The 118205-nt window shown below is 39.7% G+C and overlaps 2 protein-coding genes and 1 long non-coding RNA gene across 15 annotated transcripts; 2 read left to right on the top strand and 1 right to left on the bottom strand.

Moving 5' to 3' along the window:
* The first annotated feature begins 6792 nt into the window (after positions 1 to 6792).
* On the top strand, positions 6793 to 15600 carry LOC109114071 (uncharacterized). Of its 10 annotated transcripts, none has more exons than XR_016083119.1 (4): positions 6793 to 8235; positions 8313 to 8401; positions 10423 to 10724; positions 11280 to 15600. It is a non-coding gene; the product is annotated as an uncharacterized LOC109114071 (long non-coding RNA). The 10 variants fall into 10 exon arrangements; XR_016083117.1 differs by having other exon boundaries at positions 11194 to 15600; XR_016083118.1 differs by having other exon boundaries at positions 10423 to 11496; positions 12569 to 15600.
* Positions 15601 to 25481: 9881 nt separating this feature from the next.
* On the bottom strand, positions 25482 to 70279 carry LOC104588381 (KH domain-containing protein At2g38610-like). 2 transcript variants are annotated; one of them, XM_010246286.3, is made up of 7 exons: positions 69842 to 70279; positions 69615 to 69703; positions 64282 to 64433; positions 35036 to 35152; positions 34795 to 34911; positions 27464 to 27607; positions 25482 to 26069 (listed from the first exon to the last, which is right to left on the bottom strand). In XM_010246286.3, exons 1-7 carry the CDS (start codon positions 69919 to 69921, stop codon positions 25923 to 25925), a joined length of 846 nt encoding a protein of 281 aa, XP_010244588.1. In that variant the 5' UTR covers positions 69922 to 70279; the 3' UTR covers positions 25482 to 25922. The 2 variants fall into 2 exon arrangements, with proteins under 2 accessions (XP_010244588.1, XP_010244589.1); XM_010246287.3 differs by lacking the exon at positions 27464 to 27607.
* Positions 70280 to 79927: 9648 nt separating this feature from the next.
* On the top strand, positions 79928 to 108258 carry LOC104588383 (Acyl-CoA N-acyltransferases (NAT) superfamily protein). Of its 3 annotated transcripts, XM_088898475.1 has the most exons (5): positions 80385 to 80527; positions 81224 to 81301; positions 81451 to 81519; positions 81940 to 81996; positions 107800 to 108258. In XM_088898475.1, the coding sequence occupies exons 1-5, from the start codon at positions 80520 to 80522 to the stop codon at positions 107966 to 107968; spliced, it is 381 nt and encodes a 126-aa protein (XP_088754601.1). In that variant the 5' UTR covers positions 80385 to 80519; the 3' UTR covers positions 107969 to 108258. The 3 variants fall into 3 exon arrangements, with proteins under 3 accessions (XP_010244591.1, XP_010244590.1, XP_088754601.1); XM_010246289.3 differs by lacking the exons at positions 81224 to 81301; positions 107800 to 108258 and adding an exon at positions 82154 to 88260 and having other exon boundaries at positions 79928 to 80527; positions 81461 to 81519; XM_010246288.3 differs by lacking the exon at positions 81224 to 81301 and having other exon boundaries at positions 79931 to 80527; positions 81461 to 81519.
* Positions 108259 to 118205: the final 9947 nt, after the last annotated feature.

Raw genomic sequence — 118205 nt, 5'->3', positions numbered from 1 at the left:
TGATTGGAATATCCATCTTCTAAAGAACATGGTATAAGAAAGACCAGCCCATCCGATCAAATGCTATGGACATGTCCAGTTTGAGAGCTATGAAACCCTGACCTTTTTTTTGCTGTTTCATTTTGTAAAGAATTTCTCTAACCAAAAGAATATTGTCTGAGATTTACCTTCCTTTGAGAAATCCTGATTGGAAAGGTGAGATCAACTCTTGTAGAACTGGCTAGAGGCGTGTGGCCATCCATTTTGTTATTATTTTGTAGATCACATTGCATAGGCTGATAGGCTGGAAACTTGAAAAATCCACTGGCTGGTTGTTTTTAAGAATGAACACCAAATTTGTGTTATTTATCTCTTTGGACAAAAATTCAATGTCCTTTCAAAGATGCCTGGTCCAATGTACTCCCAAAAATACTAATAAAAATAAGGGGTGAACCCATCAGGGCCAGGAGCCTTATGTGGATTTAGTTGTTTGACCACCATTGTCAGCTCTTCTAAAGTGGGAGGAAGCAGCAATGATTCCTTATGCGATGGAGATAAGGCAGGAAGTGGAATAGAAGATAACATGATTGGATCGAATGATTCCTGTTGTCCTCCAATATCCAATATTGATTTCTTAAATAATTGGGCGATGGCTGACTAGTATGAAGTCTAGGAGCCTTTTGTGGTTCTTAGCCAATATTATTTTTTGAGTTTTTTTGGTTTGTCACATGGTGAAAGAATCTTGTGTTTTTATCACCTTCTTGAAGCCACAACTCTCGAGATTTGAGCCTCCATAATTACTCTTCTTTTTCAAGCCAATATTGATACTGCTTTGTAAGAGACTAGAGTTGATCATGACTCTAGTTTTCTGTGAAGTTCACTTGGAGAGTTGAGATTTGTTTTGACAGCTTGAAAATGTGGCTTTGTATTAGACCAAAGTGGTATTTATTGCATGATTTGAGGGTTGATTTGCAGTCTTTCCAAGTTAAAGAAATAAACAAAAAATATAAAGACCAAATAAATGGACAATGGTTCGATGGAATTAATGAACCATTCGAACCCTGTGTATTTATAGATGATGAAGTACAGTTTGGGTACAACAGTAGTTGGAGAAAATCAGATAATATTGAACTCTATCAGATAGAGTTTATCATAGATTTAAACTCTATCTGATAGGGTCTATCTAGTTAGTTAAGTTCTATCTCAATCTGGATAGAGATCTATCTGTAGATGGAGATCTTTCTAATGACATGGCAATAGGGTTATCCTCAATACTCCAAGACTCTCGCTACCGCTTGTTGACCGTTGGTCCATGTGAAAGGAAGTCCGACAAAATCAAAGTCAATCAGGTCGAAGGTGTTTATGAATTGCTACATGTATTTGGAGAGACTAGGTTTAGTGCATTTGGAGAGACTAGGAGTTTATGAAGGTGTTGCAATGTAGGACCTATGGATGGTGGTGATGGATATTGATGAGGGCGGATTTGGCCCTCCAATGATATTGTGACACATGGCACCTCGAAACAACTAGGTGACACCCGGAACCACTTAGGCAACAACTTGCCTTAGTCAAGTTGATGGTGTCCCACCTAGCGGCCTGGCCCTGGCGCGACCTTGCGGCTTGGCCCTGGCGCGACCTGGCGGTATGGCCTTGGCGCGACCTGGTGGCCTGGCCTTGGAGCGAATTGGTGGCCTGGCATAGGCGCCGACCTGGCGACCTACGAGACATGCTCGCCGATAAATTCGGCATGCATATCCTAACACTCCCACGATCCTTGGAAGTTGGCCCATGTGCCGAACAATCCAGAGGGTGGTCAAGGTGCATGGCGGTTACCTCAGGGAATCTTGGATGCGGTGCGTGAAGCCCACACGAAACAATGCCTATATAAAGGCATCAACTCCAATTGCATAGGGGGGGCATGTAAGCATATTCTAGCTCTCATACTTTGTGATTTTTAGCTCATAGTCTACTATGAAAGTACTGACTTAAGCATCGGAGTGACCTCACCGGGTTAGCCACCCCAGGTCCTCTGACATTGATTCCTTGCAGGTCTCTAAAGAACGACGAAGCTCAACAATCAATCCAGCTCGTCACCTAATAGGCAGTTCGGCCCTCTGTTCAGCTCGTCACTAATAGGCAGCTCGACACCTAATAGGCAGCTCGGCACTCTGGCCAGCTCATCACCTAACCTGCCCAGCTCGGCCCAATCAGTTCGGCACCTAATCTGCCCCCAGCTCGGCTTGGTCAGCTCGACATCCAGGTCCTCATCCAACAAAAGTTCACTTCGGCCTCTGAGTCATTGACCACTTAGAAGCAGACCAAATGACGAGGTACTTAGCACAAAAAAATTGATACGCAACAAAAAATTGATTCATCAATTGGCGTTGTCTGTGGGAAACGCTACAAAAAGCTAAGTTTTCATCTTCTGAAAGGCTAAGTCCTCTTCTTCCAGAAAGCTAAGTTCTCACCTTTTAGAAACTAAAAGCTCTCACTTTCTAGTTTCCATTTTTTATGAACTCAAAGACTATGTAGGAAATTGATGGCCAATAGACTAAGCAGCTCTACCAACTTTATTTCAACTCAGATAAAGCCTCATCAGTCCTCTTTGCGAGGTACTCTCTACAAAGATGAGCTCTTCGTGGCTTTCGCGGGAGTAGACGGTCAACAGACTGCATGGATGCCCCTACCGGTCGAGCCTTCCAAGGCTCCCGTGCGAGCTGGTGACCTAAAGTCAGTAGTGCTGCCCTTGTAGGTCGAGCTCCTAAAAGCTTCTTGTAGGAGTGGGTAACCGACGTCACTCACGAGGCTAATGCAACACAGCCATAGTTCTAAAGCACGACCTGGCCCAAGCTCCGACCTAGTGGCCTGGCCCAGACACGACCTGACGGCCTGGCACGGGCGCCGACCTAACTGCCTGGCCCAGCGCGAACTATGTTGGAAGTGCTACAGTTGGGTGAATTCCTTCACCGGATATCATTTGGAACGTAGCTGTACCAATTCTAGGGATGGGTTCTTGGTCCAGGTAAGAGGGAATGGTCCAAGTGGGTAACGGTTGTGGTTCCAGTTGGTTCATATACAACATTGTAGTACGGGTCAATATATCTTTGGAGGAACTGCTTTACCCGTAAAGAAATCACACATTTGTCCCTTGCGAACTGTTAGCAAGACATTAGATGAAGTGTCCAGATGATAGTTGCGTGGCCTCCCATGTCTTCTCTTACCTGTGAGCAGATCGATGGTTCCCAAGCCCCCAGTTTTAGTGAGATAATGTACTGCAATAACGGGTCTATGAGGCTATGTATGGGAATCACGTGGCATGTCAAAGTTGTGCAGGTGTTGCGCATGAGTATTACTTGATTGTGCATAATCGCCAGATGGCTGTTGAAAGATAATATCATGCATGGGGGTAGAATTGGGATTAGGATCATAATGGGGAAATATATTGTTCGTGGTGCATGCATGGTGCGTCGGGTCCTACATGGGTGAAAGGTGGCTGCCCGCACGTGCATGGCACGCCGGGGTGGTGTTTCCGTGCATGCATGGTTGACATGTGGCTGCTCGTGGCTGCTGTCATGATGAACATAGCTGCACTCGTCGGGATCCCGTTGCATGGGTGTCGGTGAGTTGTTAAAGACCAAGGCAAGAAGATCACCTGAATGCTTAACACACTGTCTCTTACGGCGACTGGAACCATCTTCCGAATCTTCATCCGAACCTTGCTCGCTATGGAGAATTTTACATGTACCTTGATTATTCAAGGATTGAATAGAGTACTTTGGTATGTTAAACTGCTTCTCCGGTTGGAATTCAGCCCGAAGCCAATCACCAGGAAAGTCGATGGTGCGAGAGTCCAAGTATTGCTTATAATCTAGAGTGGAATGATCCAATCTTTTGCAGTTGATCCAGATATGCCCAATGAGTTTGTAGTTGGCACATGTACGTGGAAGTTGTTCATAACAAAACCTCATCCATATTGGCTTTCCACGAAAGAAGATAAAACGGCTTGTGAGAAGAGGACGTCTAAGGTTTATGGTAATTTTCTTACGAACAAATAGGCCTCTGATAAGCTGGCCAGTGGGAGTTCTTACATGATTTGTGTCTGAGGAGGCAAATTACTGTCTTCAACAGTAGCTCGAGGAAGCATGTGGATTTGGAGCCATACTCTGGGTCCAGATCTTATCAACCGTCCATGTCATAGAGTCTTGACGAATCAATTTTTTTGTTTATATATCAATTTTTTGTGCTAAGTACCTAGATGTCGAGCTGACTAGGCCAAGCTGGGGGCAGATTAGGTGCCGAGTTAATTGGGCTGAGCTGGGCAGGTTAGGTGCCGAGCTGACTGGGACGAGCTAGGCAGTTTAGGTGATGAACTGACTAGGCCGAGCTAGGCAGGTTAGCTCAGCTCCGATGCTTAAGTCAATACTCTCATAGTAGACTGTGAGCTAAAAATCACAAAGTATATGAGAGCTAGAATATAGTTATTCGCCCCCCCCATGCCATTGGGGTTGGTGCCTTTATATAGGTATAGTTTGGCGTGGGCTTCACGCACTGCATCCGAGATTTCTGAGAAGTTGATTAAGTGGTCTGAGATTCTCTGAGGTAACCGCCATGCACGTTGACCACCCTCCGGATCGTTCGGCACGTGGGCCAACTTCCAAGGATCGTGGGAGTGTTTGGATATGCATGCCAAATTTGTCGGTGAGCACGTCTCGCAGGTCGCCAGGTTGGTGCCTGGGCTAGGCTGCCAGTTTGCGCCTGGGCCAGGCCGCCAGGTCGGCACCCGTTCCATGCTGCTAGGTCGCACCTGGATCGGGCCGCCAGGTCGTGCTTGTGCCAGGCCGCCAGGTCGCGCCTGGGCCAGTCCGCCAGGTCGGCGCCCGTGCTAGGCCGCCATTCGCGCCTGTGCCAGGCTGCTAGGTCGCGCCTGGGCCAGGTTGCCAGGTCGCGCCTGGGCCAGGCCGCAAGGTCAGCGCCCGTGCCTGGCCACCAGGCCGCCAGGTGGGACACCATCAACTTGGCTAAGGCAAGTTGTTGCCCAAGTGGTTTCGGGTGTCACCTAGTTGTTCCGAGGTGCCATGTTGTCACGGGGGTAGTTCTACAATGGAAGAAACCCGTGCGGCGTCCAGCCAAGGTAGGCCAGGACAAGCCTTTGTGTGCTGCAAGGCTAGGAGTTGCCCGATGAGATGGCTCCACCAAGGTCAGTAGCACTAGATCAAGACCTCAAGTCGCATGGCCGGGGCACTCGGTTGGCTATGGCCGGTCCATGGGAGGCGCCGCTTACGTGCTAAAGGGGGAAGGCCATGAAGTGAGGCGACTGTGCGCCGAAGAGGTGACTTGGCACTGATGTGAAGGGTCTCCTATATGCCAATGATGTGGGCACCTGTGTGCCATGATGATAGGCAACTGCTGGGCCGAAACACACCCGTGTGCTAGGGGCAACGGGATAGCTCATTCAGCTTGGGCAAGGGGCTGGCGTGGTGAAGGGTCATGCTTGAGCCAGGCCCACATGCCAAGCCTCCCTTGAGTGTCAGTAGCGTAGTGCCGGTCCATGCACTGCCCCCATGAGCATGTGTGCGCCCATGAGGAACCCTGGTAGCCATGCTAGCCATTAACTAGGGCCGCCCCGCAAGGGATGATGGTCTAGGAGTGCCAAGGTTAGGCACCCAAGGAGGTCAACCACCCCTCCTCAAAGAGTACGTTAAACTTTTGGTGGTCTGCCTGAATATAACATCAATTCTCCCAAAAATCTTATAGGCAAAAATGACGGTGATGTCCCTTAACGTAAGCCTGCCAAGCGTAGGCAAGGCTAAGCCTGTGTCAGACCGTAACAATGTGTCAACATGTCAGTGGAGGGCCAGATCCGCCCTCATCATTTGCCCCCCACTCTCGAGCTGAAAGTAACTCGGTGAAGGGAGTAGATCGCTCCTTTTGGCCTGGAATGAATAATAGCTGATAAAAGACCTCAGCACCACATAAGACCCAATCGCCTCTTTGGCATGGGCAAAATCAAGGAGGGTGGACTACGAGTCGCTCCTAGAGCCTAAGGGCTAAAGTGCCGAACTGGCAAAGACGTCGACACCACATAAGACCTAGTCACCTCTTCGGCATGGGCAAAATCAAGGAGAGTGGACTGCAAGTCGCTCCCAGAGCCTAAGGAATTGAATCGACGCCTACGAGCTCATCGAATTATTCATTCCAGGCCAAAAGGAGCAATCTACTCCCTTCGCTGAGTTACTTTCAGCTCGGGAGTGGGGGACAAATGATGAGGGTGGATCTGGCCCTCCACTGACATGGTGACACATGGCACCTCGGAACAACTAGGTGACACCCAGAACCACTTGGGCAACAACTTGCCTTAGCCAAGTTGATGGTGTCCCACCTGGTGGCCCGACACAGGCGCGACTTAATAGCCTGGCACAGGCGCCGACCTGGCGGCTTGACCCAGGCGCGACCTGGCAGCCTAGCACAGGCGCGAACTGGCGGCCTGGCACGGGCGCCAACCTGGTGGCCTAGCCCAGGCACGACCTGGCGGCCTAGCATGGGCGCCGACCTGGCGGCCCGGCCTAGGTGCGACCTGGCAACCTGGCACGGTGGCTGACCTGGCGGCCTAGCCCAGGCGCGACCTGGCAGCCTAGCACAGGCGCAGCCTCCAGGTCGGCGCCCGTGCCATGCTGCCAGGTCGTGCCTGGTACAGGCCGCCAGGCCCAGGCGCAACCTCCAGGTCAGCGCTTGTGCCATGCTGCCAGGTCGCGCCTGGTACAGGCCGCCAGGTCGGCGCCCGTGTCAGGCCGCCAAGTCGGCGCCCGTGTCAGACCGTCAGGTCGCGCCTGTGCCGGGCCGCCAGGTCGGCGCCTGGGCCAAGCCGCCAAGTGGGACATCATCAACTTTGGCTAAGGCAAGTTGTTGCCCAAGTGGTTCTGGGTGTCACCTAATTGTTCCGAGGTGCCATGTGTCACCATGTCAGTGGAGGGCTAGATCCGCCCTCATCAGTGCGAGAGTCCAAGTATTGCTTATAATCTAGAGTGGAATGATCCAATCTTTTGCAGTTGGTCCAGATATGCCCAATGAGTTTGTAGTTGGCACATGTACGTGGAAGTTGTTCATAACAAAACCTCATCCATATTGGCTTCCCACGAAAGAAGATAAAACGGCCTGTGAGAAGAGGACGTCTAAGGTCGATGGTAATTTTCTTACGAACAAATAGGCCTCTGATAAGCTGGCCAGTGGGAGTTCTTACATGATTTGTCTCTAAGGAGGCAGACTACTGTCTTCAACAGTAGCTCGAGGAAGCATGTGGATTTGGAGCCATACTCTGGGTCCAGATCTTATCAACCGTCCCTGTCATAGAGTCTTGCTATTCTTCTAGCAAAATCCAACTCAAGCGGTAGAACCATGGCCCACCTTCAAGAGCTATGAGTTTGTCACTCTGGTTTGCAAAAGAGAACTCCATGCTACCTCCTTCGAGAAAACGAACTGAGATTGTGTCTGTTGGCTTCCATCGTAATCGAACATGGTTGGCGAGGGCCTCTTCAGTTCCCTGTTGACGTGGGAAAATGCGACCCTTTAAAGTCAAATTAATGACTTGGATAGTTGGATTGCTTCCTCGATTGGTTCAAAGGAGAGTATTTGGTTTTCATCAACAACATTTACTACTTGAGAAAAGAGAGTTTCGAAGTCTTCAGGATGTTTTATGATTTGTTTCCCTTTCAGAGACATAGTAAATGCTCACGTGAAGGAAGTTTGGGAAAAAAGTGGTGGAATCTCACTACAGTTGAGCCAGACAAAAGGACAGTGACAAAGTAGTTAGGTGACGAAAAGATGAGGCTGGTTTGGTAGCTACGTCCAAATGAGAATCCGGTGGGGTCTAGGTGGTGGTGAGGTTGGTTTAAAAGAGAAAATCAGAGGGAAACAAACCCTAGGCTGCTAGATCTGAGGTGAGGTTATGGTTGGTTAGTTTCTTAAGGTAAGAGAGGAAGGATAGACTGGTAAGTTTGGAGGTGAAGGATTATTTAGCAAGAAGATGTTGATGCAAACAAGGCTTCATGGAAACAAGATTTCTGATACAGACTCGAGGTCGGAAAGAAGATGTGGACAGTATTCCAGCATAATTCAATGAAATTCACCAGTGTCCAGTGTAAGCCGTTTGGAGATCATTCGAACTTCCCTCCCATTCTCTCATCCGAGTCCTATCCCTGGAGCAGACCATCGACAACTTCACTGTGCAACTGGCGTTCGATGACATGGAATCGGCCGACGGTAATAACTTTCTTCTTTTCCTCGTTCTCCTCCTCCTCCTCCCAAACTAACTTCTTCTCTAAACTCCAAATCAGCAGTTCCAAAGCTGAAGTTATACCTGAACTCTTTCATCTCTGAACTCCAAATTGGCGGTACCCTGATCTGCAAATCGAAGGTCCAAAAACAGGTATCTCTCTAACATTTGTTGATATTAAATGTTTAAAACTTTTAATTCCAACATTCTCTTGTGGTGCCTTATACTTCCTGAAACCAGTTCTGTATCATGCTCCATTTGATTAACTGAAAATCTGAAACTGGGCATCGGGTGACTATTTGGGCCATCCATAGATTACTTTCATGCAATTGAGGAATATACCCTCCAAAATCCTAAGAAATAATTGAACATATACAATTGAAAGACAGATCCGAAGGTGTCAATTATGTGTCTGTGTAGAAAGATGATGAATAGTTGCATCACAGTAAAGCTAATCAGGACAGTTTATTAAGTGATCTCATTAATCCACTACTTTTATATCAAAAAGTATTTCTGACTTTTAATGGGTTTTGTATGTTATGAATAGTCTTTGTGTATATCTAGTACAGATTTGATATCTAATTGAAGAAATCTCTATATAATTTATTTTCATTGCAAGGAATTCTAAGAAAATAAAAGGTGTAAAATGTCTACTTTCATTTTTTTTTTATGGATAATTAAATGTTTACCTTCAATTGTGAATGGAAAACGGCTCTGTATAGCTCCACAATGTAGAGTCTACTTCAAATCCATATTATTTATGATTGATTCCCATAGAAGAACCAATGTCTGCTGCTAGTTTGTATGCTTTTGTTCTAGTGGAAGATATAAAAAAAATAATAAAGAAAGGGATATGAAGTTACTATAACTGTTTGATTTATAAGAATCAAGACGATCTATTGATTGGACCCCAAAAAAAACACACACACATCAAAACTCATTCCTATTATCCTATATATATTAACCAATAAGCATGCAATTGCAAATTGGCAACAATAATTTTAACCATGAATCATCTAAGTCCAGAATCAGCTATGGTATGTATATTAGATACATATTTTATATAGGTTAATGATTTTTTTTGTTATTCATTTTGTCTTAATAGACCTTTCTAACATATGATATTTGTCTTAAATAGGCTTCATTCTATTATTTTGATATTTTGATAAACCAACACTATAAACACCCATAATGAAATATTCAGCATAATCTGTAAACCATTTGTAAATAAGTCAATGGAGATATTTAAATTGATGATAAAATCATGAAATATTTAAGGTACTGAAAAAATTGTGAAGAGCTTCTCCACACTATGAAAGAAAACAAAAAATAAAATCATTGGAGAGGAGATAAGAGCTGAACCAAGACTATACTTGAGCAAATATAGTGGAAGATGTCGATAGAAGCTCTTGAATTTTTATGGGATCACTCAACAAAAACCAGTAGTAAAAGGATTAATAATGCACACCAAGGTGGTAAATTTTGAAAAGTCTTAACTTATGATCACTCACCAAAAACCAGTGGTAAAATTTATGGGATCACTAACCAAAAACCAGTGGTAATTTTTATTTATTTATTTATTTTGAAAAGGCTAAACTTAATGATCTTAGTGCAACAACAATAATGCTCTTTTCTTCTTTTTTAGACAAAAAAGTGCAGTTTTCTCATAAAAAGTAAAATAATGCTAAATGCAGGATTTGATCCAAGGTCTGGGTTTAAAACCACCCAAAATTTTACCAAGCTAGATGGAAAAAGTAATGAAAACAATAATATTTTGAAACAAAGAAAAAGCTTTGTTAGTTCAGCCAATTTGCAGTTTACTGGACGAGGGATGCTTTGGATTGGCAACATGTTCAATCCTTCAGTCAACATCATCCCTGTACTCCATCTTTTATTGTTATTTTCCTGACTGATATTGCAAAGTTTGAAACCTTTCAAATTTCAGAATAATCAAAAAAGGCTTATTTTGGAGATGTGGCATGGGTTCTTAAGTCTTTCCTATGACAAATATGTGGCATTTTCTTACAGTGTTATCTTCTTTTGGGTTCTTAAGTCTTTCCTATGACAAATATGTGGCATTTTCTTACAGTGTTATCTTCTTTTGGGTTCTTAAGTCTTTCCTATGACAAATATGTGGCATTTTCTTACAGTGTTATCTTCTTTTCATTTTTTAGGCAGATGGACTTGATGTAGAGCCAAGGGTTGGAGTCCCTGGTGATTGGCATGTATACTCAAGCATTGGCTGATGGTGGGTGAGACAGACCCTTTCTACAACCCTCTAAATAACTACATGATCCATATAGATGAAAAGAAGCAATTTGTGAGCTCATTATGTGTTTCTTAGGTGGAAAAGGATCAATGTTCAGAAGCAGGAGCTTTTGTTGCCATTGTCATTCACCCCCAGAGGGAATCAACATTTTGAGTTAAGAGCTGTTGATGTATCAACAACCGGATAAGATGGCATCACTTAGGCTTGGTAGGTGATGCTTGTAATAAGGCCTTAGCTTCTATAGAAAGTACTCTCAATGTAAATATGATCTTGAAAGGACAACACACTGCTCAGAAGGCAATACTGAATATTTTACTATGGACATATTGATAGTTATATTATCAGTTTATAATAATATGTACATGGGGATTATTGGAGATAACCCTCATAACCGAACCAGCTTTGGAGATAATCCTCCTGGAGGTTATCCTACTAGATCCAGAACCTCTAACCAATCCAGATCCAATTTGGACTTTGATAAAGATAAGGATAAGGACTGTAAATCAAGATCAAGATAATCCATCATGTACTCTATCTAGCTTTCTATTGTTATCTTGTGCATATCAGTGTATGATCCAAAATTTTCACTACAGTCTATAAATACCACTAGCTTCAGTGCTCCAATTCACCGAAGTCTATTCCCTCATATCTCTCTCTATTTCTGTTATTTCTTTAGTTTAAACTTGGTATTAGAGCCGATGGATTTTTCTCAAGGGAGCAATGGCAGCCGAACCAATGTGAATGCTGGTTCGAATATTTCAGGATCGACATCTTCGATTCCTTCTCTTTAGAATGTGACGCACTACCTTCCCATCAAGCTAGGCAGTGACAACTACCTACTATGGCGTGCGCAGTTCCTTCCTATACTTTGACATCACCATCGGATGGATCTTGTTGAAGGGAAAAAGCAACCTCCACCAGAGATGAAACCTGATCCAGCAGGCGAAGGGAGTATCTTGAATCCAGAATATATCAAATGGTATGACACTGATCAACTTGTTCTAAGTTGGTTAATTTCTTCTTTTACTAAGGGTGTCATGGCCCAAGTTGTGGAATTTTCGACTTCAACAGAGGTATGGTGCTCTCTTGTTACTTCTTACTCAACCCATGCTAGATTTCACATCCTGCAACTTAGGAAACAATTGCACAGTTTAAAGAAGGGATCTTTATCTATTTCTGCTTACATTCAAAAAGCAAAATCTATAGCGGACAGTTTGTCTATTGTTGCTGAACCTATTCATAAATCTGATTTGGTTTTATATATTCTAGTTGGGTTAGGCAATGAATATGAGTCTGTTCTGACTGCCATAACCAACAGACCAAATGCGCATACCCTTGGTGTGCATGATATTATTGGCTCTCTTCTGAACCATGAGATTTGGCTCGAAGAGCAAGGACTTACCTCGTCAGATTTGGGTGTTTCACTAGTTGCTAATGTAATTGGAGTGAAACTGAAAAATAATACAGGGTTCCAGAATCAGCAAAAAAATTTTCAAAATACGTACGGCCGAGGGCGAGGACAACAACAAAATTTTCAGAATTATAATTCTCAACAAAATTACAACCAGAATTAGTTCTTTAATGGTGAACGAGGTAAGGCACCTTCGATTATCTGTCAGATCTGCAACAAACCTGGACATGGTGTGTTCACTTGTAGGAAGGTAAAATACATTTTTGCAAATAATAGTGATCAAAATTATGAACCTACCATCTACAATAGTCACACTACATCTTCTTACAACAATGGTAATTCTTCATTTGATCCAACATGGTATCCAAACTTTGGTGCAACACATCACATGACATTCGATGCTGATAACATCCAAAATCAGTCTGAATACCAGGGTTCAGATCAGGTCAGAGTGGGTAATGGTCAAGGTTTGCAAATAAAGCATACTGGCTCTTCATCTCTTCTCTTTAATCAACATGCTTTCACATTAACTGATATATGTCATGTTCTTGCAATCTGCAAAAATTTATTGTCCGTTAGCAAGTTTATAAAGGACAACGATATATTTTTTGAGTTTCACCATGACCGTTGCTTTGTGAAGGACTATACGGGGAAAATCCTTCTTCGAGGAGTCAGTAGAGGAGGGTTGTACTGCTTCCCATCAACAATAGCCATTTCATACAACTCGACAACTGCACCTTCTGCTCTTGTTGGTGAACGAACAAATCTTCAGGGTTGGCATCAACGTCTTGGTCATGCAGCACTTCGTACAGTCCAGCTAGTCGTCTCTCAGTATGGTTTACTGTATTCTAGCCAAAATTCTAGTTTATTTGTTTGTGAATCTTGTCAAATGGGTAAGAGTCGTCGATTGTCTTTACCTTTGTCTTCGTCTAGGTCTCAGAGTCCTTTGGTTCTAATTTTGCTGATGTATCCCCAGTTAAGTCTAATAAAGGGTATTCTTACCATGTGTTATTTCTTGATGATTTTTCAAAATTTTCTTGGATATATCCCTTAGCATGAAAATCTGATGTCTATGAGGTCTTTTTAAAATTTAAACACCATGTTGAATTGTTCTTCAATTCCAAAATTCGTGCTTTTCAATCTGATTGGGGAGGGGAGTATCGCAAGCTCTCCTTTTATCTTGACTTACAGGGTATCTCCCATCGGGTGTCCTGTCCACACACACATGAATAGAACGGAACAGTTGAGAGGAAACATCATCACATTGTTGAATCCACTCTCGCTCTACTAGCTACCTCCAAGCTCCCCTTCTCCTTCAGGGCTGATGCAATAGAGACAGCCTGCAGTGTTTTGGATGCACCTGCTATCCCCTTCTTCGACTATACAATGCTCATAAGTTTCAGTACCGCTCTTTGCAGTGTATTTTCCTTGGCTACAGTCATTCTCATAAAGGGTACAGGTGCCTTCACCTGTCGACAGGTCGAGAATTTATTGCCCGCCATGTGGTATTCGAAGAAGAACTATTTCCTGGAATTCCTCTAGCTCCATCGCCCACCAGTACAGCAACTCAACCGGGATTCTATCTACATGTACCTTCACATATCCTAGCATCTCAAGTATCTCCTCCTTCAGTTTGGCTACCAGATGCAGCACCTCTTCCTAATCGCACCACTTCCAATTCGGCTAAGAACTCTTCTCCTGTACAAGCTCTTGTCTGCAAGCAGCAACGCTTTCGTACGACGGAGGACTTGTTGGCTCACACACCAGCTGTACCACCACCTACTTGACAGCATTCTATGACCACTCATTCTTTGGATGGCACTCTCCCTGCTCGATCACATCTCACCACTCAGTATCCCATTACAGCCGCCTTACTTAGTTCTCTCTCCTCTGAAACGGAGCCCTGCTCCTATACAGAAGCAGTCGAGTCTCCCCAATGGAGGTCGGCTATGCAGCTGGAATTCGATGCTCTTTTGAAAAATCAAACATGGGATTTCGTGCCATATTATTCTTCTATGAACGTAGTTGGTACTAAATGGGTGTATAAAATTAAGAGGAAATCAGACAGTTCTTTGGAGCGGTACAAGGCCAGACTTGTTGCTCAAGGTTTTCATCAGGTACCTGACGTTGATTTCACTGATACCTTTAGTCTGGTAGTCAAACTAGTAACGATTCGTACCATTTTAGCTATTGCCACTACTCATCGGTGGTCTGTACGGCAACTAGACATCAACAATGCTTTTCTTCATGGACTTATAGCAAAGGACATCTATGTTCGCCAACCCAAGGGATTTGAACGTCCTGACTATTCAGACTATGTCTGCAAGCTGAAGAAGGCCCTGTATGGACTCAAGCAAGCCCCTCGTGCCTGGTATTCTCATTTGGTTTCCACTCTTCTTCATTTGGGTTTCACAAATCTATGGTTGATCCCTCTTTATTTATTTACAAGAATAAGTCTACTATTGTTTACATCTTGGTGTATGTCAATGATATCATTGTTACCTACAATTTTCCATCTACTATTTTATCTCTCCTTCAGCAGATCTCTGTCGTCTTTCCTGTAAAGGATCTTGGCACATTACATTATTTTCTTGGGATCATGGCACAGTGAACCTCTGCTGGTCTTGATCTATTGCAGAAACGGTACATTCTGGACTTATTGCACCGCACCAAACTTGATGGCACAAAACCCTATAGTTCTCCGATGGCAGCATCTGCTCAGCTAAGCAAGACATCAGACACCCCTCTCTCCGACCATTTGACTACAAGAGCATTGTTGGTGCACTACAGTATATCACTCTCACTAGACCGGATATCTCCTTCTCAGTCAACAAGGTTTGTCAGTTCCTTCAAACTCCAACTGATGAACATTGGTCTGCGGTTAAACGTATCTTGTGTTACCTTAAGGGAACCCTAGATCATGGTTTGCATTTTGTTGCATCCTCTACTTCGCTTCTGCTAAATTGACTGGGCCAGCTGTTCGGATGACCGTCGGTCTACGGGTGCCTTTGCTATTTATTTGGGTCGTCACCTCATAAGTTGGAGCTCTAAGAAGCAACATACTGTAGCTCGTTCAAGCACAGAGTCTGAATTTTGGGCTCTTGCCAATAGTGTCACTGAGGTTTTGTGGATTCAGTCTCTTTTGACTGATCTCAAGTTTCCAGTCTCCAAGCCCACGGTATGGTGTGACAATCTTGGTGCTACTTATCTTGCTACTCATCCCATTTTCCATACTAGAACCAAGCATGTGGAAGTTGATTTTCATTTCCTCTAGAATCTTTGTGTGGTTAACAAATTATCCCTTCGATATCTCTGCTCTGAAGATCAAGTAGCTAACATTTTCACAAAACCTCTGGCCACACCACGGTTCAGTCTTCTCCAATCCAAGCTTCACATCCGGACGTTTAGCTTGAGGGGGCATATTGGAGATAATCCTCAACCAAACCAGCTTTGGAGATAATCCTCCTAGAGGTTATCCTACCAGATCTAGAACCTCTAACCAATCCAGATCCAATCTGGACTCTGAGAAAGATAAGGATAAGGACTGCAAATCAAGATCAAGATAATCCATCATGTACTCTATCTACCTTTCTTTTATTATCTTGTACATATCATTGTATGATCCAAACTCTTCACTACACTCTATAAATACCACTAGCTTCAATGCTCCAATTCACTGAAGTCTATTCCCTCATATCTCTCTCTATTTCTGTTATTTCTTTAGTTTAAACTGGGATGATAATGAACATTTTGAACACTAGAAAGTAGAAATGAAGCGTTTTATAATGGTATATAACGATCTTAAATATTTTGGAACCAAGTAGCTGATGCCGACTCCGACTATGTGGGGTATAGGAAGGTTAGCATGGACTAACTTTTGGCATTTTTTTTTACATTAAGTGAATACTTAAAGCTTGAACCCAAGTTTTCATGCTTGTCCGTCCAGATTTTATCATCGCACCAAACAATGGACCATCAAAACCGTCAAGTGAAAATTAACTTGCCTGATGAGATTAACTTCATCATCAGTTGCATCAAAGTTCTTTCAGGGAAGAATAAATCCATGTCAATAGAAAATATAAAGGTTAGAGGTTGCAAACTAGACAGGACTGGATGATCACGACCATGATAGCAAAGCAATCATTTGATTGTATTAAGCATCCTTCATTTTTCTATGATGTCTCCAATTCTCCATTGGTCCACTTTGATGGATACAATCAGTATATGATTACAAATACAGTTACTATTATACCTATGGTTCACAAGGTGGCACATCAAAACAAATGTTATCATCTTCTACATAATATGGCTGAACAAAGCCAAAAATAAAACGTAATGTGAAGCCATTTTCCTCTTTTGATGGTATACAACCAAAGTATTAGTAGAAAGGATCAATGAAGGATAGCACAAGGTTCAGATCCAAGTCACAAAGGTTTATGAGGATGGATAGGGTGTAATGATCAAGCCCTGTATCATGATTATTTGACATGTGAAGCATTGAAGGGATTACATAACACTAATATAACATAAAGCCTAGGCAGGAAGTTCACTAAGCACAATTCAAATTGCATAATATTAACAAAAAGTGGAGCATTGAAGCAATCGAAGAATAAAAAGGAATAATAATACAGGTTCTTTCAATTTCAAGATAAGCACATATTTCAAATACCAAATTTGTAACTACCAACTTTGCTGATAAAAAAATACATTTTATGATTTAAACCTTAAATTAGGCCTTCTAAGAAGAAGAAGAAGAAGAAGAAGAAGGGCTCCTGTTTTTTCTTCTGTGAGAAGAAGAACCAGTACAAGAAGAAACAGCCCTTGCAGCCCAAAAAGAAAAAAAATTATGTGCGCACCTATAGCTATAGCTGTCGTCCTGTTGATTCATTCCACTCGTGCCCTTATTCCATGTTCCTCCACTTTTCTCTTCTCAGTTTAGAGCGAATGCTCTAAAGCTCTAATTACAATACTTCACTATTTTTCCAATCATAATTAAAGATCTGTATACGTAGAACGTGCATCCTTTGGCTTTAATTTTTGGGGCTTCGATTTGGAGATCAGGGTACCGTGATTTGGAGTTCAAGGTATAACTTCGGCTTTGGAACCATTCAAAAGCAAACAATTACAAGAGGAGAAGAAAATGAATACCGTCGGTTGATTCCATGCCGTCGGATGTCGGTTGCGCAATGAAGTCATCAGTGGCCTGTAGGGGTGCACGCCGGACAGTTGGGCCGGGCTTATGGTCAACTTGGGCCAAATCCAGCTTAAAGCCCGAACCTGAGGTCAAGCTCAATTTTCCCAACCTAAGCCCAACCCTTTGATGCATTCGGATTGGGCTTGGGTTGATTAATGAATAAAATTAATCCTGACTTCTTTCAAATATATCAATTAATAAAATTAATCAAGTTTCTGAATTTCTCAAACATCGCATGGGGCCCTACTAGTTTACCCTTAAAAATGATTTAAATATTCATCTATGATAACCACTCCCTTGCAACCCCTCAATGAAACATGGCACGACAACGATGAAAAATAAAAAGCAGTTTGGGTGTGAAATTATTTCCAATTTTCCATCACTACGTTGCATGGTTTTCAAAACCATACTAGACCGGATGGTCAGACTGAAAAATCGGGAATCGATAAGGTGATTGATTCCGTTTTACCCTAAAACCATTATTTTGCCAAAAAACGTTGATTTGATCAACAAACTGCTGACCCAGGTAGTCGAACTGTCTAACAATTTTGCTATTTTTTATAAATTCTTTTACTTTATTATCAAAACAGGCCATCTGTTCAGTTCGAACGATCGAACCATTCGACCCGAGAACTAGACCCCTAACTGGTTCGTTGTCCGGTTCAGTTTTAAAAACCTTGCTACATTGTTTGTGTTTGGGAGTGTCATAAGGGATGACCATTGATGGTTTGAGGCAAGAATAGGGACAGCAACTAGGCGGGTTCAAGGAGGGTTTTGTAAATTCTAGATTCTATCATTCCCTTAAACCTTCCAATCCATTGAAAGCCTTGACTTTAAAGAGAAAATGGGAGAATTTGGAGAGGAAGACAATGACCTCAGGAGAGAATTGAGAAGACAGTTAGAGGATTGCCTGCACAAGGAGGAAGTTAGCTGAAGGCAAAAATCTCGGTGTAAATGGTTGCAAGAGGGAGATAGAAACACTAGGTATTTCCACTCTCTAGCAGATGGCAGGAAAAGGAATAACTTTATCTCCAAATTGGTAGTAGATGGAGTTGAGTTAGTACTGCAAGAGGAGATTGTCAGGGCCTGTGTGGAGCATTTCAAATCTATTCTAAGAAGGCCTATGAGTAAAAGGGTGTGGGTAGAAGGTTTGGATTGGCCAGATGTAGGGGTGGAGAACAGGAGAATGATGGAAAGAAGCTTTAATATAGAAGAGATCAAGGAGACTGTGTTTTCTATGACTAGAACAAAAGCTCTAGGGCCGGATGGGTTTACAATGGCTTTTTATCAGGATTGTTGGGATATTTTGAAAGATGATCTCTTGCGGGTGTTTGAGGAGTTTTTCAGGAGAGGAATTGTCAATCCGGGTGTGAACTCTACATTTATAGCCTTAATTCCCAAAAGGAAAGATGCATCCCACCCGAAGGATTTTAGGCCAATAAGTTTGGTGAATAGCTTGTACAAGATCATTGCAAAAGTGTTGTCTTTGAGGCTGAAGAAGGTAATTCCGGATATCATTGAACACTATCAAGGAGCTTTTGTGAGTGGAAGACAAATTACAGACCAGATTTTAACTGCTAATGAGAGTGTGGAGAACTTTAAGAGGGATAAGAAGAAGGGAGTGGTCTGTAAGCTGGACTTGGAAAAGGCTTATGACTTGGTGGACTAGAAGTTCTTGAGGAAAGTTTTAACCAAATTCGGGTTTGGGGCTAGATGGTGTAAGTGGATCATGGGTTGTGTCCGGAATTGTCATTATTCGGTGCTAGTGAATGGGACAGTGGTAGATTTCTTTCCAGCCAGTAGGGGTATAAGACAAGGAGGTTTTGGTGAAATTGATTCACAAAGCATATTCTAGGGGGCTCATTAGAGGCTGGAGGGTTGGGAGGATGGAAACCCCCCTCACACATTTACAGTTTGCTGATGACACGATTCTGTTTTGTGAAGGTGGTAATGTGAGGTTTATCAGGAATTTAAAGTCGGTGATACAACTGTTTGAGCAACTGTCCAACTTGAAGGTTAACCTTGGGAAAAGTTGTGTAGTGGGGGTGAATTTGGAGGAGGGAGAGATCAGGGAGAGTGCTGAAGTGATGGGGTGTGAAGTCATGGGGTGGCCTCTGAACTATTTAGGATTACCATTAGGTGATAATCCCAAGAGAAAGAGCTTTTGGAACCCGGTGATGGAAAGGTTTGAAAAAAGATTGGTATCTTGGAAAAAGAATTACCTCTCTCTTGGCGGGAGAATTACATTAATTAAGGCCACGCTTGCAAACTTACCCATCTTTTTCATGTCGGTGTTTAAAATCCTGGTGAAGATTGCTAACAGATTAGAGAAGTTAATGAGAGATTTCTTGTGGGAGACGGGAGAAGAGAAGAGGGATCATAGAGTTAGCTGGGAAATAGTGTGCAGGAGTAAGTCGTGTGGTGGTTTGGGGCTTGGGAGTATTAGGAGAAGGAATATGACTCTGTTGGGGAAGTGATTGTGGAGGTTACCTATGGAGAAGGAGAATCTATGGGCTAGAATAGTGGCAAGTATTCATGGGCTGGAGCACAACGGATGGGACGCTGGAATCAGAGCTAGGATCACAAGCAATTCTCCTTAGAAAGCCATTCATGACCTGCTACCAGTTTTCATTCCTAATATCAGGTATGACTTGAATATCAGTAATTCCATAAAATTTTGGGAACAAACCTAGGTGGGGAGTGCCCCTCTAAAGAATCAGTTTCCGTCTTTGTAAGCTCTTTCTGATTTGAAAAATGAGCCGATCTCGTCTTTCACCACCCCGTCCTCTTCCACTTCTGGGATTGGGTGGAACTTGGGTCTAAGAAGGGATTTGAGGGATTCAGACTTCGACTGTATCTCGAGCCTTCTTGCAATTCTTGATAACATTGTCTTAGACCCCACTAGGGAGGATTCTAGAATTTGGACACCTAACCCCAATGGAATTTTCTCTTGTGCTTCTTTATTTAAAGTCTTAAGTCTGTCCACCAGTCCTACCCTGTCCCTTTTTCCTGTTGGTGAGGTTTGGTTTAGAGCTATACCTCCCAGGGTTGGTAGTTTTTGTTGGGAAGTCTATCTGGAAAGAATTAACACTGGCGATCTACTCCAAAAGAAGAGACCCAATACTTGCTTGTCACCTCAGTGGTGTGTTCTGTGCAAAGCAAATGGGGAGACTGGTTTCACCTAATGGTGTCGTGCCACTTCGTGAGGTCGTTGTGGGATTGGGCTTTCTCCTTGTTTGGATGCAGCTGGAATCCCCCATTAGACATGCAGGGCCTTTTCGCCCCCTCCTTCTTCAGGTGGCGGTTAAAAAGGGGAAGGACAATGCGGAGAGGACTAAGGGCTGCAGTATGTTGGACACTGTGGGAAGAAAGGAACTCCAGGATATTCTCAGAAACTCAGAAAGGGACAGCAGATTTGAGGACTATCATACAGTTTAGGGCGATACAGTGGCTGAAATCTCTAGAAATATTCACAAATTACACTGTGGATGACATGTTGAGAAAGTGGGGTGAAATTGCAAGTTGCACACAGACCAAGTCAGTAATGAGTGTGGCTTGGACCCCCCCACCTAGTGGATTCTTGAAATTAAACTTTGATGGATGCAGTAGGGGAAACCCGGGACAATCAGGGATCGGGGATGTTTTTAGAGATGAAAATGGGGTCATCTCTGCTATGTTCTCAGGCCCAATTGGAGTGGGTGACTCCCTTAGAGCTGAGATATGTGCAGTTATGGAAGGAGCTCGGAAAGCTAAGGAATTGAACATCAAGAAACTTATAATTGAAGGGGATTCAGAGGTGGTGATAGGATGGCTAACCAAAGAACAAAATGATCTTTGGAAATATAACAATGAGAAGAGGAAATTCAAATGGCTGGTGCGGGAGATGGAAGTTAAGACATGTTGGATTAAGAGATCATCTAATTCCCTAGCTGACGGTTTAGCAAAACAAGGGGCAAAAAGGGATTCCTTGTTTTGGGCTAAGTTGTAATGTTAGTGTCCTTGTATCTTTGTATTTTCTTCTTTCCTTTCTTGAAGTTCTTTGTGACTCTTGGAAGATAAGTGTGTTTGTCTTCCACTTGTAAACTTTCTACTGATGAATTAATGAAAGTGTTATTGATAAAAAAAAAATATTTGCCCCAAAATCTGTAATGGGTTGGATTTTGAGAACCCAAACCCTCCTTGCACATGAAAATGCAAAACTCTCCCCATGAAATTCAAAATATTATTAAATTCAACACCTTATACATAAATTTTATATGCTTTCCAACAATATGCAGGTCCGGGAGAATCCTCCCGATAGAGGCGTATTGGGCAGTATTAGTCATTTTTTTTACTTTTTTATTTTTTTTTCAAAACCAGTTCAAGGGGCCGGTTTAAGGCTCCTCCACCCCCTAAACTGGTCAGAACCCCGATACACCCTCTGTAGGGGCGTATCGGGCCAATATGTAACAATTTTTTGAACCTTGATTCAGCCTAATACTATGTGATACCCATACCTGGATAGGCTGTAGAATCCCAAAACCCATCCTTCAAGCAAAAAAAAAACCGCCTCGGCAGAGTAGATACCCACCAAGTAGGGTAGAAATTTCCATCCCTAAGCAAGAATAGGAACACATCAGCATGGCTTAATATGGCCAATTAACAATTGTCTAATTAATAAGAGCAGCTAGGGGTGAGCATTATTTGGTTAAAACCAAAAAATTTTGGTTTCAGTTTTTGAATATTTCAATTTCAATTTCAATTTTTTGAACTAGAAATTCAGTTAGCTGATTTAACTGAACTTTGTTATATAATATATAACTAGCGAAGTAACATAGGAGTGACACTACCTGCTGAAAGAGGCGATAAAAGTCCCTAGGCCCAGCTCCAACATAAAACCATTCCTACCTAGTTATCTCAGTCGGAATGTTATTGGAGAACAGCTTCTGACTGATGGAAAAGTTGCCAATGGATTGTGGAAAATAACTCGTAAGCTAGTTGTTTGAAACCCTTATATGTCCAAGATTCTCAACGATGGAATCGGTCTATGGACCTAGGGTACCAGCTAAGGCTTCTGGAGCTCCATAATTTGATCTCAAGTTGTTGTTTCAATTAGCAATATTTGTACTAGTAAAACCTTGTTTCTTAATCGGGTGTTGAGTTTGAGAAGGCTGTGTTAGAGAAGAATCGAAGGTTGACTGACTCAAAAATCTAGGGGGGCAATGGTGGAGGTGCTGGTGCTTGGGAGTAATTCCTACTCCTTGTGTGGTAGGAGCTTCTTGTGTTAATATTAGAAGCTAACGGTGGTAGTTTTGTTGGTGTTGCTGGTGGCGCTGGTAGCAGCAACGTTCAATAACCTTCTTCCATGACCAACAGGACGAAGGAGCTCTAACTGCATCTCTAACATCAAAGAATTCCACGAACCGCTTGGATGGTGTCTCTCTCAATTCCTTCCCAGCCCTAAATTATTATAAAATCATTCAATAAAAAAGTTGTGAGTTAAAAATAAATAAATAAATAAGCCACCCTATCACCATCAACCTACGAAAAAGATTTACTCTTGCTTTGTTTTCCCACTGAAAAGGATATGTTAAAACATTCAAAAAAAGAGAATATTAAATCAATCAAAACCTAGAAAATTATATCATCAGTAGGCCAATTACAGGTAAATACTAAGGGTAGGTATTTGGTTATTCATTGGTAATTCATACCAAAAACTTCATAAATTTCTTTAAGCTTATTTGCTGAAACTTCCGAATCCAAGTTGAAGACCAACAAGGTCTCTTGATTTTGCCCATCTGGACCAGCAGTTGATGTCGGCACAAACAACTCGGCCAACAATGAGCCCACACGCAAGTGGAGGCTTAGAGCCGCTGAATTCTCCACATCAATCGATAAATTCTGGTTCAACAACGAGTTGTAGGATTGTCGTCCATTGGCACATAACTCAGGAGTAACGCTCTCGTAACTATGGCCGAAGGCGGTGGAAGTGATGGTGGCGATTGAAGTGGATTTACACTGCTGGGTCTAGTGTACGCCAACCTATGATAGAAGGGCATCGCTTGGGTGGTAAATTTGCGGGAGGGCAACACGTACTAATACTCCTTAACCTAACCAGCATTGAATTGATTTGATAAAGTGGTAGAACTTTGAATGGGCAACACATACTAATAGATGAAAGAGTAGGCAACACGTAATTAGATTGTTTAAGAGAGAAGTGAAAGATGAAATGGATATATAATAGATATATAATATTTAATATATGATATATTTATATATTAATATATAATATAATGAATTTTGATTTCATAATATATATATATATATTATAATAAAATATATAATATATTATTAAATTTTCAATTTTGACTGAAATAACTAAAAATCGAATTAAATTTTTTTTATTTCAGTTTTTTATATTTCAATTTTGATACAATTTTCATTTTAATTCAATTTTTAATTTTTTTATTTATTCAATTCGATTTTTAACCGAACAAACCAAATAGGGTGAGAACAGATGTGGCTTGCATATCTTTGTGCCTCCACATGGACATGGCAACAATGATAACAATAACATGAAACCACGTACTAAATGGTGGCATCCCCTCAATCTTTGGTTCAATGTGTTGGTTGTTGACATGTATCTTACGGTACAACACGTATTGTTTCCACTCAAACGCCCCACAGCACATCCCGCCGTGTATTGTAAACATCTTCCGATGATAGTACTAATCCCAATCATATCATCATCGGAAGATGTTCACACTACATGGCGGGACGTGCTGTGGGGCGTTTGTGAGGCGGAGATGATCTCGTTTTCAGTGTCACTGAAATGCTAAAAACAAAGATTTAGGGGATTCCAATAAATTTAAATGTTAGAAACCCTCTTTGAAACTGAAAAAAAAAGAAAAGAAAAAGTTGTTTTTGTACCTTTTTATGGGTAGAGCATTAATAACTTTTTTTGGGTATTTGGTGATAGGCCGCCCCGATTCACCATGGGGGCGTTGAATAGTGAAGCATCACAATCATAACCCCCCCTGCTGGAACAGATGGTTTGCATATCTTTGCTTTCTATCCTCTGAATGTAGTTGAATTGTAGAAATATTTGGAAATCATACTATTTGAAAGAGATTGTTTTACACATTTACCTCTACCCCTATGAATTTATAAGGTTTTCTTTGTGTAGATGAAGAGAAAAAAAAACGGAACAATGGGAAGAAAATGGTTTATTAGTAAGAATGGTTCCACCAACCAAAGAGAAACAAAAGAGAGATGGTTGAGTGAAAGAAAGGTAGGGCTTTTGGAGAATAAAAGATCATGAGCATTTCTTCATAGAGTGAAGTCATTTCTTAAATCTCAGACGTCCATTCAGTGCAAACAAATGAGTTCTAAATGCATTACACAGTAGTCCACGCAACTGATGTGGATAAAGGCACCTTGCTCAGATCACTATTCAGAGCAGAGGTTTCCAATAAGTATGTCTCATTCAGAATCCATGTTACAGAAAACTGAAAATCACATGTTGCTGTGGCTCCAACAGTCCAGTACGGTAACAGAAAACCGAGAATTAAAACAAGGTAGATGTCCGATGTCGGTCCTTTCACCAGCTCAACACCCCAAATTCAGCTCTAAGATTTTAGAGTGCAGAACGATCTCAGCCTCCAGGATCTCCTTGCAAGTTTTTTCAAAGTTGGGGAACTTGTTTCAACTTGGATACCATGTGATGATGTTTAGATACCAAACATCAAATAAAGTTTCCTTCCTTTCATTACTGCATTGGGCAGCCTACATCGTCCATAAATAGAATAGACTACTGTCCCATACTTTGCAACAATGGAATGGACTTACTGGCTTATATTTAGATCTGCACTAATCAATTGGTTAGAGAAGGTCTAATTACACATCTTGACACTATAATACCCTGAATACAAACCATTGAAATATCCTACCATCGGAAGGAAACAAGATCACATACTATCCAACTATAGTTCCGGAACTCGTACAACACCAGGCCAATTATTTAGAATAAGAAATATGGTGCTCGGAAAGTAGCTCAACTCAAACAAGCAGCAGTGATGGAATTGACATGGTCATTCAACCACTTTAGATAGTACTCCAAAGTCAAGAAAGTTAATTTGTTCATTTGCAGAGTTGGCATATCATATTATAGCAATGAAATTTGTCAAACTTCAAAAACTTCACCTGGTATAATTTCAGGTTGATCTGTCTCTGGATCATCGCCAATTCTTGGATGAACACTTAAATCCTAACCATAAAATGGTACAACCAATGCACAAAACAGTTGACATACTTTCCATACCCCACACTTTAGAATCCTATATGCACAGAAACCAAACCAGGAGAAGCCAAATTCCAAGTATACTTCCTTAAATTTTTCTGTTTCATAAATATGAAAATAACCATTTGTTAAAGAAAAAATATCAGACGACTCACATAGCTAACAAACAGACTCAAGTGAAGATCCCTTGGACTAGGGCTTGCTATTGCACAATTAATACATCTCCCACACATGTCAAACCATAACCTGAGGTTAGTGAAACAAAAATAAAACTAATAAATGCCCTAAGCTTACAACAAACATATGGACATCATCAAAGCCAAACTACAGCCAATAAAAACCGTAGTGGATATCTACTTTACCCCTTTCCTGTTGTCACAAAGAAATTCCCACCAGAAAACTCATCAACCAGTTCCATCAAACCCCTCCCTTCTGTTGATCTTTTGCAGTTAGATGTCTTGGGAGGTACATATGTCACCAGCGTCTGCGATCTGAGAAACCATTGAAGAGGAGAATATTCATCTACCGCCCAGTTTTTGCCCGCTTCATTCCATTTGAATTGAAAGGAGAGACACTACCACTTGGTCGAGGGCTCTCTTCTCTAAAATTAGAATTGAGCATGGCCAGTTCCCGTAGCTGTTGCCTCTTATAGAAATCTTGTGACTCATCCTGAATGTGGAAGATGTAAAACATGAGAGTAAAACAATGCCCATAATTATCTGTTGGAAGGTGTCTGGTAGGCAAATGATAACAAGCTTCACACATGATGCATATGCAAGGAAATGGAGACACCATTTGACTGGCCCTACATAAATAACTCCAATCTAAGTGACTACTCTTTCTCATCCATTAACCAAACTTCTTTTAATGAAGCACATGTCTGTTGGCCCATTCAAAATTTCACCAGTAATGGGCAGAAGTCAAATTACTCTCCAATGTTTGGATTTCTCTTTAGGCTGCATTTGGTTGTAATACAAATAAATTTGTACTGATATAAAACTATGGCAGTGCAAATGATTCGAGTGTAAATTCTGACCTATTTTTGTTTCAAATTTTAGCTTATTTTGTTTGAATGCAGTACAAATTAAGTAAATTAAGACATGAAGCAGAATAAAATAAAACCTAAAACAAAATTAAACGAGAATTTGCATTTTCTTCATTTGCACTCCCATGCATTAAAGTAATTGATCTTCGCCTTATTTTCTTTGGGCATCCAAAAGAATACAACACGATTAACAATTGATCTTCATTTACAAATTACAGCTGGATCAGACTCCTCGGATCTGCATCATGTACTCACACGCCACTAAAGGATCATAGATTTTCATTCTGTCAAATGGATTCCCTAGCTTTTCTCATATTTCTTAGTGTAAGGAGATGGAATCACATAAACCATCTCACACAAATACTCGGCAGAGAGGAATATTCCAGTTAGAGTTATGACAGTGAGTTAAGCCTTCTGCTTCACATATTATTCTCATGTATGAATTTGCAGGTGAAGATGGGATTGATCCCATGCCTTGTGTATTAGTGTTCTCATTCTTTAATAAAATATAGCCATCTAACGGAAATAGAGGAACTACAACACGATAAACATGTTCACAGAAAGTCAAATCAGAATGGAGGCCAAGTTATCCTCATCCCAGGTATCATCATATGGCATACGTGCTGAGAGGCTAGGAGGCACCACTTGGTGCCCTGTTCATAATATAAAGCAAGACTCGACTGCAGGGGACCACCCAGAATGCAAAATGCAGGGTTGCTGGCATAACAAAGGAGAAAATCTGTGCCAAAAACTAACCATCATTAGCTTAGTTGAACATACATATTGTTTATAACGTGAATTTGAGGAAGGATAGTCCCATGGAAATGTCATGTTTAGCATACAGATAGCCCAGGTCATTTTACTTCTTTGGGTAGCCTTACTAAGATTTACATTGAGCTAGTGGAATGATGTTTGTATTTCCTACAATTGTATCACCTTGCAATAGGAGGTCCAACTATAAAACTAGTATAACTACCAACTAGAATCTGAGAAAGGGGTTTGGATTAGAAATAAATACCACAGGTTTAAGCAATTCCTCTATAATTTCTTGGGCTTGTCTCAGCCTTATATCAACAATATTGACAGGTAACTCAGCCTCAACCAAAATGTGAAGTGGATCATTGAGGTGCTCGTAACCTGGTCTTCCCCTTAGCTTCTCCTCCTTAAGGGCAAAGGAAAATGAAAAGATTCAGCACAAAAGTTATGAAGGAAATTCAAAGACCAAGCAAAGGTGTATGTATTGTATGCTAAATGCATACACAGGCATAGATGCATGTGGACATGCATAGAGAACAGGTTTAGCAGTTGAAACTGTTTATTGAGCTAAATGACCGAGAAATCTTCCATGTGGCAAATTAATTTAGAGCCTAAACACCCCCCCACCCCGGCGGTTCCTGTCGCCATCACCTTATGTTCATGGAATATATTCCAGCCAAAAAGACCTTACTACATATTCAAATAAGCATTTTCTATATGTTTCAAAAATAAGCACTATTTCAAAAAAAAAAAAGCATCTTCCTATATCTTTCAAAATTTTAAAATTTTGAACAGTTAATATGTTGTAAAATTAGTAATGAGAAGGGAGAATGGAACTTATCATTCTGTGCTTTCCAAACCCAGAGTGCAGCAATGTAGCAGAACAGGTACTGAACAAGTTGACAATGAATTGATCAATTGCAAACTGGAACAGGCTGAGTTGTGCCACTTAGTCACCCTCCTTAAAACCGCATTTGCTTCCTACAGTGCAACCGGGTATTTTCAAATCGGTTTCCAAGATGAAACAGCCCACAGGCTTCTAGTAGACGTGCACTCGCTTACCAGTCCTCCGTGAATCACCAATGAAAGATTGGTGTGACTCGAGGAAGAATCTGAGATTTCTTGTTTGGATGAAAACTCTATAGTTGGAAGCGACCATTTTCTGGAGCTGGGCGACATGGAAACCCTTTTCAACCTTAATCTAGAGGATCAAGCCTCTCAGTTTCAGTCTAGTCTGAAACTGATGATAGACGTAAGGACATCGGACACTGTACAAAACCTGCCGTCAAAGGAGAAGGAACCAACCCAGAGCCATAGACAGCTTCAGGGAACATCTATAGGGATGAGTGAGGCGAGCCAGGAGATAAGTACTAACACACCAAGCAAGGTCAAGGTGCCAGACCCAGGCCAAGGCCATATGATTCAGAAAGACATTGACCAACCAGCAACACCCACTGAGTCGGGAACCGGGGACGCCATCTTTGTGCCCTCTCTGAGCCATCCTACAACCAACCCAGGTTTACCAAGTATCCAAGGGAGCTGTGTGAATTCGGTTTTGGTTACTAATGGTGATTGTGCTATCCCTGCAGACACTACAATCGAGAACCAATATCACAAAGAGCCCCAGAATACTGAAGGTGCCCAGACTGACAGGGAAGCAAGTTATGTGGTGGGGAAGGTAGCAGCAATTGATGTTGTTGGGGATAGCAGAGAAGATGTTGTAAGGAAAACAAGGGTGGTAGAAGGTAGAGGGAAAGAAGCTGAGGATCATGGGGAGGGTGAATCTGATGAGGAAATAACGCAAGGAAATGGGTTGAGAAGATGGGGCTGAAATTTTCGCAATTAAGCCCAGACAAGACTCAGAAGGAGTTTTTTGGAGGAGGAAAACCAGGCAAGAGGCAGGTAAGGGAGATGAAAAAACAGAGAGGAGGGTGGGGCAAGAGGGTGAAGGATGGTGGGATAGGTGGAAGCAGGGGCAGAGCGAGGGGGGACCCAGGGGAGCCATGGCCCCCCCTATGATTCAGAAAATCTCAACTATATTACAACTTTCTATGTAAATTTTTTCCTACCCCACTCTCTACCTCAGTGTTTGGCCCCCCTATGGGTCCACCCATACCTTCATTTAAGTTTTGGCCTCCCTTATAAAAATTTCCTGGCTCCGCCCCTGGGTGGAAGGAGAGGCTAAAGATAAAAAATAAGGCAGGGATAAATGATGTGATGATGAAATGAAGATTATAAGTTGGAATGTTAGAGGACTGGGGAGGGTAGCAAAGACAAGACTCATAAAGGAAGTGTTAAGGAGAGAAAAGCCAGATGTGGTGATGCTCCAAGAGTCTAAGGCATAAGAAATTGATAGAAGGTGGGTAAGGAGTGTTTGGGGAAGCAGAGACATTGGATGGACCATGGCCCCGTCGTGTGGTGCCTCAGGAGGAATAGTCACTATGTTGAATGAGAATACGGTGGAATGTGTGGAGGAATTAATAGGTAGGTTCTCAGTGTCAACAAAACTGCAAAATCTGAATGATAATTTTAACTGGGTGTTGACAAATGTTTATGGGCCTAATTCGTATAGGGAAAGAAATGAGATATGGGAAGAACTGGCAAGTGTGAGAGGTTTGTGGCAAGGCCCGTGATGCTTGGGAGGGGGGGTTTAATGTGATCAAACATACTGCTGAATCGAACAATCCGAGACAAAGGATAACCACCAGCATGAAAAGATTTAATAATTTTATAGACACATTTGAATTGAAGGAAATAGCGATTGGACAATACAGATATACCTGGACTAATTGTCAGGAGAACCCGATGTGCTCAAAGTTGGATAGGTTTCTTGTGTCCTGGGATTGGGAGGAACATTGGATTAACATGATGGGCAGGAAACTACCCAAGGTCACCTCATATCACTAGCCAATATGTATCGGACAAGGGACAGATGGGGAAGGACCGAAGCCTTTTAGATTTGAGAATATGTGGTTAACGATCCCAGAGTTTGTGCGAAAGGTTGAGGAGTGGTGGAAAGAAGATAACCCCCAGGCTGTGTGGGAAGGGATTAGATTCCGTAGGAAGCTTCGGAATTTAAAAGTTAAAATCAAGGAATGGAATCTTCATATATTCGAGAGGTTAGAAGAGAGGAAGGCTAATCTAATAAACAGAATTGAAGAAATAAACAAGGAGGAATCAGGTTCATTGGTTGTGGGGGAAAGAAATGAGAGGTTTAATTAAAGAAAAGAGATGGAAGCCATACTCCTTAGAGAAGAAATGACTTGGAGGCAGAAATCAAGAGTGCGTTGGATCAAAGAAGGGGATGGGAACACAAAATACTTTCACATGATTGCGAATGGGAGAAAAAGGAAGAATCTGATTTTTATGTTAGAAGTGGAGGATCACACAATAACTAATCATGATGAGATTGCAGAGGTTTTGGTGGATCATTTTTAATCAATCTTAAGAAGACCTATTTCAGGAAGATGGAAGCTGGAAGGTTTAGATTGACCAATCCTAGAAGATGCCGTTAGTAGGAGCTTGAAGAGAAAATTTGAATTAGATGAGGTTAAAGGAAGCAATTTTTTTTATGGATCGCTCTAAAGCTCCCGGGCCCAATGGATTCACTATGGCTTTCTACCAGGACTGTTGGGAGTGGCTAAAGGATGATCTAATGCGAGTCTTTGAGGAGTTTTATGATAGGGGGATTGTCAGTAAAGGGGTAAATGCCACTTTTATTGCGTCGGTTCGCAAGAAATCTGGTGCTAGCCACACCAAGGATTTTAGGCCAATCAGTTTGGTGACAAGTCAGTACAAAATCCTTGCAAAAGTCCTCTCCCTTCAGTTAAAAAAGGCCCTCCCATCAATCATATCTCAATTCCAAGGGGCCTTCATCCAAGAGAGACAAATATTAGATCAAATACTCATTGCCAATGAGTGTGTGGAGGATTTCAAGTTAGTAGGAAGGAAGGGCATTGTGTGTAAGCTAGATCTAGAGAAAGCCTATGACTTGGTGGACTGGGAGTTCTTAATTGAAGCATTAAGGAAGTGTGGTTTTGGAGCAATATGGTGTAAATGGATTAAAGGATGCCTACAATCTTCTCACTTCTCAGTGTTGGTAAATGGTGCAGTCATTTCTTTGGTGCCCTAAGAGGAGTGAGACAAGGGGACCCGTTATCCCCTTTCCTCTTCACCATTTTAGCTGAGGTCTTTAGCAGATTGATCTCGAAGGCAGAGGAGATTGGTTTGTTAAAGGGTTGGAAAGTAGGAAGGGAGAGGGTGGTGTTAACTCATCTAAGAATGTTGGTAAAACTCTTTGAAAAAGTGACAAATCTAAGAGTGAACCTTAATAAGAGTCAGGTGGCAGGGATCAATTTAGCACAAGATGTTAATGTGTGGGCTGAGGAGTTAGGGTGTTTAAGAAGTGATTGGCCACTCAAGTATTTAGGCCTCCCCTTGGTGCAAATCCTAGAAGCATAGGTTTTTGGAATCCAATTGTGGAAAGGTTTAAAAAGAAACTCGCTGCATGGAAAAGGAATTATATTTCTCCAGGGAGAGATTACTCTCATTACCCTAGCAAACCTGCCAATTTACTACCTCTCGGTGTTCAGCATGCCACAAGCTGTGGGAAAGAAACTAGAGAGAATAATGAGGGACTTTTTGTGGGAATCGGGCGAGAAGAAGAAAGATCATTTAGTAAGATAGGATCTAGTATCTAGGAGGAAAGAATTTGGATGAATGGGTTAAGAAGGTTGAAGGAAAAGAATGAGGCTCTACTAGGAAAGTGGTTATGGAGGTACCTACAAGAAACAAACAAGTTGTGGCACAAGATTTTGACTAGTATTCATGGACTCTCTAAAAATGGTTGGGATGTTGGAGTGTCTTACAGGGTTTCCAGTGCTTCACCATGGAAAGCGATTCACAAACTCCTCCCATTGTTCCTCACTCATGTTAGGTTTGATCTCAACTCAGGTAACAAAGTTAAATTTTGGAAAGATGTATAGGTGGGTGACTCTTCTTTAAAGACCTTATTCCCATCAATTTATGCCCTGTCCGGACATAAGGGCAAACCGGTTGCTGATTTCCTGTCCCCTTCTCCTTCACAGTCTGGTTTTGCATGGAATCTGGGTCTTCGCAGAAATGTGCGAGACACGGAGTTGGATTTGGTGTCTTCTATTATTCAGCTGCTTGACGTGGTTTTTATTGACCCTGCTAAGCAAGATACGAGAATCTGGATTCCTAACCCCCTTGGAGCTTTCAGTTGTGCGTCCTTCTTCAAAACCTTGACATCTCTTCACTGGGATCCAATTTCCAGTCCGAGAAGTCTGGTGTCGCCCTATTCCCCCCTAAAGTGGGTGCTTTCTATTGGGAGGTTTACCATGGTGCAATTAACACTTGTGATCTAATGCAAAGGAAGAGGCTTGGTTGGTGCCTTTCACCTAATTGGTGTTGTTTGTGTGAATCTAATGGTGAAACTGCTCTTCGTATTTTTGTTTCCTGTCCTGTAGCTGGGATTGGTTTTTTTCTCTCTTTGGATGCAAGTGGGATACCCCAGTGAGCTTGGGAAGACTGTTTGAGGCCTCCACTTTCAAGTGGCCAAAAAGAAGAGAAAAAACTTTGTGGAGATGCACATGGGCAGCAGTACTTTGGATGTTATGGGAGGAAAGAAATCAGAGAATTTTTGAAGGAAAGCAAAGGTGCAAGGAATTACTGGTAGAAGGGATTATGTTAAAAGTGATCTCATGGGTAAAATCGATGGATTTATTCTCAGATTTTACTGTGGATGATATAACCAAGAAATGGAGGACTGTAGCATCCACGTCATCTGCAAAAAAGAAGGCAGTAAGAAGTTGGGATCCTCCTGAATCTGGATTCCTCAAATTAAACTTTGATGGGAGCAGTTTTGGCAACCCAAGCATGGCTGTAATTGGTGGGGTCATAAAAGATGACATGGGGAATGTAGTGGGGCCCTTTCCGGCCCTATTGGGTTGGGAGACTCCATTACAGTTGAACTAAAAGCAATGGTCTTCGGAATACAAAAAGACATGGAAATAGGTGTGAGAAAGTTGGTTGTAGAAGGCGACTCCAAAGTGATTATAAGCTGGCTAAAGCAGGATGGAAAGACTCCATGGGTATTCAGAAATGAGATCAAGAAAATTAATCACATTACAAAGGATATGCAGTTATTATTTCAGTGGACTCCAAGAGTAGCAAATGGGATTGCAGACCAACTAGCAAAGCAAGGGGCTAATAGGGAACATTGCTTTTGGGCTCTGCTGTAAGATCGTAAAGCAAATCTTAGGTGGAATGTTATTGGACATTGGGGTAGTCGAGGCTACCTAATCTCTGTACTTATTCTCATATCACTTTATTAATGAAATCACTTTCACTGATAAAAAAAAATCACCAATGAAAGATGCTCAAAGATGTTGAAAGATGATGGACAAAGAAGAATGTAGTCATGTGTTGTTTTATACCACCGGGTTGATCAACACTAATTATAGACTGTTTTCAATCACCCAAATGGAAACAGAGGTGTCCTTATAGAGAGATGTCTCTCCAGAACAGTATGCAAGCCATCTGTTCAAAGAGACAAAGAGAATTTGGGGACAGATTTATGCTCTCCTTGAGGAGTATAGGCAAATAGAGGAATCCTTGAGGAGTATTGTAGGGAGCCAGATAATTAAATTCATTCATTGTAAACTCTTAGAAGCAAGAAATATGAATTTAAATATGAAATGCCAAGTGTGAACATTGATAGATACATGGATAAATGTGAATGTGTTCTTGTATGTTGATTGTGATATTTTTCTTCATAAAACCCACTAGAATATGTGATTTTTATGTATGTATACCTTATTAAGGCCTTATATTTAGTGTTATTGATGTGTTTTTATGATTTATTGAAGTATTTATGTTGTTTCAGTGTGTATCTTGATTTTTCTCTGATACACGTGTATCTAAGGCGTATCCTGATACGCCTCTTAAGATTGCCTTTCTGATACACCTTGTTTGTGACTGACTTTTTTGTAGGGAAGAGAAACTTCTTAATAGAAAGAGAAAGTATAGAAACTTCAGTGAAGATGTTTCACCACGAAGGGTATACTAAAAGCAAAATAGACATTTCACCAATCCATGATTGACAATCAGATTTCTACAGTCAACTTGTTTCTAGAGCCCATTTGTTCTTCAAAAATGCATATGTTTCTTTCCTTCCGTATGCACCAAGAAACAGCAAACAAACAAGAAAAAATACTAATGCTCCACAGAACATTAGCCTTCTTCCTTCCAATACTTGGGACTGAAAATTGCCCCAGAAATAGAGGATGGAGATGAACCATTGGAGCCTTTTTGGCTCCCAACCAGATTACCACATGAAAGATTCCTAGGTCATTTAGGGAAGCTTACTAAATGATCCAACTATTAAACCTATTCCTATATGTACATCTGTGTGTATGAATATGTATATATGATAGATATACACATGTACATACAAAGGTATGCTTATATAAGAAATCATGCTTCTAGTTTCCCAGTTTGCCTTGGTGGACTCATGCAAAACCCATGTCTTCATTGCAATAAAAGTTTAAATCTTTAAAAAGTACATCTTACATTGCCTGGGTCTTTTATGGAACCTTTTCCTCTAATGTACACACGGCAGCCTGTAGATGCTTCCACCCTTTTTAGTGAATTGCCTCTGGGGCCAAGAAGTCGCCCAACAAAATTGAACTAGCATCCATAAAATGTAGTTAGTCATAGTATATTTTTATTCTTATATTTATAAATAACACATTGTATTAGAAAAATGTCAAGTCACCGAAAATTAATATAATTAAATATGGATAAAGCTTACATTTGGAAAAGTATCTACTGGAATTTCCAAGCGCAAAATCTTCTTGACAACATACGAACTTGGGCTTGTCGATCCCCCTTGCCAGTCCATTGTCATCCCTTGTAGCCCACCTAATCTCTGTCATGCAATAAACCGTGTATTACTTTTTTCTTGTGGTTCATGTATATACTTCTTTATGGATTCAAAATGAGATCAAAGAGTTTATTAAAACTTCAAAAAAAAAAGAGTACAAGAGATAGGAAAGCAAAGAAAATAAAACACAAGAGCCAATAGTCTCGGTTGTTGTTGTGTATATAACTCATAATGTACAATAAGAAAATACAAACAATGCATGAAATTTCAAATAAATGAGGACAATAGATGAAAACAGTAGAAAAAGAGAAAACAATAATCTAATTTGATAACAGTGAAAAAGAAGAAAAAAATGAGTTCTTAGTGAGAAGAGAAGAAGAGATTGGGAGAAGCCAATAATGATTTCGCCGCCCCACTCATTAACTTATATATTCATAAAAAAAAAAAAAAATTGATTACAAAGATTAATATGCCCTTAATAGACATAAAAACAGTCCCAAAAAGACGACATAAACTAATGGGCCTTGAGCCTAATAAAACTAACTAACAATTATAAACAAGAAAAACATAAGACAATGCTGAATCTCAATACTCCCCCTCAAGTTGGGAGTAGACGTCACACATTCCCAACTTGTATAAATCATGTTCAAGCTTATTTCTTGCAACTCCTTTTGTGAGAACATCAGCTATAAATCAGATGCAACATATGGTAGGCACACTTCTCTAGATGTCACCATTTATCTTATGAAATGTCTATCCACCTCTATATGCTTCATTCTATCATGTTGAACTAGGTTAGGAACAATATTAATTGCTGCTTGATTATCACAGTACAACATCATAGGCTCTTTTGCATCAACTCCAATCTCTCCTAATAAGAACCGAACCCGAAGAAGCTTTGAAACACCATGTGCCATAGCTATACATTCAGCTTTTGCACTTGACCTAACTACAACTGATTGATTCTTATTCTTCCATGAAACCAAATTACCTCCAACAAGAGAGCACATTCCTAATGTTCCTGCCATCTAGGCGCCATGCCCAATCAACATCTATGTAAGGTTTTAGCTTCAAATGTCCATGGTCAGTAAACAACATCCGTCTACCTGGATATCCTTTCAAACAGGCAAGTATCCTGTCAATGGCTTCCCAATGTTGAACTTGTGGAGCATGCATGTACTGACTCACCACACTAATTGCGTAAGAGATATTTGGTCGTGTCATGCACAAGTATAACAACTGACCCACCAATCTCTGATACCTCCCAACATCATTTACTAGCTCACCATTTAAAGCATAAATTTTGTGATTCTAGTCAATCGGTGCATCTAACCCCAAGTTTTTTTGTCTCCTATAATAGGTCCAAAACATACCTCCTCTAGGAAATAAAGATTCCATGTTTGGACCTTGCACCCTCAATGCCCAGAAAACACTTCAACTCCCTAAGATCCTTAATCTCCAACTCATGGTGTAAGTTTTTCTTCAATGCATCAATCTCACTTAGGTCATTTCATGTGACTACAATGTCATCCACATACACTACCAATACTAACACCAATGATCCCCTTCTCTTTACAAACAAAGTATGATCAAACTGGGTTTAAGTATAACCAAACACAATCAATGCTTTCTAAACCTTTCAAACCAAGCTCTAGGTGATTGTTTCAAACCATATAAGGATTTTTTCAATCTGCATACCTTTCCTTTGGTCACATCATTGTAAAAACCAGCTAAAAGGTCCACGTACACCTCCTCTTGCAAATTTCCATTAAGAAAAGCATTCTTCACATCAAGTTAGAAGAGGGGCCAAGAGTAAGCAGCTATTAGAGATAAAAGAATCCGAACTGAACTCATGTTGGCCACCGATGCAAAAGTCTCCAAGTAGTATATCCCATAAGTCTGAGTGTACCCTTTTGCAACCAGTCTTGCCTTGTACCTTTCTATGCTTTCATCAGCCATGTATTTCACAGTATAAACCCATTTGCATATGTCTCCTTTCCATCAAGTTCCCACAACTTCCCATGTATGATTTTTAATCAAGGATTCCATTTCCTCCTACATAACTGTATTCCACTCAAGTTTGGAGAGAGCCTAACTAATAGTCTTGGGTATATACACAAAATCAAGAGCAGAATAGAATGCCCAATAGGAGGGAGATAAAATGTGGTTGTCTTCAAAAAGACTATTGGCTCTACCTCCAACTGATCCTTTGTAGCATTACTTTTTTTTTCTCAATTCCTTTGCAGCATTACATTCCTCCCCTTTACCCTCCAGCCTCTCTAAGTTATCACCTTCATCTGATCTCTCTTCTTTTCTTCCCCATCTTTTATTACCAACTGATAATGTTTGTCAGCCACCCTCTCAACCTCGTTCCCTCTAGTATGATTATAGTTGAAAATTACACCTACAGTAATTCAGATAGTGCAGGAAGAAAGAGAGAAAGAGAAAGAAGAAGAAAGAAGTTTCAGCAATTGGTTGTGAAAGAAGAAAAGAAGGGAAGAGAGAAAAGAAAAATCCAAACCTCTCTCTCTAGCCCCCTTTCATTACTTTTATTAATAATTCTAAGTCTGAGTACAATTACTTGGATGCCCTTAATGTGGAGGCCAACACTAAAGAAATAATTAAAGAAGATAAAAGAAGGCCCATAACTAAGAAACATAACTTTTAAATACTACTTAAAAGAAATAAAGAACACTAAGGCCCATTCAGCCCATTCTCACTACACTCCCCATCAAGCTAAGCATAGATGTCAATCACTACACTCCCCATCTGCTAGCTGCTCTTCTGATGCAATGAAAGGTAGGCACACCTCTCCTAAAGCCACTCTCTCCCGTATAAAGTGTCTGTCTACCTCATTGTGTTCTATCATGCTGAACTAGGTTGTGAGCAATGTTAATAGCAGCTTGGTTATCACAATACAACACCAGTGGTTTGTCATATGAAACACCCATCTCATTAAGGAGAGATTTAAGCCATAACAACTTAGAAACACCATGGGCCATAGCTCTATACTCTGCCTCAGCTGAAAATCTAGCAACCACTGATTGCCTTTTGCTTCTCCAGGAAACAATATTTCCGGCTACCATAGCACAATATCCTGATGTGGGTCTCCTGTCATCCACATTTCCTGCTCAATCAACATCTGTATATGCTTCTACATTCATGTGTCCATGTTTAGCAAATAATATACCCTTCCCGAGGGTTTCCTTAAGGTAGCATAACACCCTTTCTGTAGCAGCCATATGTGTGTCTCTAGGAGCATGCATGAACTTGCTAATGACACTCACAGCATATGAAATGTCTGGACGAGTCATACATAGATAAATAAATTTTCCCAATAATCTTTGAAAACTCCCCTGTCAACTAAAAGTTCTCTATCATTAGCTGAGAGTTTATGATTCACATCAATAGGGGTAGAGGCAGGTTTAGCACCAAGTTTTCCAATCTTAGTAAAAAGGTCTAGCACATACTTCCATTGAGAAATAAAGATACCTTCCTTGGATCTAGCAACCTCAATGCCCAAAAAATACCGTAACCCCCCTAAATCTTTAATGTCAAACTCAAAACTGAGAAACTTCTTGAGAGCACTAACTTCTTTTGTATCACTACCAGTAACCACATATCATCTACATAAACTATAAGAAATATCACCAGAGTGTCTTTTCTCTTAACAAAGAGAGTAATGATTTGATCGATTCTGAGTGTAGCCAACCGAACAAGAGCAACCCAAACCTGTCAAACCAAACACGTAAAGATTGTTTCAGGCCATAAAGTGATTTCTTCAATCTAAACACCTTACCCTACATTTCCTTGCCATTTATACCAAGAGGAAGGGTATATATATTAGTGAGATTACCATTCAGGAATGCATTCTTAACATCAAATTGATATAGAGGCCAACAATAGCTCACAGCTAAGGATAAAAGAACTCTCACCGAAGTCATCTTAGCAACTAGAGAAAAAAGTCTCAATGTAATCTATCCCATATACCTAGGTATATCCCTTGGCAATAAGTCAAGCATTATACCTCTCAATTGACCCATCTACACGATACTTGATAATGAAAACCCACTTGCACCCAACAGGTTCCTTCCCAACTAACAAGTCAACAATATCCCAGGTATTGTTTTTATGAAGGGCTTCTATTTCATAACTCATAGCATCCCTCCAATCTAATGTGGCTAAGGCTTCTGAAACAGACTTTGGAATGGATTGAGAGGAAATGGAGGCTAGAAAGGCATGGTAGGATGGGGAAAACAAGTTGTAGGAAAGGTGTTTGGAAATACAATGAGTTGTACATTTCCTCTTACCTTTTCTCAAAGCAATGGGTAGGTCAAGGTCTGGAAACAAGAGTGTTGGTGGAGGAGGTGATGGACATATCCTCTCTTTAGTAACCAAGAGTGCCTGAGACTCAACTGGGGTGTGGGATCAACTTGTATTTGCCTTAGCCTTTGCTGTTGGTACCACCTCTGGAGAATAGGATGAATGGAAACAACTGGAGGACTAGTAGGAGGAGGGGGAGGAGCAAGAGTGGAAGACCTCAAAGGAGAGGATCCCTCCACAGGAAAGGGGGTAACTATGGAAGGCTCAACTGGAGTTGGCAAAGGAAAGGATGAAGAAAACAACTCGAGAGATCTCTCTCCCTCAGAAGGATGGCTATAAAAAGGAATTGACTCTAAAAAGGTGGCATCCATGGAAACAAACTAGGTGCCACTAATGGGATCAAAAACAACAGTACCCCTTCTGTGTGGAGGCATAACCAAGGAAAATGCACTTCTAAGCCTTGGGGACAAACTTATGTCTTTTGGAACTGGGAATGTGGACATAACAAGTGCAACCAAAGACCCTCAAAGGAATAAAGAAAATCTCAACATCAAAAAAGAGGACTCCAAAAGGAGATTTTAACCCCGAGACTTGAGAAGGCATGTGATTAATAAGGTAGGTAGATGTTAAAACTGCATCACCCCAAAACTTCACAGGAACATGGGTAGCAAAAAGAATGCTCGTTGCAACTTCCGCAATGTGTTTGTTTATCCTCTCCACTACACCATTTTGTTAGTGAGTGCGGGCACAAGAATTCTAATGAATAACCCCAAACTTCTCAAGATAGAAGGTAAGGTTCTTCTCAAAATATTCCTTAGCATTGTCTGAACGGAATATTTTGATGTGGGTATTAAACTGGGTAAATGTTCATAGAACTGTTGCACAAGTTTAGGCACTTCAGCCTGGGAGCGCATAAGGTAAATCCAAGTATATCGTGAAAAACCATCAATAAACAGGATGAAATATTTATACCCACCCATACATGGTAAATGGTAAGGCCCCCACACATCAGAGTAAACAATATTAAAAGGAATTTTTGATCTTTTATTACTTAAAGAATAAGTGCTCTTACAATGCTTAGAGAACTCACAAGACTCACAATGAAGACTTGATAGACTTAATTCCTTTAAATAACTCTGTTAACAACTGACACAATGAAGAAAAGTACAAATGACCCAAGCGACTATGACATAACGTAATACGACTAATGGACTCTGAAACAAATGTAGTTCTCTTAGGTTGTACTTGGCTCTGCTCAGGCATGTCTAACAAATAGATCCCATTCGCCTTATGGCCACTCCCAATCACCTTTTGAGATTTCATGTCCTAAAAAACACAATATGATGGAAAAAAAGGTCACTGCAATTCAAGGATTTAGTCAAATTACTAATTGAAAGAAAATTGGTATTAAGTTTACATGAAGAATAGATGATAAGGTCAGGGCATTAGAGGTCTTAATGTCTCTCCTTCCCATGATAGGGGCTAGAGAACCATTAGCAAGGGATATCTTACCCAGGCCAGAAAGAAGTTGGTAAGAGGTGAATAACTATGAAACATTGGTCATATGGTCAGAAGCACCAGAATCAATTATCCAAGGGGTTTTATGAGTACCTGAGACAGAAGCATGATGTGTAGTAACACAAATACTTGAGTGAGCATATGTAGAGGAAGGAACAGTCTCTAAAGGAGTTGTAGTAGTGGACTCCAAGTGATTGATGATTCAGCCATACTTCTCATATTCAGCCCTAGCGGCTGCAAGTTGTTCTCCTACTGACTTCTCTCCACCTTATCCTTGCTCACCTTGTGAAAAGGTAGCTACATTTGCATTTCCACCTTTTCTAGTTTCAACCCTTTTTCCACCATTTTCTTTCTTGAATCTGGTAGGAACAAGCTCTGGATGCGGCTTCCAACATGTGTCTTTAATGTGTTTAGGCTTCTTACAGTATTTACAAATAACATCTTTCTTCCAGTGCTAACATTCGACTTCATCCCAACATTAGAATAGTGATCAACCTGCGGCTCAACAGACTGAACCTATCTTATGCTCTCCTCACTGCTCACCATAGCATATGCTTGAGACAAAGTCACCTTATCCTTTGCTAAAACATTCTGCCTCACAATACTCCAAGTTAAGTGCGGTAAGGAACTCAAAGACCCGATTTCTCTCCACCAACCTCCTATATGCTTCTACAACCCCAAACAACAGTCTCCATCAGATCAATCTCTTGCCAAAGATATTTCAGCATAGAGTAGACTGCTAAGGGCTTCTCCCCCTATCTAAGATCATTCACATCATGCTTCAATTTGTAGGCCCGAGCAACATTAAGCTTTTGGGAATAGGTCTCTGTGACACTATCCCACACTTCTCTTGTAGTTTCCATCCATAGGTAATGCTGACTAATGTGTGGTTGCATAGAATTCACTAACCAACCCACTACTGCGTAGTTTTCTTGCATCCACCTTTCATAGGTAGGATCATCCTCCTCCGGTTTCTTCTTGCTCCTGGTAATATAACCCCATTTTCCTCTACTACACACATGTATCTTAATAGATTGAGACCAAGCTAAATAATTGGTCCCATCTATCTTCACAGTAGTCACAACCCCAAAAAGATTATCCACTGACCCCCCATGTCCAAACCCAAAATCTATGGAATATTTGGTCTCTCCACCAGTTTGCTCCATTGAGTAAACAGATGCAAACGAAAAATCAAATTAGGGATTTACTAGGCTAGATGTATTGTTCTAAGCAAAGAACAACCTTTCAATCCCCCAAAATTAAGGTTTCACTGGGTCCTACGGGATGGGGAGAAAGAGAGAAACTTCAACCACCCCTTCCAAAGGTTCTAAAATTCAATCCAACTAAAACCACCCCTAATAGAAATCAAAAGGCTTACCTCCAATCCCCAAGCGCCTGGTTCAAACTGTCTCTACAACCTGTAACAAGGTTTCTCCAGTTATCTAGGGTTTTTGGGAAAAATCTCCAAGAACTTGCCCTGGGCTTCAACTAAGGATGAAAAACCTCCACAAAATTCTCTAGAAACCTTCCTAACTGGACTGCATAAGTAACTGATTGATCAACCGATCAGTTCTACATACACACTATGTATGGGCAAAGAAGGAGAAAAAAGTTGAAAATGGGAACCCGCTCTGGTACCAAGTTGAAAATTACGCCTACAGTAATTCAAATAATGCACGAAAAGAAGAAAAGAGAGAAAGAGAAAGAAGAAGAAAGAAGTTTCAGCAATAGGTTGTGAAAGAAGAAAAGAAGGGAAGACAGAAAAGAAGAATTCGGACCTTTCTCTCTAGCCCCCTTTCATCACTTTTATTAATAACTCTAAGTCCGAGTACAATTACTTGGATGCCCTTAATGGGGCGGCTAGCACTAAAGAAATAATTAAAGAAAATTAAATAAGGCCTATAACTAAGAAGCATAACTTTTAAGGCCCAGTTTGATGACTAAGTACTTGTTAAAAAAAGTACTTCTTAGAACTACTTATTTTAACAACCACTTAAGGTTGTTTGGTAACCCACTTTTCAAATCACTTATTATGTTTTTAAGCACTTATTAGGGTGGGAATGTTTGGTAAGCTACTTTCCCCATAAGTGCTTATATTGACAAATGACAATTTTAACCCTCACTTCACTCGTACATATATACAATGCTTTTCACATGTTATACTATACGTTTCAACTGAGAGCCCACATGGGCCCCACTTCATGATAACTAAGAGCCCACGTGGACCCGCACATGAATCGCCATGTTGATCCAATTAATAATAATAATAATAATAATAATAATAAATAATCATAATAATGATAATAATAACTATAAATAATAATAATAACTAATATTAACAAATAATGAATAATATTGATAAATAACAAATTACTACCAGAAGTGCTTTTAATGCGTAGATTTCACAAATTACTTCCAAAAAGCACTTTCAAGACATTTTTCGCAAAATACTTCCAGAAAGTGCTTTTAAGGCACAGTTTTCACAAAATACTTCCATAAAGTACTTTTAAGGCGTAGTTTTCACAAAATAATTCCAAAAAGTACTTTTAAGGTGCAATTTTCACAAAATACTTCCAAAAAGTGCTTTTAAGGCGCAGTTTTCACAAAATACTTCCAAAAAGTGCTTTTAAGGCGCAATTTTCACAAAATACTTCAAAAAGCACTTTCAAGGTGCAGTTTTCACAAAATACTTCCAGAAAGTATTTTCAAGGCACAATTTACACAAAATACTTCCAAAAAGTACTTTTAAGGCGCAGTTTTCACAAAATACTTCCAAATAGTGCTTTTCAGGTGCAGCTTTCACAAAATACATTCAGAAAACACTTTCAAGGATTGAAAATTCAACAAGGGGGAGAGTTCATGCATGTAAGAGGAAATATTGGTGTGAGATGAGAGATGGGACATCTATAAAAATTAAAAACAAACAAGGAGTATCTGTGTTTAGTAGATTTCAATCTGTTTAATAATCCACTACGAGTATGGTTATCTAAAATACCTCAAAGGAACAGGTGCATCTCCTTTTTATCTGAATTGTTCAGTAAACAGAAACATTTCAATTGAAAATCACCCCAAACAACATACACTCTACTGAGACGGCACAACAAACATCATGTCTGAGTGAAACTACTGTTAATGAACAGACCAAATTTCATACACATACCACCTATGCCTACTGTTAATAGAGTGAAACTACTGTTAACACTCTATTGGGCCGAACTGGTTCCTGTTTAGGGTTATATTTCCCCTTCTTTCAAGAAATTAGACTTAAAGAGAGAGAAGCCAAAGTTCCCTTCCACAAATTGGTCTGTTGCTCTGCTTTGTTTGGGGTGAGTTGGAAGGTCAGATAGAACCCTTAAAACTCGAACATCTTTTAACTGTTACAAATCCCCAATTCTTCATAGGTTTTCCCGAGAAGGTTACTTTGTTGCTTGATCATGGAATTCCCTGCCAAGAGCTAGCTAATGTTCTCAACAATGTCAATCTCATCAAGGTGTTCTACTATAAAACAGCCAAAGAGCTTGAAAGAACTCTCCTTTTCCTGGACCGGTTTGGTGGTGTCGATTTGATCATTCGACGGCCTGGACTTCTTAATTTGGAATTGCAAAGCCAGCTTGTTCCACGAATCAAGTTTCTTACAGAGCTCAGTGGGGAAGATGAAAATGCCACAGCAATCGTGTTGCGTAAGCTACTTGCAATCTTAACCTACAACGTAGAGCATCTACAAGCCCATGCCAAGTTCTTGAGATCCTTTGTTGGTTTAACCAACCACGAAATCTTCAAAACCGTCCTTGTCTATCCAAATATCTTTAGTGTCAGCAAGGAGAGGAAATTGCATCCAAGAATCGAGTTCCTTAAACAATGCGGGTTGAGTTCCAACGATATCTTCAAGTTCCTGATCAAGGTGCCACTGTTTTCGAGTTCCTGATCAAGTTCCAATGATATCTTCAAGTTCCAACGACAAACATCAGATTTCATGGAACCAATTCTGCTAGAGCTTCACCACCGGCTTTGGCAACCCAACGGTGAATTTGTCACCGCTCGAACAGGAGAGTTCATAAGTGTAGATCTATAAAGAACAAGGAGTTCAAGTTAGAAAAAAAAATTAAAAAAAACTCCAGAAAATAGAAGAAAGTGGCCAAACGACAAGTCCGCCAGCCACTTTTCCTCACCGCCGATCATCGTCGGTGAACCTGCAACTGGTGCGCCGCTACCTAGGTTTGATGTTCAAATGAATGGAGGAGGTATAACCCTCACGCAGGGATATCTTAGCCATTACAAAAAATTATTAGGGACTGGTTCATCCCTTTTTTTTGGAGAAATACTTCTTCAAGAAGTACTTTAAAAAAAAAAGCCAACTTGAAGTCACTTTTTTAAAGTACTTCTTCCCCACTTTTTTACCAAACACACAAAACCACTTAATGTGTGGTCCCAGCTCTTAAAAGTACTTCTTTTAAACATTCTCAAACTCTACCTAAATACTACTTGAAAGAAATAAAGAACACTAAGGCCCATTCAGCCCATTCTCACTACAATTATCACATATTTTCTTCTATTTCTAAACTTCCCCTCCAAAGTCACAAACCAACATTTAGAGTTTCTTTTCCTCTCTGCCAAATACTCTTCCTTTCAGTTTTGAAAGAGTCCTTCCATACCTCCAACTGATGTTTGCTTCTCCATCCAAAAAGCTTTGGAACCAAAGTACCGCTTCTCCTACCAAGAAGACTATCCCTCGTCTTCCTCCCCTCAACTTCATCAACAGCTCCCCCTAGTGTACAATCTCCTCAAGCAAGAACTCCTTAATCTCAACCCTGATGCTCTTCCTCCACCTCCGTGCTGGTGAAAACGAACCTTCATCCATTTGGATTACCCTCTTCCTTCCTTCCCTATCAAAGAAGTGTAGGGTAAGCCTATCCCTCCTAAAATCGGGGCACTTTGTTGGCAGGTGTATCATGAAACAATCAATACTTTAGACCTGATACAAAAGATAAAACTAAATTGGTATTTTCCCCAAATTGGTGTATACTTTGTAAGGCTAACGGTGAGACTTGTTTCCATTTACTAATCTCCAACCCTTTTGTTGCAGGTAGACGGAGCCCTCAAGTATAGCAAGGTTGTTTTGTGCAGAAACTTTTACTCAGCTGAGAAAAATAAGGATTTTATGGAGGTGCACAAGGGCCACAAGTGTGTGGAAAATTAGGGAAGAAAGAACTGCTAGGATATTCGAGGAAGTAAGAAGCCATGAAGCAGTTTTTTATTGAATAATGGCTAGGGTGGTGCATTGGGTTAAATCCATGAAGCTATTCTCATCTTTCTCACATGATGACTTCTGGAGAAATTAAAGACAGGTGGCTGCATCTTCTTCAAAGAAACCAAAAGTCCATAAACAATGGACACCACTGGAGGGTTTCGTTAAGCTAAACTTTGATGGAAACAGTGTGGGAAATCTGGGTCCCTCGAGTGTGGGAGGTGTTTTCAGAAACAAGCAAGGGCATATAATAGCTATGTTCTCTGCACCCATTAGCTTTGGAGACTCCACAAAGGCTAAGCTTTATGCTGTGCTTCAAGGATTAGAGTGGGCAAAGGAACTGAATCTCACTAATCTAATGATAGAGGGTACTCCAATAAAATAAATTCCATAAGGCATCTTGTTGGGATGCAGAAACATTAAGGAGTTTCCAAACATGTTGATATTGATGAACTTAAACTTTCTTTATGCTCATACTCATTTGTTTTGAACTTGTTATAATAGTATCATTGGATGCTCAGATATACAATTGGAGATATTTCTACATTGATACACCCTTTGAAAGAAAACACAGCAAGACCTACTTAATACATATCATTATACAGAAGGATCATGGACATCAAAAGTGTAATTCCCTCAAGAGACAATAGTAGGGAGTAATCAGCTCAGCCAACAGGATATACTCTTCTAATGGCTGTAAGAGGAAATACTCATATTTTTTTTTCATCAGTATAAGAAGAGATATCCTTATATTTCTAGTTATATTTAATAACGCACAAACCATTCAATCTAATGGATGTAATTATAGGAAGCTTCCAGATAGAAAAAAAAAAAAAAGGAACAACAAGAAATAGATTGGTCTTGGCCAATTATGTCAGCGGTACTGATTGTTGGAGCAAGCACAAGCAGCAATCTGGAAGAAACAATATAGTCAGACAAGAGAGAGTAACACAATAGTGGAAGATTTTGTGATTAAGTAGGATATTAACAAAGGGCCAGCACTCATAATTTAACAGGGATATGGCATTATCATATATCTCCAAAGCTATAACAATGGACAAATAGAACGGAATGAGTTTTTACTTATCAAAAAAAAAAAAAACAGAATAGAATGGCAAAATAGGACTCATGATCTGTTAAAGAAAACCTAGGAAGAAGGAAGAACAGGGGAGAGAGAGAAGAAGAAGAAAACTGAAAAGAGAATCTTTCTTGGGTCAGTGACAGCACCTACTGCACCCTATTATATATTATAAATAATAATATTACAGAGAGGTCCCTTAAAAATAAGGAATACCAGGATACCCCCTGTACTAATAAGATCATACAAAAAGCCCCTCACTACACTCCCCCTCAAGTTGGGTTGTTAATATCATGCATACCCAACTGGTTGCACAGTTATTCATGGTGTGGGGTAGACATCTCGCTCTCTTGACTAAACAAACAGTATACACATTTCTACCCATTCAACCTTTTCGCGGATAAAATGTTTGTCAACTTACAATGTGTTTAGTACGCTCATGGATAATTGGATAATGAGCAATGCTAATGGCAACCTTCTTGTCACAATACAAAGACATTGATTTGAATTCCACATACCCAATTCTGTAAGGAGATTCTTCAACCACAAAAGTTCAATTACTCCTTGAGACATCACCCTATACTTGGCTTTTGCACTTGACTTAGCTACCATTGTCTACTTACTATTCCAAGTGACCAGATTGCTCCCCACAATAGTACAATAACCAGTGGAGGACATTTTACCTTTGTAGAATCTATGCCTTAAAACAAGAAGTTTTAGGTGAATGCATATACAGATATATGAACTTAAAACACTCATTGCAAACACTATATCTGGTTGGATCATAGAGAGGTCCAGAAGCCTCCCAACGAGTCTCTGCTACTAAGAGATTCATAAGAGTATCAGTTGGTTTACAACCCAATTTTCCAGTATCTTTCAATAAGTCAAGAATGTCCTTTCTTTGGGAGATGATAGTTCCCTTATTAGACCAAACTACTTTATACCAAGAAAGTACCTCAAAGGGCCAAAATCCTTCACCTCAAATTGTGAAGCCAAAAATTCATTCAACTTTTGAATTTCTTCTTCCCAATTTCCAATAATCACAATGTCATCCACATACACAATCCAGATAACAGTAAGATCACCCCTTCTTTTTACATTGCACAAAGCCAACCTATTGAGCTACCTTGTTGAACCTTTCAAATCAGGCTCTAGAGGATTGTTTTAGTCCATATAATGATTTCTTCAAAAGGCAAACCTTCTCTTCACTTCCTTGAACAATATATATCTCCTCATCAAGGTTACCATTCAAAAAAGCATTCTTCACATCTAGATGATGAAGAGACCATGAGAAATTTACAACTGGAGATAAAATGACTCGAATTGAGTTCATCTTGGCCACTGGAGCAAAAGTTTCATTATAGTCCACACCATATGTTTGATAAAACCCCTTAGCCACCAACTTCACCTTATACCTTTCTATAGAGCCATCTGCCCAATGCTTCACAATGAACACCCATTTATAACCAACCAGCATAGTATTCTTCCATTTAGGTAATTCCAAAGCCTCTACAACACTTTTAGGAATAGACACACTATAAATAGCAAAAATAAAAGCGCAGAAACTAAGAGGCAACAAGGCAGAGGAAGTAAAGTAGGCAATGGAGTTGCTTGGTGCGCGACCTCACACCCTTACAAAGAGCAATAGGAAGGTCAATATCACTAGGAGAGGGTCCAGAAGTACCTGAAGGATGACCGAGGTAAGGATCTGCCTTGTGAAAATCTAATGGCATTAGAAGTACTTCATTAGGTTCCACACCTATATCCAATGGCTAATCTGACAACTAACCTTTGTAGTGCCAGGTACAACAAGAGTAAACACGAGGAGGTTGCTAAGACAATAACTGCTGATGTGAAGGTTGAGTGGGAAGAGGGAAGAAAGAACATGTCTCACCTAACCACTACTATTCCCCTGAGATGAAACAGAAAAGAAAGGACATGATAAAAAAAAGGAGACATCATGGGAATATAAACCTTTTTAGACACAAGATCATAACACTTGTACCCTTTTTGATTGGCAGGATACCCAAGGAAGACACAAGGAATAGCACAAAGGTATGGCTTACCAAAAGAGGGAAACAAGTTTTACACAAAACATTGACACCCAGGCACACATATAGGAATGGAGAACAAGGAGGATGAAGGGAAAAACAACCAATGTGGGACCTTAAACTGTAACAATCGTGATGGCATGCAATTAGTTAGGTAGGCCGCAATAAGAACAGCATCAGCCTAGAAGCACTTGAAAACACTCATCTACAAAAGCGACAAGCCACCCCAACAAGTGTATGTTCTTCTGCCATGCAACACCATTTTGTTGTGGTATGCGGGGATAGGAACTGAAGTGTAACATACCACTATGTTGAAGGTACACATTTACATCATTAGTGAAATACTCATTTGCAAAGTCCATTGTGGGGGAGAACCGATGGAGGAGAAGTTTGTGGAAGCCAACCGATGGAGGAAGTATCTCAAGGTGGAGGCGAAGAACTTTCTACTGGAGGAACTAAAAATCAGAGGACAGACTAGCTTGAAAATCAGGGAAGCTAAGCTGGCTACAGTGTTGTTGGTAGGACTAAACATGGTAGAATGGTTCCTAAACTTTGTAGATGCAGCAAGTGCAAAGGGAAAGGAGAGATGTTGGAAAGAATTCATAACAGAGATGGGACGGAGGTATGAGGTGGTTTCATAGCACTTACAGAGCATTTTGGTAACAATAGGAAGCAAATGGTCTGTGTACCAGAAGGAAGAAAGAGCCAAGGGTGGACTGAAATCGTCAAAGTCTTGAGAGAGTTTATCAAGAACGAAAATGGAAAAGGAGAAACAGCTTTAGGCTCATCTCCTAAAGAGAATCCCTCTCCTTTGGAAGTCGTCCCCTCGGTCCCAAACATTACAGGTACTATTGTCCATTCGGTTTTGGTTACTAATGTGCCTTCTGTGCTTGAAACATATACACCAGCATCCCGAGCAGAAATTCCAATGGGGGGGATGAGAAGAGAGACTGGCAGCTCTGAGTGGGAACTGAGAGAAGATGAGGTGGCAGTGGAAGAGGGACAGGAGGAACTAGAGAGAATTTGGGAGAGAATCTGCGCGTTGTTGGAGGAGTATAAAGAGAGGGAGGAGAAATTAGATCAAAGGGAGAGAGTAACAACTTTTCAAGAAAAGGAAGATAAATGAAGCTAGTGCCTTAATGAGGAAGACTAAGGGCAACAATAGGAGAAAAAAGAAAAAGAGATCTGAAGTGGAGAGATTGATTTCAGATATTGAGGGTGATATTGAATTTAGTGGGAGAAGGGAAAGAAGAAAGACTTTGCTGTAAGGTGGAGTCTTTGAGAAGGGGTTTTTTCGAAAAAGTGCTTGATGAAGATCATTAGCTGGAATGTGAGAGGCTTGGGAAGTGAAAGAAAGAGAAGGGCAATTAAAGATTTGTTGAGGAGAGAGAAACCAGACATAGTCTTGATGCAGGAAACCAAGCTGGCAGAATTGGATAGAAGATGGATCAGAAGTGAATGGAGATCAAGAGAAGTTTGTTGGACTTCGGCGCCGTCCTATGGAGCCTCTGGAGGTCTAGTAACTTTATGGAGGGAGGATGTTGTAGAATCAGTGGAGGAGCTAATAGGAAGATTTTCTGTGTCGTTAAAGGTTAGGAATGTGGGGGATAGCTTCACCTGGGTCTTAACCAATGCCTATGGGCCAAACTCGTATAGAGAGAGGAATGAGATGTGGAAAGAGTTGCATGTCATACGAGGTCTGTGGGAGGGTCCTTGGTGTCTTGGGGGGAACTTTAATGTAATTAGGTTTTGTACCGAATCTAATAACCCCCAAAGGACAATTACAACCAGCATGAGGAAGTCCAATGATTTCATTAATAACTGTGGTCTAAAGGAATTACCCCTCTTACATGCCAATTTTACATGGTCGAATTTCCAAGAAAACCCCCTTTGCTCGAAAATAGACAGATTCCTCTTCACTGAAAATTGGGAGAACCATTGGACGAACTTGATGGCTAGAAACTTACCCAAAGTCACCTTTGATCACTGCCCTATCCAGCTAAGTCCTGAAACCTTAACTTCTGGTCCTTGGCCTTTTAGATTTGAGAATATGTGGTTAACTCATCCGGATTTTGTGCACTTGATTAGGGAATGGTGGAGAGAAGAATTAAGAGGAGTGAATTGGAAGGGAGTAAGATTCCACAAAAAATTGAAAAGGTTGAGATCCAAAACTAAGGAGTGGAATAGGGAACACTTTGGAAGGATAGAGGAGCAAAAAATTGACTTGATGTATAGGATTGAGGAACTTGATTCCAAGGAAGCTCAAAGGATGATGAGTGAGCAAGAACGGGTTTTGAAAGGAAATATAAAGAAGGACTTGGAAGAGGTCCTTTTGAGAGAGGAAATTTTGTGGAGGCAAAAGTCGCGACATAAATGGATTAAGGAAGGCGATGGAAATACTAAATTTTTCCATGCATTGGCTAATGGGAGGAGAAGAAAAAATTTTGTGGCTAAGTTAGAGGTGAATGGGGAGGAACTCACAAATCAAGATGAGATAGCCAGATGTTTTGTGGATCATTTCAAATCAATCTATAGGAAACCGTTGAATAATAGGCCAACCTTGGAAGACTTGGAGTGGACTAGATTGTCTGAAGAACAAGCAAACTGGTTAGAAAGGGATTTTAGTGAAGAAGAGATTAGACAGGCGGTGTTTTCAATGGATAGATCCAAAGCACCTGGTCCAAATGGCTTTACAATGGCTTTCTATCAGGATTGTTGGGATGTGGTCAAAGAAGACCTTGTTGGGGTGTTTCAGGAATTTGTAGATAAAAAAACGATGAGCCCTGGAGTCAATGCTACTTTCCTATCCCTAATCCCAAAGAAGGCAGATGCAAAGAACCCTAAGGACTATAGGCCAATTAGTCTAGTGACAAGAATCTATAAAATCCTAGCTAAAATGTTGTCATTGAGAATTCGAGTAGTACAACCCTCCATCATCAGTCAAGAACAAGGTGCTTTCGTGCAGGGAAGGCAAATAACGGATCAGATCCTAATAGCAAATGAGTGCATGGAGGACATGAGAAAGTCAGGAACCCAAGGTTTTGTTTGTAAACTAGATTTGGAGAAGGCTTATGATCTTGTGGATTGGAATTTTTTACTAGAGGTCCTAGGGTGCTATGGGTTTGGAGCTAGATGGTGCAATTAGGTAAAGGGCTGTATTAGTTCCTGTCATTACTCCGTTTTGGTTAATGGGGTGGTGAAAGACTTTTTCCCAGCTTGTAAAGGCCTTAGACAAGGTGACCCTCTCTCCCCTTTTCTTTTTACCCTAATTGCAGATGTCTACAGTAGATTAATCCCTAAAGCAAATAGGGAAGAGGAAGTTAGAGGCTAGAGGATTGGAAGGAACAATGTCCGGGTAACCCACCTACAGTTTGCCGATGATATCAGAATTTTTTGTGAAGGGGGTGACAAGCGGGAAGTGAGAAATCTCAAAGCATTGTTACAACACTTTGAGAATGCCTCTAATTTGAAGATAAACCTGGATAAGAGTTGTGTGGTAGGGGTTAATCTGAATGAGAGGACTTTGCAGTCTGTGGCAGATTGTTTAGGTTGTCCCATTTCTTGTTGGCCCTTGCAGTATCTAGGTCTCCCTCTAGGGGCTAACCCAAAGGAGAGTAGATTTTGGACCCCAATTCTGGAAAAGTTTGAGAGAAGATTACCTTCTTGGAAAAAGAACTACATTTCCATAGGGGGTCGAGTGACTTTATTGAGAGCTACCCTAGCAATTTTACCGATTTATTTTCTCTCTATCTTTAGGATTCCTATTAGGGAAGCTAAGAAGTTGGAGAGGATAAAGAGATCTTTTCTGTGGGAGCCTGGGGAGGAAAAGAAAGATCATCTAATCAATTGGGAAATAGTTTGTAGGAGTAAAGAGGAGGGTGGACTAGGAGCAGGAAGGTTAGCTCAAAGGAATAAAGCTCTCTTAGGGATGTGGTTGTGGAGGTGGCCTAGAGAAAGGGAGAGATTGTGGCATGAAGTGATAGCTAGTATACATGGCAAACGGGAAAATGGTTGGGATGCGGATGTATCACGTCAAGCTACGTTGGCATCTCCTTGGAAAGCAATTCAGAGTGTCCTCCCTCAGTTTCTCAACTTGGTCAGGTATGATGTCAACTCTAGTGACTTTGTTTTATTTTGGGAAGATACTTGGGTGGGTACCGTTGCCCTTAAGGACAAATTCCCGACTCTCTATTCTCTTTCCCTTTACAAGGAAAAAATTGTTTCTCGTTTTCTTCCTTCTATTACTTCACCCTCTTCCTTAAGCTGGGACTTTGGTTTTAGGAGAGGTTTGAGGGATGTTGAACTTAGTAGTGCTTCAGAACTGTTGTCTCTTCTTAGCAGTGTCTTCCTGGACCCTCTTCGCTCGGATGTGAGACTTTGGTCCCCTCATCCAAAAGGTTTTTTCACGTGTGCTTCCTTTTTTAAGTCCCTATGCCCTTCCATGGGACAGTTGGGTTTCCCTGCTAAGGAGATTTGGTTCAGACCTGTTCCTTCTAAAATTATAATATTCTGCTGGGAGGTGTTTTATAGAAAGATCAATACTCTGGATTGCTTGCAGAAGAAAAGGCCTTTCATGTGTTTGTCCCCTAACTGGTGTGTACTTTGCAGGGCTAGTGGTGAGGATTGCTCCCACTTATTTGTATCTTGTTCCTTTTCTAGTGCTATTTGGAGTTGGATCTTTTCTTTGTTTGGATGCAGGTGGAATCTATCCTCAGAATTAAGTCAGTTGTTTGATCCTTCTTGTTTTGTGTGGCCTACAAAAAAAGGAAAAACGATGTGGAGATGTATTAGAGCAGCAGCCTTGTGGACAATTTGGGAAGAAAGGAATGCTAGGGTGTTCAAAGAAAAGGAAAGAAGCTTACAAACTGTTGAGGATTGTATATTGACTAGAGCCATTCATTGGCTAAGAACTTTGGACTTCTTTCATACGTTTTCCTTTGATGACATTTGGAGTAACTGGAAGGCGGTAGCCACTAGTCATACGAGGAGGGACAAGGCAGCTGCAGTATGGAAGCCTCCACCTGAAGGTTGGGCAAAGCTGCATTTTGATGGTAGTAGCTGTTGGAAAACATAGGGTTACTGGTTCAGATCTGAAAATAGAATTGTATATATTCCTAGGATTGTGGAAGGATTGATTTAGAAAGTTTTTTCTTTCTATTTCTTTCTTTCTATTTTTGTACTTTCTATTTTCTCTTCTTTCTATTTTTTCTTCTTTCTATTTATTGCAGCAGCTTACTGTATAAATATGCCCATTGGCAATAGAATGAAACATATTAGTATTCTACCATTCCAAAACATGGTATCAGAGCTCTAGGTTTGTCAACCTTGAGATTTTTTCGGCCTTCATTGCCTGTTTTTTGTGTTTTTCTCTTCTGGCCTTCAGTGTTGATCTGTAACCAGAAGTGTTCCTTTATTCTCCTTTCCTGCTGGCCTTATTTTTCCTCCATTAACAATGTCCGACATGACTGCAACAAGTGCTCCCATCCAAACCGATGAAGGAGCAACAAATTCTCATCCTCACACTGTTGATTTGCAGAATATTCAAGCAACATATAGACTGAATGGACAGAATTACTTGAAGTGGTCACAACTAGTGCGCACCTATTTGAAGGGAAAAGGAAAAATTAGTCACCTCCTTGGAACAGAACCAAGGTTGGGCGAGCCAAATTTTGATGCTTGGGACGAAGAGGACTCCATGATTATGTCATGGTTGTGGAGTTCAATGACGACACCCGAGATCAGTGATACTTGTATGTTTCTTCCCTCTGCAAAGGCTATTTGGGATGCTGCCCGACAAACCTATTCCAAAGCCCATGACGCTGCTCGTGTCTATGAGGTCAAAGTGAAGACTGTGGCGGCCAAACAAGGGAGCAGGAGTGTTACAGAGTATGCAAATCTGTTGCAAAATTTATGGCATGAGCTTGATCATTATCGGGTTCTTGAGACAAAGTGCACAAATGATGCTGTGATCTTGAAGAATTTTATTGAAAGAGATAGGGTGTATGATTTTTTGGTCAGACTGAATGTTGAATTTGATCAGGTCCGAATACAAATTCTTGGGCAAAGAAGAAGTGTCTCCATTGAATGAAGTCATAGCCCTTGTCAGAGCTGAGGAAAGCCGCCGTGGAATCATGCTTGAGCCTAAAGATCCCGAAGGCTCAGCCATGGTGGCAAGGGGAGGAAGTTACAGTGGTTCAAAGGGTGAGAACAATCACAACTTGGCTCGTGACACAACCACCCGTGACTCTAACGATAACCTCTGGTGCACCTATTGCAAGAAGCCCAGACACACGAAAGATCGGTGCTGGAAACTTCATGGGAAACCTCCCACATCCAGCAAGGAATGGGGAAATCGAGGAGTTTCAAAAGGAGTTCAACAGGCCCATAATGTCTCCACAACCCCGCAGCAAGAACACTCAAGTCAGGGACCATTTAATGATGAAGAAATTGAAAGGCTAAGGTGCTTCCTGAAATCCTTGAAACCAGGAAGTGGTTCTACCTCTCTTGCTCTCTCAGGTGAGTCTTTATCTCTAGGATTACATGCCTCGGCTAGTGTTTTTCCATGGATTCTTGATTCTAGAGCTACTGACCACATGACACCCTCTTCACTACATTTTCTCACCTATACACCCTGTCCTAGTAATAGAAAAATTTTTGTTGCTGATGGTTCTTTCACCACAGTGGCAGGGATTGGGAATATTCAAATTACTCCATCCCTATTACTTAAAAATGTGCTTCATGTTCCTAAGTTATCCACTAGCCTTATCTCTATACATAAACTCAACCAGGATGTGAACTGCAATGTTGTGTTCTTCCCTTCTTACTGTGTATTTCATGACCAGGTTTCGGGGAAGAAGGTTGGACTTGCTAAAGAAAGAGATGGACTCTACTACCTTGAAGCAACCAGCAAATCATCTCACACTGTTATGCATGTCACACACGAGTCATTCTTATCTAAAGTTCTTGACAACCGAAGCCCAATACAAGTCCTTTCTCAATTTTACCCTGATATTCGAGCCTCAAATAATCTCACACCAAGAATTTTTGGCTGCACTGCCTTTGTTCATGTCCATAATAAGGGAAAATTCGACCCACGAGCAATCAGGTGTGTCTTCTTGGGATATTCCCCAACTTAGAAAGGTTATAAATGTTATCATCCAGCCACCAGAAAATTCTACACCTCCATCGATGTCACATTTGAGGAAGGAAAATCTTTTTTCACTCAACCTTATCTTCAGAGGGAGCCCTCATTAATGGAAGATAAGGCCTCGGATCTACTCTCCCTAAATGTTTTACCCTCCTCACAGACATTCAATCGTCAAGAATCACATCCCTCTGAGTCACATTCCTCTGAGCCCCACATTCCCGAGTCTCAACAAGAGTCAAACAACCCGACCATTGAACCAAATTCGGACACTGTTAACCCCACAAATGATGTGCATGATAATGTGAGATATATGCAGGTTTACTCTAGGAGGAAAAATCCAGATCCTCAACCTGTGCAAGTCCAAGATTCAACTCCTAATTCTAGAACTGAGGGATGCTTAGATCATGAACCTACACCTTCACAGTCTGAGTATGAGTATGACCTACCTATTGTACTGAGAAAAGGAACCAGAGAATGTACCAAACGCCCATTGTACCCTTTAGCCAAATATGTATCATTCCAAAGATTCTCTAAATCCCATAAAAGTTTTCTAGCCAGCCTTAACACCATTCCAATTCCTAATACTCTAGCCGAGGCACTTTCTAATAAGGAGTGGAGAAAAGCCATGAGAGTGGAAATGGAGGCATTAGAAAAAAACAACACATGGGAAGTTGTGGATCTACCAAGAAACAAGAAGACGGTAGGTTGTAAATGGGTGTTCACAATTAAGTACAAATCTGATGGGTCATTAGAAATGTACAAAGCACGCCTGGTAGCCAAGGGATATACACAAGACTTATGGGGTAGATTATCAGGAGACTTTTTCCCCAGTAGCTAAAATGAATACAGTAAGGGTGTTACTGTCGTTGGCTGCTAACTATAATTGGGACTTGCAACAGTTTGATGTAAAAAATGCGTTTCTCCATGGTGATCTAGAAGATGAGATATACATGGACATTCCACCGGGTTTTGGAGAAGGCATTAAAAGGAACAAAGTTTGTTGGTTGAAGAAAGCACTATACGGTCTCAAACAATCTCCGAGAGCATGGTTTGGAAGGTTTACGAAGGTAATGCTGAGTACAGGTTACAAGCAAAGTCAAGGTGACCACACATTGTTTATCAAACACACAGCCTCAGGGGGAGTTACTGCACTATTAGTCTATGTGGATGATATAATCGTTACTGGGAATGATAAAAAGGAGAAGGAAGCATTGAAAAACTGCCTTGCCAGAGAATTTGAGATAAAAGACTTGGGGAGACTAAAGTATTTTCTCGGAATTGAAGTTGCACATTCTAAACAAGGCATCTTTATCTCTCAACAAAAGTATGTTGTTGATCTTTTGAGAGAAACAGGAAATATGGCATGAGAAACCAGCTTCCACGCCTATAGATCCCAATCATAAACTTGGAGAAGCCCACGAGAATGCAAGTGTAGACAAGGAGATGTTCCAAAGACTAGTTGGAAAACTCATTTATCTTGCACATACACGACCGAATATTGCATATGCTGTAAGTGTAATAAGTCAGTTTATGCATAATCCTAAAGAAGTTCATCTGCAGGCTACTCATCGAATTCTGCACTATTTGAAAGCCAATCCAGGAAAAGGAATTTTATTCAGAAGAAATGGAAGACTGACTCTTGAAGCATATACAGATATCGATTACGCAGGATCTCCAGTAGATGGTCCACTTCTGGTTACTGTATCTTCTTAGGAGGAAACTTAGTCACTTGGAGGAGTAAGAAGCAAAATGTAGTGGCTCGGTCAAGTGCAGAGGCAGAATTCAGGGCTATGACACAAGGAGTGTGTGAATTACTCTGGTTGAAGATAATTTTAGAAGACCTGAAGATTCCACGAGAAGAGCCTATGAAACTATATAGTGACAACAAGTCAGCCATCAATATTGCTCACAATCCTGTTCAACATGACAGGACGAAGCACATCAAAATTGACCGACACTTTATAAAAGAGAAACTGGACAGCAAGTTGATTTGCACTCCCTATGTGTCTACAAAAGGACAAATGGCCGATGTACTTACTAAGGGCTCAATAGTACAAACTTTCGGAGAATTATAGCCAAGCTAGGAATGGAGGATCTCTATTCACCAGCTTGAGGGGGAGTGTTGGAAAACGTGGGGTTACTGGTTCAGATCTGAAAATAGAATTGTATATATTCCTAGGATTGTGGAAGGATTGATTTAGAAAGTTTTTTCTTTCTATTTTTGTACTTTCTATTTTCTCTTCTTTTTATTTTTTCTTCTTTCTATTTTCTTTTCTTTCTATTTTTCTTTCTTTCTATTTATTGCAGCAGCTTATTGTATAAATATGCCCATTGGCAATAGAATGAAACATATCAGTATTCTACCATTCCAAAACAGTAGCCAAGGAAACCCAGGACCTTCGGGGATAGGAGGGGTGCTGAGAGATAGAGAGAGCAACATCCTAGCTTTGTTTTCAGGCCCTGTGGGAATAGGAGACTCAAATAGAGCAGAGATCTTAGCGGCTGTACAAGGCATCCAGATTGCTGAACAGTTAGGAGTTCAACACTTGATAGTTGAAGGAGACTCTAAAATTGTTGTGGGATGGTTGACAAAGCCAGCTTCAGCTATGTGGCGATATAGAGATTTATTGAGGAAAGTCAATTGGATCACAAGAAATATGACAGTTACCTCTCTTTGGGTAGAAAGATCAGCAAATTCCTTAGCGGATGGACTAGCTAAGCAAGGGGTTTCAAGGAATCATTTGTTTTGGGCTGCTATGTAATTTTATTTCTGTTTATTTCTGCTTATCCGGTTCTTAATTGATGTAATACTTTGTTAGAAGAGGTAACAGCTCATGCCTCTTCATGGGTTTCCTGTATTGCCTTATATTCTGATTTAATAAATTATTTTCATTCATCAAAAAAAAATACTCATTTGCATTATCTGAATGCAAAATCTAGGTATCAACACTATGAAATTGAGTAAACAACATACGATGGAAGTTTTTCACAACCTATGGAACTTCCTATCTAGACTGTAAATATATTCACTTTTGTCATCAACAAAACTGACCAAATACCTATATCCGCTTCAATCATACTAGTACAAGGGACCCAAGCATCAAGATACACAATGTGAAAAGGAAAATCAACTCTTTTATTAATAGGAGGATATGGATTTCCACAATGTTTACTCAATTGACATGTAGAACACTCCAATGAGGATAAAGACATTATCTTAATCAATTCTAGAAAGAAGATCTTCACAAAAAAAGGATAAGTGGCCTACACAACAATGTCAGAGATAAATATGGTCTTTATTACAATGATAAGTGTGCTGACTCCAACTCAAAAAACGTGTTCCCTTGGAAGACTCTGAAGCCACTAAATCCAAAATGTAGAGACCATCCATCATACGTCCTTTACCAATCCAAGGTTCAAAATATTGATACAGGGCAATACGCCGGTAGGGCGTATCGGCCTGTATCGATACTGTTTTCTATGTTTATTTTTATTTTTTTCGAAAATAGTTCAGAGGGGCCAGTTTAAGGCCAGTCTACCCCGTGAACCACTCGCCAACCCGAAACACCCCCTGTAGGGGCGTATCGGGAAGGCTCTGATACGATACGCATCGGCCGATACGAGAACATGACGAAATTTTGATCCTTGTACCAATCAATGTCTCCAAAGTCAAATCCAATAACGCATAAGAATCAAGGAAAAAGGTTATAGAACAATTCAAAGACTTTGTAATACAACCACTAGAAAGATTTAAAGGCATTTTATGAACATGGTAAACATCAAACAAACAAAGACCAATGGGAAGAGAAACAACTCCATGTCCAGCAATAGAAGACAATGATCCATTAGTAAGTTTAACTTTATCTTTACTAGATAGAACTCAATTAGAAGAGAAAAGAGAAGACTTACCAGTCGTATATTTGCAGCCCTTGAATCAATAATTCGAGGTGATTAAGAAGGGAAGGGTGAAACATGAAAGACATGGGCTTGATTATCTGAATTTATTGCATAAGAAGTGAAGGGAGTAATACAAGTCTCCTCTAGTTGTCTAAAGGCACACCTAAACTGCTCAAATTGATCATGCATAGTGATTAGAAGCCCTTGCTTAGACACAGAGACCTCAGGCTGAACTGGAGAAGTGTTGCCCTAACTCAACTGTTGTTGGCCTTCCTAGCCAAATGTGGAGAAAGCAATTTTTGTGTGCCTAGGTCTCTTACAATGAGTACACCACAATTTGTCTTTGTCATATCTTCCCTTCTTCTATACCTAATCTTTCTTCACCCTTGGACAATAAAGCAAATTGCTCCCCCTTAATAGGATTCATAGCAGCCTTCCTAGTTTCTTCGAACTGAACTAAAGCAAACACCTCTTCAAGATTTGGAAGCTCCTTACCACCCAAAATATAAACTCAAATAGGCTCATATACGAGTTCAGACCTGCCAAAAAAGCAAACACCCTTTCTTGAGAGCAACATTTTATATGCTGAAGCATCCTTTTAACTTCTGCAATCTAGTCTTGTAATGATCCAGCTCCTTCCACATGAAAGAAAGAGGCAAAGAGCTCAATAGTAGGTTGCAAGGGACTTCTCACCTTGTTTTAAGGCTGAAGTTGGTAGGTCCAAGCAAAATGCCTTTCTTCTAAGTATGTTGACTTTGCTTGCTCCCAAATCTCCTTGGTGGTTTCAGCCCACATAATGTTTTTCCTAAGAGCAAGCTGAATTGAAGACGTAGCCAAGACATAATCATATAATTCTCTTGTTCCCACTTCAGCCCCTTCACCAATAGGCTTCTTAGTCTTCCAAGTGAGACACCCTAACTTCCCCCTTGTGCCAACAAACAACTTCACACCTTTGGACCAATCCAAGTAATTCAGTCCATCAAGGAGCACAATAGAAAACCCTGTGCTGTCCATTCCATTACCAGAACCAACTAGTCCTCCAGAAGAGTTTGAAGTGACAGAACTCTCTAAAGCCATTGCTGCCAACTCTAAATAACACCTTAGCACACTGCCTAAAAACTCCAACACTAGCTACAGCAACACAAGTTGTTATACCACTCTTGTGCACTCCGCTAACAGTCCAACTACTGCATAAAACAGTCCATGCAGATTCCAGCACCACTGCTGTCTCGTTTAAACCACCACTGGTACACATAAACTTTAGTGAGGAAAACCATCAAACACTTACAGGGCACCCAATATAACTGTACTGCAATTCCAGCATGCTGCAAGCATATTAACCCCTTGCAACAATCAGAAAACAGAGAAAAACAGCAGAGAAAACACTCCCCTGCATAAACCAGATGGTTAATAGACCTTTCTGGACCTTCTTAGAGCATAACAGCAGCCCTACAGAACCTCACAGTACAGATGCTCTGTTCTGGTACTTTTACAACATTCTCACATGCTTCGTTCACTGCTAAAGCAATCCCAAACAATAGGCCTTGGTCACTCAACCAAAGGAAAATGAGGAGGAAAATTAAGATCCAATCGGACCTGGTACTATTTTTTCTTCTGTTCTTGCAAGATGCAACCAATAAGATATTCTAGGAAGAGGAAAAAACTAGGTTTTTTTTATCAGTAAACATGTATTTTATTTAAATTTCAGATTGTAAATAGTTTATACAACTTGGTGATGGGACTGTTGATCCCTTTAACCACTCTATTCTATCCCTCATTACAGTGCAGCCCAAAATAATTGATGTCTCAATGCCCCCTGTTTTGCTAAACAATCAGCTAGCCCATTTGCACTCCTTTGGACCCATTTAAATTCAGCCTCAACCTCCTTTGCAATCTTCTCCACTTCCCTAATCACATGCTTAAACGTCCATGGGGTATTGCTGTTGTTTGCTTCCCAGGAAATTACTACTTTTGAGTTCCCTTCCACCTCAGCATGTCTGTATCCTAACTGTTTTGCTACCTTTAAACCTTGTAGTAATGCCAAAAGTTCAGCCTTCAATGAGTTTCCGGTGCCAATCAGTCCTGAGAACATACCCAATATCCTCCTTTCAGAATTTCTGAATACTCCTACTCCTGAAAAAGCTAGGTTTCTTATGACAGTGTGCTCTGATAGGGGTGGATTCGAGCCAAGCCGAGTCGAATAGTACAAGGCTCGAGCTCGGCTCGCCAAGGTAGTACAAGGCTCGAGCTCGAGCTTGGTTCGAGCTAGAACCTTGAGATCGAGCTCGGCTCGAGTCAAAAACTCGTAAGCTCTAGTTCGGCTTGGCTCAAGCTCGATTTGAGAAAAAATGTTTTATAAAAATAAAAAATTATATATAAAAAATATTTTTATTTGATATTTAAAAAATAAAGAATTATAATATTTTATTATATATATTATTTTCTATAATTATATATATATATATATATATTCGAGCTCGGCTCGCCAACCTCACGAGTCGAGCTCTATTAGGCTCGAGCTCGGATTGTTTATTAATCGAGCCTGTAAATTGGGCTCGAGCTCGACTCGAAGCTCGGTTGAAACCGAGCCAAGCCAAGCTCGAGTAGCTCGTGAAGAGCTCGGCTCGTGGCCACCCCTATGCTCTGATACCATGTAATCTGTCAAAGAAAGCCTAGGAAGAAGGAACAAGAGGGGAGAGAGAAAGAGAGAGAGAGAGAGAGAGAATCTTTCTTGGGTCAGTGTTGGCGCCAACTGCACCCTATTATATTATTGAAACAAAAAATATTACAGAGAGGTCCCTAAAAATTAAAGAATAAGAAATTACACAATACTCCCTACACCAATAATACCATACAAAAAGATCCCTCACAACAGGATTTGTATAGCTAAACACATATAGTTGGGATAAGGATAGATCAGTGTTTTAAAAGCGCAAGGTGCAAAAAGGGCGTAGGGGTCAATTTGCGCCTAAGGCGCAAGGCGCAAAAATTAAAAAAAAAATGCTAAAAATCAAAAAAAATATATGTCAAAAAAATCAAAAAATATTAAACATAATATTAATAAAAAAATATAAACTAAAATTTTAAAATAATGTTTTAAATAACCTATTATCTAAAATTAAAATACATAAAAAGATGTAAAGCATATTCAAATGAGAATTTAAAAATAAAATCAAACATATAAAACATATAAGGAAAGGTAAAGGTTATTGGTCATTTTCAGAAGTACATAGACAGACATTACTGGTCCAATCAACTAGCTAGCTTAAATCTTTTGCATTTTTTTCTTCCTGAGAAACAACATGCAACAAAAAAGAGTGAAACAATATTGCATAACTAAAAATAGAAAAAAATAATAATTCTCCACCCCTTGCATCATTACAATTGTTTGACAAATTCAATCAAATTGCAGCTTCATAATGAGCCAATCTCATGAGAAAATGAGTTCATCACTGATTAACAATATTGCTAGTAAAGAGACCTGCCACACCAGTTAAGGAATGACTGGCCAAATCTTGGTGGGGAAAGCCCACTTAACATACAAAAACCAAGTATAGGATCTCAAGCCCCTTACACCCTCCTCTGCTCATGTGGAGCTAGCACTTGAACTGCTGAAAAGATGAGGTTAGAAGTCAGGAAAGATGGACAGATATCTGGCCAACTGAGTTATTGAACCTACTCAACAGGTTCCATTGAAAGCATTTCGAATTAAAAATAACCCAAATGTGCAAGCTAGATTCCATATCCATCAAATGCGTTATAAAATGCTACAAATCCGCGGGCATGTCTATATAAAATTACAAAGGCAGTTGAATTAGGAGAGGAACATTTGAAAGATAGGAATTTACATCACAACTGCAACAAATATAGTCAGAGAAAACATGGGATACCACTAGCAAAATATGCAACCATTACCTCTTGGGAAAAGCCATTCCAAGCACTGATACCTGTTCCTCCAACATGTGACACAAGATTTGAAGATGCCAGGGGGCTGGGACTTCCATGCTGCAGTCTGTCATATTCACCAAAGCCTTGGTTGGAGACCATCCCAGAGACTCGTATAATCTCTGCAGGCATGAAGAACAGTGAAACTACAACTCATATGTGTGTATGCCAAATTCTAAGAACATAGCATGCCAAATGCTATCAAGTTCTTTAGTTTCAAAGAATTAACAATAAAGCTCTTATGGAGAAATGATTATGGAGGTTTGGGCTAGAAAAGGAAAAGGATTCATTATGAAGAAAAGTGGTGGTAGGAAAGTACTAGATGGTGAGATTTGGGTGGGAACCAAGGGAGGTATCCAATTCCTATGGGTGATTGTTTGGAAGGGTATAATGAATTTTAACCAGGATTTTAGAGGCCTGGTTAGTTTTAATGTAGGAGCTGGATACAGAGTGAGGTTCTGGGAGGATGATTGGAGTGGGTTGGGAAGTTATGTGAATTGTGCCCAAGATTGTAGTAGTTTGGAGTCCAAGTTTAGAAAACCTCTGTGCAACCAAGAATTGGAGGAATGTGTTATCTTGCTGGACAGATTAGAGCAAACCAGAATCTCTACAACTAGTGAAGATGGTCTGTGGTGGAAGGAATGCAGAAATGGAAAATTCACAGTGAAATCATTTTACATGGCTCTCATCAAAGACAGTGTAATTAATGATCAAATGAGTGGAATATGAGGAAATCCAGTACCCCCAAGAATTGAAGCTTTTGCTTGGCTGGTTATAATGGACAGTATTCTCACAACAGATCATCTAAAAAGTAGAGGGTTCTGTTTGGCTAGCTATCGCTACATGTGCAAGCCAGATGAGGAAACTGTACTCCATTTGTTCTTCTCCTACCACTTGGCAAATTTCATTTGGAGGTTCTATTCTTTCCTCTTTGGGATGCCCATCTTTCAACCATCAACATCAGCAGAGATCTTTTCTACATGACCAAAGTTCAGAGGAAGCTTGAGAGCTAAAATTTCCTGGAGCTGCATTCCCTTTGCAGTTTGCTGGTCTCTGGGGCGGAAAGGAATAAGAGGATTTTTGAAGGAAAGGAAAGAATCATTGAAGAGATTATGGCTTTGTTTGGTGTTAGAATTGTTAGAATTAGTTAGTAGGCGCATTATTGTCTTTTTCATGTTATTTTTCTCTCTTATGTCTATTATAACTTACTTAAGGGTATTGTAGTCATTTCAGCTTTAGTAGAATACTAATACAACTTGGGTCAACAGTAAGGAGGGGTGGATGAGATTTCTCCTTGCTAGTCTTCCCTCTTTTCTTCTCATTTTCTTCTCTCTCTTCCTATCTTCTTCTATTTCTCTCTTCTATCCTTTTCTACACCTTTTCTTCTCTTTATTAAAGTTGGAACATGGTATCAGAGCCTTAAGGTCGAGCATACTGTTCATGGCACTGTTCACGACTCAACTTTTGTGCCCTAGGAATAGAGAATATTCTCTATTCTTTGTTGGAGAGGAAAAGGACTTAAGAGGACTGGTCGCCCACTTGGAAAAGAGGCTTTAATGGCTCAAGTTGCAGTGTTGTGTGTGTTAGTGGTGTTTTTCTAAAAGCCCTCTATTCGGCAGTTCGAAGAGGGCAACCTTGTGATGTCTTGAGTTGTGAAGTAGGTGCTCCTCAATGTGTGGTGATTTTGTAGTGGTTTGTGGTATGGTGACACCTTGTGGTAAGTGTGTAATCTTTCCCAAGTGTTTCTAAAGTAGAGGGCTGACGATTTTTGGTGTTTTTCCTAAAGAAAAAGATGTGTTACAGTAGTTGCATACCAGCTGTTTGACAGTTTGCCTAGGTGACAAATCAATGATCTCTTCTCACTCATGGCTTCATCAAATAGTAACACTAAATCTACAGTAGTTGTACAATCAGATTTCATTTCTCAATTAACTACGGTGAAATTCAATGGTACTAATCATATCCCATGGGCCAAGTCGGTTGATGTATCTCTCATTGCAAGAGGTAAGTTGAAGTACATCAAGGAGGGTCCTTTGAAAAGTGAATCAAAATGGTACAATGAATGGGTACAGGAGAATGCCCAAATTATAACATCCCTCTGGAATAGCATGGAGAATCACATTAGTGTGAACCTTATGTTTCTAGACACGACAAAGGAGATTTGGAACCATGCCAAGCAATTGTGTTTTGGACAAAACAATGTCACAAGAATTTACCAGTTATACCGAGACTATTTTTCTCTTCAACAAAGGGATAAAAGTGTTGAAGAATACTATGCTTCTCTAAAAAGCTTAAGGAATGAGCTCTTTATCAACTCATATCCATTGATTTAAAGACTTAACAAAAACAAAGAGAACATCTAAATGTAGCAAGATTTTTATCTGGGTTGAAGTCTGAATTTGAACTAGCACGGGCCCAAATCTTAGGGAGCAGTGATCTTCCATCCTTGTCCGAGGTTTTCTCCCGCATAAGGAAAGCCTCAAATCCACATAGTGATCACCCCCTACCTTTAGAGAGATCAGCCACGGTGGTTTCCAAAGGAGATTTTCCTAGTAGAAATATGTGTGGTAGAGGTGGAGGTAATGTGAGGGGTTTTGACCGTAGGCCTAGAGGTGCACGAGGAGGTGGTGCAAGAGGTGGTGGTGGTCGTAGTGGTAATGGTCGTGATTCAGCTCACTCACATTGTGGATGAGAAGGTCACACAATCAACTTTTGTTATGATCTTTATAGCCCTCCATCTTCCTGGGCTAACCATGCAATGGTGAAAGGTGACTTTGGGAGTCTTAGAAGATGCTCCTGCTTCCGATGTTGGTAAGGATAAAGACACAATCTCTATCTCATGTGAGGAGTATGAAAAGCTTCACCAGTCTGCCTCTTCTAATTCTTCCACTACTACAATTGTGAAGTCAAGTACCGCTTACCTTGTTTCTAGTTCTTCACCTTCACCCTAGGTAATTGATTCTGGAGCCTCTGACTACATGACTGACTCCTTAGATATGTTTGTATCATTGTCACCACCATATACCTCTCAAATCGTTACTTTAGCTGATGGTTCTTCTTCTGCTATTACTAATACCGATAATGTATCTCTTAGTTCTGACCTTAGTTTATGCTATGTTTTTTATGTTCCCAAGTTTCCCTTTAATCGCTTGTCTGTAAGTAAGCTTACTCAAACCCTTCATTGTTCAGTAACATTTTATCCTTCATACTATGTCTTTTAGGATCTCAAGACAGGGAAGACAATTAGTGGCGGTCGTGAAGTTGAGGACTGTACTACTTGGATGACCATGGTCCTCAAAAGGCTCTTCATTCCTACACCACATCAGTGGAGTAAAAAAGTTTTGACAACCTATTTTGGTATAAAAACTGTAAAAGAAAGAAGAAAAAAAAAAAGAGAAGAAAAGGTTTCAATTGAGAAAGAGATAAAAGAGAATGGGAGAAGCTTAGAATTAGGTCAGACTGCCCCTTTCATTAGATTATATACTCATAAATAAAAGAGAGTACAAAGACAAGTATGCCCTTAGTAAGTCGGCCACTTGTGGGAACTTAAAAAACACTCTTAACTTAAAACATAAACTAATGGGCCTAAGGCCCAATAACCCCCTAAAAATGCTATGTAAATAAAAACAAGTTATATTAACCCATGACTCAACATTCCCCCTCAAATTGGGAATAAATGTCACACATTCCCAACTTGCGTAGATCATGCTTCAGCTTGTTTCTTGCAACTCCTTTTGTAAGAACATCAGCAAACTGCAAGTCAAATGCAACATATGGCAAGCAAACTTCTCCAGATGTCACTCTTTGCCTTATAAAACGCCTATCCACTTCTATATGCTTCATCCTATCATGCTGAACTGGGTTGTGAGTAATGTTAATTGTTCTTTGATTATCACAATATAGCATCATAGGTTTTTTGGCCTCAACTCCAATCTCCCCTAATAAGAACAGATCCAAAGGAGCTCTGAAACACCATGTGACATGGCTTTGTATTCAGCTTCAGCACTTGACCTTGCCACAACTGTCTGTTTCTTACTCTTCCATGAAACTAAATTACCTCCAACAAGAGTACAAACTCCTAAAGTAAATCTACTATCACCTAGACACCCTGACCAAGAATACAAGCTCCTAAACTAAATAAAATACAAGTCCAATAATCTAGCATATAGAGGATATAGAAGTTAATCACATAGGTGTCCAAAACTTAATCAAAAAAAAGAAAAGGAAAAAAAAAAACAAGACTAGGCCACTTTAGCAAGCCTGTTCCTGCATCTGATTAAGAAGGGTACATTGAGGGAGAAACTGCAACAGTCTTCACTCAACAATGCAAACTTGTGGAAAGCAAAGGGGCCTTAGGAGAGAGAACATAATGCATGTATTTTCTACATTTCTGGTTTTAACTCTATCACACCATGTCAATGATTACACTTCTACTTGGATGTTTCCTCTACTTAAGAGTTCCAGAACATCAAACCATTCCAGGATAACTTTTTTCCATCAGATTGTAGAATAACTTGTATATTTTTGTTTCCATTAAAAACTTCTACTCCATCATCGTCCTGCCTACTGTTTTTGAAAACAAAAGTTACTGCAAACCAATGGGTTAAAGATTTTAAGTGTTGTAATGATGTAAATTCTAGTTAGTTTCCTCTAATTCTATTCTTCTGAACTTTTATGCGGAATTAATCTGTGACAATAATCTACCTTGCATTGACACCAAACAAAGTTTAGCACAACTGCAAATCTCTCATATTGCATTCTGAAAATTGTCGTACTTTCCATTAGCTGAGAAATCTCCAAAATCATTAATTAATATTATTGTTTTCATCGTGGTCATAAGGATAACTCCATATCGTCTGCAAGAGATAAACTTAGGCACCTTTCAAGGATCAACTGATTTAACAAACTTCTCCCAATTTCGTTAATGGGATTAATATAAACCACAAATAAGGTTACACAATTCCAAACTGATTTGAAAGTTGGAAGCCACAAATACCAAACAAATGTCATGAAAACTTTGGTCGCAATTCATAATTTCCATTGCTTCTTGATATGTGAGTTAAAAGCAATATGAACATTGGGAACAGATTATTCAAAACAAAAACTGAACGGGTCGACGCAAGCAGCCAAAGATCAGTGAAGACAAACCCAATAAACTGATTTAAGTCTTATGCATAAAGAAACGGCATTATTATTACGGAATATGTAAATAATTAAAACAGAGCTCATAACCAAAGACGCCCATAAAAAATACAGAAAAGCCATATCCAAAAGCACCCATGAAAACCAGTTAAAGTACAAACCTTGATTCAACAGTCGGTTACATATCGGAAGAACTTGCACAAAAGGTCCAAGCTTCTGATGTTCAGCTAATAGTTCTGCCAAGTACTGACTAAAAGAAAACAGGGCATATAATTCAGTAATGCGCAAATCAGACAAAATTAAGAAATTACTCAGAAAAATATAGGAAAAAGATAAATTAAAGAAACCCCGACAACAAAGAAAACGACTTCGTGGTTTCGTAGAGTACCTGTCGATGTCTGGGGTGCTCCTTATTAGTGGAGAAATAGCTCTTCCAGATAAGAAGCTGTGGGTATATAAACTTGACATGCCTCTTAGAATGGATGAAAAAAGTTGTATTGTTGAAGAAGAATAAAAAAGATAGGAAAAAATAGATGGGTTTTTCTGTAAAGAGGAATTTAAGTTCTGTTAAGTAGAAGGTTTATTTCTTTTGTTAAAAGTGCGCACCCTGCAAATAAAAATGAGAGGTGGTTTGGGTTCTTTAAATATGTGTTGTAGGCTTGTAGGGTTTTTTTTCAAGGAAAACAAGCCTGTCATGTGTCATCAGACTGATATTTAAGGTGGTGTACTAAGATTCGGGGAAATTACAATTATAATGGAAGACAGAGAAGAGAGAGATTTATTTCAACTCCAACTGATCCAAGAGAGAAAGGGAAAGAGATCTGAATGTTTGTCTGAATGTACTTTCATATATTTTTGGGCTTATGGTGGCCATCTGATCCAAGCATATCTGGCAGATTGTTATTTCTTTTATCCTTCATCAGCATATAGTAAATGGGCATGTGACGATTTCAAATAATGATGAGAATAATAATATTTTAATATTTTTATTGTAATTCGTATAACAGGTGATCAAAGCATTATTTAGATCAAGATAAATCAAATCCATTATTTTTTGGGATAGAAGGAAAAGGCTCCACCCACAACCCCATCCATGTTTATTCTCTTATCCTCATCCATTTAATTAAGTTTTGGCCTCTATTAAAAAAAAAAAAAAAAACTTTGCTCCTCCCCTACAAAAGATCATTGAGCTTAGGGTGGAAATGAATTGAATCATGATTCTATGTAATTATGAAGTTTGATCCTATTTTGTTGGATATCGAATGTTCAGATTGGATCGAATGATAGGATCTGATTAAAATTTGGATTATCCCTATACAAAAGGATCTGATTAAAAATTGGGTCGAATTTAGATTGGAATGTTTTATGTTTTTCCTTTTTTCTTTTAAAAAATTATTAATTAAAAAATAAATCGGATTGGATCATATTTGGATATCCAACATTCTTATCAGATTCAATCTGTGAGATCAGATATCGGATTTAGATATACACTTATTCGAATCCAATTCGTTCCATGTGCATACCTAATTGAGCTTAGCTCTTTCCATGGAAGAATGCTCACTATTTGTTTATTCAAGAAGATAGTATAAAAACAAACAAACCACAATAGAGCCTATCCCCTACGCCAATGAGGGAACTCAAAAAGATCTTCCCTCATAAGCAATAGCACTTGAGTAGGAGGACGATTTAGATAATCACCTCTACTATACAGAGGGGCCCTGCATTGCAAGGGTAAAACATGATGGTAAGTGGCCTATCAAAGGTAAATTATTATATAAGAAAAAATTGAGAAAGGTAAATTTGTAATTAAAAGTTTATTGGAAAAATATCTATTTAAAATAAATAAAAATTTATGGATAATAATATATTTAATAAAATAAAATAAAACAATAAATAAACAATCACGGCCATTGGGCAAGAGAGTGAAAGAGGGAGAGATGACTTTTGTCATTGTATTTTTGTTTTATATAGTGGAATAATTGTAAATAGTTAAACAATAATTAATTTAATTTAATAAATAAGTTTATAAAATAAATTAGATAAATAGACAATCAAGTGAGAGAGTAAATATATATAAATATATACAAGATTCTATGTCTTACTTTGCTAGCAACTATAATTAGTTAGATTATATAATTATCAACTAATTAAATAATTTAGTAAAATAAGTAAATAAATAAATAAAACTTTATGTATTATCAACACAAGATTGAGCCCATGAATAGGCTTAGCTCGGTTCGTGGCCAGACTTGGCTAGCAGACCAGCCCAGCACGTGGCATGGCACCCCACATGGGCTAAAATAAAATTTCAAGATCTTCTTTAATTTCTGTCTGTTTTTTTTTTAATTTATGCTACATTTTTTATTTTTTTTTATTTTTAAAAAACATGGCTTAGCCAGTTCGTAGCCCAGCCTGGCCTAAGAATTATTTAATTTATGCTACATTCCTTGTCTGTTTTTTTAATTATTTACAATAATTATATAATATATTAGTTTATATACTTTTACTTTCAATTTTATTATATTATTTCATTTTCTTATTGCATATATAAACAATTTTACACATCAAAATTCATATAAAATAAAATGTTAAGATCTTTTTTAATTCATTATCTATTTTTTAATTTATAAAAACATGGCTTAGCCCAATTTGTGGCCCGATAATAATTAATATATATAATTTTATTTTCAATTGTATACATCAAATTTTATACAAAATAAAATTTTAAGATATTTTTTGTCCATTTAGTTTAATTTATGTTAAAATTTTCACTATTTTTTTAAATTTTTATGGCTTAGCCCGACCTGGCCTAAGACTTGGCCCACATGGGCTTGGGTCATTTATTATATACAATAATTATATAATATATATTTTTATTTTCAAATTTATTATATTATTTCATTTTATTATTGCAGATATAAACAATTGTATACATCAAAATTCATATAAAATAAAATTTTGAGATATTTTTAATATTTTTTAATTTATGTTAATTTTTTCATTATTTTTTTTAATTTTAAAAAACATGGATTAGCCTGAGTCATGGCCCAGCCTAGCCTAGCCTAAGACTTGGCCCGCAAACCAGCCTGACCCATGACACGACACAAGCCTGTACAGGCTCGGGCTAACTCTATAGAGTATCATAGGGGAGGAAATAACAACACGGCCCAACATGGCCTGATTGTAAATAAAATGAGAGATAAAATCATTTTTTAACAAATATGAAAAATGTAGAAGCTTAGTGGCATCATTGTAATTAATTAAATTTGTAATGGTAATGGTTACAAGCATGAAAAGGGAAAAATTATAAGAATTCATTTAGGTTATATAAAAAAAGATTCAATTCGGCAAATGCATGTCAATTAGCCATATAACCTTTTGCTTTTATATATATATAAAGGGTAATCGGTTATTAATAATATTAAATGATTTATAAAGAGGTAAGGCATTTTTTGTTTTTTCATCATTAAGTTTTATTAAATAAATCCATACATAATAAATTAATAGTTCCAATAACATAAAAACTAATACTTTTAAAATCTACATGAAAAAAAAATAATGTTTTCATCTAGGTGGTGATAAGAAATTAAACCATTTTGGGTCAAATGGGCTAACACATGTTATCACAATTAAATAATATCAAAAATAGATAAAATGTAAAAAAAAGTTAAAAATTAAAAAAATAGGAATATTTATAACATCATATATTCAACATATTAAGCAATAATAAATATGATAATTAAGAAATGTTTTTATTAATGGTGGAAATGAATGTAAAATTTAAAACCAATTGAAAATAAAACTATTTTCCTATTCGTTCTCATTAAATCTCATATCTAAGGTATATTCTCTCATTAAATCCTACACTTAAGATATATTTTTCTTCTCATTAAATTATATGAATTAAACCAATAACATTAATTTTAATAGTATAAAAATAAATATTTTGAAAACAAAACCATTTTCTTCCCTTCTGATGGTGGGTAAGCAATTCAACCATTTGACGTTAAATGGGTTAATAGATAATGCCATAATTAAATAATATGCAATTAAAATAAATAAAATATTTAATACAAAAAAGGGCACATCTCTTATATTTTTATATTCATTATACTGAACAAGAATAAGTATGAAATGTAAGGAATATTTTTATTACTGATGAAAATGACATTTAAAATCAACCTATAAATGAAATGATGTCATAGTCAAATAATATTTTTTTTGTCAAAAATAGAAAATACAAAGAATCATACAAATAAAGAAATAGAGAAAAAATTGGGCACATATACATCTTTAATATTATACATTCATTATATTGAACAAAAATAAGTGTTATACCTAAGAAATAATTTTATCAAGGGTAGAAATACACAAAATTTAATGTCAACTTAGAAATCAAACTTTTTTTTGGGGTGGTGGGTTAGTGGTTTGGTGTCAAATGAATTAATAGATGATATGTTAGTTAAATATTAAATATTTAAAAAATAAAAAAAGTACAAGTAATGAAAATAATATATAAAAATTGTGTATTGATTATATCAAATAAAAATTAAGTGTGATAAGTAAAAATTATTTATGTAACATAGATTAAATATATAATTTAAAACTAATCTAAAAGTAAAACTATTTTCTTATCTAGATGATGAGTCAGTGATCCAACTTTTCAAAGAAACTTATGATGTCATAATTGAATAAATAAATGTTTAAAAAAATATAGAACACAATAAATAAAAAAGCACATAATTTTGTGAAATACATTTGGGAACATTTCTATTGTTCTATATTCATCATAGTAAATAAAAAATATTTTTACTTATGAAAAAAATGGAATACAAAATTTAATAGTAATAGTAATAACATATTATTATTATTATTATTATTATTATTATTGTTGTTGTTGTTGTTGTTGTTGTTGTTGTTGTAATTTAAAATTTCTATGTGCAATGCACAAGCACATTTACTACAAGCAGTTAAGTTTATTTTTAATTATATTGTTACTTTTGCTAATTTTTAATTTTAATCTTAACTATGATATATCTAAAATTCAAGTAATTAATTTGAAGAAAATTTTCTCACGTGCAATGCATGTGCTTGATTACTAGTGTGTATGTGTATATATATATATATATATATATTTTTTCCAACCCATCAACACACGTATTAGCTTCTAATAGCTTCTTAGTTCTACATTCATATCCAAAAGACTTTAAGTACTCAAAAACAATGATTCCACTTGCCACTTGCAACATTTTATATTTTGAAACGCGAGTTTGTATCTCTTGCCCTTGCTTTGGTGTATGCAAGGGTGCACTTCCAATCATATTATTGCATATAAGCACGACACCCTTGTTCTCGTGTGCAAAATATTATGAAATGGCAAATTTCGCCGTGTTAGTTCTTTATATTTTATATTTTCAAATTTAAAAATAATAGAAAAAGCAAAGAAAATCAAGTTTGAATACTCTCCGTTTGAGAGGCAGGAGTCAGTCCATTGCAAACCAAACTCCTTAGCCCTTTCTTCTTTAGCCAGGTGTCACAGGGTTAATCGTTGAGACTCCGTGTGGCACTCGAATGGGGTGAGTAAGCCTAAGCAACAAAGCAAACACACACAAAAAGGCAACAAGATGGCACACGAATTAGCAAAAGGCTATTTGTATTGCATTAATATGTGGCAAGCACAAGCACATAGTTCAATGTCGAGGGGATCTCGTGCGTAACCTTTACACGCTACTGATTCACTCGACTACCTACCTCCCCTAAAAGAGTATGTTAAGCTTTTGGGGGAGTGACAAAAGAAAACATCAAAAGAGTGGAAAATCATACTAAGTAGTTACAATAACGCCATTGGCGATCCCCCCTTACAAGATACATACATAGCCCACCCATGACACACATGATGACACCATGAAGGCACGTTGTAGGCACTCTGGTGGCACGATGGTAAGTGCTTGATGGCATGGTGAAAGAGTCACTTGTGACAGTATCCCCCGCTCAATTCGACCTATGTCCTTGGAGATCGGCTTCGACTAGTCCCTTAGAGTCACTGATGCGGAAGGAAGGTTCTTCTGCTGTTCCACGAACCGGCTGTCGTCTAAGGCCGAGGTGTATATTTTGGTGGCATGGTTGGGTTGGCTTGTTCTGTTGGGGTTTCCTATGGCTAAGTCCTTTCCTGGCGACCTCAAGGTATGTTAGTGGCTAATTCAGCTTGGCTATAGGGAAGGTTTGGGCCAAGTAGGGGTCAAAATGGTATTTTTGATTGTTGGGGTGTTGGTTCCTATGAATTTTTCCCCAATGGTGACTCACAGGGCTACTACGAGATTTAGCCTAAGGAATGGTGCGAAAGTGGTTCCTAAATGGCTTGGGTCGCACTCGCTCTCCTCGTTGGTTGTGGTAGTAGATGTGGGCGAAATTGGACATGGCCTTGGGTCTTCTGTTGGGCCCATCAGTTAAGGGCATATGAGGCTTCTGTTGCGGATGTGGCTTCTATTGATGTCGTTGCTGCTGTGGCGCTGTCTTCTTGTTGGAGTTGGCATGATCATGTCTGGTGGTAGTGTCCTTGGTTGCTGCTGTCGAGTCCTTTGACGTCTCTTGATGTGGTGTTGGATGTTGGAGCTGAAGGGCTAAGACTTGTTTCTTCTTGGTATCAGCTGAAACAATCATTTTGACCATACAGGGTGACGACTCGTCCTTGATCAGCAAGGCGTTTAGATGAGGTGCTGGTGCAGCTCTTGCCTGTGTCAAAAAGTCCATGCCCAGGACAACATTAAAGTCATCCATGGGTACTACGGAGAGATCGATCTCCTTGTCCCAGGTGGCGACTCAAAGTCTTACTCGACGAGCCATGCCTTCAATGGGTTTTGCACCTGTGCTAATAGCTTTGAGCAAGCCAGGCTCTTTTGAAATGGCCAAGTTAAGTCTCTTGGCCTTTACAGTGGAGATAAAATTGTGAGTGGCCCCTGTGTCAACTAGGGCCTTGGTTGGCCTCCCGCTAAGGCATATGTCATTATGCCTCAGTCCTCTCTTGACTGAGGCGGGCTCCCGCTAAGGCATATGTCATTATGCCTCAGTCCCGCTAAGGCTGCTTTGAAAAGTTGGAGGGCGCCCACTCTTGGCGCCTGGGTACTCCGTTCCCCATCACTCTGCTCATCATCACTTAGTTTGGTAATGAAGGCATTCAACTTCTCTCGCTTTGGGCAATTCTTGGTCAAGTGCTCCTCCCCACAAATGTAGCAAGTGGGAGGACGGCTAGGTCTCCCTTGATATCTGTTGTTGTAGTAGCTTCGACTTCCTTGTGGCTGCTTCCCTTTGTGGTGCTCGACTGGTTTGTGGTTGAAGGGTTGCTTCTCCTTTGGGGGACTTGGTTGTCTATCTCCCCCACTCGAATGTGTGGTACGCAGGCTGGCTGGTCTGCTTCCTTCATCATCCGACAGTCTCAGTTCACTATGTTGTTTGGCCACGGCCATGATGGAGGCAAGGTCTTGAACATTTTGTCGTTGGAGCTCGAGCTCGGCACAAGGCTTTAGGCCATCCATGAAGTTGAACAATAAGTCATTGTCTGACATATCGGTGACTTCCAATGTGAGGGCTGAAAATTCTTTGACATATTCATGGAGCGAGTCGCAATGCTTGAGAGTCTTTCATCTTGCGATGAGTGAGGTACTCCACGTTTTCTAGGTAGAACTGTCTCTTCAGCTTTCGCTTAAAGTCAGCCCAGGTACGAATAGCACACGTACCACGTTCTATGTCAACACACTTTCTATGCCACCACAACATAGCGACATCAGTCAAATGCATAGTAGCAGTACGCACCTGAGTCGTTTCGTCAGTCACATTGGTTGTGGCAAGGTACTGTTCCATTTTCCACAAGAAGTTGTCAAGCTCCCGTGCATTGCGAGTACCTGAATAGGGTGTTGGCTCCCTAATCTTGATGTGGGAGGGAATATGTCCAAATGAGGTGCTGGCTTGATTGGCGATGGCCCTCTTCAGGATTGCACATTCAGCTTTGATTTCCTCTAGTTGAGCTTGGACGTCGAAGGAGTCACACGCGGCTGACTTCATTGAGACCCACTCCGCTTTCATTTCATCTAATTGGGTCTAGACAACCATTGATATGGAGATGGTTCTTCTCCACATTGCCCATTTTTTCTTCATCTCATTGAGTTGGGCTTGAAAACTGTCAATATTGTCTTGGACCTGCGAGTTGGATGAGCTTGCTTATTATTAGCACGTAGTGTTGCAAATTTCCTTGAGCGTGCCATTGATTATGTCACGGACCTCGTCCACAACTCCACTCAGGCGACCTTCCATCTCAACCAATGTACTATCCATGGCTTCCATGTTTTGATGCAGCTCGCCTATCGATTCTTGCATCTCACCTACGGTGGCTTTGCAATGTAGCATGCACAAGTCAATGGTTGCATGCTTGTTGGAAGATTTCTCACGTTTGCTGGGCTTCAGTTCCTTGTCCTTGCCGATGTCGTTGGCGGGTGCATCATCGGGCTCATGGGATGTGGAGAGTCCATGCTCAATCTCCTCCATGATGTCTTTGTTGTGCTTCATGCTGTCACTCGCATCACGGGTCGAATAATTAGGAAGGAGCTCTTGCTCTGATACCAACTATCATGGGGTTAATCGTTGAGGCCCTGTGCGGCACTCGAATGGGGCGAATAAGCTTAAGCAACAAAGCAAACACACACAAAAAGGCAACAAGATGGCATACGAATTAGCAAAAGGCTATTTATATTGCATTAATAGATGACAAGCACAAGCACACAGTTTAGTGTCGAGGGGATCTCGTGCTTAACCTTTATACGCTACTGATTCACTCGACTACTTACCTCCCCTCAAAGAGTACGTTAAGTTTTTGGGGGAGTGACAAAAGAAAACATCAAAAGAGTGGAAAATCATACTAAGTAATTACAATAATGCCATTGGCGGTCCCCCCTTACAAGACACATACATAGCCCACCCATGACACACATGATAACACCATGAAGGTACGCTATAGGCACTCTGATGGCACGACGGTAGGTGCTTGATGGCGCGGTGAAAGAGTCATTTGTGACACAAGGGCAGAAATCATTGACAATAAAATTGTTCTCTTCAATTTTCACCTAGGGGCAGAAGCCATTTGCAAGATATAATTCCATTTTCTCACTATTTCACATTTCTTCTTCTCTCACCACCTTCTTATTGTATACCCTTCCTTAGGTTGGACTATTTAAAAAATGTCTTACAGTTTGTAACAAAGTTCTCTTGATTATCAAAACCTTAAACCAAACTCCTAAATATGTATCTCTCGGTCCTTGTTTTTTCCTCGTAAAGCTCATCTAATTTGTTTTGGTTTTTCTTTTCCCTGCAAATATTAGTTTAAGAACATTGAATATTTTCGTCCCGCCATGACCCACCCCTTATATCTGGAGAAAACTACAGAGCTTTAGCCATTTGGTGTATCAACATCATTCAAACTTTAGCATCTCTTTGCTACCTTTGATGAGTTGGGGTTAGAGTTGAGTTGGACAAAATGGTGATGGGTGAGAATTTAAAGGAAAACATACTCTACTCTGCATCGGTCCTTTCTGGTGTTTACTAAGCCATCATTGGTACTATTTCTTTGGACATGGGTAAGGCTGATGTTGCGGCTAGTGTGTTTTCACGATGTTGGTGATGTTCATGAAGAGGAGCACCATGTTGTCAGAAATGTTGTTCTCGAACTCCAAATCCCAAATTTTTGTTCCTCTATCAATCGAAGATTTAATGCTTATGTGTGTCCATCCTATCCTGCATTCTTTGTTGAAATGTTCAAATAATAACTTTTTTGCGTTGGAGATCTTTGCAACTACAAGAAATGATTATATATGTTTTTTTTTTTGTTAGAAATGTTTATGTTTAAGTGGTGACTGCTGAGTGATGTTCTTGTTAGAAATGTTTATGTTCAAATGTGTCACTATAGTACTTAAATTTTAAAAAAGTGTCAAGTTAGTCTTGCTGTTAATTGATCCTTAGTTATCTATTGAAAATATTAAAATTATTTTTTAAAAGAAGACATTGTTCATTATCTTCTACCTTGAGATTGAGATTGAATCCGTTATCTTCAAATAAAAAGAGAAAAAAATATGAAATAAAATAAAAGGAAACAATAACCAAAAACAAAGAAATAATTAGATAAAAATGTATTTCAGATTAATGGTAGCACAATAACTTTAGAATCTAAAATTTCAAACACCTAAATCTCAAAGTAGAAGGCAATGAACGATATCTTTTGTAAAAGATAATTTCGACATTTTCAACAAAAAAGATTACAGTCGATTAACGTTGGGGACCATACACTTCTTTTTTAAAGTTTTGATACTGAAGTGACACATTTGAAAATTCAGTTACTAACTTTGACAGTACCCGCAAAGTTCAGGATAGTAAACTGTAATTTCTCCCTTCAAAAACATTAAAAATCACTTTTGACGGTTACGAGAATATTAATCGAAGTGCTCATCGATGTGACGATGTGCTTCCTAATTCCGGTGCCCAAACTTTACCCAAAGTGCATGTAAACAGTACTTGTACATTACCCAATCCGATTCCCTGCTTCTCCTGGGGTTTGCTACTTCGCGTCGGTTTCATGGCAATATCTGTACGCGGCGTTCGCGCTGGTTCAACTCTGCAAATATGTGCATCGACAGGGAAAACCCAGAAGAGGGAGAGAGTCCGACCTCCCATTTTCATCTCCACCAATCCATCTCACATTAATCTCGTTCACCTTAGGGAGTTATTCAGTTCCTGCAATATCTCGTGCCACAGATTCCCGAACCTCAACCCCGATGGCCGGGTTGAAGTTGTCGATATCAGCAAGCTCAGAATTGCTCTCTCTCACAGTTCCGTTGTAGTCTCCGTATTCTGCAAACCGGAGTTCTCTTATGGGGATCCCCCGACAGACGGCTCCACTATCAGGAGATTAGGATTTGTGTTCGGACAACTGTTCGAGAGAGCAACTCCAGTGACGGAATCCAACGGTCGTTTGGTCGGTTTTGGCCGGGCAGTTTCTGATAATGGATTGACAGCTTCAATCTACGATGTCATGGTACGAGAACGGTTCTTGATTCCATTATATGGAATTTTATTTTAAGGGGATTATTTGTATTTTCCGTTTCACTACATACGAGTAACGAGTGTTATCATTTAGACGTTTGGTCGTATTAAATTTACATGCTATGTACTCTCTCTCTCTCTCTCTCTCTCTCGCTACTGTGTCCTTTTTTTGGGTTCCGGCCTTGTTCGTTTTTTTTTCTTGTTTGTGAATAGTACTTCACTTTTGGCTTAGAATTGGTTGTTTTGGCCGATCGTTGCATTGGAACTTGAATTCGGAGATCCATCGGATATCGGTTTAGGTAACCATTTTATAGTCTGTTCAGTCATGGCCCCTCTTAATTGTGGTATGGTAAAGGGTTGTAATAGTAACATCTTTAGGCTTTAGGAGGATATCTAAGGCCATCCTTCTAAAGATACAACTGTTTGCTTGATTACTTCGGATCCTTTGGTTAGGGGATTGATAGAATAAGTCAGGCTTAATATATTTTTTTGGTAGAACTATGTACAAACGTTGTTTTGCTGGAATTGGAGCCTCAATATACTCTATCGATTTAAAATACTTGAAGTCTCAATCCGACATTCTTATCAGCTTGGAGCATTTTCTTCTCAAGGCACCATTTTGACCCTTCTCGTTAATCATTTTGTACCCTTCTGTGAAATGATTCGATGTTGTTTTTTCTGTTGGTAGTGATTTACATTCACCGAAAACCATTGACATCTATTTGAAGATCATGCGCTTTCAGAAAATTATGTGTGGTTTTCTTAGGTGAGAATTATAGCAATCTCTCTAATCCCCCAGAATGTTAATTAAATTTCATAATTACTATTTTTGGTCTACTAATCTTTGTGTTACCTTCTATAAGGTAATTTAGGATTCAAGACATATTTTCCAATTGGATTTATCATGGAATTCAGTTCCTTTCAGGTTGTCCCTTCACTAAGAGGACTGGGAATTGGTCAGATGATAGTTAAGAAGATCATAAGGTGTGTGGACAGTCATATAGAAAACTTGAAATTTTATATGATCAGGATTGGGAAGGGGATTTTATATGATCAGGATTGTGTGGACAGTCAGGTTGTCCCTTTGATTAATGCAATTCCTTTCACATTCTTTTACATAAATCAGGATTGGGAAGGGGATTTTTGTATTGTGCAAATGCTTTTACATCCTTCCTTTTTGGAATGAAAGTTTCCTTTTTTTTTTCTTTTTTTTTTAATGGTCAAGGATATGCTGTCCAGTACCTTGGAGTTCTGATTGAAGTCATTAAACTGTAACATTGTTTCAGGAAAGATTAAAAGGGACAAAAAGTGTTTGGATGGTTTAAAATTCTAATATCTATTTGTTATAAAATACCCATTTAAGATATCCTGCCATATATCTGATGTCTCTATTTTTCCTTCCAGGTTGCTTACAAGTAGAGGCATTTATGACATAGCAGCTCTGTGCACGGAAAAACAGAGGTTTTGTTCTAAACCCCCAGTAACCAGTGTTTAAAACACAAAAAGCGATTCAGGCCTCACTAGGGCTGGAGTTGTGCTTACTAGTACTTGATCTAGACTTAGGAAACAAATTTGTCAAAGCATGTTTTGTTAATACCACATTTCTTTTGGTTAAAAGGTAATTCATTAAAGCAGAAGAGAAATGAACAACGAGGAACGGAAAGAAAAACAGCCACCGGAAAACAAGACAACAACCAAGGCTGAAACAACAACCAAAGATCTGTCTCAACAAAAGAACACAGACTAGGAAATAAAAGCTTGCAAGATGTGGCAGTCCTCTGCTATAATATATCCCCCAACCGGGCTGGAAAGTCTCCAAGAAAAAACTTTGATTCCTTGAGACCTTGTTGGGTAGCCAGATGAGCTGCTCTATTGCAATATTTTTTTTTGAAAGATAAAAAGAGTTTCATTAAAATGAAAGAGAGAATACAAAAAGGAAGGTGATAATTTATAACCGAAGAGAAAGAGAAATACACTAAGGCACAACTTATAACCAAAGACCTCAAACTACAATACTCTAATAGAGACAGACTGAATAGCACCATATCTCCCAACAACTCCACCCACCTCCACCTATTCCAAAGCCAAGCAAAACCTATAATGGTCTTCTCCCTAATCCTCCCCCTCGAACAATTCCTCCTGCCTGTCACCATCCTTGTCCCAAATCTCTCCTCTTCCAATTACAACTTTCTTTATCCTCTCTTCCTTCTTCCTCCTCTCAAATTCCTCAAGGCTTTCTCTTTTTTTGATCAATAACTGAATGAATTTCATTAAAGAAAATTAAAGAAATTATAGAGAGGAGAGGGGATATAATCTCTCTTAGCTCCCCCCAAATTTTGAATGAAATAAATTAAAACATAGCCCAGAAAAAATTGCTTCTTCCCACCCCTTGCTTAGCCAATGCTCCGGCCAAACAGTTAGCATCTCTCTTAATCCAATGCAGCTGAATTTCCAATCCTTGTGTCAGATACCTGAACTTCCCTTTTTTTTTTTCATTTATGTAATCCCACTATCCCATCTCCTTTTGAAGCCAACCAATAACAAGCTTTGAGTCCCCTTCTATTATCAGCTTAGAAATATTTAATTCCTTGGCTTTCTGAATTCCTTCCATAACAACAAAGACTTCACCTCTCAAAGAGCCACCTACTCCAATAGGCCCAGAGAAAGAGCCCTAATTATGTCATCCTCATCTTTGAAAGTGCTTCCTATGCTTGATGGTCCTGGATTACCTTCACTACTACCATCAAAATTCAGCTTGAAAAATCCATTGGCTGGAGGAGTCCAGGACGGCCTTGTAACAACTTTCAATGGAGCAGAATCAACGACTTCCCTCCACTTTGCCTGGCTGGTGGCGCATGACAATATTCTCACTTCAGACCACCTTAAGTCTAGGGGATAACAGTTGGCAAACTGTTGCTACTTATGTAAACAGAAGGAAGAAACAATCCTTCACTTGTTCTTCTCATGCAGTGTAGCAAACTTCATTTGGAAGTTCTTCTCCTTTTTGTTTGGAGTGAGTGTCTTCCAACCATTGTTTCCAGCAGAGATTTTCTCCAAATGGCCAAAACTCAGAGGAAGCAAGAAAGCTAGAATTCTTTGGAGCTGTGTTCCATTTGTAGTATGTTGGTCTATATGGAAAGAGAGAAACAGAAGGGTTTTTGAGGACAAGTCAAAAAGTATTGAATATCTGGTAGCAGCAGTGAGCAACCTGATTTCAGACTGGGCTCTTAGACTTCCAGGCTTTGATCAAGTAACCAAAGCTGATCTGTTGGAGAGATTTTGGAACACCTTTTTACAGCCTTGTAACAATGATTCATTTTCTGTTTTTTTTTTTTTTTTTATCAGTAAAAGTAATTTTATTAAGAAAATGATATGAGAATTAGTACAGAACTTGAGTAGCCTCGGCTACCCCATTATCCTTTAAGATTCCACCTAAGGTTTTGCTTTACATCCTTACAACTGAGCCCAAAAACAATGTTCCCTATTAGCCCCTTGCTTCACTAGCTGGTCCGCAAACCCATTTGCTGCTCTTGGAGTCCACTGAAATAATAACTGCATGTTCTTGGTAATGTGATAAAGTTTCTTGATCTCATTTCTGAACACCCATGGAGTCTTTCCATTCTGCTTTAGCCAGCTTATAATTACTTTGGAGTCGCCTTCTACAACCAGCTTTCTCACACCTATTTCCATGACTTTTTGTATTCCAAAGACCACTGCTTTTAGTTCAGCTGTAATGGAGTCTCCCCATTCAATAGGGCTCGAATACAGCCCCACTACCTTCCCCATGTCATCTCTTATGACCCACCAATTCCAGCCACACCCGGGTTGCCAAAGCTGCTCCCATCAAAGTTTAATTTGAGGAATCCAGATTCAGGAGGAGGATCCCAGCTTCTTAACACCTTATTTTGCTAATGACGAGGATGCTACAGTCCTCCAGTTCCTGATTATATCATGCACAGTAAAGTTTGAGAACAAACCCATTGATTTTACCCATGAGATCACTTTTATCATAATCCCTTCTATCAGTAATTCCTTACAACTTTTCAATTTGATTCCTAGTGTGTATCTGGTTTGTCAATTTGACAACCATTGGTTTTGAGATGTACTCCCTTTTTTCAGTTTAATGAAATTTCTTTTTATCCTTATAAAAGAGACTCCTTCAAAGATTTTCTAACTCTTCACCTGATGGATCACCCTGGTTGTATTTGCTTCAATTAGAGCTTCTCTACCTCTTTCTTTTTCTGCAAATAGTCTCTGATTTATTTTTTCTGCACATAGTTGCTCTTGTACTCCATAAAATCCCGCCCCTTCTTTTTTGTTAGCTAACAAAGGTAGGATCAAACAAGCTTTGTATGTTTGGTGGGGATTCCATCTGCACCTAAATAAGGAATGAAACCATTCCCAAATTGGAGATACAAAAGGGCAGGAGATTAATAAGTGATGGGAAGACTCCCCATTATCCTTATAGAGAAGACACCAGTTAGGTCTTTTCCCTTGGAGTAGATTGCATGTATTAACCCTATCAAGAATCCTTCATAGCCAAAGCCACCAATTCTAGGCAGAATAGGCTTACTCCGAGCCTCATTAACTGCAAAAGTTGGCCCGACTATCATTTGGCTGAGTTAGGGATATAAAGAAAGAAACACAGGTGAAGGTACCCGATGAGGAGACAGTCCAGATTTGGTAGTCACTTCTTGAGGGATCCAAATACACACTCCCTTAAGAATTTGGTTCAAGGTAAGAACACTGTTGACCTCACAGTCCCTTAAACCTCTCCTTTGGCCCAGATCCCAAACATATCCAGAAGAAGAACTGGAAGGAGTTATAAATGAAGTAATAGGTTCGTCCCTTTGGTTAGATGTTGCATAAATTGAAGGAAACTGCTCTTCAAAAGTTAAATTACCCAACCATAGATGCTCCAAGAATTTAACAAGATTACCAAAGCAAGGCTTATACTTGACAAATGGTAAGAATAAAGGATGGCATGGATAAACTTCCAAGGGGAAGCTCTTGTAGCCCTGCCCAGCACACCAACATCCCAACCATTAGCTCCAAGTCCACGAATACTAAACCTTCTCCCACAACTTATCCCTGTCAATTGGCAATCTCTACAACCATTTAACTAGTAAAGCTGCATTCTTTTCTTGAAAATTCTTCAGTCATAGCCCACCAAACTTCTTACTTCTTCTAACCACCTCTCAACTAACTTTGTGGTCTTTTTTCTCCTCCCCTAGTTCCAACAAAAAACCCCTCATAATCTTTTCTATCTACTTGCTAATCCCTCCTACAATTCTAAAGTTAGACAAGAAGTTAATTGACAAATTTGCTAGAGTGGATCTAATTGAAGTTATCCTACCCCCCAAGGACAAGTAGCTTTTCCTCCAAGAATCCAATCTTTTAGAAAATCTCGACTATTGGGTTTCAAAAGTAGCTTCCACTTGGATTATCCCCCAGATGTAAACCCAAATAGTTCAAAAGCAAGTGGTCTACCTTGCATTCCAACAACTCTGCCCCTTCAAAAACATGTATATTCTCCATGTTGACCATAAGACAACACTATCATTTTCAAATTCGATATTCTTTCAAAAATCAACACTATCATCTTTAAATTTCTCACCCATCTCGTATCATTTCCATCACAAAACAAAATTGTAGGTGGGTGATAGGAATTTCCTCTTTCCCAATTTTCAAACCCCTCACTAAATTCCTAGGATCAACCCTAGAGATCAATCTCCCAAGAACTTTTGCAATTAGTGTGAACAAGAATGGGGAAAGGGGGTCCCATTGCCTTATTCCCTTCTAGCCTTGAAGTGATCCACCACAGTTCCATTGACCAAAATCGAGTAATGACATGTCCTAATACATGCTAAGATCCAATTGCAGCATCTATCACCGAAACCAAAATTTTCATTACTTCCACCAAAAAGCCCTAGTTGACCAGATCATAAGCCTTTTCCATATCCAATTTATAGATCAATCCCTTCCTTCTTGATCTCTTTATTTCTTCAAAACATTCATTGGCAAATAAAATCTAGTCAATAATTTGCCTATCCTTAACAAAGGCCCCATGGGACGGTGAGATCAAGGAAGGTAATGCAACACTAATTCTTCAAAAAAGCACCTTAGCAATCCCTTCCTTCTTGATCTCTTTATTTCTTCAATACATTCATTAGTAATTAAGATCTAATCAATAATTTGCCTATCCTTACCAACGACCCCTTGGGACTGTGAGATCAAGGAATGTAATACAACACTAGTTCTCTAAGAAAGCACCTTAGCAATGATTTTGTACAAACTATTTATCAAACTGATTGGTTTGTAATCCTTTGGGTGCACAACATCAGTTTTTTAGGGATTAAGGCAATAGATGTGTAATTAAGCCTGAATTGATTACATCTCTCCCAAAAGATTCACTGAAGACTTTTTGTAGATCATCTTTAAATACTTCCTAGCAATCTTAGTAAAAAGCCATCGTAAAACTATTTGGATCAGGGGCTTTAGATCTATCCATAGAAAACATAATCTCTTTGATCTCAATCTCAAAACTCCTTTCCAACCAAACCTTAGAATTTTTAGTCAGTTTAGGCCAATCTAAACCATTAAGCCACACTCTTCCATCCAGGGATCTCCTAAAGATTGACTTAAAATGACCCACAAAGGCTCGGGCGATCTCATTATGACGAGTCAGAGTAACATCCCCACCACCAATTTGGAGACATTTTTTCCTCATCTTCCCATTTGCCTCCTGAAGCCAATTTATTCCTTGATTTTTGTCTCCAAAACAACAAGTCTTCCAATTGTCTCCTTAAAGGCCACCTTTCTTCAATCCTACTAGTTTTCTCTTATTTCCTCTTTAGTCTCCTGAATTGATGGATGTTCCACTCCTTAATTTTTTTGAACAGTAAAATCAATGAAAGCTTTATTAATATAGATAAAATTCATAAAGGAGAGCAGCCTTGGTTTTGGCTTTGAGTTATCTCCTATATCAATGTTCCACTCCTTAATTTTGGCTTTGAGTTCCTTTAGTTTCCGGTGGAACTTCATACCTTTCCAATTAGCCCTTGGATTATTCTCCTCCTACCATTCCTTGACCTCTTCTGTAAATTCATTTGCACATAACCACATATTCTCAAACCTGAATAGTGTTAGGCCTCTTCTACCGAAAATCTTCCTTAAAAATTGAAATAGGCAAATGGTCGGATGTGATCCTAGGTAATGCTCTAAAGAGTAGGTTACTCCAATGCTTCTCTCAATCCAATGTGAATAAGAATCTGTCTAAATTTAGAACAAATAGGATTGGGCTGCAAATTATACCAAATAAAATTACTGTAGGCAAGGATTAAAGTATTGGTAACGAGTATCGTATCAGACAACTTGGATATGGATATGGATATGCTTTGGAAACACATGGATATGGACGAAAAATATGGATACACTACGGAAACACATAAAAATTTCATAATACATTAATAATATTAAATTTAAGGTCAAATAACCATAAATTATGTATAAATAAATAGAAAATATATATTTTAATGATGTATATGAAAAAAATATATTACAATTAATATAATATGGTGCATAGATATCATACAATTTTATTGATAATGTATCAATCAAGAGTCCAAAATGCATAACATATTTTCCTATTATGTTTTAATTATTATATCAATTATTTTCGATTTTACTATTTTTACTTCTTTACATTAACAAAGAGGTCAACCGAATATTAAATTCATATGCAAATTCATATTTTTTTAAAATATATCAAATCTATTAAAATTTCTAAGATACATTTCATATGCAAATTCATAATTTTTAACTTTTAAAATGATTATTCCATTATTATATTTTTATTCCTATAATTTTATAATTAGAAATCATTTTTTTGGTATAAATGTAGATTAGTAGATTTGATAGATTCAATTTAAGATTATATTCTTGAATATTTTGTAAACAATGTTTTTATTTTCTAAGTAATAATTATGATTTTATGTAATGTAAATTAATATATATATATATCATGTGAAAATTTATAAATTTTAAGTACTAAAATAATTATTCTCTTATTAATATTATATATTTATAATTTTTTTGATATTCAAATAATATTTTGATATAAATGTGGATTTGATATATTATTTATTCCTATTATTTTATAAAATACTGATTTTAAATATTACTTTTTTAGTTTTTAGTTGCTAACCGTAATATGTATTATTTATTTGAATTGCATTTAAGTAATAAAGAAATAAGGTTTTTATTCATTTATTTTTGAACACAAAAGATGGAATGGCGTAGTGGCTTATAGGTGCGGACGTTAAGCTTTCTCTTCTTGACGCAGGTTCGAATCTTTGCAACTGTTTTTTTTTTTTTTTTTCAGTAGAAGAGCATGCGCGTTTGCGTGTTGCTGGTAGCATATCGTACTATATCGGTTCGTATCAATGTGTATCAGCTGATACAGTATGATATAGACCGATACATGCCCGTATTGACCCGATACGCATGACTGGCAGGATACATCTCCAATCGTAGCGTATCCTGTGCCAGACACTAACGATATCGATATGATACTGTGGAGACTCTATAATTTGATGTATCTTATTAGTATAGTCTCTGTTGTATATTAATTTTACATTTTATTCTTCTTTTCTCTTTCAGCCCTATATGGGCATTATTGCAATTATACATATCTTTTAATATATAAGACTCGAGGTGGGGGTCATACATTCTTGACACCTCTAAGATTATTCTTGTTCTTTTCTCTAGTCAACCAAGAGTGTTGACATGGTATCAGAGGAGGTTGCTCTCTGATCTATTTTCTCTCTCTTGAACCTCACTAGAAGCAGTAATCCTGTCGTATTAGGGCTGTTTTGATCAACCCTTTTCTGTTCTTTCTTCCTTATGCAACCAGTAGGAGAGATTTCATTAGATCTCTCTTGGGAGACATTGGTTCGATTTCAAACTTCAGATCTGGTGTCACCTAGACCTGATCTATTCTTTTTTTTTGATCAATAGACCTGATCTATTCTCCCTACAAACAACATTTGATTTGGTGAAGTTTTCGAAGGAGTTCTGATCTTCTTCTTGGGGCGGCAACACTGTACAGTTTCCTTTCTTGGACTGCAACAACTTTGGACTTCAGATCTGGTGTTGTGTAGACCTGATCTATTCCACCTACAAACAACATCTGATTTGGTAAAGTTTTTGAAGGAGTATTGATCTTCTTCTTGGGGTGGCAACACTATACTGTTTCCTTCTTTGGACTGCAACTTTTTTCTGGACATCAGCCTGTGATTTGAGTTTTTCTCTCCAGATTGAAGGGTTCTCTCAAGCTCTTCTGGTTTGGGAGTTTTTTTAAGGACTGTTTCGATCAACACAAGATACCTCCTTGTTCTTGAAGAAGACGCCTGATGTGTTGGTAAATCACATATTTCTCTCAATTGGCTGATTTGATCAACCTATAACCCTAGATCTGGTGTCATTCTAGGGTTTTCTTGCCTCCCATTTATTTGATTCAGACTTCAGATTCATATTTGAAAGGTCTTAGACTCGACAGTCTTAAAAACTTGCCTTTTTTGGACTGTCATCTTGAGTTCTTGGTTGCTGAATTTGGTTGTCTCTGATATTCTTGTGCCTGGATTGCTGTTTTCTTGCTGAAATGGCCTCTGATAGAGTCGATTCTATTCCTATAAAACTGGAAGGATCTACCTATGGAATTGACACTACTGCTATATCACATGGAAGTAAGAAATCTAGTACTGATGGTGATTCTTTTGTTAAAGGCGATTCTCTGGCATCTATGGTTGAGCAAAACATTCAACAACTGGTAACATCTGCTATTTCTTCTACTCTTTCTGCTATTGGCTTACCCGGTGAATTTTCCGGTTATTGTGCTTCTTCTCATATTTAGATCACTGACTTTGGAACCCATCACAAACATATTGTTACTGCCAATGGTGAAAAGTTACACATCATTGGTAGTAGTAATCTGTCTCTTAAGCTTTCATCCACTGCATCTTTCCCTCTTATCAAGACCCTTCTTGTTCCTAATCTCACTAAAATTGATTTCTGTTGGCCAATTAGTTGATGAAGGTAACATTCTCATCTTCTCTCAGGATGGATGTTTGATTCAGGACCAAAACACTGGGAAGGCGAAAGGGAAGGGGCGCAGGTTGGGCTGTCTGTTTGCATTGGAGTTCGAGAAGTCTCAAACAACAGCATCATCAACTTATTTTAGTTCCTCCACTTCTAGTTCCTTTCCGAGTCATAGAAATAATGTTTGGGACTTATAGCATAAGCGTTTGGGTCATTAACATGCTGAAAAATTAAAATTTTTGTTTGATCCAGGCCATATTAAGAATAGAGCTCCTTCCTTGCACACCTTTGATACATCTTGTATTTCTTGTTGCTTAAGTAAGAGTCATAACTTGCCATTTCCTCATATATCTGAGCATGCTACCTCTCCCTTCAAGCTTATACATAATGATGTCTAGACTGCATCTGTTACTTCTCGGCTTGGATACAAATATTTTTTGTTGTTCATTGATGATTGTACCAGGTACACATGGATATACTTTCTTTGCCACAAGTCTGAGGTGTTCTCAACATTTAAGCTGTTTCATGCTATGGTACGGGTTCGGTTTCAATCACAAGTACATATTCTCCGTTCGGACTCAGGGGGAGAATACACTGATGGAGATTTTTTATCCTATTTGAAGAATCATGGAATACAAGTGCAACGAAGTTGCGCTGATACTCCTCAGTAGAATGGTGTGGCCGAGCGTAAGAATGGACATATCCTTAGTGTTGTGAGGACATTATTGCGGGAGTTCCATACTCCATCTTCCTTTTGGGTAGAGGCAGCCAGTACAACTGTGTTTTTGATCAACTATATTCCTTCCTCTGTTCTTGGTAATATGTCTCATTTTCAGAAGTTGTTTGGTCGTTTTCCAGATTTATCCATGCTTCATGTTTTGTGGATGTGTGTGTTTTGTTCATCTTCCCTCTCGTGAACGCTCTAAATTGTTTGCATAGTCTGCCATGCGTGTCTTTGTGGGTTACAATCCTAATCACAAAGGATTTCTTTGTTATGATCCCTCTATTCGTCGCATTTGTATATCACGTAATGTTATTGTCTGCACTATCTATTTCTATTTTGCCAAACTTTGATTCACAGGATGCTCCACCTCCTTCTGCTGAGAAAGACCTTGTCTTTTCTTGCAAGCGGTTACGTGATCCAGCCCCTACACCTGCGACTCTTCTTCCTCCCGGTTTAGATCATCTTACCATTGCTCTTGTAATTGATACCTCTACTTCAGACACTCTTCATACTTATGTTCCTCTTCGCCGTTCTACTCGTATATCTAGACCTCCTGACCGCTATGGTTTTCCTTTAAACCATAACTCTTTGTTTGCTGTCCCATCCTCCACAGATGTTCCTTGCTCTTACTAGGAAGCTAATAGTAGCCCTCATTGAAGGAAGCCATGGATGCAGAGATTCATGCTTTGCATGAGGATGACACTTGGGACCTTGTGCCTGCTCCTTTAGATGCATCCATTGTTGGGAGTCTTTGGGTTTACAACATCAAGCTGAAATTTGATGGATCTCTTGATCGATACAAGGCACGTTTAGTTGCCCAAGGATATAGTCAGGAGTATGGTATCGACTATGAAGAAACCTTTGCTCTTGTTGCAAAGATCACCACAATCCGTGTTCTTTTAGCAGTGTCTGCTGCTCAGTCTTGGACTATATGCCAGCTTGACGTGAAGAATGCCTTTCTTCATGGTCAGTTGAAGGAGACGGTCTACATGAAGCCTCCTCCTGGATACTACAATGATCCTTCTTTAGTATGTCGCCTAAAAAAATCTCTATATGGTCTAAAACAAGTTCCTCGGGCATGGTTTGAATGCTTTCGTGATGTTGCAGTTGCTGCTAGATATAGCCAAAGTTTTTCTGATTACTCTCTCTTTGTTAGGCGACAGCCTTAGGGTATTACCATTCTCCTACTATATGTTGATGACATGTTGTTGACTGGGAATGATGTTGAGGGCATTCATGAATTGAAATTATTACTTCATAATTCCTTTCACATGAAAGACTTAGGCCCTCTCACCTATTTCCTGGGAGTGGAAGTACATCGTAGTGATCGAGGGTATTTTGTTTGTCAACAGAAGTATGCCTCTGACGTTGTTAAACTTGCTGGTCTTAATGATGAAAATCATGTTGATACACCTATGGAGTTAAATCTAAAGCTATCTAAATCTGAAGGTCCACTACTTCCCGATGTTGCCTTGTATCGCCAACTTGTGGGGTCCCTCATGTATCTCACTATGACTCGGCCTGATATTTCTCATGCTGTTCAGGTTAGTCAATTTGTTTCTGCTCCTTGTCAGCCTCATATGACTGCTGTTCATCACATCATTCGATATGTTAGAAGCACAACTTCTCAGGGATTGTTCTTCTCATCCTCCTCTCCTATTCAATTGAGAGCATATGTTGATGTGGATTGGGCTGGTTGACCAGACACTCGTAGGTCCACTTCTGAGTGGTGTGTTTTTATGGGTGATTCACTCATCTCATGGAAGTGTAAGAAACAACAAACAGTTTCCATGTCTTCTATTGAAGCAGAGTATAAGGCCATGTCTTCGATTTGTAGTGAGATTGTTTGGTTACGATCTCTCTTTATGGATTTTAGCATTCAGCTTCCTACTCCTATTCCTCTCTATGCAGACAATACGAGTGCTATCAAGATTGCATCTTAACCTATCTTCCATGAAAGGACCAAGCACGTCGAGGTGGACTGCCACTTTATCCGAGATCTTTTCACTATTGGGTCTATATCGCTTCCTCATGTATCATTGGACATGCAGATTGCTGATATCTTCACCAAAGCTATGACTAGAGTTTGACATCTCTTTCTTATAAACAAACTGATGCTTATGTCTAGGCATCAATTTGAGGGGGAGTGTGGAGACTCTACAACTTGATGTATCTTATTAGTTTAGTCCTTGTTGTATATTAATTTTACATTTTATTCTTCTTCTCTTTCAGCCCTATATGGGCATTCTTGTAATTGTACATATCTTTTAATATATAAGAGACTCTTTGAGGTGGGGGTCATACATTCTTGACACCTCTAAGATTATTCTTGTTCTTTTCTCTATTCGTCCAAGAGTGTTGACAGATACGCCCTGTATTGGACGTATCGTATCAATATTTCCTCATATTTGTGCTTATTCTCTGTCTCAGGCTATTAGTCTCTTTAGTGAATCTAACAACATGAAACTCACCCCCAGACACCAAGGCCTATCCCATAGCCCTCTAATGTCCTCACCAATTTTTCAACTCCAATCAGGACATCACTGTTCCAAATTGTAATAATCCCCCAAGAGGACCCCCCCAATCCCTTACTTTTCCAAACACTTCTTGTCCACCGACCATCAAATTCACCCGTTTTGGATTCTTGTAACAAAACAACATCTGGCTTTTCTTTTTTGGATAATTAGCAGAATTTTATTAATGATAAAAATAAAAGCATAAATTTCAATAGAAAGGAGGGAGGGGTAAAATCTCTTAACCCTCCTTGAGATTGATATTCATGTTACAACATTGCCCAAAAAAGACTCTCTTCCTATCCCTTGTTTGGCAAGCGAGTCAGCAAGGAGTTTGCATGTTGGGACCCAAACACTCCCTCCGAACCCAACTATAGGTGTGGAGCAGACCTCCACCGAGCAGCATTTCACTAGAAGATAGAGAGGCTAGCATGACATGCGGTAGAGCCTTCCAGAGTTAGTTACATTGCCACCAAAAGATATTCTCTTCATGATTGCATACATGTAGGCCAGCTATATAAGGCCTTGATCATGTAATAAGTGGTGTGAACGAATATCCCTTTTTATCTCTCTCTCTCTGTGTTATCTTCTTCCTACCACCCCCTCCCTTCCATCTTCTGTTTCAGGAGGTTAAGCCACCCTCGAAGGGGCTTCCGAGGTGAGCGGTAACTCATCATTGCACTTCTCTTAATCCACTGAAACTTAATTTCCATGTCTTGGGTCAATTGTTTAAATTTATTTTTTTTTCATTTAAAAATTTCCAGAGTCCTGTCTCTTCTGCAACCTGCCAAAAACCAACACCAAATCACCTTCCACCATCAGATTTTTATATTCAAATCCCTTGCTCTCACCATTATCTTTACAAAGGACACACTAGTGTGCGGACAAACACCAATTAAACATTTTTCTTTGGAGTAAATCGCAAGTGTTACAGTTTTCTAAGAAAGCTTCCCAACAAAAGTACCTATTTTTGGAGGAATTGGCTTACCCCAAACTTCCAAAACTGGGAAAGGTTGCCCATTTTCAGTTGAGGGTAGAATTAACTCTCTAAAGAAAGAAGAGCAAGAAAAGACACCCCAGGGAGAAGGGGTCCAAATCCTACTATCCTTTCTAGAACTATCAAAAACCACCTCACTAAGGATTTTAAGTAAAACAGAAACACTGTTCAATTCCTAGTCTCTAAGTGCCCTTTTAAAACCCAAGTTCCAATCCAGAGCAGAAATCAAGTTAGAATGGGCTAGGAAGGTGGGAAGGTGGAAATAGGCTCATTTTTGAACCTAGAGGCTAGAGAGGGAATATAAAGAAGGGAAGGAAGGACAGTAGAATGACATGAATAGATTTCCAAGGAGAAGCTCTCGTAGCCTTAGTTGATACTCTCTTACATCCCTACCTTCAGCTGCTTGCCCATGTATGCTTAAGATTACGTTAGCCCACAACTTATCCCTTTGCGTTGCCAATCTCCATAACCAATTCCCCAATAAAGCCTTGTTCTTCTTTTGTAAGTTACCTAATCTTAACCCACCATCACTCTTGGTTTTAGTAACTACCTCCCACCTAACTCTATGATCTCTCTTCTCCTCCACCGATTCCCTAGGAAATCCCTCATTAATTTCTCCAAACTCCACACTCCCAGTAATCTTAAATACCGACAAAAAATATACATGCAAATTAGCCAAAGTTGATTTAATCAATGTAATCCTTCCACATAGGGATAGGTAGTTCTTTTTCCACGAGGCTAATCTCTTGGTGAATCTATCAACCACTGGGTTCCAGAAGCTCCTTTTACTTGGATTATCCTCTAGGGGTAGCCCCAAATAGTTCAACGGCCACTGAACAATTGCACAACCCAAAATTTGAGCCCTTTCTTCCACTTCTCTATCACTCAAGTTGATTCCAACCACACAACTTTTATCAAAATGGACTTTAAGATTAGCCATTTGTTTAAACACATTAATCATCAATTTCAAGTTACTGACCCAATTGATCTCCTCCCCTCCACAAAATAAGATATTATTGTCTGTAAACTGTAAGTGGGTAACTAGAATCCTATTCCTTCCTACTCTCCACCCTCTCACCAAGCTGCTAGAGTCGGTCCTCTCAATTAGCCTCTCCAAAACTTCAGCAATCAAGGTGAATAGAAAGGGAGAGAGGGGGTCCCTTTGCCTAATGCCTCAAGTAGCCGGAAAGTGGTCCACTACCTTACTATTCACCAAAGTAGAGTAATGGCATGTCATAGCATTGCTTTGATAATTGCTCTCTTTTTGGCCCTACCTAGCCCTCTCACATTCCAACTCAGGATTTTCATCACCACTTGATTTTAAGACCCTTGTTCGTAACCCTCCCTACTTGTTGTCCCTGACCCTTCCTTTTCTACCACTGAATTCTTTACCCCCTTCCACATCTTTTTTTAGTCTTTCAATGGCATGTCTTAGCATTGCTTTGATAATTGCTCTCTTTTTGGCCCTACCTAGCCCTCTCACATTCCAACTCTGGATTTTCATCACCACTTGATTTTAAGACCCTTGTTCGTAACGCTCCCTACTTGTTGTCCCTGACCCTTCCTTTTCTACCACTGAATTCTTTATCCCCTTCCACATCTTTTTTTAGTCTTTCAATCTCACCGAGTTTCCTTTTCCTAACCCTACCCACTTCCTTCTTCTTCCTCACAAAGGTTATTTTAATTCATTTGGCTCTTTTAATTTGCACCCCAGTTTATCCACAAATTCAGCGATCAACTCTTCCCTTCTACCTCATCACCCTCCACCCTTGAGTCCCCAAAGCACTCCCCACTAATATCACCATTAATATTTTCTACTATTCCCCCCTGACTTCTCCTCCTCATCCAATTCTTTTCTCTTCATTTCCTCTAGAAAACTCTCTATCAATTTCCGGATTTTTCTCTATTTATCCTCCTTGACAACTGTTTCCTTCTCACTCATACCTTTGCTTTCAACTTGCGGCATGGTCTCCCGGGAACTTGGAGAGAAGGCTTCTGGCAAAGAGTAAGAGCAAGGGTTAGTTACTAAACAAGAATTCACAAGGTTACTTGGACTCAGAAAGCTTTCCTCAGTAGCGTCAATACCCTGTTTACTCCCATTTTTCTGTGGATTATCTTTTCCCAATGTCCCATTGCTTGACTTCAAGTGAGCCTCCACTAACCCCTTACGAACACCCTGTCTAATATGAGAATTTGGTTTTGGCATCCCCTTATTTGGGCTTTGGCTTCTAGCCCTAACACCCTCAACAAACTCAGCCTAGTAATAATCACCACAATTTGCCATTTGATTCAAAGGTGAGGTTCTTTTAGCTGCATTCATCTACTCAGCAAACAAAAGCATGGAAATAAATCTCTATATAATTTATTTCCATGCTCTATACTAATGAGTTGTTTTCTGAGTGAGAGCCACTATCTTCATCCTCTGACCAGTCACAGTCCACCCAACCATTATCATCATCTTTGTTGGATTGAAGTCTTTGTATGTACGAGTATTCGGCTGATAAGAGTTCTTATTAGCCTATACTTAAGTTTAAGTTGTCCTGTACTGGGCCTTTGTTAATGGGCCTAATCCTGTTTAATGTTTTAAGTTGTCTGGGTGTCCCATCACTAATCAGGGGCATTCTAGTAACTTCCTGTATCATTGTACTACACCATAATATAAATAATAGTACTGTCGACTGAGCAGAGCAGTTCGACATTCCAGCATCTCTTCTTCTTCTTCTTCTTCTCTTTTCTGCTACTTTGGCTACAGTAATTTAGCTTTCATGGTATCAGAGCATTAGCTTCTTCCTGGTTTCAGCCAGCACACACTCTCTTCTCTTGCTGTCTTTTCATCTTCTCTCTTCCTTTTCTGGGTTGCTGTAGTGAAGACCTAGGGGTGTAAGAGAGTAAAGCAAGTTCGAACCTAGGGTTTCTCTTGGTTGTAGGACTCAAGGGAAGTAAGACCCAGAAGTAGATGTCCTACTAGGTTATTTCTAGCAAATAGTAGCTATTTGGCTACTAAGAGAGGTCTGTGTAGGACAGACCTAGTTGAGGACTGATTTCAGCAGTCCTAGCACTAGCCGAAAGGGGCTTAGCTACTTCTACAGTTGCAGCTTCGGTGCTCCAGCAAGACTCGCACAGACTTAGCTTCTTCTACAGATCCCACTGTTCACTTGCTACTGTTGCAGCCTCGAACTGTTCACTCGCTACTGTACCCGAACTGTTGCAGTTTTTGGTTCAGCCCAAGTGAAGTCTATCTAGTGTTCTACCAGCACTGTGAACACTTCTACCAGCATAGCAATGTGGCAAACAGCTCCAAGTTCAGGGTGGTTATCAGTCCGAAACCCCTCACCACTGCTGTGAGATTACCTAGGGAGCTGCCAGCTCCAGATTGTTCAGCACTGTGAACCCTAATTGAGGACTGATGTCAGCAGTCCTAGTATTGGCCGCAAGGAAGGGCACTCTCTTTACAGTTGCAGTACTCAAAGTTCAAGTGGAGTCTGCATAGCACAATAGTTGAGAACCCTTGGCTTCCGGTCGGTTACCAGCCCAGAACTCCTTGCTTGCTGTTGTAACTGAACTGTTTCAGAACTGTGACAGTCTCGGCAAGTCTGAAACTGTGTCGAGTGCTGTCAGAACCTGCTGTGATCATTTCAGCTAATCAGATCTGCTCCAGAACTGGTTCAGAACCTTCAGAACTGCTTCGAATCAGTGTCACCTACACAGTGGCTGCAGTCAAGATGTCTTCAATACCCAGAGATGTTTCTTCTAGAGATAACAGGCCTGCGGCAAGTGGGAATTTTGTCGCCAGCAACAACGATGACAACTCACAAAATACACCAACAGTGTCTTCTTCTCCTATGGGACAGGTTGCTGATTCCTCTGGAACTGGTACATTGGGCTTCACTGCTAGTGAGGTTGAGGTCCTTAGCAGGGCATTAGCCCATCTAAGAAATAATTCTTTTGCTTCTACATCTCTTGCTAGATCAGGTACAGCCTCTGCCTTCAGTGCCACTGGCTCTATTGACTCTACTTCTTGGGTTATTGATTCCGGTGCTACTGACTATATGACACATATGTCTTCCCTATTCTCTTCATATCATTTGTTGTCCGGTCAGGATAAGATGAGAGTTGCTGACGGGTCTTTCTCCACTATCTCTGGAAAGGGAATTGTTGACCTAAGCAAGGACCTCTCTCTTAAATCAGTTTTACATGTTCCCAGTCTTACCTCAAATCTCGTCTGTTTCAAAACTTACCAAAAGTTTGAACTGTAGTATAACATTTTTTCCTACTCATTGTGTCTTCCAGGACAGATTGACAAGGAGAACGATTGGGTGCGGTCATGAGTATGGAGGCCTCTACTACCTTGATGCAGACATCGGCTCAGCCTTACAAGCATCTGCTGCTAGTAATCCGGAAAGTGTGGAGTCAATAGCTAAGCAGCATCTTTGGCATGCTAGGCTAGGTCATGTGTCTTTCTTCTCATTAGAAATGTTGTTTCCCGAATTGTTTAAGGGCATTCCAAGTCAGAGTCTAACCTGTGAAGTATGTCAAATGTCAAAACAATGTAGAACAGTGTATCCAATTTCCAGCAATGAAATTTGTGCTCCTTTTGATTTGGTTCATTCTGATGTTTGGGGCCCTTCACCCATTGTTTCCTTTGATGGCTTCCGGTACTTTATCAGTTTTATTGACCACTACTCTCGTTGTACATGGATCTACCTGTTAAAAGGACGGGATGAAGTACCACGGATAACCATGGCATTTTGCAAGATGATTGAAACACAGTTTAATAAGAAGATTAAGCAATTCAGGTCAGACAATGCTGCTGAATACTTTGAAAAATCCTTGAACTTATTCATGGAAGATGCTGGCATACTACATCAGTCATCCTGTGCTTATACTCCTCAGCAGAATGGGGTTGTTGAGCGCAAGAATAGACATCTATTGGAGACAGCTCGAGCCTTACTATTCCAACACAAAGTCCCCAAGCAATACTAGTCTCAAGCTGTACTTTCTACATCATATCTAATAAACCGGATGCCATCTAAGGTGTTGGGTATGAAAACCCCTTCCTCTGTTTTGTGCCCCACTCTTCCAGACTTTCCCCTTCCTCCTCGGGTCTTTGGCTGTATATGTTTCATACATGTGAAGGATCCAAAGAAGACTAAGCTGGATCCTAAGGCTACAAAGGGAATATTCTTGGGGTACTCTCCTACACAAAAGGGTTACAAGTGTTATGACCCTGTCTCCAAGAGAAAGTATGTCACCAGAGATGTGGTGTTCTTTGAGTCTCAACCCTATTTTCAGTCTTCTCAGAATCCTCTTCAAGGGGAGACTAGTCGGATGGATCTTCCTATTGCTCTACGTAAGCCTATCCGCTCTTGCACCACCCGGCACCCCATTGCTGATTTTGTTTCTTACTCACATTTATCTCCTGCCTATCACTCCTTTGTGTCTGCTCTTTCCTCTGTGCGTGTTCCTTCTAGGTACTCAGAGGCTGTGTCTGATCCAAGGTGGAAAGAAGCTATGAATGAAGAGATGAAAGCCCTAATGAAAGCAAGAACTTGGGAATTAGTGGATCTGTCAGAGGGGAAGACCACTGTTGGGTGCAAATGGGTGTTTACTGTAAAGCACAGGGAGGACGGGTCCATTGAAAGGTACAAGGTTAGACTTGTGGCAAAGGGATTTACTCAGAAAGAAGGGATTGACTACAAAGAAACCTTTGCCCCGGTAGCAAAGCTCAACACAATTCGGGTTCTATTGTCACTAGCAGCAAATTTTTCATGGGAACTTCATCAGCTGGATGTGAAGAATGCCTTCTTAAATGGTGACCTTCATGAAGAGGTATTTATGGAACCTCCACCAGGCTATGACTTTAGTAGAAAGGTGTGCAAACTGAGGAAAGCATTATATGGGTTGAAGCAATCTCCCCGTGCATGGTTTGAGAGGCTCTGTGGGGCCATGAAGAAAGTGGGGTACACTCAGAGTGGTGCAGACCATACCTTGTTCATAAGGAGACAGGATAGCAAACTTACTGCACTCATTGTTTATGTGGATGATGTGGTAATTACCGGGAATGACTTGGAAGAGATAAAAAGACTGAAGGAGTTTCTAGCTTCTGAATTTGAGATCAAAGACTTGGGTCATTTGAGATATTTTCTTGGGATTGAAGTTGCCAGGTCAAGAGAGGGAATCTACATATGTCAGCGGAAGTATGTTCTTGACCTCCTAGAGGAAACAGGCATGATGGGGTGCAGGCTAGTAGATACTCCAATGGAACAGAACCATGGCCTGTAGGAATCAGTAGGGGAGGACTACTGTGATAAAGAGAGAGACCAAAAATTGGTAGGGAAGCTGATATACTTATCCCTCACTCGGCTAGATATTGCTTATGCTGTGCATGTTGTCAGTCAATTTATGCACTCTCCAAAAATTCCTCATATGAAAGTAGTTGAAAGGATTCTCAGGTACTTGAAGATTTGCCCAGGGAAGGGAATTCTCTTCAGGAAAAACAATAGAATTGAAATTGAAGTCTACACTGATGCAGATTGGGCTGGGTCTGTTGGAGACAGGAAGTCAACCTCGGGTTACTGTACATTTGTGGGAGGAAACTTGGTCACATGGCGCAGTAAGAAGCAGAATGTAGTGGCTAGATCAAGTGCAGAAGCAGAGTATCGAGCTATGGCCCACGGGGATGCTGAACTCTTATGGCTCAGAACTCTTCTTAATGAACTTGGCATTAAGGCTGAAGGTCCTCTCAGGCTGTATTGTGACAATAAAGCTGCCATCAACATTGCCAACAATCCCGTGCAACATGATAGGACAAAACATATTGAGATTGATCGGCACTTTGTTAGAGAAAGAATTGTCTCGGGTGAACTCTGTGTGCCTTATACTCCATCTGAGATGCAAATTGCGGATGTACTGACTAAAGGGCTGGCAACAGCAAAGTTTAGGGACATGCTTGGCAAGCTAAACATGATTGATATCCATGCTTAGCTTGAGGGGGAGTGTTGGATTGAAGTCTTTGTATGTATGAGTATTCGGCTGATAAGAGTTCTTATTAGCCTATACTTAAGTTTAAGTTGTCCTGTACTGGGCCTTTGTTAATGGGCCTAATCCTGTTTAATGTTTTAAGTTGTTTGGGTGTCCCATCACTAATCAGGGGCATTCTAGTAACTTCCTGTATCATTGTACTACACCATAATATAAATAATAGTACTGTTGATTGAGCAGAGCAGTTCGACATTCCAGCATCTCTTCTTCTTCTTCTCTTTTCTGCTACTTCGGCTACAGTAATTTAGCTTTCAATCTTCAACATCCTCCGGTCTGTTCCTTACATATCTAAGATTCAGTTGGTCATCCTCTATTCTAGAGGAAGCAGTAGTGGCTGCCCTAAGCCTCAAAGTCCATTGGAAGGACGATATTAGGCAAGAGGAAACCTTAGAATGATGGGCAACCTAGATTTGGGACAATGATGGACGGTTGTTTTGGTCCCTCATCGAGGATTGATCACATCTCACGCTATCACTTAATGTATCAGGTGACCTCGATGACTCAGCCTTCTCCATATTTTTCAATGGGCCTAATTTTTGGCCTAAAACACCTCCCATAGGATCTAACAAGGTTGGATCCATGATCATCCTTTTCTTCATATTGATATGGGTTGGGCCTCCCACTGGCTTAGAAGTGGACCTAAACTTAATAGCCTCAACAAAGGATTTCCGGCCCTTGTCATTTAAATTTAAAATGTTAACTTTTGAAGTTCTTTCTTTTTCGAAGCCCAGCTTGACTTGTGTCATTCATCTTTTTTTTTAACACCTCCCCATTCACCTCTTCTTTTATGCCATGTGTCCACTGCCCTGTCATCTCATCATCCTCTTCAAGTTCTCACCCTTCTTTCTAGAGTGACACCTCAACTTCCATTGCCAGCCAAACCTTGCTCTACACTCAATCAACAAGGATGCCAATGTACCTTGGCATGTTTGCTAGTTTTGCTCCAACCAGTTTGATCCTCACCACCCTGAGATTGTCGATGTTTACCTCAAGTAGGGCACCCTTAGCAATTCTTTTGAAGGATGTTTCCTTCCACAAAGTGAATGGAACATCAACCGGAATTATCTCAAATGTTTCATTAGTAAATTCTTTACAGTTGCAAGAAATCAACCAATTTTCAATTAACACTACCCCCAATTTGGTATTCAATGTTTGAAAATCTATAGTCTTTTCCCCTGTCTCCAAAATCACCCGGTTGTCATTAAATGGGTAAACACCGGATTGAACTTGGAGCTTGTGCATGATTGCTTCAACTATTATACCCTAGTTATTCACCTTCTTCCCAGCCTTAACAACCCACCTACTATCCCAATCACCCTCTTCCTTTTCTAGTAATAGTCTCTAAACTTGTGCTTGCAATCAAAATCTTTTGTTGGGCGTTATCTTGGACTTGGACCACTGGCTCCTTCATAGGACTGTCATTGTTGGAAGAAGCCTGTGTAGTATCGACAGGAATTCCTGAAGCTGCTGCACCATCCGCCTCCAGCCTAGGCCTCGCCTTCCTTCTGGTATACAGATGAGTTTTCTTTTGTTACCACAAAATGTCTTTGAAATCATCACAATTCAGCCTTTTTGGTTACATTTTAATATCGCCTAAAAGATTCTTCTTGGAAGGTCTAGAGAGTTCCTCCACCAATTATTCTTAATAGAAAATCTTGCCCCATCAACAAGGGCCCTCTCTTGTCTCCATCTTGCTCAAAAACTAAGGTTTTTGGTGTAATGGTAAAATCTCAAGTTGGCCAGGCTTTCCTAGCAAATTTCTCACTGCCCCCCCGTAGTAGACCTGAAATCATTCTCATTGAAGATAGGGGTAAAATTGGAAAGTTGCAATTAATCTTTGAATTGATGGTGATACTACATAGAGTGTTGGACCAGCCTGCTTTTGATTTGCCAACCAGTGAGATCCTTCTAGGGTCAAATAACTGGGTTTGTTGGAGTAGATTGAGAAGGCACTTGAGTGAGTGATAATTGTGATAGGATCAGCCGTTTTGTTGGATAGAGAGAATATCCGAGTACACCCTCTCTTATGAAAATCTAAAACTACTAGCAGTGGATTTCAACTTGTTTTGAAATTAGTTTTACAAAATGTACTTATAAATAGTTTGATAAAGAGTTTGCAAAATGATTTTATTCTCAGAATCTATCTAAGTGGAGGGTGTGACACTATATCTTGTAGTCAGGGAAGAGGCTCTTCCTTGTTGAAAATGTTTGGATATTATTGGTTGAGAGGTTAACTGTAAATGTCTTGTTGGGCTAATATCCTGATGGGCATTTCTCAGTTTAGACTATTGGGCTTGGGCTCATGGGATGGTTGAAACCCAAGTCAATTTTATTACACTTGGTGGACTGAATTTGGGCCTAATTAGTGTTGGGACTTGGGACGATTCACTAAGTTAGACCTAGTGAATTCGGCCTATGTACTTTTTAGTATGTGGGCTGAACCCTTTTGGTTTAAATTGAGATCTATGTGGGTCTCATGCCACACCAAGATAAGGTTCAATAGCTGTTATTGATAAAAAAATGTTAAATAGCCAGTCAAAGTTGTAAGAGAATAGAGTTACTTAAGAGGCAAGTTTGTTTCCAACTTCTTAGTTTGACTAGGTAGTTAGTTTGTTGGAATCATAATGTTGAAGTAGGAAACTAACTAGATCTCCCTTATCCTAGGTTGGTTAGGATTATTTTCTAATTTGTAGCTTTCCTAATCAGCTAGGAGAGTGATTAGGAAACTTCTACTTGGACTCTAAGAGTCATATATATAAAAGTTGTAGAGAAGGGAGACTAGGTTAAGCAATCAAGACAAGTTTTCTTGCTATTGCAACCCTAATTCAACCCAAGGGAAAAGCAGCGCCTTTATTCTTCTCCCACCTCAGTTTTTACAGAAAAACAAGAACCTTTTAAGTGAAAAAGACAATACACCATTGCTGGATTTGATCAAACTTGGAGGGTGTAAAGCTGTCAACATCAATTCTCTCTTTGGACTATGAATTCGATCTCCACTTTTAGAATGCAGCATCTTCAGCTTTGGGGGTCTTTTGGACCTGATTCTTTGGGCGTTTTCACCTCCTAGGGAGCTGCACTCGTGGACTCCGTATCAAGTAACATTTCACCCAATTGTTGGAAATCATTTTGGCATGATGTTCTAGATCGACCCTTAGAGAAAAGTTGTTTCTCATGCGAGATTCAATCTCTCTCTTGGGCTGATTTCAAGAATTTTTGCGATTCACTTTTTTCACCATCTTTTCTCAGTCTATTTTTCACTTATAAGAAGTGATTTGTTTCAAGTTGAAGGGCTAAAAGGGCTAGGGGTAGACCAAAAAAGACATGGACCAAAGTAGTAAGAAATGGTTTAAGTTCCCATAATTTAACAATGGATATGGCATTAAACAGAATGGAGTGGTGAAACAGGATTCATGTAGCCGACCCCATATAGTTGGGATGAGGCTTAGATGATGATAATGATGAAGTTTCTCAACTTCCAACTTTTATTGATGCTTCTAGTTCCCCCAGCAAAATTCCGGGAAGCCGTTCTTACAATATAGGCATCTCCCATTATCAGCTCTGCCTTGCATAGACTGGACACCTTGCATTCAGGTTTGGCATCAAACACTATCTTGACAGATTTTATTCTATTTTCAGAGGTTCTATCCACATTAAAATGATGCTTGCAGATATTTTTCCTGGCTTTCAACCAGCATGGTAACCTTCTGGAGCTAAGCTGCTCCAGTCCATATTTGACTTCTGGCTTGATACCCCATAGAACTTCTCCATCTAACACTTGTTTTTAACCTATTTCCCCTACAGAGATCAAAAGCTCACAAAACATCAATACAATAGCAAATTGAAAAATCAAATAAATAGTATATTTTGTTACCTCTTCATGCTTAGCTTCGTTTTCATGGATTTGATTTCCCTGGGCTGATTCTTGCATAACGACATCTTGGTTGACCAGCTTCATGATCTCAGTATAAATGTCAATATCATTTAATTTTTCCTTTCACAGCTCCTTGATCAACCTTTAGCCGGTAGGTAAGCTCAGGTTCCTGTGGCTTGTGTGCTTTTATAGAAAACTTCTCTTAGTGATCAGACTCTTTACTTTGGTAGCCAAACCCACCTTGTTAGCCTCTCTCTCTCTCTCTCTCTTCCCGTTGATGCCCTGCTAACTCCTCTTATGACCCACTTCCAAAGATTTCCTTATATGTGGAAATTTCAGAGTACTAATACACATGCCCTCTCTGTTGACTCTGCGAAAGTAGGCAAATTTTGAGCCCAACAGGCCAACACCTGTTTCTCCCTGCTTTTATCAACATCTCTTTCCCCTTGTTTGCTTTGCTGGAAAAGCTTCACTGGCAACACTATAAAATTTTGACCAGCTTGAAGCCTTTCAACTCTGTAACTAGGGCCCCGTTTGGCATGTCTTTCCGTGCGGTCTTTCGGCTGCTTACAAGCCGGGAAGACTGAAAATCGGTCTATTCCCGTTTGGCACGTGGAAGATCTCGCCGCCAAAAGACGGGGCGCCAAAAAGATGCGGGAAGCCCATTTTGGGCTGATTTCGGGAAGCTCCAAATGAAGCTTCCTGCACTTCCGCATTTTAATCTCGCACGGAAAGACCTGAAACGACGCACGGAAAGATGCGCATCTGCCAAACGGTCTTCGGGCTGCCCAGATCTTATGTCAAAAGCTCAATGCGTCTTTTGACTGTCAGAGCTACAAGAAGATCTTCTCAAAAAGATGTGCCAAACGGTCCCTACAAGAAGATCTTCTCAATTATTTGGTTATTTTCAGTTGACCTAATGCTAGAATCAAGGTTACTACTATGTGAATGCCACAGAATTTGAGTGAATAATTACTTTTAATTTATAAAAATCTTGTATTGCAGAATCTTCCCATTGTATTAACAATTTGTGGCAATATCACTCTTCCACATTATACTCTTCTTCTGTTTTGTAATTTTTTCTGAGCACTTGTACATGTAGATTTCATAAAAGAACTTAATCTCTTAACAATAAAAAGAAAGAAGGAAAACAAGAACTTTGTCTCTCACAAGCACATAAGTTATGAGATCCCAAAAAAAAAGTTGTGAATGATGGCTAAAACTTTTTAGTTTCCTGAAGTTGATTATGCTCTTATAAGTATGGTATCAGCTCCTAAATCAGGATTATCCAACTATCAGGTCAATCTTTGAATGGTCCATGGCACAAAAGAACAGTTAATCAATGCACTTAGCCTATTGAGTTTGGCCTGAACTGTATTTGTTCATATGCTATATTAAGGCTTTATCTTTACCCAATCTGAGGGCTGACCTGGGACTTAGAGGGTTCAGAGTGATGGTTCTCTTTGCCTACTCTTTTCAGCCATGGAATTTTCATTAGACATCCATAACAAATATGGTTGTTAATTACAGAAGCTATCAGATTGGGCAACAGGGCAAAGATAACTATAGTTGGAATATCTGGTAATCGGGTAAAAATAGAGGCAACAAGGCCTTATTCTCCATTCTGATTCACTATTTAGGCTCAGTTTGAGAAGAGTACAAATACAAATATGTACAGTGCAAATACAGGTTTAGAAATACAAAATACAAGGCTTTTCACTGAACATATTTGTCTTTGCACTCTTTCCAATCTTAGCCTTATGTGAAATGCTTTCAGGGCATTCAAACAATCAATTGATGCACCCGCATTGAATAATTTCAGAAAAGAGTTTTGTTCAGATATCATAAGTTTTAAGCTACCGACTTGAGATGTTTGTGGTTATCATAACATATATTTGAATGCATTTTAAATGTGTCATATGGAGGAAAATCAATTTTCATTCTAAACTAGTATCACTGTCTCCATGCATATAATCGGTGGCTTGCGATGCTCATAATATTTCCTAGAGATTTCCCTCAGGTTGTTTTTCAAAGCATGTGGATTTGGAGATGACATTTTAGGGTCCACTACGATGATGTATACGCGAACTGCTTCAAACTATAACAGCAAAGGTGAACAGACAATTAAAAGTGCTGGTCGGATGCTGTTGTTAGTTCCCCCGTCCATTGAGCCGCCCTTCTCATCTTAAGAATCCACCAACGAGATGCATAAATGTGACTTATTTTCAACCTCTTTGCACTATTGCATATTGCAGGGGTTTGCTAATCAGATGGTTAAGGAGGTTCCTTGAATATGGGAATATGGATTTCAAGGTTCTTTTTCCCTCTCTACAGCTTAAAAACGAGAGTTAATGAAAGATGGTAGAATCAATTTTTAGTGGCTCTGTTATATGACTGCTTACGTTGCCTCCTATAATTTTGTATTTTCATGTAATAGAAATGCATGAATATGGCATTTTAAGGTTTACATTTTTGCATATTTGGCTGCTTATGTCTTATACTTCTGTCCTAAATGTTAAAATGCTTGGTTTCGTCAAAATCTATTTTTAAATGTTAAAATGCTTGGTTTGATGCATTCCATCAGTCTTAAGGCCTTTGGCATATTCATCAAGCACAAAATATTAAGTATTAGAGCTTATCACCACGTCTCAAGTTCAAATCACGAAGAGTGCTACCTAGAGTAGACTGAAAGCTAGGGATACAAATGGATCGGATTTGAATCAAGGTACAACCGAACTCAAGATATGATCCGATCTGAAGATCCAATCAGATCTCACAAATAGTGATTTGAATTTGAATATTGTTAAGGATATTGGATATTTGAATTTGATTCGATCGGATTCAAAATCTGAAAATTTTAATAAATTAAAAGTGAAAGAACATAAAAGTTAATACAAAGAAAAACAAAAAATATAAGTAATTTTTTTCAAATATTTTTATCATATATATTAATATATATATATATATATATATGTTTCTTTTATAAAAAAAATTTACATAAAAATGCAATCTTTTTATAAATAAATATGTTTATAAATATATACATATGTATAGGTCAGATCGGATCGAATTTGAATTGAATCATGATACAGTCTATTTGCACTCTAGTAAAGTAACAACAGAAAGGGTAACCTGGAGCGAAATGAGCCCAAAGTGTAAGATGTGAAGAAGATTACCTCCCGCTAGAGTGAAAGCTACCCAGAGTGAAGTTACCGAGACATCAATTATAGAAGCGTAGTGTTATCTTACAATTCTACATGTTCAAATGCTTAACACACTACATCATGTCTTTTTTTTTTTTTTTTGTTTCATGGGGCTGGCTGGGGGTAGCGCATTCCCTCAACCCTCCAACCCCCAAAACCCCGGTGGCAGTGGGATTTGACTACAGTTGTCAGTAGACCTGTTCATGGGCCGGGCTCGGGCCGGGCTTTTACTGTGTATTAACAAATTTTTTTAAGGCCCGAGCCTGAGCCCGGCCCGACCATCGGGCCTACAATTTGGGCCCGAGTCTGGCCCTCATAAAAAGCTCGAAGCCCGAGCCTGGGCCCGAAATTTAGCCTATATTATTATTATTAATGTTGAAGCAGCTGAATAAAGAGAGAGATAGATTGAAATTATAAAGAAAATAATAATATATATATATATATATTAAATTATAAATATATATTTTAATAAATATTATATTATTTATATATTTTATATAATATATAAAATACATATTATATATTTTATAAAATATATAATACTGAATCGGGCCGGGCCGGGCTCGGGCCGGGCTTTTTTGACAAATCCCGAGCCCGGCCCGAAACACAGTCGAGCTTACTGTGTTAAGCCCGAGGTCAGGCCCGTGGGCCTAATTATATGACCAAGCCCGGCCGGGGTGCGGGCCGGGCCGTCGGGCTACCCGGCCCATGAACAGATCTAGTTGTCAGAGATCTTATTAATTGAGCCATGCTCAGCCTTTTGCGTATTGGTCAATCATATATGGCTATTTATGTCATTTAATCCTGTTTTTGTGCCCATCATCCACCTTTCCTTAACCACCAGAACAATACATGTATGTTAAAATTGTTATGTAAGAAAATATAATAATAATAATAAGATGGATTTTTTGCATGAAAAATAACCATTTCTCTATTGACAAAGCCATTTATGTTTGCAAAATAATGCTTATTTCGGTGAATAGGGAAAAAGAACCTAATTTCTTTGACAAATCTACCCATTAAAAGAGTAGCTTCGTACTTTGTGAAGACAGTGAAATTTTTTTTTTGGTACTTTGTGAAGACAATGAATTAAGGAGTTAGTGTTTGGTTGAAGATAAGAAGCGAAGCAAATAGCGGAAAATGAAAGTACACGGGTTCTCCACTTTGCACCCTTTCAGAATGCCGTTGACGAGGGTTTATGGCGGAGATTATCTTCTCTCAAGTTCAACACCAATAAGTGATTGTCACACTGGTAAGTTTCCATTTTTCTTAATAAATATTAACTTTAATCCCATTCTATGCTTTTCTGTGTGTGTTTTTACCATTTCTTTATTGATGGAGGGTCCTGAATTTACTTGTAGATTTTCTTTGTGGTGCGTAGTTTTAACGTGTGATGTATTTGAATTTACTCGGCCACATTGTGATGTGGTTGAAATAATATGATTTTAATTCCACTCTATATAAGCTCTCTATGTTTTGAACCATAGTGTGGATGGAAGTGATGTAATCGATAAAAGTTCAAATAAAACATTTTGATCATTTATTACAATGCGTTATGGTTACTTCACTACTGTGGTGTGGACGGATTCATGAGATCTTGGTGTGGTGAAAATCTAGAACCAAACTTTGCCTAAATTATATTCTTGTCATCATTATTATGAATTCTCTTCTTCATATAATGAAAAACAAATATTAAGGGTCTGTTTGGTTAATAGTTAGAATCAGAATAGTTTATTTTCATAGTTTGTTTGATTCAGACAGGAATGAGAATAAGAATGGGAATTGAATTCAGCAGCAATGGGATCTCATTCCCAAAGAAGAGGCAGGGAATGGGCATTTCTTTAAATGGGGGAATGTCATTCCAGCAGGAATGGGAATGAATTCCGATTCTACCCAATCAAACAATTGGAATCGGAATAGCCCATTCCAATTCCAATTCTAGACCCCTATTCCATCCCTGCAAATCAAACGGGGCCTAAAATTAAAACTTTCTTATAACTTTCAATTTAATTCTTGAACACCATTCACAGCTTGATTGATGATAATGCGCATGCAATACATAAATTGTCTAAAATACCCTTAACCGTCAAATAATGGGGTATACACCACATGCCCCCTAAGGTTGGGCTCGAATCTGCTACCCACAAGCTGTATTGACATCCCTACCCATAGGACATTACAGTTGCACATTGAGAATATTTTTTTTGTCATTCATGTAGAGTTGTTCTCAATACAGTAGTGATGTTGTGTAGGTAGGGATGTGGAGACACTTTGTGGGTAGCAGATCTGGAGTTTCTTGGCCTCCCTTACAAGGGAGATAATTCCAATGTGAAGCTGTAATATCCCGTGCATAGGGATGTGGGTAGCAGATCCGAGTCCCCACCCCACCCTACCTCGACCCAGAAAAGTAAGGGACAAATAAAATAAGGGTAAAAGGCTCAACACCTTGAGGTTTATGCTAAATACTTAGACTTCCCCTTTATTTTCAAAATAGATTAATACCTCCCCTGCTGGGTGATGTCATAGGACACAGACCTTCTGTCCATTAGCTATTGGTTAAGAATTGGTTGCATGGGAGAGAGAAAGAGAGAAAGAGAGAAAGAGAGAGAAGATGGGGTCGCTCTTATTCTATGTGTATGTCCTAAAGGGATGAGAGATCCATCGTATGGACGCCCAAAACTTGTGGAATAAAGGGGCAAATTTCAAAATTTTTTTTCTCTCCCTTTCAACTAGGAATCACATTCCCTATTTAGAAAATCATATTTTCAATGATCAATCTTGAACCATAAACTGAACCAGATCTGAACCAAAAGTAGTAGGAGAAGATTATACCTGATATGGAGAAAAAGTATCTCCCAACGAAGGTGTTCACGCCCAAGGAAGGATCCAAAGACTGCTCCCACTGAAGATGGCGCAGTGCAGGATGGAGCAGTATTCTTCTCCAAGAATTCTGTCATTCGCAAGAAACAACAGGATGGCACGTGAGCACAGCTTCCTATCAATTCTTTCTCAAAGAACTGATGTCAAAATCGAATCTTGACTTCTCCCACAACTGAAGATTGAACAGGATGTCTGGCGGCTGCAGGAAGGAGGCGGCAAGAAAGATCTTTTGCAGGGATTGCAGAAATCTTTATTCTCTGATTTTAGCTCTCAAGAGAATGTGATTATCTTATGTCTCTAAAGGCTGTCGCCCCCTCCTTCTTTTGTAAACCCAAAGGATCATCTCCTTATCCAATTAGGAGCTACCGATCCAAATCATATTTGTACCAGACCTCTCTTCAGGTGATAAGGATAAACCTTATCTTATCTGCAGATTAGATCAGCCTTCTGAATCAGGACGTTCCCTCTACCAACAATCTCCCGCTGTACGTGGTACTTCCTCTCGATGTGCTTCGACTTCAAGTGGGTTCGTGGCTCTTTAGCCTGAGCAATGGCTCCATTGTTGTCACACAACAACGGGATGGGTGATGTGCTGGATGGAACTACTCCCAACTCGTGAACGAACTTCTTCATCCACACGGCTTCTTTGGCAACCTCACTTGCGGCAATGTACTCGGCCTCGGTCGTGGAGTTTGCAGTGGACCCCTATTTGCTGCTTTTCCAGCAAACAACACACGATCCTATCGTGAAAACATATCCAGATGTAGACTTTCTATCATCTGGATTCGACTGGAAATCGGCATCTGTATACCCTTGGATCTGTAGTGAGCTATCGTCGAATACTAGACAAAACTCTTTTGTCTTTCAAAGGTACTTAAGTATGTTTTTCATAGCAGTCCAGTGCTCCTGCCCTGGGTTGGCCTGAAATCTGCTTACTACATTCACTGCCTGAGCAATGTCAGGACGAGTGCACAGCATGGCATACATGATGCTCCCTACGGAAGAGGCATAGGGAACGTCTTTCATGCCATCAATCTCCTCAGAAGTCTTGGGAGACATCTTCTTGGAGAGAGTGACTCCATGCCTGAAAGGAACATTTCATTTCTTGGAGTTTTTCATGCTGTATCTTTTGACAATTTTGTCAATGTAAGCAGATTGGGATAATCCTATTATCCGTTTCGATCTATCTCTATAGAGTCGAAGACCCAATATATATGAGGCTTCTCCAAGATCTTTCATAGAGAATTGCTGTGAAATCCATACTTTTACCGTAGTTAACATTCCTACCTCATTCCCAGTGAGTAGAATGTCATCTACATACAGAACCAAAAAGGTAACCTTATCTCCACTGTACTTCCTGTAAACACAGGGTTCATCCGGATTCTGCTTGACGTCAAATGATTTGACAGCAGAGTCAAAACGGATGTTCCAACTTCTAGAAGCTTGCTTAAGTCCATAAATGGATCTATTAAGTTAACATACCATGTTTTCCTGACCTGCAGCAATGAAGCTTTGCGACTGCTTCATATAGATATCTTCAGTAAGATCTCCATTCAGGAATGTAGTTTTTGTTGGATAGTTTTGTATGCCCTTAGCTTCAATCAGAATGATGTACTTTATGAGTTTATTGTAAATGAATAAAAGTGCATATTTGATTCATGTTCCCTTGGTATGTTTCTGTGTAATACCCTTAAACTGGACACTTAATGAGACTTGTGTTAGTTTAGAATGTTCACAGCCAGTGGGTCGGTCTGGGGAGACCTATCCTGATAAGGCTGACACTGTGGTGCCACCAAGTCGGTTGGGGTGGCCTGTCTCAGCTGACAGGGTGAGACCCTAGGCACATACAGTGTAGGATTAATTGAATCTATGAATTGGACCATATTTCCAGTATTGCCCTGAACCTTGGAGATTGATGGGCAAAACTGGAAAGTTACACCCGACCCCTAGACTCGATTATGATACTGCACTAGGTGTCGGATTGGGCTGTCTTTGATATACCAATCAGTGAGATCCTTAGCGGGGGTCAAAACCTGGGTATGTTGGGACAGTCTGAGAATTCATCTGAGTGGGTGATCATAGTGACAAGATCAACCCCTTTGTCAGACAAAGGTAATGATCGGGGATGCATTCTCACTGATGGAAACCAAGACTGTCGGCAACCGATTTCAATCGTTGAGATTTGTTTTGCAAAGTATATTTTATATGAGATATAAAAGTATATATACATTATGGTTTCTAAAATGTTTGCGAAAGGTTTTAATTCTCGGGATCCATATAAGTAGAGAGTGCAACACTGTTCCTTGCAGCCGAGGGAGAGGTCCTCTCTTGTCGGGCAGTGTATGATCATTATGGGCTGAGAGGTTATGTGTAAGACCATTGAGGATAATACATGATGGGCTAATCTTGCATCTGCCCACAGTCCTTAGGTGTTATAAGGTGGCTTGGCACAGGGACCACTTAGGGTAAGTGTTAGGCCCATAGTGCCCATTTGATGGGTTTTAGGGGTGCACTGTCCATAACAGTGTATTCGGCCAGGCCTTGTAACAAAGGCCGGGGCGAACCCATGTGGCTGATGTGTAGATCAATGCTTGGGTCCCACGCCATACAAGGAAACCCAACTAGGTAGCAGTTAGGAAGGTTAAGTGAGCACATAAGCTTAATGGGCCTAAAGCCCATTTCGAACTGGGCTATTTAAGTAGTTAATAATGGGGCGAATTCTGAGATGAATTAGTAGATAGGATAGGGTATTGACTCTATCCACTCAGAGAGTCCAGATCTGAATGTGATTCAGATCTAGAAACATCCTAATGAGATTAGGAGAAAGCTAATCTAATCTGCAGATAAGATAAGGGTTTATTCTTATCACCTAAAGAGATGGCTGATCCAAATATGATTTGGATAAGCAGCTCCTAATTGGATTAGGAGCTGATCTTTTAGGTTAACAAAAGAAGGAGGGGGCGACAGCCTTGAGAAGACACACAATCAGATCCTCTTCAGAGCTGAAATCACAGAGAAGAAAGAATTAAGCAACCCTGCATAATTCTTTCTTGCCGCCTCCCTGTTCTTGCCACCCTGTTTGCCAGTTCGATATCCAGTTGTGGGAGAGGTCTAGATTCGATCTTGACATCAGTTCTTTGAGAAAGAATTGATAGGAAACTGTGCTCACGTTCCATCCTGCTGATTCTTGCGAATGACAGAGTTTTTGGAGAAGAACACTGCTGCTGATTCTTCTCCATCCTGCACTGCGCCATCTTCAGTGGGAGCAGTCTTTGGATCCTTCCTTGGGCGTGAACACCTTCGTTGGGGGATACTGTTTCTCTGTATCAGGTATAATCCTCTCCTACTCCTTTTGGTTCAGATTTGGTTCAGTTTATGGTTCAAGATTGATCATTGAAAATATGATTTTCTAAATAGGAAATGCGATTCCCAGTTGAAGGGAGAGAATTTTTTTTGAAATTCGCCCCCTTATTCCGCAAGATTTTGGGCGTCCATACGATGGATCTCTCATCCCTTCAGTTTTGACATCCATCTGCCAAATCTCATAATCATGGTATGCTGCTATAGATAGTAGGATCCTAACGGATTTATGCATGGAACAGGCGAAAAAGTTTCCTTATAGTTGATGCCCTCTTTCTGAGTGTACCCTTTTGCCACTAGACGAGCTTTGAAGGTCTCAACCCTACCATCGGGGCCCTTCTTCTTCTTGTAAATCCATTTGCAACCGATTGCTTTTACCCCGGAGGGTGGATCTACCAGAGTCCAGACTCCATTGGTCTCCATTGAGTCCATCTCTGCTCTTATGGCCTCCACCCACTTATGGGAATCTATGTCCAACATAGATTTCGTGTAAGTCACGGGATCCTCCTCATTTGTCAATGTTCCACAACGTAACTATCCTGGTCATAACCATAACGGACTAGTGGCCCGGATACCCGAGTGGATCTTCAAGGTTGGTCACTACCTGGAACTTGTGGGACATCTCCCACTGCTCCTAAGCTCTCCTCATCAAGAACTATTTCCTGACGATGGGTGTCCAGGATAAAATCGGTTTCCAAGAACTGTGCATTTCGGCTGCAGAACACCTTCTACTCACTTGGGTCATAGAATAGGTAACCCATAGAGCCTTTTGGGTAGCCTACAAATAGGCAACGACTGGTCTTGGATTCCAACTTGTCTGCACTCGTTCTTTTAATGTGTGTTGGACAACCCCAAATCTTCAAGTGTCTGACACTTGGTTTCTTTCCAGTCCAAAGTTCATATGGAGTGTTCAGAACCGATTTGGTTGAAACCCGATTCAGCACGTAAATCGCAGTTTCTAATGCGTAACCCGAAAATGATGTGGGTAACTCTGAGTGTATGAGAAGTGACTGGACCATATCCAATAAGGTCCTATTCCTCCTCTCTGAAACACCGTTAAGTTGTGGTGTAGCAGGAGGAGCTAACTGTGATACTATCCCATTGTCCTTTAAGTAGTCCCTGAATTCGTCAGAGAGATACTCGCCACCTCGATCTGATTGAAGGGTTTTAATTTCTCTCCCTAACTGTTTCTCGACCTCTTGTCTGAACTCTTTGAACTTTTCAAAGGATTCAAACTTGTGTCTCATTAGGTACACGTAACCATATCGTGAAAAATCATCAGTAAAGGTGATGAAATACACGTGTTGATTCCGTGTCCTAACACTCAGGGGACCACATACATCAATATGTATAAGGTCAAGTGTGCCTGTACATCTTTCAGGCTTTCCGTTAAATGGCCGTTTCATCATCTTGCCTTGCAGGCAAGGCTCACAAGTGGGAAGATCTTCTACAGTTAGAGAATCCAAAGGACCATCCTTTACCAACTTGTGATTTGGTCAACACCGATGTGGCCAAGTCGGTAATGCCGCAGACACGTGGGATTAACTGTATCACGGGCTCTCTTCTTGGGGTATTTAGCCGACGTAGTTTCGGTTATGTTAGTTTCTAGAGAAGGATGTAGAACATAGAGACCGTTCTCCAGTTCCCTGTATGCGATGAATCTGCTATTTCTTTTAATAGTAATCGTATTACTAAAGAAGACAGAATAACCATCTACACACAGTTTTGAGACAGAAATCAAATTTCTTCTTAAATTTTGTACATAAAAGGCAATCTTTTAGTACAATAGTTCATTCTCTAAAAAGTAACTACACGGTTCCTATGGCCACGGCTGCAACAATTGCAGTAGTCCCCAAGTAGAGCATGACTTTTCCTTCATTCAACCTTCTGCTTACCTTGAACCCCTGCAGTGAGTTACACGCATGAGTTAAAGCCTCGGAGTCAATACACCAGGATGCAGAAGCTACCAATAAGTTGGTTTCTATATCACAAGTTTCGAGATTACCTTTCTTGGATTCCAGGTAGGCAGGACAGTTCCTTTTCCAGTGGCTGGACTTCTTGCAGAAGTGACAGGCATCCGATGCCTTGTCCTTCCTCTGTTTCTTGGGTTTGGCAGCCTTCTTCTGGGGCTTTCTCTTTGCCTTCCTTTTCTTGCCCGATTTGCCAGTTTCAACAAGCATGGCAATGGGCTCATCCTTTTTAATCAATTCTTCGGCCCTCTGCAACATATTGCTGAGTTCCTGCAAGCTGACGTTCAGCTTGTTCATGTTATAATTCATGATGAATGGATTAAAGGATGGAGGTAGAGAGTTGAGAATAGCATCGATCTGTGTTACCAGATCCAAGAGCCTCCAATTCGTTGATATAACCCATCATTCGGAGACAATGGTCGTGAACTTGTTTGCCCTTTGGACATCTGCGCGGTCATGAATTGTTTCAAGACCTTCTGCCGAGTAGAACGATTATGCTCTTCGTACATTGTCTTGAGACTGTCGAATACGTCATTGGCAAGTTCGATCTGATCAAACTGCCTCTGAATCGGGTTGTCCAAGGAGGCAATGATATAGCAGCGGGCAAGGGAGTTTTTCTCCTCCCATTCTTGGTATTCTCTTCTTCGGGCCTCAGAAGCCCTATCTCCCGGACGATCCAGGGTAGGATTCTTGGCTACCTTATCCAACTTTTCAGAGGTTAAGACCAACATAAGGTTCCTGTACCAGTCGGCATAGTTTGAGCCCTTCAGCTTGTTGTCATCAAGCAGCTTTGCAAATTGTCTGTTTGCCATTTTCTGATAAAAGAGCAAACATCAGTCCACAACCTAATTTGATTCATGTTCATTACATAGATATGGATTTTAATCTACGTTCCATTTCCATTTATTCATCTCTAAGAATTCCCTCCTTTCTCAGTGACGGAGACTGCGAATTGTCTCTGGAAATGTGGGAAATCACATAGGGTGCATGGAGCCAACTGTTTCAACTGCAAA

The sequence above is a fragment of the Nelumbo nucifera genome, chromosome 2, assembly GCF_055504915.1.
Source record: "Nelumbo nucifera cultivar China Antique chromosome 2, China Antique-T2T, whole genome shotgun sequence".
NCBI classification, from domain to species: Eukaryota; Viridiplantae; Streptophyta; class Magnoliopsida; order Proteales; family Nelumbonaceae; genus Nelumbo; species Nelumbo nucifera.
This window is presented reverse-complemented; position numbering and strand designations above follow the sequence as displayed.

Excerpts from the sequence above, each read along its gene's own strand:
- LOC104588381 (XM_010246286.3), bottom strand. The coding sequence starts at position 69,921 with ATGTCAAGTTTATATACCCACAGCTTCTTATCTGGAAGAGCTATTTCT. Across the intron at positions 34,912-35,035 it reads CAGTAGATACTTTTCCAAAT|TTCAATTTTGTTGGGCGACT; the intron begins GTAAGCTTTATC and ends TATGGATGCTAG. Across the intron at positions 27,608-34,794 it reads CCATAAAAGACCCAGGCAAT|GAGGAGAAGCTAAGGGGAAG; the intron begins GTAAGATGTACT and ends TTTGCCCTTAAG.
- LOC104588383 (XM_010246288.3), top strand. The coding sequence starts at position 80,069 with ATGGCAATATCTGTACGCGGCGTTCGCGCTGGTTCAACTCTGCAAATA. Across the intron at positions 80,528-81,460 it reads CTTCAATCTACGATGTCATG|GTTGTCCCTTCACTAAGAGG; the intron begins GTACGAGAACGG and ends AGTTCCTTTCAG. Across the intron at positions 81,997-107,799 it reads CTGTGCACGGAAAAACAGAG|GTTGTTTTTCAAAGCATGTG; the intron begins GTTTTGTTCTAA and ends GATTTCCCTCAG.